Source organism: Manis pentadactyla, chromosome X, assembly GCF_030020395.1.
Source record: "Manis pentadactyla isolate mManPen7 chromosome X, mManPen7.hap1, whole genome shotgun sequence".
NCBI lineage: Eukaryota > Metazoa > Chordata > Mammalia > Pholidota > Manidae > Manis > Manis pentadactyla.
The window spans coordinates 1,580,589-1,724,767 of record NC_080038.1 but is presented as its reverse complement, the minus strand read 5'-3'; the positions used below and the strand labels follow the sequence as shown (position 1 = coordinate 1,724,767).

General features: G+C 46.6%; 1 protein-coding gene and 1 long non-coding RNA gene across 3 annotated transcripts in view; both read left to right on the top strand.

Moving 5' to 3' along the window:
• The first annotated feature begins 45,340 nt into the window (after window positions 1–45,340).
• Window positions 45,341–103,763, top strand: LOC118935949 (protein kinase cAMP-dependent X-linked catalytic subunit). Its single transcript, XM_036932620.2, has 9 exons — window positions 45,341–45,614; window positions 66,202–66,370; window positions 76,533–76,796; window positions 83,706–83,825; window positions 89,083–89,178; window positions 92,930–92,987; window positions 95,725–95,802; window positions 97,825–97,973; window positions 99,829–103,763. Exons 1-8 carry the CDS (start codon window positions 45,491–45,493, stop codon window positions 97,948–97,950), a joined length of 1,035 nt encoding a protein of 344 aa, XP_036788515.1. The 5' UTR covers window positions 45,341–45,490; the 3' UTR covers window positions 97,951–97,973; window positions 99,829–103,763.
• Window positions 103,764–124,423: 20,660 nt separating this feature from the next.
• LOC118935982 (uncharacterized) overlaps window positions 124,424–144,179 on the top strand; it is a 22,888-nt gene continuing 3,132 nt past the window's right edge. For both annotated transcript variants that reach the window (XR_008995196.1, XR_005034073.2), the window contains exons 1-3: window positions 124,424–124,717; window positions 131,022–131,150; window positions 140,755–140,913. This is a non-coding gene — a long non-coding RNA (uncharacterized LOC118935982). The remainder of the gene's footprint in view (window positions 124,718–131,021; window positions 131,151–140,754; window positions 140,914–144,179) is intronic.

Genomic DNA, 144,179 nt, shown 5'->3' with positions numbered 1-144,179 from the left:
GCTACTAAAAATGTGTTCTGCAGACCTTTAAAATGATTTGAGGCAATTCTTCATTTCCTCATTGGGACCAGGAAATCTCACTATGAAACTGCATCATTAAGAAGTCTAGTTGTTATAAAAATTATTGGTTATCTTCCATTTACCTATGATTTACTTCAGATAGTATTATCATGAAAGTTCATCTTTTAAGAGGTACAATATACTATTATATGAAAGAAAAGGGAAATTGGTTCTTTAAAGTAATTGATATTCCTCCAGATCTGTGACCACGGCAAAATGAACTGAAAATGCACAGTCTCTCACTAAATATCTTTGCATGAAAAAAATGACTCTCCGCATGACAAAGCAGTCAGTATCCAAAAAAAGTTGGATCAGGGAAACATTTAAGTCATTCTGTAGAGAGTAACAGTTATAACATGAAGCATGACATTTTGGTAATCTCTCCAGAACTTTTCAAATGTATAATGAAATCATCTGATAGCCAGATTCATCCTAGTGGAAACCATCGTCATGTTTCACGTGTTCCACAAAACATAAAGTGGTGACTTCAGAGCACTAGCTCAAGTGTGAGATTGCTTCCATGTTCATAAGCAAAAATGAATGAGCAAACAAACAGAAAGCAAGTATCCACATGAGAAGGGGGCTAACCACCTTTGCTGGGTATCTTTTGATCCCTGACGACCAGTGCACATTTCTCCACCTTGCACTGAGCTCTGGGAGGGTGGCTTTCAATGGAGGGCATCAGGAGACCCCCTTACCTCTGGCTTCCTGTCAGTCAGAAGGGTGACATACACCAGCCAAAAGTAGGAGCCAGAGAGAAGAGAGAAACAGGACTCATCCTTCACCACAAGCTGCTTCCCACACAGCTTCCAAGCCTTAGGATCCTGATGACTTACCTCTTTCCTGCTCCTTGGTGACCCAGATTCCTGCTCGCTTGCCTAGGTTTTCCCTATATCCCTCCCACACCTGTGAAATGAGATCCTGTTAAAAATCATCCTCAGATCACAAAAACCTGACCATGCCATGTGTGCCCAACTAGGGCTGTCCTTCTTCTGCACCACTTTGGGAAGAAAACCTGCTGGCTGATTTAGGTTTCCAGACAGACTAAGATGCGTGACTGTAACTCTGTAACGTGAAACAAGACTGTTGCCAACACATTCATTTCCTGCTGTATTAGTGGTAAGCCTGTAGATGGTGGTTTCTTTTCAATTATCTAAACAGCAATTAAAAGTTGTTAGGTTACTTGAGATGATGTCTAAAGAGTGTTATAACTTCAAACGACTTAGAGGAAGCTCTTTGCTAAAAGTGCTTATGGTTTGATTGATTAGGTCCGCTTGTGCATTATTTACATGCCGTGTGAAACCCGTCATTATGAATATAATTGATGGTGCGATGCTCACCATGGGAAATAAAGAACAATTTCAATAGCCTCGCTCTTATTTCCACTGTGGTTAAGACCAATGAACACTGAAATGATCCCACCTTTACTTCATCTGACATTTGCTGTCACTCTTAGCACCTAAGCATAGCGTTAGAAAGGCATCTCATTGCAGGTAGAGAATGTGAGCAAGAGGTGTTTAAAAAAAATGGTGCATTTCAGGACAAAATTCCTTCTATGAAACAAACTGTAATATAAGCAAAATGTAACACGTTGGTGTGATATGACCAATTTCGTGGTATATGGGGAATATATGATTGAGGATGGTCAGCCTCGCTTTTGCAAACGGCTAAGATTTAAACTTTACCTGAGATATGGATGAAACAACTGTCCTGTAGGTACACAATCAATGCTTGGATTTGGGCAGGAAAAGAATAGATGCGTATGAGAATACACTGATAATTCCAAAGAAGACTACACATTCAGAAAACATGTATGTGGGTAAAAGTGCAATATTTCCAGAATCTCTCGCCTGGCCTAAGTCCATCTCCATATCAATAGGTGATTACAGGGGGGAGCGAGGGAATATGTGAACTGGAGAGGTTGGGTGGGGTCCCTTTTTGCAGCCCAGAGACACAGGCGAGCAGAAGTGTGATGACTGCTTGTAAGCAAAAAACCGGTTTCTCCCACTTTATTTCTCCCTTTGACTGACTTCGGTTTCAAAGGTATTTTGCCCCGGGGTTTGGAACATATTTTCCCCCCTCGAGTTACAACGTATTTCCCCTAGTTAATCTCTGTTTGAAAGGAGCAAAAAGTACAGAATCTATTCATGCTTCTCCACAACAGGATAAGCAACAAGAAAAGAAAGAAAAGAAACACCACTGGTGCTCTGAGACTTCTGATTCAGTCAACAAAATAGTTTTCCACCTTAAGGCCCAAGGGAGTCCAGAGAAAACAGATCACAAAGTGTTTTATCAAGATCAGACACAGCAGCGACGATGTGAGGCATGTGGAAGGCATAGGAAAGAAGCTAATCCCGCACCTTCACCTCATTTCCCTTGTTTAAATTTCTCATCTTGGACACGGTTCCTGGGTAAAGGCTACTGGGGAGTCGCTAAACCTTAAACGCACTGGGAGGAGTACTATGAAAACTACCCGGTGCCCACGGACACTTTTTCTCTTGTGAACTGCGAGCTACTTCTCCTCCTTTTTTTGTAAAGATAACATTATAAATTACTGGAAGAAGAAGAGAGCCTCAGAAATGTTATTTGGCGTTGACGTTCAAAAAAAAAAAAGCCTTTAAGATTTGAGTTGCTTCTAAACGAGGTAAAAGGAGTCAGCCTCACTCATCTGAATTTATTTTTTCAGGTCGTGTGGCCAAACCATTTTGAGAAGTGCTGGACGGACAAGCCACATCCAGAGATGTTTCGCGGACATGTATTTTTCCATGAAAATGTAATCCATTGATGTATCAAAAAAAAAAAAAAAAGAAGGATTAAACTCAAAGTCTTTGAGGATTAACACATAAATGTTCATTTTAATTTTAAGTGAAATCTTCAGTCTCAGGAAAACACTAAACTTTAAGTGACGGGACCTAAAATAATCCAGAGGGAAAAAAAAATGTGGGTTTCTCTGCTTATTAAATTATCTCTCTGTGGTTTTTTTTCTTTCGTCCTTTTAAAACAATAATCATATATCCAAGGAAGGACAAATAGTATGAAGAAACTAACTGCTGGAACTTTTAATATAAAAAATGAAATGTTCCCAAGTGATGATTTTAAATCTCTCAAGCCACAGGCACAGGCCCTGTGCGTTTGTGCCACAGCTTTACCATTAACCTATTTAACTCTCCGTGAGGAAGGGTCTGGAGACTGAAGTGAGCTTTGGAGCTCTTTTTCGCTCGTGCATCACTGACCACAATTTTCCCGGAGGGGGGCCCTTGCGGGACAACACCCTGCTCATTATCAGCGACTGAAATCCGGCTCCAAGTGTTTGGCGTTGAGCAATTAAAGCAAATCCCATCAAAGGGAGGGCATGTCTGTGCTTGACTCTGCTCCAAAATGAAAATACACGTGGAATCTGACCCCAATGTACGGGTCCCACAGCAGCCACAGCTCAGAAATTTGCAGGGACCAACAGTCTCCAGCTCTTCCTGTCTATTTGCATCTTTTAAAAAGATTTCTATAATAAGGAGAATTTTGAAGAATGTCATTTTTTTAAAAAAGGATGACTTTTGGATTCTGGAGTGGGCTTATCTAGGATGGCAAGGTAAGAAAGCAGAAATGCATAGAGGGGCCACCCCCCCCTTCACCCCACTAAAGGCATCACCCCTGGATGACGGTGTCTGCCTTGTGCTGAAAACTGCACCACCGGCCTGGCCTGCCTTCTGCCTCCCCCAGCCGTCAGCGCCCTCAGGACCAGAGGTCACCCATGACGAACCCCCCTGGACCCCGTCTGTCAGAAAATGTGGGCAGCTGACTCTGCAACATCTCTCGGGCTGCCCTTCCATCTCTCTGCATTTTACAAGCTTGGATCTGAAGCACCAAGTTCTCCAATGTCAAAGAGGCCCCCATGACCAGTCCCCCCTGTCCGTGGGGCTCACCCCCTAGAAGGGTCTTCCTGACAGACCACCCTCAGCCCACAAGTTCCCCCCATGCACAGCCGAGGCCTGCAGACCACAGAGGGCAGAACACCAGCTCCTCTACAAGATCCAGGCCGAGGAGTCAGCCGGCCCTCAGTGCCGGGTCCCCTGTGAGAAGCGGTAAATAGCCTCCAGTTACTCACTTGGCCACGCAGCCCATAATTACTAGAGTTTGTGCCGAGCTCTGAGGAGTGCCCCGGGCACAAAGAAATACCACAGAAACAACCAGAAGACCAGAACGGGAGCACAGACGAAGAAGAGGCCAAGACCTTCCTTTGGCCTTTGTGGCGTTTAGCAGCACTTTATAAATGAGAAACTTCAGAGTGTTTTAATAGGGATTCAAATGAGCAAAAACACACAAACATATACACACATTCACATGGAGATATGTCTAAGGTGTGTGTGTGTGTATTAGAGACTTTCACACACATTCTTTTATCTTTTATGTATATATGTATCCTCTTATATGTATATGCATTTAAAATACATGCAGATAAAGCCCATTGTAGATTAAAATACATGTAGAGGGTGTGCATGCATATGCATATCCACACATATATATGGACATACACACACATATGAATTTACCATGGATGCACATATATGTTCGTAATTCACATTATACATATATAGTATATATAAACATAAAAAATCTATGCATATATGCATGCATATGCATGCATTCTATTATGTTTTTAAGTATTATATATACATAGAAAAGAATGTTAGTGGAAGAATATATATACATTATATATATATATGGAGAGATACAACTAATTGGATCTTGAACAGTCATGCTCAGATAGATATGAAGAGAGAGAAATCAGAAAGACAGATGATAGGTAGGTATATAGATAGGTAGAAATAGTTGACAGATACAGAATATAGATGATAGACAGATAGATAGATAGATAGATAGATAGATAGATAGATAGATAGATAGATAGATAGATAGATAGATAGATAGACAGACAGACAGACAGACAGATAGATAGATAGATAGATAGATAGATAGATAGATAGATAGATAGATAGATAGACAGACAGGCAGACAGATAGATAGATAGATGATGGATAGACAGAACCCCTCACGAAAAGGCAAGGTCTCTCCAGCGCACATTACTGACATCTGGGGTTGGATGACTCACAGCCGGGTGTCCCACGTACTGCGGGGTGCGGAGCAGCCTTCGTGGTCTCCACCCACCACATGCAGGAGCAGCGCCCCCAGCTGTGGCCCCTAACACCATCCCAGACATTGCCAAATGTCCCTTAGGAACAAGCCATGTAGGCTCTGCTCTGCAACGAAGGCATCCGGGACTGCCTGTGATGTTCCTGTTCCCCACGCTGTGCATCAGCCACCGGTGTTTTATAGGCAGAGCATGGATTGAGTCCCGATGGTCCATTTGGCATGGCCTCCCCACTGGGCTAGCTATTCCTGTGGGGCGACACCAGCACCCCGCTCTGCACAGAGGAGGAGCCAGGCAGCAGGCAGCTTCGGCATTCTCCAGAGGCCCTGAACTCGCCTGCAGCACCGTCTAACTTCATTTGGCTGCGGGACTCATGCTGTTTCTGCTTTGCTCTTTTCCTCTCCAGGCTGAGATGTCCCTTGGTCCGTGATTCGTTGCCCCCAATACAGGCTGTTTCTGCAAAGGGGAGCAAATCTCCACGGTGCGCACCTTGAAAGCAGTGATCCTTGGCTCTGCGACAGAAACCCTGGGGTCTGAGTTCACGCACAGCTCTCGTCTGCCCTTGAGTCGTCGGGCTTGCTTGGCAGAGGGAAGGGGCAGGTGCCTCCCTCCCTGATCCCTTGGGTCTGTTACGGTGCAGATGGTGAAGGGCAAGCCGGTGGGAGAGCAACGCGACCCGAAAGCCGGGTCACAGGGCAGGGCAGATGGCACTAGCGTGGGCTGGGGATACTGCAGAGGCTGGCTGGAGGGTGCAGTGCTGGTGCAACTGGAGCCAGACACACCACCTGCCCGTGGCCTGACCACAGAGCACACCAGCCACCAACCTCAGCCACGAGTGCCAGCAGCTCCCTGGCAACCCTGGACACAGGAAGACTGGAGATGGCGTGGACCCCACCTGGCAACCTGGACCCTTTGTGCCACTTCCCGGAGGGCCTGGAAACTCCCCTCAGAGCCCAGGTGTCAATCAGAGAGACGACACAGAAGAGGACGTCCTCAAGACAGGGCGCTTTTTCCTGAACACCGTGCATCAGCTCCTACACGGGGCTGAAATACCTGCAGTGACCAGTTCTAATTCCTCTGTGCATATAGCTTCACCCTCTCAGCACACCCAGGGGTACAGGCAGGTGCACCCATACACACCACACCCTACACACACACGCTTGTGCATGTGCACACACCACAGCAAACAGCGCTGCTCATGGGCACATGAGCACAGCACACATGTACGCGTGCACACATGCCGCATGAATACCTGTGTGCGCAGCACACACGTGCATGCACGCGATAAGCACACGTCACAATACAGACATGGACACACATGCCCACCAGGTGCACACAGTCAAGTCAGAGCACTTCATCCAGAATGACATGATTTCAGGTCCTCCACTTAATCATACCTGCAAAGATCCCATTTCCAAACAAGGTCTCATCCGTAGGTCTGGGATGTGGACATAACTTTCAACCCTCTACCAAGTCCTAAATATGAAAACAGGGCATGGACATAAAGACCCTAACAGGGATTGCACCTATTTTTTTTCACACAGTCTTATTTTAAAACCACACGTGTCTTCTACTTGTCATACAATAAAAAATAAAGGAAAATCGATGTTTCTAATGAATAGGGATGCCTCCCTCCATAGGAAGGAGAAGACTATAAATTAAAAAACTCATATTCTCCATCAAAAAAAACGTTTATCTACATTGGAGGTCAGCAAGCTTACAAATGGGACAATAAGTTTCAGAGGAAGCTCATGAAGTCAGAAAGAATTGGTGAGGAATCGTCTCCATCATGATGGGGTGATTTCTAAGCAGTTAGGTTTCTGCATCCCTACACACACGGGGACACAATGAGATGGAGGCTTTGCAAGCCCTTCACATGGTACCGACGAGAGTGAGTGCCCAGCAAGCTCGAGCTCTCCTTGAGGGTCCTGTCCTTCTTGACTGTTATTCTCAGGCACCTCTGTCCTTGTGGAGAACAGGAGCCTCAAGCTCTGAGGGAGAGGAAGTTGGAAGATACATGTCGTGTTGGACAAGAGGGTTGAGATATCCCAGGAACTCAAGAACAGAGAATAGCTGGGTTTGGTGGAATCCACAGCTGGGTCAGGCGAGGGATCAAGGTTGCTCCAGGAGACAGCTGCTCCCCCCTATTCTCTCTCAGAGGCCATGTCATACCCTCCTGTTGCAGGTGAGCTCCATCTTTCTCTTCCTTCAGCACCTTCGGGATGGACACCTTGCAGGGTTCAAAATACGCGTCCATCAGGGGCTCCAGGGCCAGCCTGTGCGAATGGTACCCTCTGGATGCAGGTTGGCCAGATGTTTCTGCCGCCTCCTATCTTGACGACCCCCTCTGTGACTTGTCACTGCGTCACCCTACCAGAGGGCACCTGTCATCTTTTCACACCTCCGCTAAGTGCCGACCTGCTTCCATCCTTATTCAAATCCCCAACAGGAAGTCTATGGGTGGCCTGGCTTGTCACATTTAGACGGTTGCAAGGTCACAGCTTGCTGTTCATTCAAGGGATGCGTGTGATCAGGTCGTCGACCCTGAACCTTCTAGCTGTTCCCGAAGGTCAGAGGCTGCGCACACGATCCTGTGGCGCGGTTAACATATTAAGGGAAGGTGGAGTTTTCCATGTCGGTGGTCTGACGATGGTGGAGCCTCTCAGCAGCTGTCAGCCGAGCCCCCCTTTTGGAATAACTCATGCATCTGATTTAAGCAGAACCACTGCATGATGTACGTCAGTCAAACATACTTCCCTGTCATCCCAACTCGCATCCCTGCGTTTCTACAAATACTCTATGGTAACGTGAATATGGATGCTTACCTTATTTTTGAACCTGCATTTCCACAGGGAAATGCTATCAATTTTTGTCATCTATACACTAAGTGCCAGATAGGGAAATGGGGATCATCTTGTAACTCATACCCGGTTCCTGGTTACAGAAATTGCCTTCTGGAGGTAACGCCCACAGAGACAGAAAGCAGACGGGTGGTCCACAGGGACTGGGACAGCCGGGCAGGGGGTGGCTGGCTTCTAGGTGCAGGGTTTCCTTATGAGGACATGGAAATGTTCCCCAACTACACAGAGGCGATGGTTACACCATGTGGGGAGCATACTGAACACCACTCAATTGCATACTTTAAAACAGTTAATTGCATATTATATGAATACCGATTTAAAAGATAGAAATGGCAGGAGAAATCCTGGTCTTGTCCTGAGCTATTCATACCTAAGAAGCAAGGATTCACGTAAGCAAACCGTCAACTTTTGGCTTCAGCTTATTTGTACCGACTGCCTTCCTGAGCCACACGTCATTTCAACATGCCCCACGTGAGCGCCAGGCCCAGTAACAGACCCCAAACTGGCGGGGCTTGTGAATAGCCCGGTTTCCCATCTGCCTTGTGGGCAAAAATGCCAACAACAGGAAGGAGCCCACAGTCTGGCTCAGGAAGAAGGCAGCGTCCCGTCCCAAGACATCGGAGCAATGAATGAAAACGGACTGCGGCAGATGCTGTATTTCAGATTCTCCCTCCCCATGGTTAGGCCACCGATTTACCATCAGGGAAGCAAATAATTCCATTCAACTTTTCAATAACACCACTCAGTGTCACGGGAGTTTTTGTATAGGTTAAAAATTTTAAAACAAGCAAAAGGCAAAACTCTATAGAGAAAAAGATCGGTGGTTGCCAGGGGTCTTGGGAAGGGAGGGAGGGATTTAAAAAGGGAGCATAGGGGATTTTTAGGGCATGGGCACTATTGGGTAGGATGCTGGGATGGTAAATAGAGGTCATCACCCATTTCTCAGAACCCATAGGATATGCAACACACAAAAACTGAACTGTCACATCAACGACAGACTTTAGTTAATAATAATGCAGCAACATTGGCTCACCGATTATATAAATGTGCTACACCCATGGGAGACCTGAAAACTAGGCATGGTACGAGGAAACCCACTATATAGAAACTCCATACTTTCTGCTCAGTGTTTCTGTAAACTTGAATCTCTTCCAAAAAATAAAATCTACTTAACAAAAATAGAAGTTAAAAAATAAAAATAACTTGAGTAAGCCTCCTGCTGTCTATCTTTAAGTTCAGAGTGGGCCCTACACGACTCCTTAGATGTTAAAATCAGCGTATTAGGCTATCAGAAGGAAAAAAAAAATGCATAGCTCTGTGCGGTGATGGATGCTAACTAGACTTTCTGTGGTGACCATCTCTCAGGATTTACAAATATCAAATCACTGGCTGGTACCCCGGACACTAATATAATGGCATATGTCAGTTATACTTCAATCAAGAGAAACAAACATATCGGAATGCTATATTTTCCTATATTTTTATAAAAAGACCAATTCACACAATCACTCTTTTCTATCTAAGAATGATAAATGTGGGTTTTTGTCACAGGAAGGGAACTCAGACACTGGGAAAACAGACTTAATTGCAAGTAACATGGAGAGTTGTATCACCCACCCAAAGTAAATTACTTACGTTAGGTGTTGAAATTTCTGCAAAACAGCAAGTTGTCAATCAGCTCACCGTCAACCTGAATCACAGGACGCTCGGCCAGCACTTGGATGGTCACATGAGGTATAACTTAAAGTTTTCATGATCCTTCATGATCATGTGCAAACATAGAGATACTTTTTAAACTGTGTTTTTCCCACACCTTATACAAATGATGCCAAAGTTTGCAACACTGAGCAAAACAGGACTGGCTTATGTGAGGTTGCATACAGAACTACTGAATATTATTAATCAACTTTATGTACCTACTATTAAAATACGTTTATAAATTTGAATTATTAAATTGCTATTGATTACTAAGCAAAACACAAAATGTACTATTATGATTGTTATGCAATACACCAAACATGGAATATGTTCTTATTCAGAATATCAAACAGAAGAAAACTATTATTATTTTTGTTACTGTTAAGCAGTCCTTATCTCCAGTTACTTGCAGAAAGCCTAATGTTGTGATAAGCTCTTTATGTAAAATTTCTTGTGCTGTTTTCTACACAATCATGAGTTTCTTACACCAGCATGGCACAATCTAACCTCACGTTGGTGGGATACAAAGGCCAGTTTTCCTAACCTTGACAGTCTGATGAAAACATTAGCATCCCCCTCACACAAAAAAATAAAATAGAAAACAAAGCAAAAGAAGTAATGCTGCTGTTTATAACCACATCTACCTTTGAAGAAGAGAGAATCTGCTTAGATATAAATCTGTGTCCTTCCGGATCCATGATGGGCTGATCTGTGGCTTTGAGAATGGATCTGGGGAATGACTGTGTTTTCAGAATCAGGGGAGAAGGATAGGAAGCCAAAGGGGACTAAAGATGAGATGCCTCACAGAACAGGAGAAATGCTGGCATTAGTGCATGCGAGCTCTCTCTGCCTTTCCTGGAAGGCAGAAAATTGGAGCATGAAACTCAGTGTTGGCCTCAAAATACACAAATACAGAGATATGGGAAGAGGGAGAGAGAGAGAGAATAAAATAGGGATAGATGGAGAGATGTATGGATGGATGGATGGATGGGGGGGTGGGGGGGTGGATGGATGGATGGATGATGGATGGATGGATGGATGGGTGGGTGGATGGGTGGGTGGGTGGATGGATGGATGGAGGGACAGGTGGATGGATGGATGGACAATCGATGGATGGGTGGAAAGTTATCATTGTGTGTATGTGTGTATAAGATAATGAAAAATTGTAGATATAGAATTTCTAGGAATCTAAAACCCCCTCTTGTTTCCTTATTTTCCCTCCATTTTTTTTTTTTTTTTGGCATGCGGCAGAGCTATTACGAAACCAAACATGGTTGTTTAATCTCATTTCATTGACACTTGCTTCTAGGGAACAAATAGAAAACAGATCCAACTGCAGAAAATTAGCTAGGAGAGGCCTTGAACATGAAGCAATCTCACCTGTATCATAAGCAACCAGCCCCTGGGAGCCCAGGGCAGACACAGCACGGGCTTGTTGCAGCCTTCCTGGGAGACCCTTCCCGCTGTGCTCGGTGCTCAGAAGGTCCCACGCCATCTGTCTCCTAAGGGCACAAGCCCAGACTGGCTGAGCTGCAAAACTGAAGCAGGCCTTGTTCATCTCCAAAACAGGAGCAGGTCATATCTTTAGAAGAAAAAAAAAAACAAAACAGAGGAAATCATGAGGGAGAATCCCCACGGGCTGAACGCAAACGCTCCAGGAGCTCGGTGGCTCCCAGGAAAGCATGGCTGCCTTCTCCTGGCGGGTCTGTGTGCTCAGTAGGCAGATGCTGGAGCGGTACCCACGAGGAGCTCTGGAAAGCACCCCCTGCCCTGGGCACCTTCACGGCAAGGCTGCACCTTGCTGCATGGCAACCTTTCCATCCAGTGTGGAGATTCAGTGAGGGCTGAACACTCACTGGACCATAATTCTTTGAACAAGAAAACAGCTGTTAGAACGCTGACCCAGAAGCCACCTCCAGGGAGGTCCATCCCTAAGCCTGGGTACGTCATCCCCCCACTGTGCCCTGCTCAATACGTGCAGCAGAGAATCACCACCCCACTCCTGAGGCTGTCCCCCGGTTGTGCTCATGAACTTAGCTCAAAGGCAGGAACTAACGTCACATGGCTCCTCTTTATCATCGTAGCATATTTGTCTTTGAGAGACATGAAGGGGAACACTAAAATTACTCAGCACAAAGACCATGCACACCACAAATCAGCGTGGAAATCGTGCTTGTCACACGTGAGCACTGCCAGCACCAGGGAGTCATGCTCGGCAACAGGACAAAGAGAAAATAAGTGAGTTGCATTTTATCTTTATAGAGCATGAAAATGTTCCCACATAGGATTCATTACCAGTATATTGGGAGTCCCATAATATTGTATCTTCTGTTTGTGAGATGTGGCTGTATTTTTAACTTCCTGTTTGGTAGGTGATGGGTTAGGTCTCATACCCAATTGCCGTTTCATCTGGCGTGTGTGTGTGTCCACAGCCCTTTCCTTCCTTGGCATCTGTAAACACCAAGATGCACGCAGCCCCACCTCTTTCCATAATGTGCTTTTCCTGCTGTTCCTAACTGCTTCTTTTGTGGTTCCTCGCTTTTTAAAATTCTTATCACAGACTTCCTATAATAGGGCCAATCCAGTCCCAACACGCTCAACCATGTCAGTGGATCCTTCAGTTTGGGGAACACAGCCTCCTGGGGCCTCCTGCTCCAATCTTGGTGTCCGGCTTCCTAAGATGCCCCCATAGCTACCGTCCTGTGACCTCCCATCCTCACGCCACCCGGGCTTGGGTCCTGCCTGCCCCTTTCCACAGACAACAGCCTCTCTGTGACTCAGTATCCCTAGCTGGAAAATGGGAATAGTAATAGCCACATGGGTTAAATGCAATAACAGAGTGTAACATGTTAGGGACAGACCCCTGCCCACTGAGCACAGGACATTGTTTTGTCATGATCCTGGGAATTCCCCGAGAAACCTAGCCCTCTCTCCCCCATAAGGTGCCCCAGTTCCTGAATGCTGAGTCTTCTTCTTGCTTCCTTGTTCTCTCATTTCCTTGGACTGCATCTTCCTGTGCCTTCCAAGCAACGGTGCCTGGGAGGGACCACTCGGAGGCATGCTGCATCCCTAAGATCGCCAGCCTTCATCTCACAGTGAGAGTCACTGGGCTGGGAGGAAATCTTTAGCACCTGCTCTGGAACAGCAAAGGCGTTCGCCTTCCACTTGGGAGCCCCAGGGCCTCTGTGCCAAAGCCCACACCGTTCTCTGTTTCTCGGCCCTTTGCATTTGCCTCTGTCTGTTCTTGTCCACAACTCCACGGTTTCTCCTCTTTAATCCTTCACGCCCTGGAATGCACAAGGGGGACCCTTTTCCGAACCCATCCCTGGGCCATCCAGAACCTTGGGTGTTCTCACACTTGTGAATGCTTGTAAGACAGCCTCATGCCACATCATTTAACTCCTTCTCTCACACGTGTATAGGCAACGTTGGCTTAATTTCTCTGACTTTCTACACAAGGTGAGGAGCAGTAGACACACGTGACCACTAGATCCTAATGGACTCTCACAATGATGGACAATTCCCATTCACCTCACGAATCCCTTCTGAGGCTGAAAATGGGAGGGACTGTGCTGCAAATCAGGGGTTAGAAGGTCAGTGACACCTTACGGGTGCTGTCATCTCAATCTTAGTCTAACGGGAAATTAATGGGAAAGACAGGTTTGTAAACAAAAAATGGGGACTTGAGCTTCCATAGGGCCGATTTAACACAGTCATGTATCTCTTCTTCCCCCACCTCTGTCTCTCTCTCCCAGTCTGCCTCCTTCTCTGTCTCTCTGTCTCCCAAAACCTACGTATGAACACATCTTTCTAACTTTGACAAGCCACTGGGAATGAGTTCTTTGGAATCAACGATGAACAGGCAACGATGAGAAGAGCTGAAGGCAAAGTTAAGATGTTCTTCCTATGTGGGAACCACAAAGTGTGGAAAACGTGGACTCAGACAAGCACAAGTACACATATGCTCACAGAGGCCTTGTTCACCAGAGGCGAAAGGTGGGGGGCACCCAAGTGTGCCAGGACAGATGAACAGATCAACACAATGTGGTCCATCCATACAGTGGAATATTATTCAGCCATGAAAAGGGGGAAGCACGTATAAATGCCACAATGTGGATGAACCCCAAACACGTGGATGTAATTGAAAGACACGACACACAAAACACAACAAGTGCATGATTCCATCTATACAAAACATCTGGATATTTTGGAATGATGAAATGTTCTGGAGCTAAGTAGAGATGGCGGTTGTCCAACACTGTGAGTATACTAACTGCTCTTGAATCATTCACTTTATAATGGTTAATCTTACGTTACAAATTTCAACTAACAAAAGAAAGAGGGGAAAAGAAGGTCCTTGTTCATGTGGAAATACCCCCTCCCCTTCTCCTACCAAGCATCCAGAGAAGTCTTCTGTTATGCATTCCTCCATGAGGAAGGGACTCACCCAGAGAAACATTCAGAGAGAGCGAACTATGGGAGTCCCCCAGAAATGGCCGGAGGGCGCACGCCATCACCGAGCACTGGTGTCCGCAGGCAGCCAGGTTGGCATGCACAGCTAAGAAAGAAACAGCCAAGTATCACGGGCATTTGAGGAATGGGTCCAACACACAAGACAGACGCAGAAACCAATAGACAGGGGCAAAGAGCCGCTCAAAGGCAGTCACCAAAAAATAAGGCTGGAACAGAAGCTGCTTCAAATAAAAGATGCAATTCTCAGAGAACCAAGAGAAACCACACACCACGAAATACAAACTGGAGAACAAGAATGCACGCTTGGCCTTTAAAAGGCCAGAAACAAGCATGCATGCCATGGCTGGGAGATAAAACGAAGCAACTTATCTAGACAAGGGGAAAGAAGTAAGACAAAGAGACCAAAACAGGTACAGAAAAAGGGAAAATGAGATTCGACTGGCGGTATTCAAAGGGAAATGAGAGGTCAGGGTCGTTGGTTAGAGTTCCTGCAATTTAGAAAATGCCTGGTGCATGTGCTCCTGCCAGGAACACCTTACAGACAAGTACCAGGGGAGAGTGGTGCCAGCAGCCCATGTCCTGTGTCTGACTCAATCCCAGTGGTATCCGTACGGCAAGTACTATTACAATGCCCTGTGTACACTGAGGGTTCCCCACAACGGGGGACAATTGTATACCCCCCTCCACCTCCTCAGCGGCGCTGGGTGACCTCTTTGAGGACCAAGCCCTTGTTTGTCTCCACCACAGGTTGATACTTTTTTCTGCAAAGAGCCAGATGGTGCACACGGGGATCCCTCAGCATGAGGGAACATGTATCTTGGCCCAGAAGCTCAAGAACATGTTTTCCCTGACCGAGCAAAAAAGCTTTTGGGAGTGTTTGCATGAGCCTAAGAAAAGCAGGTGGTGTTGCAGTCCAAAGAGGGGCCACGGAAGGAAGGCTGTGGCGAGCACGTGGGCACAAGCCCTGTGCAGTCCTGCCCAGAAGACGGACGGCTGAGATAAAGACAGGAAGGCTTCCATTTGCAGGATTTGATAACAGCAAAGTCAACAGGATGTGGGGACCGACTGAGCTCTGCAGGCGAGAAGCGAGTCACAGATAATTTCTGGATTAGGACCCGACAAGGGTGAACGGAAATGTGTTGTTGGTTTTTTTTTTTTCTTTGAAATACTGAGAAAGGGAACGAGATTGGGTGGACAGGGAGTAGAAATGAATTGACTTATTATTTACTTTAGAAAAACAATTTTTGACCCTGAGCATTTCCAAGGAAGTAATAATAAAGAAGGCAATCTTTCAAATATCGATTTAAGATCATCTCGTATTGGAAGTACAGTGACTCGCTTGAATAGTCAAGACTCTATGTTTTACCAAGAGCAGACAATATGCCTTACTTGGGTGAACTGTGGACTTTTAGGTTATTTCATTAACACATGGAAATAATGAAGACACACACTTAGAAAATGAACAGCACTTTTAAAAGGACAAAATATGTTGAGAAAAGCTTTGCGTGACATGAACTCGAGTGGACTTCCTAGCTTCAAGAAGATCAAAGACAACACCCTTGACAGATGTCTGATCATATATGGGATATATCGTTTAGTAAAAGGGGAGGAGAAAAACTGGTTTCAACCTAGTCTACCACAAACTACAATTTTGGAGGTTTTTTTCTCCGTGGATTTTTCTCTGTTCCATATCTGCTCCATTTCTGGAATTCTGATTGACTTGCACTGTTTACATGACATCGAGATGGCTGGTAAATTCTCACGCCGCTGTATAAATAAATCGATTGATAGAATTATTTTCTCCCCCTTTCATGCACCAATGGTATATAATATTTCCTAGAGTTAGAGAATGATAAATTAATACCCACATGCAGTGCAACAGAGAGCAAAATTGTCCTCCATATGTTATAACCTTCCTGGTGTTCCTCCAACTCTCTCAAGGCTGATCCATCCTAAATTCACATACTTCATGACTTTGTTTTATGCACAGTTTTGTTGTGTCTCAGCTCTAAAGTGTAAATTATGTGACTCGCATGCTTTTGTTTATTACAAACATGATCACATCATATGTTTTCTTTTGCAACACGATTATTTGTTTTGAGGCAAAGACATTCTTGTTTTCACAAAGTCAAATGCATCGGTCTTTTCCTTCATGGTTTTTACCTGTCTCTTGGTTAAGAAATCCCGTTCTAACACAACATCATAAATATATTTGCTTGTGTTTTCTTCTAGAGCATTTAAGGTTATGCCTTTCATATCTAACAGATTAATCAAGATAGCTTTGATTTGAAAGTATGGCTTGATCCCTATGGACAACCTGCTGCCCCAGTACCATCCTGAATGGGTCATCATCTTTGCACGGATGGGCCATGCCCCAGTGTGCCTTCCCCATGGACTGTCTTCAGTCCCATAACCCACACTACCCCGTGCTCACACTACGGCCTCTGTAAAGTACACTTGATATTGGTGGGGATAGACTCCACCTGATACTTCTTCCTTAAATTTATTTTAGTGGTATTGGCTATATGCATATACATTTTAAAGTCAGGTTGTCAAGCTTCTTAATTAAAAAAAACGATGCCTGTAACTATGATTAAAATGAGAGAGGAGAAAGAGAAAGAGAAATAGATAGACCACACCTTTATGCATGTTGATGATACTAACTTTTTCAAACTCTGAACATGACCCATTTCTTGAATAACATTCTTTGGCTATGCCTGTCAATAGGACATTGAAACTGTGTCATTTTCCTCATTTCATTCTTATGTTTCTCTTGGTAGGATAATCCCAGAGACCTCATTTTTTATTGTTATTATAAATGGCTTCTTTTGTATTATATTATTAAATATTTCTGTGCTGGTATATTGAGATGTAATTGACTTTCTTAATGAGTTTATAAGTGGCCATTTTCTAAACCCTTACTCTATGTTTTATCTAGAATTTGCTTTTTGGGGGAAAGGGGGTTGATTACATATATATATTGAATACCATCTGCAGATATGATTGTCATTCTTTCTAAGACTTGTACTTTCTTTTTTTCTTGTTCTGGTCTGTGGTACTGACTGGAACCTGACAGACAATGTCACAGTCAAATGACGACAGTGTTTATCCTTAACTTGTTCCTGATTTTAAGGAGATGACTTTCCAAATTTCACCAGTTAGTCTGAGGTGCAATAAACTCTGTTGCAGAAAGCCTTCATGAGTTGAGGAAGTTTCCATTTATTCCTGATTTGTGAAATCATGAACAGAAACTCAGTGTTAGCAAAGTGATTTTCTGTGTCAACCAATACAAGAAGCATTTGTTTGTATTCTGCTCTGTGCTCTGTTCCAATCTGTTAATATTTAAAGTACAATTGTAGGTTACACTTGAACTTTCCATTGCTGCTAGCAACCAAACACATTTAGTGCTTCGTTACGTAGTTTTGTTAAGACTTTCCTTTGAAATTTGCAAGTTTTACTCACAATGAGTGAGGCCAGCCTAGAATTTTCTTTCTCATGCTTTCTTTACTGGGTTTTGGTATAAAATTATTGCTGGCCTTCTAAAATACTTTGGGGCTATTGCTTCTTTTTCTGTTGTTTGGAGCAGTTTAGATAATACTGGAGGTTTTTGACTACCTCACGACAGCTCCTAGGCCTAGCACTTTCTTGATGGGAAGCATTTTGACTACTAATTCAATTCATTAAATTTTCATAGGACGATTCAGCTCCTATATATGTACTGGACTCAGTTTTTGTAAAACAAATGATTCTATGAATATATCCATTGTGTCCAAGTTTTTAAATATACCAGGACAGCTACTTATAATATGATCTTATTTTCTCCATAAACATGGCTGCGTCTGAAGTCATATCTCCTTTTTAGACTTACTTATCCATTGGCACATTCTATTTTCTTTTTATTTTCACGTTTACCAAAATGTTGGTTCTACTATTTTAATTTCATTTAGCATATTGTCAGTTCTATTCTGAGTTCAAATTTAACCTAAACTTAAGTCATTTATAAGGGTACATTTTTAAATAAAATTAATTTCACTAAAGCGCTATTTTGACTTAAAATCAATTGTATCAAAATTTTTAAAAATTTATTTTGCTTTTGGATATATTGGTCCTCTCTGGTTTTGTTTCCTAATGTGACAAACCCTGCTGTTTTTCATTTCTTACCTCTATTTTCTTTCTGTGGGTTCTGTTTTTCTAGCTCCTTCATTTTGATGCGTTGTACGCCTTTCCATGTAAGTTCCGTGTCTCATAGGCTGCATCCCCCAGCTCCTAAAGGGGTGCTGCATGTACCAAGGAGTCAAAAACGGAACGTGCAAATGTTTTCCTGGGAAACCAAGATTGTCTGTGTAAATACAAGGGTGCTTTGGACATGAAAGATGCACACTTGCCCTATCTGGAGGGACAACATCTGCAATGTTCCGCCTCCTCTGTGGTGCATTTGGGAAGAACAGGCATTTCGTTGATGCTTTTAGGAGAACAGCCGTGCCGCGCAGGCTAGGAGCAGGGACACTTCTGTCGCTTGGGGAGCAGAGAAGCAGGGAGATGGGCCTCCATGCCTTTAGTCTTGGGCTAAAAGCAGCTGCAAGCACATGGCTGAGGGACTCAACACAGCCCAGCAGGCGTGCATGGGACACCACTCCAGAGGGGATTCTCCTCATGCCTGTATTACTGAACGTAGACTGGATCATCCAGGGAGGATGCCCCAGGGCTCCCCACTTCTGGGGGTGGAAGAGAGGGGTTTGCCCTCTGTGCTGGCTTTGAAGGGGGAGGAGCAGGGGCACTGGGTATTAGGAAGGGGTCTGGACAGAGAGCACCATAAGGAGGCTGGACTCAAGACCCTCGAGTTCCCTGCATCTTTGGGGCCATTGCTGCAGGACGGAAGGCCCCTGAGCCTGAGACCACGTCCTGTTTGCCTTCCGAGCAGGGGGGAGGGTGAGGATTCACTGCACAGGGTGAGGATCATGTCTCTGTACTGGGCCAGTCTTTCTTTAAAATATTCCCTTGTTACTACTCATGCATTTTTTTTTTTATTTTGCATTTTTCTCCTCTTCTAAGCGACCCAGCTGGTGGGAGTTGGCTGGTACCGCCCTGGGACTCACCACTGAAGAAAGCCACAGGGTGTGAGTCTATCTCTATGCAATTCCCAGACCTGCCGAAGCCTGATAAGTGTTTGCAGTGCCTTAGAGGAGGGGGAATACAGAGTGACCCCTTGGTCGGGACAGGGTGTCGTTTTCGGGGTGATGGAATATTCTGGAACAAGCCACCAACCCCATCATTTCTCACCGATGCAAGTAGGTGAACTTACAACTGCTTCACTTTTCTCTGTCAACTCTTCCTCGCCACTAATTCAACCTTTCTTGTTCACGCATTAATCTGTTTCTGCAACATGGACTCTTGTTCTATTTACACAAAAAGCAAGTGTGATATGGAAATGCAGCAGGCATGCCACAGTGCCCCCGCTCTGCCCAGTGCTACGAAAACAGAACGTCCCCGTGGCAGGTTCCAGACGCCTCTCAGGAAGAGCGGCCTCACATGCTTCCTTGCTCATCTCCACCTCGAAGCCAGATGCCGTTTGGGACCCTGGACATACGGACCAGCCCTCCGCGGCTTTGGGCTGCACGCCACGGGCTTTCCCAGGGAACAGAAACCCCCATCCATCACGTCTGCACCGCCGTTTAACTGCATTTCTGCTCTCTGCAGAGGAACCCAGCCCATCAAGGTGGCCCCTATGTTTATCTCACTGGTGCTTCTCTCACTAATTACATTTTACCTGATGCTCAGGACCTGCCTTTGTAAGGATAAGATGCAAGGTAAATGGATGAGGTGGTAAAACACAGGTGACAGGCTAGACACCATCAAATCTTCCTCTGCGTTGCACATCAAGGCACAAATTGTCATCAGTAGTGATTAACCTTGCTGCTCCATTGCAAAATCCTCCTGAATGTCTGGGCTGTCTCCCCCATCCTGCACCCCAATACCTTCTTAGATTTCCATTGAATGGCTGTGGGTCTCAGCCTTGCACGCCCATGGCAGTCGCCTGCGGAGACTGAAATGTTTCCAATGCCTAGGGTCCACTCCACACACACGGGATTCACTGATCTGGGACATAAACAGCTGACCTTGAGAACCATTATCAAATAATCGTGTCATGCTTTGTCCCTTCCTCCCAATGAAGGCTGACCCACCCGAGAGCCTCTGTATGTGTGGAAACTCCTACCTTAGAAACTGCTCATGAACATTTGTTTAAAAGAGTTTGCAGATGTCCACATGAACACCTGGACACCCTGAACACGTAGCCACACGACGCACAATCGCCAAAAGGTGGAAATAATCCACGTGCCCACCAGCGGATGGATGGATACACACAACGTGGTCCACGCATACAAGGGAACGCTATTCAGCCGTAAAATCCCGCAACGTGTTGATTCACACTGCAGCACAGATACACCCTGAAAGCACTGTGGTCTGCAAAACACAGCAAATAAAGATTGTCCGTGGCATGACGGCGCTTACGGGAAAAAAGCCAAACCAGGCAATCCATAGAGACCAGGGGGTGGGGCAGGGGGCATGGGGAGCGTATAACAGGGACCGAGTCTCCTCTGGGGGAGTGAGAATGTTCTGGAACTAGAGAGAGGTGCTCCTTGCACAACTGTGATACTATGGAAACCCCTGAATTGTACCCTTTTGCTGAGTGAATTGTCAGCTCTGTGAACAGTCTCTCAAAAAGCTGTTAAAAACGAAAAGATAAGGAGACTTCTTTTTCCCTAAAGGACATCTACAAACAAGGAATAAAATTAAGACAACAAAAAATAAAATAAAAAGAATGGATTCTGATGGTCTTACATCTCTCTTCTGTTACGTCTTTATTCAATTGGTACCTTTCAGAAGACAGTGGAACCCAGTTAAGGACCCCATAAGGTCACTTCAGGCACCACCACGTGAGGCCAGAGGTTCTGTTTTCCCAACACGGAGCCCTTGTCCAGCCAGACGACACCACGAGCCATTTGCCTTGTCAGCTTTGACCTCCTGGTTTCTGTTGATTGCAGTAATCAATAACAAATAATCAATAACTAACTTTTGATCATTCATGGACAAAGCGCTTTCACATATACTGCTAAAGCCTCAAGACCTTTCTGTGAAAGATGCTTCATTTCTAATGTTTCCGACCAGAGGAAACAGTTGTAATGAGCTGAGCCACATCTCAGGGACAAACACACGCCAACAGAAATGCCACATCAAGTTCAAGTCAAGGCTTTCCTTGGAAATGTTAATGCTCGCTCACCTAAGAAACTTATTTAATAAAGCACACCCACTATAAAAGCAAAACAAACCAAAAAAAAAAAAAAACACCCCAAAACCCCTTTTCTCACAAAGCAGTGGACCACCACCACAATTACTTGGTTCATGCAGAGAAACAGCACAAAATCCTTTTCCTTGCAAAAAATGGGCTCCCTTTATTTCTGGAAAATTTCTGATTACATAGCTATGAAACTTGTAATGGCACAATTATTGTACATTGGATTAGATGCTTAGCATAATTATAGCAACCGTTTAAATCTGTATTAAAACCCTGTAATTGCTTGGCAGGGCTGGCTGACACAGAACAGAGCTGAATCTCAGGAAAACACGGATGCTAAAAGAACTGAATCCTCCCCAGTGCATTGTAAGTGCATTTCAAACACAGTCGTTCCGAACGAAAGGCACCTCATAAGCTGTGCAAAGCAGCTCAGAGGAGCCTGTAGAACTAGGAAAAACAAAACAACACAAAACAGATAGACAGAGGGAACAGATCTTTCTGTATTTGTAATGTATGGTTGCTTGGAAATAGTTGGATTTTCCAGGTTTCAGAGGAGTGATTTGATCCAAGGCTGTTTGAAGAAACATCCGTGTGTTTTATTCTTTCATGGGGAGGCATGGTACAGGTAAACGTCTGTGTTTCCTTGTTAGAAAACGCACTGAAAAGAGACGGTGTGACCTGCAGAATTCTAAGATGGCCCCTTTTGTGGGGTGAATGGTGGCCCCCAAAATGCACATCCACACAGGGCAGGTGAATGGGGCCTTATTTGGAAACATGCTCTTTGCAGATGGATATGAAATGAGGTCCTCTTGGATTGGGGTGTTCTGAAATCCCACGACATGTGTCCTCGTAAGAGACAGAAGGGGAAAGACACAAAAAGGCAGGGACAGGAGGGATGTGGCCACACGCCCACAGGGCCACCTGGAGCCCCCAGAGGCTGGCAGAGGCAGAAAGGAGCCTCCCCTACAGCCCATGGAGGGAGCTCAGCCCTGCCCCACCCCGGACCTCAGACATTGGGTCTGCAGACCCGGGACAGCGTGAATGTCTGTCTTTAAGCCCCCCAATTTGTGGCCATTTGTGAACACCCAAGCAGACTAAGACACTAGCATCCTGCCCTCCACCCACGAATGCCAGATCACCAAGGCTAATTAGGACGATCAAAAATGCCTGCAGACATTGCCAAGCGTCTCCTGGGAAGCAGACTCCCCTCCAGATAAGAGCCCTTGCACTCAACTTACAACACTCCAGGTCTGCATCCCGCAGTAATGAGCTCCAATTTTCTCCCAAAAGGCAGAACCCCACCCCCACCCTGCTCGGTCTCATTGGCCTTGACAGGAGCCCATGCCCTCCTGGTAACTGACCCCAGAGAAGGGGGTGAGAGCTTGCAGCATCCTGCCCATGTCCCCCCACCCCACAAGGCCGGGGTTTTGCCCATCATGTAGATTCAGCCTCAGGCTGCTGTCCCTGAGAGAGCACCGTGGTCCCAGGCACGCAGGCAGTAGTAAGCTGGGTGGTGGTGGTGGGTGGTCTGTGAAGAAGCCACCCTATCCCGTCTCCTTGCTGCTAGAGGCAGGCCCCCAGGCATAGCTGTGAGCATGCGTTACACATTCTGAAGGGCTGGGGATACTCAAGCCCCAAACTCACTCTCCCCTTCTAGACTTGAGCGTCTGCATGTCCATAATGTCCCTGCAATGTGGTGCTGCTGGGCGGGGCTGACTTTGGGAACCTCTTCCCACCCTCTGAATCCCACCGTCTTGGTGAAATGCATGCTCATCTTCATCACGTCTCCTGTCTAGGTAGTTTTTCTCTGTCCCACCCCCAAAATTCCTCCATATGCAGGATGCCGTACATGCAGACGCCCCCAGCTACCCTCTCTGCCTTCCGTACCTCGAAGCTTCCCAAGTGGTTTCCCCAGGAGGATCCCTGACTCCCAGTTCTAAAAACCACTAGAAGCACCAATCTTTGCACAAACAATGTCAGGCTGCAGGGCTTAAACACAGAAATGTATGGTCTCGGTTCTGGAGAGCAGAAGTCCGAAATCAACGTGCTTCCTCCTGGCGGTTCCAGGACAGAACCCATTCCGAGCCCTCCCCAGGCTTCTGGGGGTTTGCAAGCATCCTTGGCTTGTGGATGGACCACCGACCTCGTCTCTTAGCTTCACTTGGGTTCTCCATGTGTGCGTGACCCCATATCCAAATCCCTTCTGTTTATACTGCCACCAGTCCCATGGCATCAAAACTACCCTAATGACCTCATCTTACCTAGCAGGACCTGCAACCTACACAAATGGGGCTGCATTCCGAGGTCCCAGAGTATCAGGACTTCTACATATGGATTTTTTTTTTTCAGGGGAGCATACCAGTCCATAAACTACACCTGGATAAGACTTTGACACTCAAATAAAGGGCATTTCTGGGACCCATTGGCAAAGAAGTTCCAGAAGCTCTTTCTGTGGACACACCCCAAATCTAAACCCAAAACAGCAACTCGGGAGGTGGCCTCATGCGGCGGTCTGTATGCTTCTGTGTGTCTTAGAACCGCCTGGGGGGGGAGTGTGTTAACCCAGCAGTCTGGGCTCCCTCTGAATCTATGGCATTTGAATCTCCTGGGGCGCAGGTATTTTTAATAAGCGCCCAGGTGTGGGCCTGGAGCAGAACCCTTTAGAAGCACAGAGCAGCTCACAGCCCTTTGTGGGGTGTTTGAGGTTCCTAGCACCCCAACAGAGGGGGGCCCCGGCTTCCAGCAGGAACAACGTTCATAGGTTGAATGATCCAGAAGTGAAGACACCTGGGCCGCCTAACGGCATCTAAGAAAATGTTGCATCTTCCTTGTGCCCAGTGGGTTTAAGTAGCAGTTCTTGTGGAGACGAGAAACAGACATGGCATCAGGTTGCATGTAAAATATATGCAAAAGACTTCAGTGAAAATCAAACATCAAACCGGCTTTAAAAACTCCGTGTTTGCAGGATGCCGTGTTACAACCTGTTTTTGTTCATTGTTTCGAAGTTGGAAACACGGGTCTTAACATGACTCACGCCATTCGTGGGGTCTGAGATCTACGGGTTAGCTGGGTATCACTTGGCCTACCCGTCCATAAAGGACAGTCACAAAAGCATAAAATCCCTGTGAGGTGCTCAGGGCCTCACAAACTAGGATGCTGCACAGCACAGGGCTCTTTACCCAGTGCCTCCTGCGACCCTTCTCTGTCCACGCGAATCTCTTCGGTTACGAATTCTGAGAGACTGACCGATTTGGAATGACTGTCTGTAAAACTGGAGAGTGGAAATCCCAGGGCCTAATACCTAGCTGAAACCAAAATCAGTCAAAGGGAGAAATGAAGTTTAAAACCCGTTTATTGCATATAAACCGCCATCCGGCATCTCTCTCCTGCTGCGACAGAAGCGAGCAAAGAATCCCCCCAACTCCCAGGTCCAGGTAAGCCGTCACTCGCACAGTAATTACCCACTGATGTGGACGTGAACTACTTCTCTCCACCCCCTGGAAATGCTTGTTGATATGCAGAGGCACTAAAGCCAGGTGAGAGATTCTGGAGATATTGCAATTTTACACACACTGTCAAAAGGATGCTGAGCAGAATGGGATGAAGGGCAGATAATTCCCAATGCCTCAGCCTTTTCGTTCAGAAACGTCTTCCATTTCCCCAAAATCTCGAGGAAAGTCAAACACGACGTGTAGAGCTCCAGAATAGAAACAAGGGCCTATGCAGAGTCTGCCCAAGTGGAGAGCTTCTTGATCTCCGAGGTGCATTTTGGGTCAGCATCCACAGGCACGTTTGCCCAAAACCGCCCTGTCCACACCCAGAACCTCAGCATCTTCTGTCTGCGGTCCTGCCAAAACCAAACGGAGGCCAGACAGCAGGTAAGAACGCTTCGACCTGACATAGAGACCTGTTCTCTTCTTGGTGTGGGGTCCTGACCTCTCCCGGTGCCCTTTGTTTCATGAAAGAAAACAGGCATTTTTTTTTTGTAAATATGCCTGAGAACACCACCTGTCCCAGACTTGAGGAATTACTTCCATATCTAAGAAAGCCGTGGCTCCAAGCTGGCAATCCCCAGGTACCACCAACACAACACACATTTCATCGCCACCACTCCTGGACATATTCTCCTAATTCTGCCAGGAACAGGCCCTCACAGCAGGTCATGGAACACAAAAGATCCTATTCTGTCCTGTTGTAACTGCAGGGAAAGGAAATCCCAGGTCAAAATACCTCTCAAACCAAAACCAGTCAAAGGGAAAAATAAAATTTAAAGCCCGTTTATTGCTTACGAACTGCAGTCCGGGGCTGTCTCTTTCCTGCTCTGGCAAAAGTAAACCAGATCTCCCCCTAACCTCTCAGGTTGAGATAAGGGCCTCGGTTGCCCAGGGAGATGAATTTTTCTCCACCCCTGAGGAACGCCTGTTGATATGCAGATGCACTAAAGCCAAGTGAGATATACTGGAAATATTAGAGTTTTACCCAAACCTGTGTTCCAGTAATTCCACTCCTAGGTATAAACCCTGCAGAGATAACCATGTAGGTCCACACCAACTTGCACACCCATGTACACAGTGGCACTAGGCTCAACACCCAAAAGGTGGGATCAGACCCAGTGACGATGAACAGACCAATGGATAAACAAAATTGGTTTTCCCACACAATGGAATAGTATTCAGCCATAAAAAGGAATGAAACTCTGCTGTGACACACGTCCCAATGTGGATGAACCTTGTAAACAACTGCATGAGCGAAGCCTGGCCTCCATATGATCATAGGTATTTCCTATGACTTCCAATTAATAGGCAAGTCGACAATAGTAAAATCTACAAAGATAGAAGACAGAGCCCAGAGAATACTGTACGTAATTCTGTAACATTTTTCTATTTTGACAGATGGTCACTGCCCTAGTGGGGGTGACCATTTAATAAAGTAGATAACTATTGAATCAAAATGTTGTACGCCTGAGATCAATATAATATTGTATCTCAACTATACTTCAAAAAAAAAAAGTAAATAAACTAGTTTTAGTGTTTGCTTAGGGCTTACAGAGATTGGGAGCTCATAGCTAAAGGGTAGGAAGTTTCTTTGGGAGTCAATGAAAATTCAAGAGTTGACTGTGGTGTGCGATGTATCTGGGGACTTACTAAAAACCATGAGATTGCACACTTTAAATGGTGAACCGTACCATATGTGAATTAAAAATTAAACAGGAAAGCTGTTTTTTAAGAAAGCTTTAAAAAAAAACTATGAATAACTACAGAACAAGCACTGGACAGACTTCTCGGGGGGGCATAAATGTACCTTCCATGAGGGGTCCCGTGACTGTGTCCCACCATTCCTGCTTGTGTTTCCAGACTTTTACCTTCATTAGTTTTAATTTGCATTGACCAGGAGGCCCTGAGCCCTACTAATGAGAAGGGACCACGATTATCCTTCCCAATTCCTGACTCCCTTCCTCCGATAGAACCCCGTGTTTCTCCCTTTTGCTGAGGGACTTTGCAGAAGCTCCCTTAAAGTTTACTGTGATGTTGTGATTTATAATAAGGAATCTGTATTTGCTCTTTGACCCCCACCCACCCTATTTCTGGCAAGGGGCTCTCCTAAAAGTCCGCAATTCCCTCAGTGGTGAGAGCCATAAAGGTGTCTCTTGGTATGGGAATGAGGTGACCTTTGGAAAGCCCTAAGTGGGGGGAGCTGCTTGCCAGGGGAACCAGCTATGTCATAGAGGGTGGAACTTTCAGCTCAGCTCCCTCCCTCCAGGGACAGGAGAGGGGGTGAGTGCCACACCCCAAAGTCTGTGGGACCGAGGCACCTGAGATCCAGACCCAGCCCTCTACATCTGCCTGTTGGTTAGTATCCTTTAATATCCTTTGTGATACACGGCCGGACGATCTAGTAATCTCCTGAGTTCTGGGAGCCTCTGTAGCAAATTATCAAACCCAAAGAAAGCTAATCAATTCGGGAATATTGATTTACAGTCAGCTGGTGAGCTCACCGTGCAGGAGACAACCCATTTCTCTGGAGCCATTACCCACAGCCAGGGTTCATTCTGTCCCCAGGAACACTTGGCAATGTCTGGACACATTTTGGTCATCACAGCTCTTGGGGGGAAGGTGCTCATCTCTGGGATGTGGGTGAACAGCAGGACCTGCAGCTCAGCCCCCTTCAGTTCACAGGACGCCCCACTGCAGTCCCAGCCCCAAAAGCCAGCGGGGCCGGCTTAGAGCCCCGTGATTTCGCAGGCAGCAGGATGACTGCAATCTGTGGGGAAACAAGCTGTCTGCAGTTTCTTCGTGTTCAGTCCTCTTGGCAAAGCGCTGTGCTTGAGATCTTCTTGTCCAGAGATAAAATGTTTCTGCAATGGCCTCCATCACTTGCGAAAGAACTTGCACGTGAGTCATAAAATGCCTTTCAAAGACAGCCGACGAAAAAGCAATTTTAATTCTTCACCATGAAACACTCAGGTTTTTTTTTTGCATCTGTTGGAAATGTTTTATTCCACTCAGATACCCAAACTCTATTTTAGGAAGTGCATTTGGGTTTGCAAATATGTTTTTGTACCATGAGGAGAGCTCAGGAGTGTAACTTGTCTTTGTAAAAACAGATGACCATTATCTTTTGGTGGAATCCCAGAATATTTAAGAGGTGGTGTGTTGAACACAGAGGTCTCAGCCATCTCAGAATTGACAGGGTGAATGCCGACCTCAGAGTGAAACCACAGCAGGTTGGAAGGTCATCTCAGACTGAGAAAGGAGGATTCATTTCGGCTGCTAATTCTGCATTTCTGTCTCACCTCACTTACCCACATCTTCGTGAAAGTGGATCCACAGAGGTCCAAATTCTATTACACATTGTTTGACAACTAAGTACTTGATCACAGCTCTCCACATAGGGACCATCACCCATGGCTGCACTTAGAAGCCTTGTTTTTCTTCCTTTTAAAAACTATATTCAAACAAAATACGAAATGGATATAAAGAGCAACATCGCCTTGAAGCATTTGGGGATGATTTTTCCATTTGTTTTATGTCTCTGTGTTGGAAGGGCCGCCAGGCCCACAGGGCAGGTGAATGAGCTGTGTGGTTCTAAGTTCCCTGTCTGAATCACCTGGAGCAAAGCAACCCCATTCTTAAGCATGATGGCTGCTGACATAAAGCGACTTGGCACCCAGGCCGTCGGAACTGGACGCACTCGACCGATGAAGCCTCGTTATACACACAAGATCTGAATTCCACGGCATGAACAAGAGTTTTCCTCTCACCCAGGTCTTGGTTGTTCAATTTAAAAGCAACACATACACACCAGAAAAACAACAGTCATGCATCCGTGGGTGCAGCGAGGGTGATGCACACAACCACGTGTAACTGCCCAGCCTAACACTGCAGCACCACAGCCCACATATTTGAAGGCAGGATCATAATCCTGCTTCACCCTGATTTGAAGATGTCCATCCCCACAGAGTAATTTCAGGGGCAACATGGATTTGGATGGAGGAATGCGTGGAAAGGGGACTTTTCACGTTTGGGAGGTGCTGCACCCTGAAAAGATGCCTCCTCAGATAACTGAGCCATTCTCGGTTTCTGTGTCAGTCTGCAGACATTTGGAAGGACTTCCTGCAATCAGCCCTGGAGAGCTGTAGAGGTATCACGGGTTGAGGTGGGACAACTTCCCCAAGAACACCTTGGAGAGGCAAGAAATTCCCATACACGTGAAATTCCCATACGTGTGGTTTGGTTATCATGGTACTGAACCTCATCATACCAGCCCTCTGGCAGGTGCCCACACAAGTACATGAATGAAAACAGCTCATTACATTTGTGTTTCTGTCCCTGTCATTTCTACGTGGGATTTCTTGCTATACTATCTTTTTATACAAGCAGAGCCTCACCTCCTGGAATGGGGTCTCTGTGAGAGCGTCACAAAGCATGTGGGTTTGAGGTCTGTGCCACATCCTTGAATTTTATTGCTTAATTGGGTATTGTTGTCTAAGAACTCCTGCCTGGCCTCTTGCTAACTTTGTAAGATTACAATGCCTTTTAAGATTATATGGAGACAGATCAACATAACTGGTGTTTTCTTTAAATGGAAATTGTAGCCAGAAACAAAAAGACAGATTTGGGCATCTCATTCTATGTATGAACATATGTTTAATGTATATTTTCCATCTATCTATCTATCTATCTATCTATCTATCTATCTATCTATCTATCTATCATCTATCTATCTATCTATCTATCTATCATCTATCTAACCTATTTATGATCTATTTATATCTATCATCTATATATCTATGTAACTATCTATCATCTATGTATCCTATCACATATCTAATTTATTATCTATCTTTTCTGTCTATGTTCTATCTACCCATGTAGATGTAACTCTATCTACCCAAACACACACACACACATACACACACACACACACACACACACACACACACCTATATAAATTATGTCTGTGATCTATGTTGACTGTAAAGTATAGACTGTGCTAGGACCATGGTTCTCAAGCAGGGACAGTGCCCTTCCTGTCCAGGGGAACTTTGGCAACTTTGTGTCACACGTCACAACTGCAGGTGGAGAGATGGTCCTGGCCTCTGCTATATGGAGACCAGGGACACAGAAACCTTGCGTACACACGATGGCCCCTTTGCAGAAAGGAATTATCTACTCCTCCTTTCGATATGTCAAAACCATCAAGGGTAAGAAACCTTGGAGTAAAGATGAGGGAGGAAACATTCAGCAAAATGCATCAAATACACACAGCAAGGAAGTGCACAGGGTGTGTGGCTCAGGACACGACAAAGCCCAGCATGAGTATCCACCTTACAGGCACTGCTCTGGTCAGCCAGCCTCCAGGCCCTCCTGCAGGAAGGTCCCTCAGGGCATCCTCTGGGCCTCTGCATCCCGTGGAATGCCATATGCACAGACTCAACACAACTCTAGCTATGCCTTCCTGCCCATGAGAGATAAAATAGAAAGTTTCATCCATAAACGTTTTGCAAGGATTCTGCAATAAACAGTGCATTTTCCTTTAGAGGACTGTTTAATGCATTGAGTAAAATCGTCTGCTGAACCCCTATACCTCGAAGCACACATTGCTCACACACCAAGATTTCAAAAAACATTCAGATGGTTTGGGTCTGAAATCTGCAACAGGATGTGTAAGGGTGGGGCTGGGTGTCGGTGGTAAATATGCTGTGAGCGGTCAGTAGGGTGCACGCAGACAAATGCATCCGATCGAGATTCTCTTTGCTCCCTTTGTATGCGGCCAGTGATGGGACACGTTCCCGAGTCAGAGAACGCCAATCAAGTTCCATCTCCCCTGAGATGCAGGCATCTGAAACACAGTGTGGCTGGTTACATTGTCTGGAGATGACCTGTCCTCTCCTTCAGACACGTTGTTCCTCCCACACTTCCATGAAGAAGTGCAGTCAAAATTCCCTTGCATTGAGATGGAATGACTGTGTCCATGGAGTTACGTTGGAACTCAGAAGCCCAAACGCCCAGCATGTAACCACAGAACCACACAGCCTCCTAACAACGCAGACTCAGAAAACAAGAACACATCCCTCTTAAAGAAACCATGATTAACCAGCCCGGGGAGGCTCCCTTTGCCAGTGTGCCTGCACCCTGCACCTTGTTGCTGTCCCAGTTCAGGCAAGAACTCTCAGATCAAGAAGATGGGTAGCCATCCTCCGAGGGGAGGTCAGAGCTCTGAAGCCGACACCCCATGGCTAGTGCACACCTTATACCCAGGGTGGGCTGGATTCTGGGACATTTTCCTGCACCAGCCACCCTGCCTAGGACATCACACATCTTCCTGCCTCAGCCTCCCCATTTTGCAAAGAAGAAAGCACCCTGCCAAGTAGCTAAAGGTACACAGGTATTTTTAGAGGGTTTCCGAGTTACAAAAGATGTATTGCATGCTGTGCAAGTGACCCACGCAAGCATCTACAGAAGCAGACGGGCCGCAGTATGGCTCTAGCAACATGTCAGGATTATAATCTGAAAGGACGGATGGAGCTGCAAGCTGGTTGCCTCGTGCGGCAAAGGCGGTGGGGGTGGAATTTCTGAACTCACATGGCCCCAGGAATGCCATCTGTGTCCACCTTACACGCCAGCTGACGCAATGACAGCAGTTACACTCCCGGTGGTGAAAATGGTCTCATTCGCTGCAGAAATTTGTTTCTTCACCTGGTGATGAACATCTGGAGTCCCTTGTGACTATAATATATATAGTTCTATATTATAATTAATAACAGGTTATATGATCTTGGAGGCTGTCATGCAAATGTTCTCCATCATATGTGCTAGCAGAAGGAACAAACCAGCTTTTGCTCAGCAAGGTGTTGGGAAAAGGCATCTCTGGGCAAGGCCCTGGGGCACCGGGAAAAGGTGGGATTTCAGTTCGCACATAGCCAAAGTTCTGCACATGTTAACTCTTCCTGGAGCGAACACAGTGGTGTGGAGATGCCACATCATGGCAGAAGCATGTCATAGGCACCCCTGCTTTCTTTACTGAAGGAAAGAGGGAAGGAGATAGAACACGGCAGTCTCAATCCACGAAAGGACACACTTCAAGGAAATAAATTCTAGTATGAAAAATAGAGTGAGTGAGGTAACAGTCACCATTGTGATTAAGAGCTGGGTGCTAAAAGATGGCCAGGCTCAATCTGAGTCCTGACCCTAACTTTTGAGCTTTGTAACCTGGGGAAACTTGTGAAATTCTACCAACTATTAAACATAAAATACACGACGAGGATAATGGTAGACGCTATCCACATACTTGTTATCATGAGGATTGTACTGGGTTGAATTGTGTCCCTCAAAAAGTCCTGATCCCTGGGATGCTAGAACAGGACGTCATTTGGAAACAGCATCTTTGCAGATGGGATTAAGTGAGGGATCTGAGGCCACACTGAGTGAAGGTGGCCCTAAACCCAATGACAGGTGTCCTCATAAGAGACAGAAAAGGAGAGACACAGAGGAGAAGCCACGTAGAGATGGTGGCAGAGATGGGACAGACGTGGCCACCTATCCGGGGCTGCCTGAAGCCCCCAGATGCTGCAAGAGGCAGGAAGGAGCCTCCCCTGGAGCCTGTGCAGGGAGCTCAGCCCTGTCCCCCTGGAACCTCAGAGCCCCACCTCGACCTCAGATTCTGGTCTCCCAGGCTTAGGGAGCACAAATTTCTCTAGTCTTAAGCCACCCTTTCACGGTACTTTGTTATAGCAGCTCTTAGAAACTAATATGATAGGAAGAAAACATGAATTGGCACCTGCAGATAATTAAGCAACTTTCTGATTGAGTTTCTATTTATTGAACCGAGTATTGGCCATGGGGTTCATTGTTTTGCCCTAGAATATAGCCATCATCGGTGTCACGGCAAAATAACTTTACCATGTCTCTCCATGCAATTTTTTTTTTTTACTGTTCCGATGTGTTTTCACTGGGCAGTTTTCTTTAAACCTTGATTAAGGGATATGTACTTCTCAAATAATAGTTACAGATACGAGGCTTATTAAAAGAATCCATTAACTGATTTTTTTCTATTAAGTGACTTCTTATCACTCAAGTTTCATGCACCAGTCAAGAAATGTCACTGGATTCTTGAAATTTTCATGTCTTGTGAAGAAAGGAAGCATCGCCGGTGATTTCCAGGTTGGGGGAGGCCAACGGGTGGGAATGGTTAACACGGCAGATTCCCAGACTCAACCCAGCACAGGAGACACCCTTCCCCACTGAAATTGGCAGGCTCACTTTCGGGAGCGCCTCAGTGGACATGTCTGCTTTTTTTTTTTTTCCTGCATTTTATAATTTCAACATACAGATCATCTACATGTTTTGTTAAGTGTACACCTAATAATCACATTTCATTTTGAGTTACTGTAAACAACACTTTGTTTTAGATCTTGGTTCCCATACATCAAGCGTCGGTTTATAAAAATGTGATTTTTGTGGGTTGGACAATGCTGATCTCACACAGTTCCGTACGAGTTTTTGGGGAAAAGTATTTGGTTTATCACTGTCTTAATCTGCTTGGGCTCTGTAACCAAAATACCACAGACTGGTAGCTTTTAAACAACAGAATTTTATTTATCTCAGTTCTGAATCCTGGGAAGTCTGAAATTAAGGGACCAGCGTAATTGTGCTCTGGGAAAGGTTTTCTTCTTCTTTTTTTTAACAGGAAGACAGCCATGTTTCATGGAGGTCCCTGAGGGATGTAAACCCGGGCAACAAGCTGATGTCTTGGGGCAGCTGCTCACCAAAGCCTCCAACACTGGTAGGCTTCAGGGACAGAAACTCATTCTCCTACAGCTACAAATCAGAAGCTCTTTTAGCTTTTTGTGGAACAACTGCCTGGACAGATGCTTGTCCCGGCTGAAGCCAGACAGGACATGCATAGCGAACGGCTCTATCCTGCAGACTGAATTCATCTCCAAACATGTTTTTATTTTATCTCCGTGGGGTTTTGTACCACAGAATGTCTCCCCTCCCGTGAAGGTCTTTCTCTCTTGATACTGACTCCAGCTTATCTGCACAGCTTGCATCAGCTTTCTTCTCCTCTGGGATGACAGCCACACATTCAGCCAAATCCCAAATGAAGGACACCACATGCGTGTTTTGCGTTTATTGCCACCATTTATTATGCAAACCCATCACGGTGTTGCTGTTGGCGGTGGTCCCCGATGGGGCTGGGATCTACACGGCAAACACTCCCTGCCCATTGTCATGCCTACGTATATTTGATTTCAAGTCCAGGCAGGACACACTCACATCTGTCCAGATAGACAGAATCTCTCTGTCCTTTCGAGGTATCAGATGGGATGTGTTAGGCGCATTCCGTGTCTTTATGCAGGACTGTCCCGCATTGCACGGGAAGGGACTTCTCGTGCTTTGTGAGCAACCTGGCCACTGATAGCAATGGCCTCATTCCTGAGGACGGCTCTGCCCCACAGAACAAAACAAAGCACTTCTGTAGCTTTTTCCACTTTTGTATCTTCTTCCCAAGGATATTCTAAACCCTTCTGAGGAGAACAGTATCTCAGACACAAGGACAGCCTCAAAGATGCAACTGTGTCTCTGTCCTCCACGGGGTCTTGGTCCAGCCAGTTGTGGGAACAATGATCCTCCCAAGTGCTCTGTGGGTCAGGCCGTTGTCTCCCAGCCCCGTGTCCATGTGGCTGGAAGTCTGTCCACACTGGGCCCTGAGGTATTTACACTGTTCCGGGTGGTTGGACTAGGGGACCCGGGAACTTCATCCTTGAAGGGAGCGCTCCGCAAACTCCTGCTGAATTAGAGCTGCGTTCAAGGCAGGTCTTCCTCGGCACACAGCTTTACGCCTTGGCCATGCTGTCGCCATGCTCTGAAGACTAAACTCCTCACGGTGCTGTTTTCTCTTCCTCCCTCCCAGACCAGTTCCCTGTGGGAACTTCGCCCTCCCCAGATGGAGGATCCCAGCACAACATGAACACAGTCCTGGAGAAGCCGCTCAGCTTTGTTGTATCCTAACAAAACCCTGATGCATTGGAAAACTCCAGGGGAGCTTTACCTCCCAGCCCCCAAACCCCCGTGAAAGAAAGCATGACACACCTTGCACAATTCCCCAGAGCAGAGGAGGCTGTGATCTGCAAACCCAGCCGAGCACGTTCCTTAGAGAGACAGTAATGCACGGTTTATATTTCTGTAGCTTAGTGTTTTTTTTCTGCTTACGTATCGCAAGGCATCTTACACTGAGAACTGTTCTTACACACTCAAACATAAATAAACACTAATGAGTGGCATGAGGTATTTCACAGTCCATAATTTATACTCCCGCCTGGGGTGAGTCTCATGATACCCAAGAAGCGATAAAGACATGAGAGGGATGTTTTGCTCAATTGCATATGGAATGTATAGTTTTCTATAGCATGTTTTCCTTTAATTTTGATGCTGCTTTCTTTTAACTCCCTTGCTTCATAAATGGAGAGACCGCAGAAATCACGCAATCGGGTTTCTCTACTCCACAAGGTCTTGGAAGGGTTTTGCACTGGGATGTTCTGTTAGTTAGGTCAGGCATTGGTCAATCCTCATGTTATCTGTAGGTCAAACAATAAGAAAACCCCAAAACCTCAAGAAAACAAGGACTGCCCCAGGGGTCAGGAAAGAAGCCCTTTGAACTGCTTTTCCAATGACACTGCTATTTCTCCTGCTTGTCTCCTTGCTGGGCCCGCCTCTGTTTTATGTCTCTCAGCATATCTTGCATGTGGCCTCAGAGTTGCACATGATGTCCGCCATCCTGCCGTTAACCCAATTATCTCATAAGCCATCCATTACAGAAAAACATCTCCCATTAGGAAACTCAAACTGACCAGAAGAGAACAAGATGGAAAGTCACACGTCTGCCTGTCCATTTAGTCCCCGCCAACTCCCTTCTCCTAGCAAAGTTCTGTTTTTCAGGATCCTGTGAAAATCACCAGTGAATCACAGAATCACATACGCTGTTACAGGGCACAGATTGTTCCTGTGACATCAGTTGTTCCTTATCAGTAGCACTTTGAGATTTGTCCACAAATGTACACAGAAAGGGGATCCTTGTTTATTTATTTTTTTAATGGCTACATAGTGGCCTCTCATCAGGGCATGCATCTATTTTTAAAAAATAAATATATTTTATTCCTTAGAGCAGCTTTACATTTGCATAAAAATTAAACAGAAAGTACCCATGGTCCCCACATACCCCTCCTGACCCTACACCCGGTTTCTGGCGTTATTAACATCTGTGAAGGTTACAGCTGGTGAGACCCACCATCACCCAGAGTTTGGAGTTTATGTTAGGGTCACACTGGTCTTGTACTTTCACTGGGTTTTGCTAAAAGCATGATGTCACATATGCACCATTACAGCATCCTACACAACAGGTCCACATCCCTGCCACTGATTAATTTACTGCTCCACCATTATATCTCTCCTTGTAACTCCCACAACCTCCCCCACCCCCGGGGATCTCAGCCTACAGGCTGCTACAGAATTGCCTAAGGAAAAAAAAATCTAAGCCTGCGCCCCCTCCCCCAAACAAGAATCAGCTGATCTCTGGTGGACCTTAGACTGTGTGGGGTTTTCTAAAGTACCAGGTGGTTCTAACCACTGTTTTAGGTCCTCTAAAGCTTTTTCTCAACTGAGCAGGCAGAGGGATCCTTTTACAAAATTGATTCCATTTAAAAACAGATTCCATTTCTGCTCAGAATTTGACCAAAGTTCTAAATTTTGCTTGGAATTAAGGCTGCCACATATAATATGGGCTTGCCAGTTGAATCTGAATGTCACATGAACCATGAATGATTTCTTTAGTTTAAGTACGTCCTAAATATTACATGGGACATACTGAAATGAAAAAAATATATATTCACAGCTTACCTGACATTCAAATTCAACTGGGTAGCTAATAGAAGTATGTCCCAAGGATTGCAGGGGTCATACTTACAGTAAAATAATTACCCACTGCTCATTTGAAATTCAGATTCAGCTGGGCATTTAGTATAGGTATATCCCAAACAGCATATGGGACATACGTACACTGAAACATTATTGTTTCTCTGAAACTTAAACTCATCTGGGCATTGAGCATTAAGTACATCCCAAATATTTCATGGGGGCATGCTGGATCCTAAAACAATATATACGCAGTTTATCTGAAATTCAGATTTAACTGGACACCCTGTATTTTTTACTGGCTCCGTCTGCTGATCTTTCTCAGAGCAAGAGATGGAGGCCTGCAGGGCTATCCCCTTCTCCTGCTGGCTACACTCCGGCCACACGGTCCCCATCACCATCTCAGACACCTGCTCACCACCTCCTTCCCTCCTGTAGGTTCCTTATTCAAATCCCAGCCCCTCCTGAAAACTAATATATGCACACACTTCTATATGCCTGCAGAGGCGTGTGATCATATATATGCACACACACATACGACGTGAATAGATACAGACATGTAATTATATATATAGCGAATATACCTAATTATTCGATTTCAAACCCTCACCTTCCCATGTTGCTGTTTCTTGGTCCCATCCACTAACTGACTCAGTGCTGAGAGTCCATCGTCCTCCCTGGAATCGAGCCCTATGAGACTCTCAGTCTGGTTACCTCTGCTTTATCCAGACGCCCCTGTCGGGGTGCCTGGCACTCAGGAGGGGCTCACCAGCACCTATGAGTAGACACAGACATTTCTGCTGTAAACGCCACGATGGACTGTCTTCCCCCAACACCCGCACGCAGCTGGGCGCATATTCCCAAACTCCCAGCCAGCAGGTGAGTGGGTGGCCGCGGTGCTCCCTGAAGCCTGCACCTGCTGGGGCTCTGACTTGGAGGGCACACAGGGTTGCCTGCTGCCCCACAGGCTGGGCTGCGTGGATGTGGTCCACGGCGTCCATCCTGCCGGCGGCCAAGGCCCCCAGCTTTGAGCTAAGCTGCCCCCTTCCCCGTTCCTAGGGCTGTTGGCACAGACCCGCCTCGGGACTTGTTGCTGATGACCACCCTCCTGAGCGGCCTGGGAATCCCAGGTGCAAGCCTGCTGTCAGGATGGAGGCGAGGCAACGCCGCAGGTGACCCAGGCTCCCGCGGCAGACGTCAGCGCACGTGGCTCGTGGCGCTGGGGCACAAACATATTTATCACTTGAACGTTGGCCTTGCAGATTAGCTTACGCACTTTAAACTATGCACTTACCAAAGGATTATGCAGGCATGTACAAATACATACATAAACACAAAAATATCTATAAATATATATATATACATGTATGTGGGTTTATATATAAACTTATATACGCACATATATTTATAAATAATTACATTTATATATGCATATGTGTTTATCTACTATATATAGATGTATATGCATCTATACTCATACTCTAAAATTGTACTGTATTGTATTTTGTATATATATAAATATATACACACATTTATCTATATGAAAACTGTATAATTTTTCCTAGCAAGCACAAACATACCTTATTTTTATGTTTCACAGAAAACCCTCCCTGTCCCCAAATCATATATATTTTATAAACTATATCAATATAAATTATACACATTTTATATGTAAATTATATATAAATTATATGCACTTATAAATTATATAAATTACATATAATAATTACATATACATTATGTATAAGCTATGTATAATATAAATTATATAAATGTAGTTGTTACTGTTATATTTTTAAAGTTCATATCTTCGTTTACTTCTCTGTGGTTTTATTTTTTGACTTGCCTTTGGACACATGGAGAATTGACTTTGGCATAGAGAGTAAATAAGCAATCCTGCTTTTTTAAATAATTTAAACATGTGGTTGTCTGAAAAGCAGTGACAGGGTGCACCAGGTCCTCTCCACCTCGTGCGAGTGGCACATGGGCTCTGAAGTGCACAGTAATGCATTTCTCCACCTCTTTCCTTGCCAGCACCAGCCTGTTTTTAAAATCCTGGCTTTCTGAGAAAACAGAGTTCCCACCTCATTACAAGACTTCATGTTTCAGAATTTTGGAGTCCCGTCTCAGGATTTCCACTATTAGATTATCTACATTGCACATCTGTTCTCACAGACTAACTGCACCTTCTGGGGTTCCGACATGCATGGGAGCGGGACACTGACTTAACTGTGAAGGAGGAATTCCAGAAGCAAATGTTCTCTGCAAGGTCAGGACACCCACACGCCTCCATTTCGTCACGTCTCCTGGACGACCTTCGGCAGCATTCAAATTCCCTCCATTAGTCTGGTGCCGGCAAATTTTGATGACCAACTAGTACAATCTGGTCCACAGATAAGAATGCAATCCGTGTTTGCTCACTCCTGTCTTGGAAATTCAGATAAACTACACAATCACTCTCGTGGGTAAGGCCCAGAAATCGCAGACCCACCCTGATTTCCAAATCTCTCCATTTGAGTGTCCTATGAAGTCATTTACTAGCTGTCCTGAAGTCTGTGTGCATGTGACAGGGAAACTGGGAGCAGGCTAGAAGAAAATAATAAAGTGTTTTCTCATCCAGACACATTTTGGACATTTTCAAACCTTTTTAAGGTGTTCTTTTTGTATAATGAAGATCAGAAATTGTGTTACCAAAGTTGGATTCCTGCCTACCTCACGTAAAATTTAGTCCTCATGTTCCTATTTTCTTTATTTGTGAAGAATTTGGAGATTCCCTCACAACAATAAGCCAGCATTCAAGTATACACCCCCTACTTTTTAATGTTATTTATTTCTAATTAAAAATTGCCTTGAGTGTATTCATTTGCTAGGGCTACCCTAACACTACCACAGACAGGGCAGCTTAAACCACAGACATTATTGTCCCCCATCCTGGGAGCTGGACCCCGGGGTTCAGGTGTGGGCAGGGCTGAGCCTCCTGAGCCTCCCTCCTGGGCGTGTGGACGCCGCCGTCCTCTCTCTGCGTCCCCACGGGGTCGTCCCTCTGTGCATCTGTGTCCTGACCCCCTCTTCCTAAAGGACACTACTCCTATGGGATCAGGGCCCACCCTCATGACCTCATTTTACCTTAACCTCCTCTTTAAAGACCCCATCTCCAAATACAGCCTCACTCTGAGAGGGCTAGGGCTTCAATTGAGGAATTTGAAGGGGGCTGGAAAGCACAGGTACCCCATAACCACAGGGAGCTCTGATCACGAAGTGTTTGATGTACTCCAAAATTTAATTTTGAAAAATACATTCTTACATATAGAATTAGTGGACCAAAACACACGATCCTTTCTAACACCATAAAGCTTTCTACAAATGGACAGGACAACCAACAGTGTGTAAGAATCCTCTCCACGTGTGGAGCATCTCATCTTCCCCGTATTAGGTAGATTTTAAAAATCAGCTGCCCCATTGATTTAGTTGCATTTCTTTGTCAGTTTTGATAAACATTTTTCTCCTTATACCAATGACCCAATAGCCTTCTTTTGGGGCTAATCATACACCGATGCCCTTAACCATATAGCCTTTTGGCTCATGAACTTTTCTTAGGCTCTAGGCATGCTTGTTGTGAATGGGATCTAATTTTATTTACATCTGCACAACCGTTTTCCTACATTTTTAGATGGTCAGACCTATTTGTCTATTCACGTCTGTGGTTCTGTCTCTCTCAAGCTGGGAACAACCTTCCTTGATCATCCAGGGACTTCAGAATTAATTCCACTATTTCCTTCAAGTCTTATTAAGTGTGATCCTTCCCCGCTTTCAAGGTAAAGCTCCTGGAAATAATTTCAGTTTTCCTTACTTGTGATGTCTTTGCGGTATTGTATTCGGGACAAGGTGAGAATCTCAGGTACCTTTGAACTCAAAACAGAGAGCAGTTAATTCTAGTACATCACTGGTTATGTCTGGAGACAGAGACAACTTGATTTCACTTTCCTCTTGCTTAGAAAAAAAAAAGACATTTCTTAATGTCTTACTTTGAGTTACCAAGTGAAACGGTCGGTTTTGTAGGTTCTGAAATGCAGCTGACTTGGAACTTACAGACTTTTACGTGCTGAGACTGTAGGAATTTGCAGGAAATCCCATAGATACATTATGTACAGAACGATGAATGCTTTTCCCCAACTTCCTCTTAAAGCTTCTATCTCACTTTCTAACCATCACTATTATTCTCTGGGTAAAGTATGATCTTTGGAAGTTCAGGCTCCGAAGTCCAGTTGGCCACATCAACTTCCCTTTTGGAATGAAGGATGGTTCTTTCCAGAGCATTTTACATTTTGCAAAGTGCTGTCCACCTGTATGCCTTCAGGATCATGACTTAGATTTTCCATAAACCATTCCAGCATCTGAGAACTAAAAACTCTGGACATATTTTGGCTGAGGCATAAATTCAGCATCTTCTCATTACCTGCCAGTCTAGCCCAGACCATGTTACCACTTGTTTTCTCTGCAAGCGCTCCAGAATAAATAGGCATGTTTAGAAGCATTTCTTTTAGAAGTCAATGCTCCATACGTGTATAAGAGCATCTTGTAAGTTTTTAAACTGCCACATTTTCACACTTGGATTTATAGAGAGGGTTTTGTTTTATTTTAAGGACTGGCATTGCATTGATTTACCTAAATTGGCAGTTACTTGACCTACCCATTTGGAACCACCACCCCCTCGGCCCGGGAATGGTGCATGCTAGCTCCATGCTGAGAACGTCACGTCTGTCCTCAGAGAGGACATTTCTCCGTCATTTTCTTCACTTAGCTTGAAACATATGTGGAGCCAGGGCACTTTTTCAAAGGGAATCTGGTGCTGATGCAAAAAAGGCAGTCCCAGGTGCATGAAATATCTCCAAAGAGCCCGTGGCTGAAATACAGGACTTGGTGTACCTTTCTCTAGAGGCTGTTTGTGAACCGTGATGATTCACGCGGTTCACACCACAGAGCCTGTGACCACAGCGATTATACTTATAATTATAAAATAAATTTCATCATCTCCTGATTCATCATGATCAGCCTGGCCACACCCACTGGGACACAGGGGTCCGGGACGGTCACAGAAGACCCACGGGACACGGAGATGCGCGTCGCAGAGGGAGACCTCCTTCCTGGCAGGGAGTGGGTACAAATGCCTGACTCACTTGAGAGGAAAAGAGCAAGCTCCCATCGATGGCTTTACCGTGGCTCATGGAGAGAAATGGGAGTAAATGCACACAGCCTGGGAAATGGCCTATTATATTCCCACTGCCCAGTGGGAACCCGGTAAAAGCCTGCGTCTGAATTAGGGTAAAAGCTCACTGCTGAAAGCTGAAACCTATTCCTGTAACTAAGCACCTGTTGCTGCCTGCCTTCCAAGACCGAGTCCTAAGTGGGCAGGCCATCAGGCGATGAATGATACCAAATTTCCATCTCTGGCTGAATCCGGATGGGAAGTGACTCCTACATTGTCTAAGGACCTCTTTCCAGAAGTCCTGGGAAGACGTCTTCGGGCTTGGTCAATGAACAAAAACATCTAAACACACCATATAGACTTCCAAAGTATCTGTTTACAGGAGTGAGCAGCAATATACATAAACACATGTAACTCAGAATATATACATAGGTAGTTATATGCCAGTATGTGTTTATAAATATAAATTGTAGTGTCTGTGAAGGGGGTTGAACAGTACTTGCAGAATATACGTATTAGAATACATTTAGAATCTGTATTTTACAACATGTAATAAAACATATTACTATACATAATGGGCTATATTAGAATATAATATGTGATATACAGCATCTAATTATATAAATTGTAGCCTGTGAAGGCAGATGATGCTTCTCTTAGAATATATACAAATACATACAATACATACACATTAAAATATGTCATGAAATATATTAGAACATTATAAGATATATTAGAATACATTTTATATCCTAAATATGCTGAACACTACTTTTAGAATATACATATTAGAATACATTTAGAATCTATATATCAGAATATGTTATAAAATATATTATTATACATAATGGACTGCATTAGAATATAATATGTAATATAGAGTAATACATAGAAATCGTAGTCTGCGCAGGCAACTGAATGTTTCTTTTAGAATCTATACATACTAATGCACACTAATATATACACATTATTCAAATGCATATATCATGAGATATATTAGAATATATTATAAAATTTATTAGAATATGACACATTAGAATATAATCGTTATACATATATTATAAACTCTGTGAAGATAACTGTACGTTTTCTTTTTATTTTAGCCCAGTATGTAGACACACACACACACACACACACACACACACACACACATATATATAGTGTATATATACACACATCTATGGATACATATACACACATACATACATATGTACAAACACATGCACATATGTTCTAAAAGAAGCATTCAGCACCTCCACAGACTAGCTCCTATGTCTTTTGTATTCAAGGACTTGCATCGGCGTTTTTTCTGAGGTTTATAGCTCCTTCTCGGCAGAGGCAGGACCTCATTCCTTTGAGTTAGAGGTGTTTCCCCACCACATCATAACGCCGCATCATAAGGGCCGTAATGACCCTATAATGCCTAGCTTAGAGGGATTTTTCTTTCTTTCAAGTAATATGCTGTGGTTTCTGAGGAATTTTTATGATCCCTCCAGATGAAAGCTGTTTGGTAACAGCAAAGTATTGTGAAACCTGCCCAAGATATTTACAGGAAGAGGTAGGTATGTGGTCAGGCTCCAGCTTGGGAGAGAAAAGGGTCAGAGTCAGTCGGTGACCCAGAGTTTAATCCTGAAAGTCTGTTCCTTTTTCCTCCCTGGGTTTTACAATTAAGAGGGAAAGGTATGTCCTTAATTGGGTGTGAAACCCAGGCTTCCCCCACCAACCAGCTACAGGGCACTTCCAAGGTCGAATCCACTCGGAGAGGCCCCGAGCCGCTGGGCCGCGCAACACACGAGGGGCAGCGTCCCTGTTCCAACCCGGCGCGCATTTTTCTCATTCCAGCTCAAGATTTGGCAACGGGCGAGTGGAGAGCAGGCCTCACGCCCGGGGAAAAGGCGATGCACAAAGTACAGATGCGGGTTAGGGCGAGGCTGGCTGCGAGGGGCCAGAACACCACACCCAGAGAGGGTTCTGCTTTGCTGTCAACCCCTCCCAGCCGGCCCGGCGAGACGGGCGTTGCCTGGTCTCCGTAAAAGGCGTCGGTTCTTCTGACTTAGACGCGGCCTGGCCTCTCTCCCAGACCCCGGGCCTAAGGGGCAGGACACTCCCTGCAAGGGACGAATCCCTGACATCCCTCCCAACGAGGGGGAAGCACTTTGCCCTCTCCCTGCTCAAAGTGTGGTCCGCGGACCTAAAGCCTGCATGCACAGCCCTGGGGGGCTGGCCAGGACCGCAGCTCCCCGGCCTTGCGCACGAGTGCAAGGCCGATATGCATTTTAACCAGACACGGCGGGGCAGGAGGGGGCCACATAAAATACAGGACGTCCAGTGGCCTCATTCAGATACACAGTAGGCATTTTACAGTGAGAGACACACACTAGGGATAAAAAAACACACCCAGGTGTCCCCGGAGCGTTTGCAACACTGACGAACAAGCTGCATTTGGCTTTCTACGTGTGAAATCCGGCTCCCCTTATTTTATTTATTTTGTAATGGTGCAATGTTTTTAATTACTATGGACTGAGCCGCAGAGGAACGCCCTGGAGGTGGGGCGCAGCGCCTCCGGCTGCAACTCGGCATCCCCGCCGTCCCAGCGCGCAACCAGGAAGCGGGGCGGCGCCGTGGCGTTTTATTCGCCAGACTCGGGGCTTCGTGCGCACCGCGCCGACTCCGAAGCGCCCTATCCGCGTTCAGCTCCCGGTGCACGAGTATTTTTTAACTTTACTTTGGCTGGAGCCACGCCCTCCTCGGCCCGGCGCGCCCGCGCGTCCCCGGGCACCGCGCGCCGGGGACCCCGGGGCCGGGGCGCCCCCTCTGTGCGCGGAGCCGTCCCGGCGCCCCGGCCGCGCGCTTGCAGGCGGGGGCGCGGCGAGGGCTGCACCCCCACGGCCGGCGGGCCGCGTCCGGGCCGGGCGGGCGGGCAAAGCGCGGCCCCGCCCAGGCCGCTTCCGCCCGACTCCCCCGCCCCGGCGCGCACGCAGCGCCCGCGGCCGCGGCGGCAAACCCCGGGCGCCAGGAATGAGCAGCGAGCCGGGCGCCCGTGGCCGGGACCCCGCCTCTGCGCCCCCCGCCCGGGCCGCGCCTCCCGCGCAGGCCGCGCCCCCGCCCCCGCCGCCCGGGCCCCCGCGCGCGCCCCCCGAGGCCGCCGGCTACTCCCACCAGCTGCTCCTGCTGCTCCTGCAGTGAGCGCCGCGCCCCGCCATTGTCCCCAGCGCGCCGCCGGGCCGCGGGGGGCGCACATGGCCGGGCGCCTCTGATGCCGCCGCCGCCGCGCCGCCCGCCCAGGCTGCGTCCCGGGAAGTCCGGCGCCCCGCGCGCCCCGGACGTGAGCGCGTCCCCATGGAGGCGCCCGGGCCGGCCGCGGTGGGCCCCGAGCCCCCGGAGAGCCGCGCAGAGGCCCCCGACGGCGCGCCCCAGCCGCCCGCCTACCGCCTGCAGGACTTCGACACGCTGGCCACCGTGGGTGAGTGCGGCGCGCTGGGGCCGGCGGCACACAAAGGGCTGCGCCCTGCCCGGCACGCCTGCGCCCTCGGCCCCCCGGGCGCCCCGAGGCTCGCAGGGCAACCCCGGCCCTGCCTCAGCACCTGCGGGCGCCGTGCCCCGCGCCCCGGAAGGCTCCGTACTCACCCCTCCTTCAGTCCAGGCGTCGCTTCCCAAAGCGCCCTGGTGCCTGGGCCGCCCGACGTCGCTTCACAATGGGGGACCTCGCGTGCCCCCAGGCCCAGCTCCGCAGGGACACAGACTGGCACCCAGTGTGCACCTGCGGACCTCACCGCGGCCGGCCTCCCCCTCTGCCCTGCTGTTCGGCGTGCATCAGACTCCCTGGGGCCGCAGCAGGACAGGTGTCGGTGGTGGTCGTTATGGGGGGCGGGCGGGGACGGGCTTGCAGACCGATTAGACATCGCCGCGCACGGCGCCCCGTGCTGTTCGTGTTGTGTATCCCAAACTAGGCGTTCTTGTGTGAGACGGCTTCTTCCCTTTGTTCTCTACCTTTGAACTTGGACCCCACGGGGCAGCTGGAAATGTAGGTTTCCAGTTCCCTGGGCGCCTGGATTCCCCGAAGCCGCTGGTTTCTGGGGCTGCCCGGACTGGGTCAGAACAGCCCACCCCTGTCGGGACTGGAGTCAAACTGTGGGCACCCAGAGCCCCGTGGCCCGTTGGCAACTCTGTTGCTAAAGGAGTGCGGCTTGTCTGGAAGATAATCGGGGTGGAGGACAGGCCAAGGGTGACCGTGGGGCAGGGCTGTTCAGGGACTTTATTGGGTTCCCCCGTGCATCGTTTGGAAAGGAAGTTAGCCTGGGGGAGCCCGGGGGCAGTGGGCTCAAGGTCGTGGTCTGTGCTTCTTAACACCAGCAGGCCCAGCAGAGTGGCAGGGAGGCGGCCAGTGGACAGACACGTCTCACGGTCTGTAGTGGCCTCTCTGCCCCCCTTGTGTGGCTGGCTGCGAGGAGGAGGTCGCCAGGAAGCCTTATTTGTCTCTCTTCTCCCTCAGGAAGGCTCTACTGGGTTGACTTAAAAGCTGCCTGTGTTTGGCAGGACGGCAGGGTGGGACAGATACCCGGACCAGCACCCGTACACGGTGGGTGGAAATACCAGGGAACCCTGGAAAATTGGAGGGCCCGCTGTCCCTTGGCTCACAGCAGAAGCAAAAGGGGGTTTCTTCAAGGCACTGTGCACGGCTCTGATGTGCAAGGTGCCCGGGCTGGAGGCCAGGGCACCGCGTGGGTGGGCACAGACGTGACGCAGTCTGGCATCTTCCGCCAGGTGGGGGCCCCGTGGGTGCTGCCAACTGGGCGTAGATGTCCCAAGAGTCAGCCTGCCCTTAAAAATAGAATGTCACCGCCTCTGGGGACAGGGCGGGTGGGTGGGGAGAAGTGAGCTCTTTCCTCCAGGCGTCTTTGCCTCTCTTAATGAAGAGGAGGCTTGTTCTCGAGAAGCGACCTCCTGGGAGCCCCCGTGGGCTGTGCGGGAGGAGCCGGGTCACCTGCGTTTGAGATGTTGGACTAGCACTGGGCCGGGACCCAGACGTGTGTATGTGACCCAGGTGTGTGTGTGTGTGAGATCCAGGTGTGTGCATGTGTGATGCAGATGTGTGTGTATATGCAAGTGTCCAGCCTTGGTAATATTTTCTGCCTTCTTTTTCCAGAGCCTCTTGCCTAAATATCGATTGAAGGTTCACCTGGGTATGATAAGGCTAGGAGACTAGTAATAAGCTTTAAAAAACCAATCATCTCAGAGCCTCCAGGGCCGTCACTATCCTGTTTCTGTGCTGCCGTCTCTGGCAATTTAGGATCCTTTGACGAGGTGTGGAGGGTAAGGTGAGGGTCGGCGTAGCTCCCCACCTTCTGGGGAAACCCATCCGGGTGGGCATGCACCCTGTCCATCCCCAGCTTGCATCTCAGGAAGATCAGCTCCTTTTGAGGTGCCCCTTGCTAACTGCCGCCCACCAAACACAGGCACCCAGAGGGCTCCTGTACTGTCTTCGGGCGTCTGCTCGCAGTTTCCTAGCTAAGCATGCTCTTCTCCACGACGGGCAATCAACCCACATGCCAAACAGATACAACACAAAAACCCCAAACCTCCCCATCCCCGCTGCTTGGAACCTTCTAGAATGAGTCAGCGTAGAAAGACACCTCTGGGGTTGTCCTCTGCCCCGAAGGGCGTTTTAAATGCTTGCCTCACACTTGTATGTATTCATTTTATCTGACCTCCCCTGTGTGTATGTGTGTCTGTGTGTGTGTCTGTGTCTGTGTGTGTGTGTCTGTGTGTGTGTCTGTGTGTCATTCTTTTCCTCCCCAGCCCGCTCTTGGGGTTGTCATCCCTGACTCTGGCCCAGGGGGAGGTGCCATGGGACAGAATGGCTGAGGCAGCCGCACGGTTGTGATGATGACATTTCAGCCCCCGGCAGAAGGCAGCAGGTGGGTACTGTGCCCTCCTGCCCCATTTAGCAGAGCCCGCCATGGCTGCGGAGAGGGTGGGCCGTCAGGGAGGTCCCGTGAGCCCAGGACCCCGTGGGAAACAGCAGCCGAGGTGTCGGGACAGCCAGGATACACTGGTGACAGAAGAGGTCATGTCAGTCCCCGCGTTCTGTACTTTCTGGAAAACTGGCATGGGAACCTGCAGAGCTCTGCGTCCACCTGTGCCTCACAAACCCAGGTAGTCGGGGAGAAATCTCAGCTCGCGTTGCTGGGAAGTCACATGGTGCTGGCATTTTTTTTTTTTTTTGGAGCAGAGCAAGGTCATACATACATGGGGAAACCCAGGGTCCAAGTGGCCACACCAGCCATCAGAGAGGAAGTGCAACCATCACCTCTTGCCTAGGAGACCCTGACCCCCTGAGCCGTCGGTCCCCATCCTTCCCCCTTCCACCAGCGCCCACGCCACACATCTGCTTTCTGTCTGCATGGATATGTGGGTCCTGTTTTCCTCTTAATTGTACAAATGGTGCTCCTTTCACGACTTTTCATCTTCAAGGGGATGAGCGGCCAGTGGGAAGAAAGACAGTGAGGTCATTTGCAGCCTGTTGTTCCCCAGCTCAAGAGAGGGGAGAAGAATGTGGGATGGGAAAGGTCAGATGGGGACAGGGCAGGACGTAAATCTACCGAGTGACAGAGGAGCAAACATCAGACGCACAAAACCCGCTGCCCTGGGCTCAGTAGTGTCACCCCAAATTCATGCCTTCTCAGGACCTCAGGATGGAGCCTTGTTTGGAAACAGTCTCTTTGCAGATGGGATGAAGGGCAGGGTGTGAGATGAATGTCATGGATGAGGGTGGCCCTGCACCCAGGGACAGGTGTCCTCCTAAGAGACAGGAGAGGAGAGACCCAGTCAGAGGCAGTGACGGGAGGGACAAGCCCAGGGCTGCCTGCAGCCCCAGACGCTGTTAGAGGCCGGAAGGAACCTCCCCTGGACCCTGTGGAGGGAGCAGGCCCTGCCCACCTGGACCTCAGAGCTGCCCCCTGGACCTCAGATGTCCGCTGTCCGGCGCCGGGGGAGGGTGATTCCCTCTGCTTCAATCCCACCCTGTGGCAGCCCTAGGAAGCTAATGTACCCGCCAGAGAGGATGGCAGAGCTGGCTTCCAGGCAGCTGTAGGGCATCAAGTGTTAGGTCCGCGACAGGCTTCTCCAAACCCCTCGGCCCATGTCAGGACCCACACGGAGCTCTGGGCTGGCGCTCAGATTCCCGGGTGGAGCGAGCCATGGAGTAGAAGCCTGGCCTCCCGGCCATCCCTGCTGCCGTGTCCTCGCCCACGGAGCGGGGTGTAGCTTCACGGCGCGTGTAGACCTGACTCCAGATCCTTCCGGTTTCCCCACATCGTCCCCGAGGGGGTCTCAGTGAAGGGCTGAGCCCCTGCAGGTGCTGGAGGCAGTCCCTCACCAGGGCCACTGAAGCCCCAGAGCTTGCTGACCTGTGACTCCCAGGGGCGCGTTCCTCTGTATGGGGTGGCGCGTGTGTATGTGTGTGTGTGTGTGTGTGTAGGCGCTGTTCATTCTCTTTGAGCAGATGCTTCTGTTTGCCCCCGTGGACGACTCCGGGCCATGTCATCATTGTCGTCATTAATATTTCCCAAACATAGTTTGGGCGCATCGTTTTCAGACATCCGGTGGTGTCACTTGCCTGGATTTGGAGCTGACTCCGCTCAGCAGATCCATCCTGCGGCAGTGAGAGCATTGTTCCCTCCTCTGCACGGGCACCACCTTCTCTTGCCTGGTGCCCGGAGTCGGGGGGCAGGCGGGTCCCCCAGGAAGCCCTCTGCGTTGTCTCCTATTATGATCCACACCGTCTTTGTCCCTGAATGCACTTCCTGTGGCTGCCGCATAACAAATTACCCCAAACTTAGTGACTTAAATCAACATATATTCTGCAGGTGAGAAGTCTGGCAGTGGGTTTCCCTGGGTTACAGTCCAGGTGTGGGTAGGGCTGCTTCCTTCCTGAGGCCCTGGAGGAGTCTCTTTTTTTTTTTTTCTTGCCTTTTCTAGCTTCTAGCAGCTGCCCTCATCCTTTGATACCTGGATACCTTCATCCGTCCGTGCAGACAGCCCCGTTGGGTCACAATCTAATCATGCTGCCTGCCTGCAGGTTCTGTCTCCTGCCCGTGTCTCTTATGCTTCTAGGGACCTCGTGATCCCACGGGACTCACCCAGATAAGGAAGGGTCTTCTCCCTGTTTAAGGTCAGCTGGTGATCACTGGCAATTAGCATTTGAAACTCAATTCTCCTTTGCCAAAGTAACATCTCAGGTCCTGGGGGCTGAGGCAAGGACGGCTTTGAGGGGAGGACAGTGTTCTGTCTATGGTATCGTGCTTTCTTCCTGTTATGCATTGCCTTAAAGATGGCACCACACTGAGAGCATGGTGGGCAGGTAGGTGCACTCCGGGCTGGCCCCCATCCTCCTCCAGTTGCTATGACTTCCATACGCGAGAGGCCCCCATATTACTAAACACCTGTCCCACTGGTATCCAGGAGATGGGCTCGCTCTGATGAGCTACAGATGTGGTACAAACCTGCATGCATGCATGCATGCGTGTGTGTGCACGTGTGTGTGCATGCACTTGGTCTGGGGAGGGGAGGGGCTCCCTGAGCTAACTGAAGAGCTTGTGTCTGCTGCACTTTCTGCCTGGCTGGAGCTCTGTTTGAGGGACGCTTCGTCACCTCTGTGGGGCCACTCTGCAGTTGCTGGGCAAGCAGAGCCAGTTCTGATGTCACAAGGGCACCCCAAGGTGAGGTCACGTAGCCTTACCCTCTAGGAGCTTGCGTCTGGCCCCGGGATGGATGCACAGACATGCCGCCGGTGCCGGTGAGCCATGCAGGACCAGCTCTGCACGGGGCGGGGGTAGAGCCGCGTGGATCCCGGAAACAGAGCTTGTGTCCGTCCAGAGGAGCCAGGCGAAGGCAGCAGAGCCTGTCTGGGGTTTGTTCCAGAGGTGTTTCGAGCATGTTGATTAATATGATAACAGGTATTTTTTTTTTTTTTTTTTGGTAAGCTTTGCAGAATTTCATTCCCGAGCTTACCTCATGGGACAGTGATACGCAACGTGATGAATGCTTGTAAGCAACACATTCCCCTGCCTTTCACGAGTGGGGGCTCAAATTCCGTGCTGGGTTGAGTGGACAGGATGCTTCACGAGGGCCCTTAAGTGGAAGTCCTGTTGCCATGTGGGTTGCAAGTAGGAGAAATGTGATACATAGCCAGTCCATGCTTTCCTGTCGTCCAGGGACTTATGCATGAGAGCACCGTTGGTGGTGTGGAGGCTCCCCTCGTTGGGGGACACCCTGTATGCAAGTCCCTTCCTCCCCCAGCCCTTCAGGGTCCTGCTCTCCGTGGTTGGAAGAGACCCCGTGGAGGTTGTCCAGGTGGGAGGTGGCTACTAGTTCTATGAGTCAACCCTACCCCCAGGTAGGCATTGTAGGGCACCTCCGGATGGTCCTTCCAGCCTCTTACTTTGTGGCAGCCGCTCCAGCGGGCTCCCCAGGGCCAGCTTCGCTCCTTGTCTCGGGAGCCACAATCCTACAGCGAAGGGCTGTGCACGTGCAGGGCTGGATGTGGTGGGCGAGCCCTGGGCTCCACAGAGAGAAGTCCTTTGTACTGTGTGGGGTGCTGGAGGGTGCCTCACATCTGCCCGGGCTGGGCAGACAGCAGGGGTCCCTGTGCAAAGCGTGCATGTATGTGGGCGCCACCCCTCAGGTGGGGGCTTACAGCCAGCCAGGGAGGGGACACCAAGCCAGCTTATGTCTGGAGGCGACTCCAGAAGCAGTCTTTGCACAGAGATGCCAAACTCCGGTTTGGAGCTCTCTCCCCACCTCAGAAGAGGGGTGACAGGGCAAACGGTCTAGCATTCCGTCTTCATGAGCAGTATTTTCTATCTGTCATTACTCTTTGAAAAAAAAAAAATCAGTGATGGCTCATAGTACCTACTGCCTGGACACGAATGGAAATGGTGGTGATTTTATGTCTGAAGGCTTTTCTTGAGTTCATCCTTGAACACGTCCTTAGTTTGAAAACACATTCGGGTGTTCCTGTTGTATGGATCTTTCCAAGGAACCAGCTTCTGGGGTCCTTTTTGGTTCATTTCTGTTTTTTTTTATTGGTTCCCTGTTTTCAACGTCATTGAGTTCTGCTCTCATTTTCGTTGCATCTCTCTTCCTCTGCTTGCATAAGACCTATGTTCCTCTTTCTATATTTTACCGCGTGGTTTGCTTTGCTTTGCCAAAGAGTTGTATTTTAATCGAGATTCTGGGCCGCTGCTTGGAGTGACCCACAGAGCCATGGAAGAAATCGAATCATCAGTGTAAGGAAACCGCTAAGCACACACCGTCTCTTCATGTCCTCAGACCATCTTCCATGCAGCCGCCTCGTCTTAGGAGCTGAGTGTTTGCTAGCTTCTGGCTCGTTGGTCCTTTTACTGAGCTGGGCTTTTTCCTGGGTTTGAGTCACTCTCTCCCAGCTGGAGTTGGCTTAACCCCAGCTTCCTTCTCCGAGGGACCAACTCCCACAACTGCTCCCCCCCCACCCCCAGCGAACAAGCCACAGACATAAAGTGTGCAGAAGACAAGCCAGCATCCACCTGCTCTAGAGGCGTGTCCCTAAATGCGATGCCTTTCACGTCAGCTGCCGTCAGTAGTTCTGGACTCTCTTAAAGAAAAAGTAAAATAACAGCAGGATCAGATCATCTCATACTGAGCCCAGGGTAGACGTTAGCTTTACAGTGTACCCCATCAGAACTTGGGGTGCGACTGGCAAAGCCATCAGGGCAGGGTTTGGTGGGTGGGGCTGTGTTCTGGGCCCTTTACCTCCTGGACCGTGAGAGGGCGCTTACACCTGGGGTGAAAGCATAAACCTCCTTGATGGGGCGGGTATAAATACGTGTCTTGGGGTAAAGGTCATCTATGCTGTGCTGTGCTTTTCTTCTTATGTTCAGTAGCATGTAGTACATGCACACACAAGATTACCAGAACATACACAGGTCCGCACACTCCCCATGCGGGTTTTGGCTTGATGGGGCGACAGACCTCTTGGTAGCTGAAAACGTAGGAATCTTCGGTTTTTGGAAGGTCCTCCTGAGTTGGGCTGACACGTGGCATGGGAAAAACAGTCTCCCTTCTGAAGGTGGCTTCCCGGCGTCCCTGCTGAGCTATGACAACAGGTGCACCCACACTCTACCCCAAGAGGCGGTTCATAAATTGTTCCTTCGGGGTGTCTTTGCTCCAGATGTGCACTATGCTGTGTCTCTCGGGGTTTCCAGGATGTTTAATTTGTAGCATGACAGGAGCCTAATCGGTTGTGGAAAACGTCCTGTGATGATTGGAAAGTAGAAGGCAGGGTGCTGACACAAATAGTCATCCAGTTGGGCAAAGAGTGGTTTTGGATTTTCTTGCTTTGACTGAAGGCAGATTTAACAAGAGGGCCATCAAGGCAGAGCGAGTGGCTTTTGTCAAGACTCGAGGACCTTGGGGGTTTTTATTGGCTTCCCAGTGGGTGGCGCGTGGCTGCCGTTTGGCACCTGTCTTTCGCGTTTACCCTGACTGCAGGGCTGCGCCGTGATCGGGCGGGTATACAAACATGTCTTGGGTAAAGAACACATTCTCTTGCTGTGGGTGGACAGGTGTCAAGGACAGAGTTGGGAGATGGACCCATTTATTGTTCTTAGATAATAATTGGGATTCTGTGCACTTACCCAGGTCAAGGGCTGCCTGCATTGTGCAAAGATTAGTGTTGTGTTTTCCCCAATTCAGGGCCACAGGGGACAATTTTAAGGTCACTCCGTGGGACCCTCAGATCCCCTCCCTCTCAGATCCCAGCTCTTTAGAGAAGTGAGTGTGCAATGGGAATTGCATCTCCCCGAGAACATGGGGGGTGGTTTTGGGATATCAGGAAGATTTCTGGGAGAAAGCACATTTTAGTCAGTTTGTCCAGTGGCGTCTTTGACCCTGGAGAAAAGTCCTGGTTCTGAGCAGGTATTGATGGAAGGCTGGACATCTGGCTGCAATGTCAGAACGTGTCATTCATTGAAGACTTTCAGAATGCTTGTCTTGGGTGCGTATCACACTCCCAAATGACACCGACCTAAGTCAGCGTAAGTACTGAATGAGAATTCCAAGACCACGTGGTAGATCCTAACAAATAAAACGTGTCCTTTGCAGAACGTAAGACAGAAACATGCTGAAAGTAAGTCGTGTTTGGAGAAGGGTGCCCTTTGCACAATACTTAAGAGGTGGAAGAAATTCCTCTTGGAAGAGCTCATTGCTGGAGTGATGGGGTGCTCTCATCAGCCCATAGTTCAGATGAAATTGCTTCTCCAAATGGCCTCCTGAAACCCGTGGGGAGTCCATGAGGTCACCACCACTTCTGTAAAAATACAAAAACATCACGTGGCTTTTTCTCTGTCCTTCTCACGTGGCTGTTTGGTGGAATTTCCAGGGACTTCCTCAGGGGTGACCAGATTGTCTCGGACAACCCATGGCACCTGTCCGCGCTTCCTCTGGGCTTTGTCTATTTCTGTTTTCCTTGGTAATGTGGGTACTGTCTCCAGATACAGCCCACACCATCACACCGTTCCTGTGCTCCTAGATATGTTTCTGGAGGGCCGAATGATCTATGAGGACTATTGAACTATGACCGGGTCTAAGATGATCTTGATTTAGCGTCTGCCTTCACTTTGACTGAGGAACGGCGGGTCCCGGGTCCAGCGAGTCTTCTGCAAAATGAAACGCCACCTCGTGTCGAAGAACAAGTCTCGAATTTTTCATTGTCTTACCTCCAACTGAAGTGGTCACGTCCGACTAAAAATCGCATTTATTTTCTTCACAAATGTGAACGTCCCTGTTGCTACTTAGATGTGGAGTCACTTTGCAAAGGCATTTCTTGAGCTGTTTCAGAAAATGGGTTATTAACCCATATGTGTGCCAGGCACCTGCAGTTATTGGCAGGGGGGACGTGAAAAGATAGGACACAGTTGATGGTTTTGAGAGCTTGCTAACAGAAATAATCGCAAGAAAAAGTGGACTGTGGTAAAGATTGTAGTCAAGGTGCCCAGGAGGAAGTAGGGATTTAAGAGCAGATGTAGGATTCTGGAGGGAAGTCTTAAGTACCAGCTTTGGCTGAGCTGTGTGAGTGGGAGAGACAGGGATATAGCGATATGTTAGGTCCAAATCGCGGGTGTCTCTGATACGGGATGGACCTGGGTGTTCCTGGGGGCAGAGTTGGTACCCCACCATATGTGTTCAGCCAGACACTGCAAGAATGGGTGAGTTGTTGAGGATATGTGGCCCTGGTGAGAGCAGTAACTGTTAGCTCAGTGTGAAGAATTGATGAGGGACCTTTGCCTCTTACGATTGTCAAGACAAGACAGAGACGGACAAAGATAGGAGGCCAGAGGTTCTAAAATGGGGGCGATTCTCTTGGTTGGAGAACTCAGCAGTCGGCCATTGGACGATGTTTCCAAGTTTTGGGTAGCTTTCCTTAGATAGGTGAAGGGCATCCCCATGATAAAATTAATATTACCATGCAATTTTAATACTGTTCCCCCGTAGCAGGAGTAAGTTGAGAGTTGCATCCTTCCCCTGTGTCACATGAAATAGGAATAAATCTCAGTCGCTTTGGAACAACATAGGCTGTGTGAGCCCCAAGTGTTAGGCAGATAAGACGGCTTACGCTTTGGACCCCTTATGCTGGCGTGACTAATTCGGCGTGTTGGGGTGGCCAGTTCCGGGCTCACCCGTCTCTCCTGGGGACTCTCTTTGTAGCAAAGGTCCTCTGTTGGGTGATTCCTGGGCGCAGCGCTGCCCACAGGAACTTGGCCATGTTCTGTGGTGGATGGGACACCCCAGCTGACTTATTATTATTGGATCTGACTTCACCTCGCTTCACTTTAAATAGCCACATGTGGTTGGTGAGCTCTGCAGGGGCCAGCACAGCCTTAGACGTTGAAGAATCTTTACCATGCGAGTAAATACAACCAGAAATCAGAAACCCATTGTTCCAGGAGTCTGTCCCACCCGGGCAGCTTCCCAGGGATTTCTCAGATGCCGTCAGCGATCACACTGTAAACAGCTTTTCAGTGACATTCGCTGCTGTCCCCGGAGTCTTTCTGGGACCTGAGATGAATTCCACATCCACAAGGAAGGCCTCTTTTTCCTAATACAGTTAAATGTTCAGGGATGTACTTAAAATTTCCAAAAGTGATTAATAATCGGCTGCTGTTTTCTAAACATCAATCGTGCTGCATTCCACACTGACCCGTTTTACAGTATCTTTTTATTTTTTTAATGGACTAAATCCCAAAGGTTACTTGAGGTTTCACTGGAAAATGCTTTCAAGTGAGCAAAACAGACTCTTCTTGAGAAGATGTAGTCAATATAATGATGTAGTCATAATAATTCTACAATAATGTTTTATATTCTATAATGATATAACAATATATCATTACATATATTTATCTCCCACCTCTCAGCCTTGGAAATATTGGCAGACTTCTGATGGGTACACACGGATGTGCACCTGACACACACACACACACACACACACACACACACGGATGCGCACCTGGAAGACACACACACACACATGGATGCGCACCTGGTAGATACACACACACACACACACACACACACACACGGCCTATCCCAAGTTTTTCTCAAACTACCAATATAGTTGATTTCCAGAAACACAGGGATAAAATAGACACAGATACCCCACGAGAAGGCAATGAGGGGTCGTCCTCAGGCAGGAAACCACATCCCAGGCCTGCAGGATGAAAGGCAGGCGGCAGACCATGGAACTAAAGAGGGGGAAGTGACTGCAGGAGACAGCTGGGCAGCACAGACCCCGGACATGCTGCAAACCTGGGTGAGGTGAGGAGCGAAGCCAGAGCAGGGGTGTCCTTTCTGAGAACTCCATGCGCCCCTGAAAGGTGCCCAGTGTGCAGAAAACCGGCAGTTCTGTTGGAGCAGTTTCCTCAGTAGAGAAATGGAAGGAAATGGGAGGCAGACACCCCACGGCAGAGCTCTCCCCATTCCCCTGCTTCCAGGGACCCCCGTCCTCACCCGCACACGGACTCTTTCCAAGTCGCCCCCTCCCCTGTCTCCTTACAGAGGAAAAGAACGCAAACCTGGGGTGGCTCAGCTCGCCGTTGTGTGCGAGGCATCAATGTAATCAAACACGTGTGATTCTAGAAAAAAGCAGATCGTTCAGGGAAGCTTAAAGATGGAACATTAAAAGAGAAAGGGGAACCTCACTGAAATGAGAAGAGGAAGTCTCGCATTGAGTCCTGTTTTTAGAGAACTTTTTGAGCAGATTCTGTCTCCATCCACAAGAATAGGATGTTGCAGTGGAGGTAAAACAGAGCTTTACATTCAACAGTTGAATGTTTTAAATACTTAAAAAGAAAGATTTCAGTAATCAAAGGGGCAGTGTTATTTGTTCTTGTGGACCTGAGTTATGGGTGTTGGAGCTGGTGGCCCTCAGATGCACCCCTCGACTCTAGACCTTCTCTGGAGCCCTGGAGGGCATGGCTTCAAGGCTGTGCCTCCTGGGGGGAGGGGTCCAGCTCTCCGTGGACACCCTGTCGGCCCCTCAGACCACTCCTAGCCTTCAGTCTGCCCCACCCTCCAATTTCCATTTAAAACCTATTTTCTCCAAAGAAAACATCTTTCTTGACCCTTCCACCAAGGTAAATTTCAAGCTTAGGTTCGTCTACACGCCTGTCTTCTGAAGTCATGCAGCCAAAACTGAGTCATTCATCACACTGAGCTCATCAGTGCGACGATGGCTGTGATAATTCCACTCCCCCCCCCCACCCACCCCCACATGACAATGCAAGTGCACGCCAGGGCAGCCTTGTGGGGTCATTGCTCTTCGGAGTCACGGAGAACCGCTCACACACACAGGATCAATCACAACAGAAAGAATTGACTAAGTATTTTCTCAGACAGCTGGATTGTATTCAGAACAAAGTTGTCAGAGATGGAGATTTGTAAGTATTTTTCAATTGGCCATTGATATAATACAAGAATTGCATGTGATCTAGGGGGCAGGCCCTCTAAAGCCGTCCATTGTGGTAGCCGTGAGCCACGGTCATGCAGTGAAGTGCAGTCATGTAGTGGGTCAGTTTCAGTGGCCACATTTCAGGTCCTCAGTGGCCACCTGTGACCCTGTCCCTACAATATCGGATGGTCACCACAGAAAGTCCTACGGCACAGAGCTTGCCCTGTCATGCCTGTCAGTCAATCAGTCTGTCATCTGTCTGTCCATCCATCCATCCATCCATCCGTCCATCCATCATCTCTCTCTGGCAGTGGTTTACAGCCAAGAGCAGTTCTGCCTTCCCAGCCTCAGGGACCCTTGGCGATGTCTAGAGACATTTCTGGTCATCACCACTGGGTGGGGGACGCTACTGGGATCTGGTGGGTGCAGAAGGGATGCTTCTCAACACCCCACAGTGCACAGGACACACCATCCCAGAGAATTTATCTAACCCGGAATGTCAGGAGTGCCGAGCTTGAGAAACCCCGATGGGAAGGGTGGCACGTTCTTGGTAATTTGGGGGTGTACCTTGACATCACCCCATCCCATCCCGGATACAGTTCCGGGGCTGCGTCCTCACCCCCAGCCAGCTGGTACTGTGAGCGTTTGAAGGCACCACCTCTGTTCTTCTTGCTGAAGACTCACCCAAATGCCGTTCAGAGCGGCAGACACCGCGCTTATCTGAACAGCAGAGCTGAGGCAGGAATTCCAAGCATTTCCTTTATGCACCGCGTGTTAGGTCTGTGGGCTGGGGTGGGTGGGAACTTTCTGTGTTCCTTGTTTTCCTTTGTGCTTATGCATTCCGTATCGATATATCAGGAGAGAGCATCATTTAGTAAATAACTGCAAAATAAGACGACTGTAGTTCTAAAAACCTGTGTTCGATTTTTCATGCGACAGCTTCACCAGGTATGTGACTTGACTCAGGAAAATTTGGAGGCGTTCCATGTTTTAAGAAAAACAAAAAGCTGTCTAGACGACTGAACTGGCCCAGCAAAGCCCTCCTGCCCTGCACTGAGCCGAATTGGAGCCAGTTTATCAGCTCCACGTTGAAGTAAACAGTCCAAGTCTTAAACCAAAGCAAAACTTGGTAAGCTTATCTAAAAGCACGTGTTCTTTAAAAAAAACATTCTGCATATTGGAACATAATTCACGCCCCAAATGATTCATTCACCACTTTAAGTTTAATGAGAGTGAACGCTCATTCTTTTAAAAATACTTCTGAAATGCTGTTTTCCATAAAACAGACATCTGACCATATGTGGTCATGTGCAGCCGTAATGCTGAAAATTGGCTTGGAAGGAAAACTGCGTGCGGTAGACCAATATGATTTCATAGACTGCAGTTTCTAATCTTGTCTGTAGGTCCCTTGAGTGCTGATAGGTGAGGGAAAAGAACAGACTTACACAATGAAAACGTCATACATGAGGATCAGGTCGTTAATTGTGCAATCACTACATAGCAGTCATTTTCACGGATGAATTTGCATGAATCTAATGATGGTACAGATAAAACTTTCTGATAGTGCAAAAGTAAAAAAATAATAGTAATAAGACAATGACACAGCGAGATGTAGCCGTGTTTCTGTCCCCCACCTGCCCTCTCGCGTGACGCTGGTACCTGTAGTAGCACCTTCCATCCTTCTGCATGTGTCCATTCATGACATAGAAGCAGATGTCGTGACGGAGAGGGCACTGACATTTTAATGGCGGGCAGGTCCTTCCTTTCAATCTGCTTAGGAATGGCCTCTTCTTTGTATCGTTGTTTTAGACATTTGCAGACAATGTCACCAGTGCAAATGGTGTAGGAGGTAAATCCATTGCCTTCATTGCATGGAAGAGAGAAGTGATTGCCAGGGGTTCCAGGTAAAGGGGAGTGTTTGCTGGCACCTGGCCCATGTGGCATGTCTGATACTGAGTGTGTTGGAGGGGAGCCCCCAGATTGTCCCCAGGGCGCCCAGCTGACTCTGAGAGCCGTCTGCCAGGTACTGCCTCTTGTTATGTGCCTGTCGACCTTCCCTGCACGCCACCTGGAGCAAAGGGTGTGTCGTCCTCTCTGGAGTCGCGGTGGTGCAGAATTTCTGCCTTGGGGACGAGGACAGGTGGATGTGGTGTTCAGGCAGCCTTGGGTTGCAAGCATAGCCCAGACCCGTCTGCAGCTCCTTGGTGGGGAGTCCCTGAATCCCGTGTGGAAGCATGACAAACAGGTGTGTTCCCTCAAAGCGCCCACTGCAGAGCCCAGTGGCCAGCCAAGGCACTACCAGGACGGTGGGGGTGGGCTCTGCTCACTTCTGTGGGTACCTTGTTGGCGCTGCCCTTTCACGTTGCTGCCTCTCAGAGCGCACAGAGGCCTGGGGGCGGCCGGTCCTTCCCCAGAGAAGCCCTGCTCCTGGGAAGTGTCCCGTCCCCCTCAGGCTGCTGGGTGTTTTCCCCTGCATTTCAGAGAAGACCAGGTCTCCGCCTTGAACGTGCCCACCAGTGTGGGGGCATCCAGAATTCCCGTGTGCAGGGCGCACACAGCATCCTGCGATCAAGACGTGCTGCAGATCAGAGGGCAGCTGGTGGCCAGCGACACGTGGCTCTACCACCTGCAGCACGATGTGTTGGCCCTTTTAACCACTGAGATCCACTCTCACTTCCCTTCCTGTGACGATGAACGGAGTTCTTAGCTCTTAGAACGTGGCGCCTGTTGTTAGGGAAGCAGACAAAGAAAGTAACGTAAGTTCCTCAAAAAGAAATCTGATCACCAGGGCCGTGTGGTCTGTGATCTCTGGAAGCTGCCTTTTATTTTCCATGCAAGCTCGAGAGAGGAGGTGGAGGCGCTTGGGGTTACTGGCCGGGCGTTAGAAGCCTTCAGCAGGCTCGGGGGCAGCGTTGCAGGGAAAACACTCGAGACGCATTGCCCATCGCTCGGAGCACCGCTCCTGCCAGGGACGAGGGCAGACAGGTGTTCGCGGGGGCCCTGGACACTGCTTGTGCCCCGGGCGGCTGTGTATTTGAACGGCATAAAGAATGGACTAGAAGCATGAAGCTCATGTTTTCATTGGTGGGTCAGACACACATCCATGAAAAATGCATCTATGCATTTTTGGAGACTCCCTACAATATCCCCACAGCCTCGAACCATCCTGTTCAGAACTGCTTCCCTCCCAGGGTGGGCCCAGGACCCAAACTGCACAGGGTCAGCATTTAAGAATTGTTTGTGTGATCGGTGAACTATTCCTCCCTGGGCTCTGTGGACAAGGTGATATTATTTATAGCAAACCCCTAAAAGCATCCACTCAAGTCATTTTTTTAGGGAATCCTAGCTATTTCTAAAGAAGGAAGACAATGTTGATTTCTCTTCTGTCATGGCTAAATTTCCCAGTCTTCAGCACCACACAGGAAACATTGTCATTTAGGTATAGGCATACAAATGCTTTCACACCTTTAACACATCTTCACTAATTTTAGTCCTGATGGTGATGTGGTCCAGTGGTTGTGATAATTATCCTACTTCGGTTTTTTTCCCCCATTATTTGTAAAACAGCATGTCTTCTGAAGCATTCCCTCAAATCTTCTGTGTCTGTGCTTTCTGTTGTCAAAAGAGTGGCTATGCCCTTTGTTGTGGAGTAGTTATTTCCTTAATGCCCAAGAAGAAAGTATGTAGAATAATGTCCTGACAGTCTCCAGTGTAAATTAACAAGAGGGGTGTGTTCCTAAAACATTGAGCTGTGGCCAGACTGTCTTGGGAAAGGTACAGAGATACTACGTATTTCATTCGATTGCTGAGTTTCAGCAATAAAGCAAAGGTCATTGGGAACCAAGACAGTCATATCATAACATCCAAGTGCATTACCTATATACATTTTTAGTTGAGGGCACTACGTTTGTACATGTTGACGAACTGCTGAGAAATACATTCACTTGTAGTCATTCAACAATGACACGCAGACACTATTGACAAAAAGGCGTGTGTCATGTGGCTGCCTTTTTTGGTGAAACCTCCTTGGGCGTCTCAAGGAAGCTTAACGCCAGGGCTGTTCCCGGTGAGGACAGGCCACGTGGACTTGTGCCACCTGAGCAGAAGACCAGTGATGGCCCGTTTGTGCAGAAAACGTTCCCATTATCACGTGTCATTTCCCGCTCTCTCTGGTCCTGTTGGATGAAGGGCCTCCTTGGTCTTCCAGGACCTCATCTTCCTGTATATCTAACATCTTTAAAGACCTCATTTCCAAATACAGACATATTCACAGGCACCAGGCATTAGCAATTGAACATACCTTTGGAAGGGAACACAATTCAATCCTGAACAATGGGGGGAGAATTAGAATGACCCCCTTTAGGTAACACGGAGAGAAGCCAGGCCGGCTGTGGGGTGACTCCCTTCCAGCCCACAGGGTGAGCCAGCCTGGGGGGACCGAGCTAGGTCCTTGGCATTGCCTCTTAAGCACAACTCAGGCAGGAGGGAGGGGCCCCAGCGGGGTTCAGGGCCGTGCCTGCTGGACGGAATAAGAGGACGTGGCCTGTCCCGTTTCTGATGACCCACCTGCATCCCAGAATAAAATCCAGAGTTGTTCATTTTGCCCCTTTTGCAACTGCTCGGCATTCTATGCTACGTTCCTTGTTGCATTCTCTATCGATTTTTCTGAAGTCTTTTAAGTTCCAGCAAACTTGGGGGGGAAAAAAAAAAAAACCTCACACAAACTTGAATTTGAGTTTTTTCCCAATTCATGGACTGTTTTGCATGGTGGACTTTCAAAGACTAAATAAGGGTGTGTTGTGGTGGATGGTGTGCTCCTTTCCCGAACCCGTGGAAACTCCCTCCCCTGAAAACAGGCTGTGAGTTGTTCTTGGGTGGCGAGGATGGTCCATCTCTTTTGAGGAGGAACAATGCGTTTTCTGTTCTTTCTCACACCTTACTCTGTTTCGTTTTGTTTTTAACCCAGCCGTGACTTCTGAGTAGAAAGGGGGCTTTCCAGTGCACGCTATGCTGTGTTCGTGGTGATTCTGTTAATGTTTTCATTCTGCGGGGTTGTCTAGACACACGGACAGAGGTGCTGCATGTTGCTGACTGTGGAGTGTGTGTACACAAGGAGGCGTGTGTGCATGGAGAAGCACCTTGGCACACGCCGACGGCGTTTTTCTGGCGGCTTGGGATTACATAAGCGTGGAAATCTTTTCTGTCCTCTCCATCCCCCTAGACAGAAAGCGTGCATGAGTCTGTGTGGAGTCTGGCATGAGTGCTTGGGGTGGGTGGGGGTGCACACAGCAAGGAAGAGAATGGCAAAGGCTTTGAAAGGCCAGGACTCCCCCGCTGGGGAAGAGAGGGAGCCCAGGTCTGCCTCACTCCCATGTTTATAAACACTGAATCACACACACAGGACGGCCATAACTTGGAACCATCTCCCTCATCTGGAAAGTGAGCTGGAGAAACAGAGATATCTTGCTAAAAGAAAAACCCGTGTTAGACCAGCTATGGCAAGGGTGCACCCCCGCCTTCTCAAGAGATTGCTAAACGTCACTCTGCCGCCTACGGGAAATCCACGGCCCGCCGTGCGTCGGAATTTGAAATTACTCACAATTTGGGACGGTCATCGGGTGTGCATGTTGATTGGCACATGACTCTTTCTGTAGTGAAATGAGTAAATATTCACACAGAGGGCGATCAAGACCGAATCGTTTCATATTAAGTCAGGCGCAGTGTTTTGGGGCCAGGTGAGCTTGGGAAGACGCGTGTAGACTTTGGGATTGTGGGGAGGGAACTGAAGAGCCCATATACTTGATTTTCAGCTTAAATCTTTGACTGGGAATACCTTCCATGTAAGAGCCGCCTCCCAAGTGAGTCCTTTTTCTCTGTCTCACATAATGTCCCAGCTTGGGGTAGAAAAGACAGGGGTCTCCAAGGTTGGGCAGAGGGAATTTTTTTTCCTTGAAGACTCCTTTTATCAGGGAGGAGATGTCTGGCTTTGAAAAAAAAAAAAGAAAAGACTTCTTTAAAAACAAAAATTTCTTGACATAACATTATACCAGTGTCAGGTGTACAAAGATGATTCGATACATGTATTGCAGAAGGATCTCCACACAAAGATGTGTTCTCTGTTTCTCTGAGTCTTGTCTTTATAGATTTCACGTATCAGTGAGATCGCACAGTATTTGTCTGTGTCTCGCTTATCTCACTTAGCAGACCATCCCCAGGGTCCATCTGTATCATTGCAAATGGCAAGACTCCCTTTTCATAGCTGCATAATATTCCGTGTGCATCTAACCAGGCAGAGGCAGGTCATATGACCAATCCTTAGCTGCAGCAAGGCTAAAAAACAGACTTGCCTACTTTCTGAAGGGAGATAACTGAGAGCTGGAGGTGCATTTTGGAAAGTGTCCTGACACCAAGCAGGTTAAAGCTCTGCCCTTTTTTTCCGCCAATAATGATCAACTTCCAACACCATTTATGTCATGTCTGCTTTTAGTTCCTTGTAAGCCGATCAACTTAAAAATGATAGCACGCCACATTTTCCCACCTCGAACGAGGTTGTTTACCTGTGCAGCTGTGCTCACACTGTGGCATTGAGGGACTCCCTGTGTCTCCCAGGCTAATGCAGGCGTTTGCTTGAGCACACAAGAAACCTGTTTTCATTTCTGTGTGTTTGCAGCTCACGCGGCGCAGAGAAAGCTGAAATGACATCACGGACGGGCATATAAGAAAGTCTATTGAGTCCCAGCTGTGTTGTTTTTCTCATAGTCATCGAGAACTGTCAGTGGAGGGTCAAAGACAAATGCTAAAAAGACAAAGTTTTACTTGTAAATACACTTAGGTAATGAATGGGTTCCCTCTGGGCAGTAGAGACAGATAATACAGAAGAAAGACATCAGAATGTCAAGGCCGACAGCCTCCTATTCATTTTAAACTGTGAGATGTTTACTTGTTTCATAATTACATACTCTTGTTTTTGAGGATATCCTTTAAAAACATACTGTCACGCACCATTTGCTTTTTTTCTTAGTTTTTGTAGACCCCTTTCTACATGTGCTCCAGGAAAACATTCGATGGGAGACTTCATTTAAAAGTCAGAATTCCTTATCGTGCCCTCCCACAGCCCTCCCCCCACAAGGCGAGGGGAATTTTATAGCTCGGGGATTTTGATGAATAGAAAATCGCAATGATAAGTGTTTTGCTCGAGTGTAACTTTATTATTTTTCACGTTAGTGTGTGCAATTCCAAACTCTAAAGGAGAAAGAAAATCAGTTGCAATCTGGTGGTGCCGGAGGTGTGTTTTTCTATCAAGCCATCCTTGAATTCTGTTTTTTCCTTCTAGCACATCAGATTGATGGACAGAGAGCCTTTATTATTATTTTTTTCCAGAAAGCACTATTAGTTAGCCATTCTCCATTCCTAGGGAGACCGCGCCCACTGTATGATTGTTCGGATGGTGACTGGGGAGCCACCATACATAAGACACCTCAGTGCAAGGCACCCCAGGACTCAAGACATACGGATTTCCATTTTTCTGCCCTCTACTTTACCTCTTCTCTGGCCACAAATTAAACTCGTTTGGATCTTTGACCTCCTGTTGGCATTGAGTGATTGCCAGCCTGCATGAAGGGCAGGAAGGTGTGCACCATACCGTTTCCCCCTACCCCACATGGAGCCTTCTAGAAATAGGAAGGGGCTACAGAGAGAGGCAGAGGGGAGGGCATTTTGGTTGAAAATGTCCTACCTGGGTACCAAACAGGGTTGGTTTCCTTTCCTGTGTGTCACGGTTGCAGTTTTTAAATGTCCTTTCTTCTCCATCATAACAGATCCCTCTATATCCTACCTGTGTAGGTGTGTACACCTGTAACACTGTCCACACCCATGGCAAATTTTTTAAACCAAGAGGAACTGCTTTCTGCACATTACGCACGTGTCTTTGGGAGGAAGTTTGTGGACCTTATACCCCGTCTTTACCTGGAAAGCTGTCAAGAAAAAAGACATGCTGAGGGAACGCACCCCCCCATACATTCCCTTGCTGCATTTCCTGATGGAGTCCTTCCTGTTCTCGCCCCTGCAGGCACAGGGACGTTTGGGCGGGTGCAGCTGGTCAAGGAGAAGACGGCCAAGCATTTCTTCGCCCTCAAGGTGATGAGCATCCCGGACGTCATCCGCCTGAAGCAGGAACAGCACGTGCACAACGAGAAGTCGGTGCTGAAGGAAGTCAACCATCCGTTCCTGGTCAAGCTGTGAGTCCTCCTCTGGGGGCTCCTCCCCACTCCCTCCCCTTGGTCCCCACTGTGGGTTTCCTGTGGACTGTTTGACATCTCCACGCAGATGCACGGCAGGCCCTTCCGACTGCAGGTGCTGGGCACCACTGGGCTCTTCCTCATGCTGCTTCCTAGTAGGGGGTGGGACCATCTCCTACCTGCATGGAGATCTCCTACCTTCCACCGGAGGGTAGGACTGTCATCCACCCACCAGGTGCTGGAGGTGGAGAGCCCAGAGACGGCTCTCTTTCCCCACCGTGAGCACCTTCCACCCCATCCCCGTGTCTTCCCCGCACCATCTTCCTCGCACTCCTCAAGCTCATTCCTGCAGCCCCTGCCTCACCTGGTGCCCCGTGTCTGCCCGGATTCTCTGCACTGCCGTCCCAGCTGTCTTCCTTCCCAGCCTTGCTTCTTGCATCCTGCTCATTAAAGCCGTGGGGCCCATCTCCATATCTCTCTCCAGAGATTTGCATCCTCACCTACAAATCCATAGTGGATTCCAAGCTGCCCAGAATAAAGCCCCAGTGACTTAGCGTCCTGTACAGGGCTCGCCGAGGCCTCTGTCTTTCCCTCCCATTCTGTCTCTTTTCCTACGCCCTCCTGTCTGTCATTCAGTCATGGGAAGCCGCCTGAAGTAGAAGGCGCAGGGTGCATTTGCATTGTCCCAGCCCACCCCTCCTGTGCAGTGCATCCTTCCTTTGCGACTTGGGATCCTGCACCCCTCCTACCTGACCAACACCTGCTCTCTTCTCCGATGCACCTGCCCGCACATGGAGACGGGTCTTCAAGCATGTTGCGTGCACCCCAGCTCAGGAAGGTACACCTCTTTATTCCAGCCGCCACAGCAGTATCCTTCAAGCCCAAATCAGCATCTTACCCAGAGTAGGGCCAGATTGCACAGTTAACAGGACAAGAAGGGAAGTGGCCGACTTTTTCTCCTAAAAAATGTCTTTTCTGGAGCTAAACGGTGATCTCGTGCCATTATGGAACATCAGTAGAATGCCATGCTCTTGAGTCATACAAACAACAATAGTTGTGCATTGGGGGGCATGAGCACCTCTCAGTCATCAGGTCCGGCAGGGGAACAGTGGTTAGAAAAACCAGTGTGTGTACATGATCCTCTGGAATTAAGCTCCTAGTCATGTGTTTTCTATAAGAGCATCTACTTATGTCTCTTCTGTGTGGCTCTGGGAAAGAACCTTAGCTTGCAAGGCTTTTACATAAATATTTTCTAAAGGAGAGTTCTATTCCTGTGCAATACAGCCAAATGGTTCTCCTGTGATTCAGGCCAGCTGTCTTGGGCATTTACCAAATACAGGAAGTCTTGAGCCAGAAACACAGGGTGTATTCCAGAAGGTGCTCTATGGGTAAATTTTCCAAGAAAGGCAGGGGGGATCTTATTATGCAGAGTTTTGTTTTTCTGTGCATCAGCCCTTGGGGGACCAGGTGTGTTTGAAAACCAGGTTTCAATGGAGCTAGGATAAGCAGGCTCTTGAGTTTGCTTTCACAGAGCATGGGAGGGCATGCTGCATCTGGCGAGAGCCAGAGGGTGTCCTCAGCCACATGCGCAGGGACATGTCTCAGCGGGAAAAGACCATGAATGAAGAATGTCTTTAGTCCCAGCCGTGCAATTTCCCTTGCACATGAGAGTTGCTTCATCCGACATGCCGCTTTCCATGCTCTGCAGAAACACCGAGCAGTTTTGCTTGCATTTTTTGGAAACCACATGGCATGTTCATGATGCCAAGCGTCAAGCTGACGGGCAACAGGAAACAGAAGTTCCCCCTGCAGTGTTCTGGCAGGACCACCAGGGGCATTTTCCAAGTTCAGGATTTGAAGTGCTTCTGGTTGTATTTTTGAAAATCTGCCAGTGTTCGTTTAAATGCACATCAGAGAACACATTCTGTTTGGGGTTAGAGCTGTTCTGAAGGCCAGCTCAGCCACTGGAGAGATCGTCTTAGAGGAGCTGAGTAACTCACTGTCCAGCTAACGGAAATTGGGACAAAGTCAAGGTTTCCCCGGGAGAAAGGTGTGTGTGTGGTCTGCCATAAGACCAGGATCCCTCCCTTGTCTACTTCTTGCTCGTTACGCTTCCAGAAGTTCCTAGTGTCTGAGGCTCGTTTGGATCCAGAGCCTGTGTTCTCAGTTCTTGGCACTGCCGACATCTGGGGCCATGTAATCCTCTGTGTTGGGGGCTGTTCTGGGTGCGTAATAGCGTCCCTGGTCTCCCCACCTGATGCTGCTACCACAACTCCCCTCCCCAGAGGTGACAGCAAAACATGTCTCTAGACATTGGCAAAAAGCCTACGAGGGGGTTAAGTAGTCCTCAGTTGTGGACCGCTGCCAGAGACAGATGGAGTGGGTGGACGGATGATGGGTGGATGGATGGGTGGATGGATGGATGGATGGGCGAATGAGTGGATGGATGGATGGATGGACGGATGGACAGATGCATGGATGCATAGATGGATGCATGGATGGATGGATGGACGGATAGATGGGTGAGTGGAGGGATGGGTGGATGGATGGATGGGTGAAGGATTGGTAGATAGGAAAAGATCTGATGAATGAATAGATAAAGTTGGTGATAGATAATAGACAGATATGTAGATAGATAGATGATAGATAAGAGGTAGGTAGGTACGTATGTAGATAGATATGTATAGATAGGTAGAAGGATGGATAAATAGGTAGACATAATGGATTGATGGATGGATGGATAAAGAGGTAGGTAGGTGCATAGGTAGATAGACAGATGATAGGTAGATGATGTGTCTCTTGGCTGGAAACCCTTCTGTAACCCTGGATGACCAATAGAAGCTAATCTGGGGACTGCAGGGTAGTCGTCTCCGGCCACCTTCCAGCTTGTGCACATCTGGCCACTATATTTCCCCATGCTCCCCATGTCCACAATCCTGAGCCCGCCACCCTGCTCCTCCTGTCCTGTTCTCTGGTCCGTCGCAGTGCTTCCTTCTAGTCTTCTCCAGCCCAGACCCCAGACCTTCCTTCCAGCACAGCCGTTTGCTCTACAAAGAAGTGTCCGGCCACACCTGGGCTAGGATGAGCACCCCCTCCACCACATGCCTCTTGTATCCCTACTGTGTACCGCGTGCCTCAAAATTCTCACATACCTGTAGTCGGAATAGAATTGCATTGATGTGACATCATTAATTCAAGGAAATCAAGGTAAGCCAGGGAATTGCTGTGTTTTTATTTTTTTGTATATATTAACTTGATAAAAATTAATGCTCACGTAAGAAATGCAAGAGCAGATAGCACACTGCCTAGTAATAATGAGAGAGGTTTTACAGAGCTGACTCATGACTGGAGGGGCCAGAGGTCTAAACTCTCTGTGCCAGGCCAGGTGACTGGACATTTGGGTAAGACTCGATGTTGCAGTCACGCCTCTGAAATCTGCAGGGCACTCAGCAACCTGGAAACTCAGAGACCATTTGTGCACAGAAGACAAATCCACAGCAGAATCCCTTTTCCATTTGGCTCTTGACACCTCCAACTGATTGGACAGGGCCCACCCATGGACGCTATGCACACCGCCTCTCCCAGTTGGGACGACCTGAATGCCTCTAGGCATTGCCAGTTGTCTCCTGGGGGGGACAGACCTGCTCTGGTTGAGAACATGTGCAGCAGAGACAGATGAAGTGGGCAGTGAGTCCTGACCCAGCCCCGAGCCCAGGTTCCATTCCGTCGTGATGATTAGTCTGTAGACCCAGACCGACCCCTGTGTCACGGTACTGCCTGCCCACAGCAGAAGCCAGCTCATGGGATTTTGGGGCCAGCCGCGTTCGATCATCTTTCTTCTGTGCATCTTGAAAAAAAGATCTGGGAGGTGTCCCCCGCAGGGCGTAGCCTTCTTGTATCTCCGCCTTGAGGAAATCATGCTTCAGTCTAAAGTGGACCCTGTCCACGGTTGGGTCTGCTCTCCACAGTTATGCAGCCAGTGTGTGGACAAAACCGTACCTATGTCCTGGTACAGGGGGAAAAACACCTTGTTCCAATTGCTTTAGTTTCTCTTCCTTTGCATTTTCAAAGCAAAAACCCCAAAATAGCTCTTTCCTGTTCATCGTGGCTGCAAGGGGCAGATGTCACGCAGGAAGGTGGCCCCGCCCAAGTCCCCATTCCCAGTTCTCTCTGAAATTGATGCAATGTATGTTTGGGGTTTGAGGGGACCAGGGGGACCTATCAGTTGTCTCCATAGAGTGGAGATGTAAGGTCCCCATATGAGGTTGTTCTCGATGTGGGCCTCATGGATGATGAGGCATCAGCCACCAAATGGGCAAAGACATCGGGGACCCAGACGAGGTGGACGCGTCAGCAGACTTTTGTAGGAGGAGCCGGGATTTGTGGGGTGATAGTTTGGGAGAATCCTTCCAGATCAGGAAGGGTGCAGCAGGGCAGCTCTGGATCAGCTCGATGGCAAGTGGCTGGGCACAGGAACATGGCGAACCCCATACATTAGGTTCTGGGTTCTCTCTGCATTTGGGTGGTGACAGGGATGAGGAGGTCACACCCTCTCTGGGTGACACAGCGTAGCAGGTTGCACCCACACAGAGAGTACATTGCAGGTGGGATAGTTTAAGTGCAAAGGACCAGGAGGCAGAGATTGGGTGAGCAGTCATTCCTGGGGAACCATCAGGTGGAGATCCCGAGGGAGCCTTGCGGACAGGAACAGACAGGAGGAGACCACGGGTGGGAGATGGAACAAGCCCCCCAAGGTCACCATGGGGAAGGACTGGTCCCTTCGGCCAGGTCGTTACAGAGGAGAAGCTGTCTCAGATTGCACGGGAGATGGGCTTACAGGATCGGGTGGCCCCAGGTGGGTTTCATTTGCTCTCACTGGCACACACCCAGCTTGATGGCTGCATGGGGAGAAATTGTGACAGGGGAAGGTAGGCGTCATCAAGTTAATAAGGCTGGCTTTAGAGTCTATTCAACTGTTTTTGGTAAGAGCCCTTCCCACACACTTTGCAAACAGAAGGCATGATCAGGTTTAGGATAGAAAGTGCCTTGGGCTCCGGCAGCTCGGAGCTGGAGCCCCCTGGACAGGCAGGAACCAGCCTCCTGCACGTGCCCACCCGCTCATCATGAACAACAGTGTTTCTTTGGCTCTTCATAGGCTCGTGGATGCATACGTACGCTTGAATACATTTTTAAGTTTAAAATTTTTCATGGTGATGAAAAGGTACCTAACGTAAAATTTACCATTCTAACCATTTTTAAGACGCAGTTTGGGGGCATTGAGCACATTCACAAGGTCCTGCAGCCGTCCCCACCATCCATCCATCTCCAGGATGTTCCGACTTGCCATTTCCCAAATGGAAGTTCTGTCCCCATTAACAAACCCCCCAAAGCCCAGCCCCCAGCCCCACCATCCACTTGCTGTCTGTACGGATGTGACGCCGCTAGGGACCTCATAGGACTGGAATCACACAGGATGTATCTGTCTGTACCCGGCTTATGTCACTGAACATCTTGTCCTGAGGTCCACCCACATTGTAGCAGGTGTCAGACGGCCCTTCTTTTTTCCTGGCTGCATAGTATTCCCTCGTATGGATGGACCACGTTTGCTTATCCATCTGTTACCCTGAAGGTGAGACCAAGGGACCTGCCTTTTCCTGGGGGAGGAGCTTGGCCAGGCAAAGCGTAGTCAAGGAGGGCGGCGAGTGGGGGTTGGTGTAAGGGCAGGCCTGTGTGCATGTGCCCCAGTGATTGTGCTCACCCACGTGCCCCACGGGTTCTGGACTCAGAGAGCCATGCTTCTCACTCACACCTGCCACCCTGCGAGCCAGACTTGTGTCCACTTAGCTCCTGCTCCGTCCTGATTAGACAGTTCTTGGTTCAGGGTCTCATGTCAAAAGTGGACCCCTGACATTCCTCCAGGGCTCCAAGTGTGGATTGCTTCTTCGTCTCCAAACTTCTTACATGCATGTCTCTCCCCAGCTGCCCGAGACCGACGAACCGTCCAGCCTCCGTCCTTGTGCTTTGCGTCATCTCTGCAGCCTGCCCGCACGACTCACAGCAGTCAAAACGGGGCTTCCTTTCCATTTCTCTGTATCCTGTATCCCGGCTGCCAGGGTGCTGTGTGGCAGAATACGTCCCCTGGTCAAAATTTGTCAGTAAGGAAAACAGCAATTAACAAGAAGGACTTAACCAAGATTGGCAGGGCACCATTCATGCTGGTTTGCATCTTATAAACTCAGTTTTTAATTGATTGATGGCCACGTGGACTCCAGGACAGAAGCCGCAAGTGGTGATTTCATGTTTGTGAACGTGTTTGGAATAGGAAGGCAGTAACTCTGAATGTTTTAGTTCTTAATAATACTGAGCTCTTCACAGATTCTCTCCAAATATGAAAAGTCTTACGGATGGAGACTTGAAAGGTATACGTCAGAGGAATTTTTCTTTTCCAAACGATATTTGACATCTATGATTTGGAGAAGGAGACGGAGTCAGGGCACCAGGAATTTTGCTTTTCCATACGCATTATTTGCGACTCCCATATGGAGTACCTTTATTTGGAAAGTCACTTCTCCAGGTGCTCATGATTCATCCAGTGTGACTGGTGTGTGCGTCTGTAGAAGTGACTGGACCACTGAATGTAGAACCTACGTAGGCATTACGGTTTGTGGATGCCTTCTTCATTATTATGGAGGTCTTGGTGCCCTAAATCTTAACGCCACCCAACCTTAACCACTGGTATGGTTCTTGCTTCTCAGTCACGGGTCTGTGCCATTTGTCAAGGTGATACTGTGATTTATAAGAGGAAAGTGTATATGTGGTTTTGATCCAGTTCCTGGCTCAGAGCTCCTAAAACCCTTGAAATTTCCTGGGAGGGGAGCCAGAAAGGTGTGTTTTGTTACGGGAAGGAGGTGGCCTCTGGGAAGCCGCGGAGGGTGGGGGCTGGTTGCCAGGGGAACCGTCCTGTAATAGAAGGTGGAACTTGTACCCCACCCCTACCTCTAGCTGGGGAGAGAGGCTGCAGGTCCAGCCCATCCCCAGTGACCAAGGATTTAATCTGTCAATGCCTGCAGAATGATGCCTCCACAAAACCCCCCTGGGAGGGGCTTTCGAGAGCTTCTGGGTTGGTGAAGGCGTGGAGACCAGAAAGGTGGCTTCTTGGAGAGGGCACAGAAGCCCCGCACCCCCTCCCCCAGCCGGGCCATGGGCATCTCTTCCATCTGGCTGCCCCGATGGACATCTTTTTGTCATAAGCTGTTGGTCTCGTCAGTAAACTGTTTCTCTGAGTTCTCTGAGTGAGCCACTGTAGCAAATTAATCAAACCCAGGGAGGGGGTCATGGGAACCGTGATTTGTCGCTAGTGGGTAAGAAACACAGGTGACACCCTGGACCTGGAATCGGCACCTGACGGGGGGGGGCAGTCTTGTGGGGCCGAGTCCTTCCCTTGTGGGGTCTGACGCCATCCCCAGGTAGACAGTGTCAGAGCTGGCTGGACGGTAGGACACCCCGTCAGAGTGCACACCGGTGGTGTGAGGAACCCAGAATAATAGACGGGGAGCCCTAACTCATTCTCTGCACGTGGGCCACCTACCCATGGATGAAACTGGGATCGCTGCTCTGCTAGAACCCAGCTGACCCACTCAGGTCGCTGACCTCGGTCTCCTGGTCTCCACTCACAGCATTGCTAGGCTGATGCGCTCCACCTGGTTGCCTAATCCTGAAGGCTCCTGCGTGCCTTCCCGCCAACCTCCTTTGGCCTCACATCTGCTCCCATTGTTCATTATGTCTGCTGCCCCAAGGGGAAAACCAGGTTGCCTGGGAAACTTAGCGTGCATTGTGCTCAAGAGTTGCTAAACAAACCGGGCAGATTAGGATCCTGGTCTTCGATCAACAGAAGTGGCTCTAGGATCTTTCCAGAGAGGGGGTGCCTGCTAAGGGATGAGGTGCGTGTGTGTGCTTCAGCACGTGAGCTGTGGAAGATCACACGGTCGCCAATGAAGGTCTTTTCAAGGGCTCAATGCCCCCCCCCCCAAATTCCACAACTCCAGGCCTTTTCCTGATGAGTTGTAGCTAAATTTGCCACCCACCCTTCCCCAAAGAAATCCAGACAGTCACCAGCTTGCATAGAGGTTCATTGCACAATTGTACAAATTCACCCATCAGGTGTTAATTTGAACCCTAGACTGTGTTTCTTCTCCAAAAGAGTGAAATCTTCCTTGGGTTCCAGGCTGGCTCACGAAAGCCGATTGGTGACTGTCCCGCTTGGAAATCGTGTGCCTTTCTGTTGAAGCATCTAGGGGGACACTTAACCAGATGCGTCGTTAGGCAGAACGTGAATGTAGGGCACGGGGCAGAAATAGAAGGACTCATCTTTGCTTTAAATGATCTCAGGAATGTGGGGGTATCTGGTCAGTCGCGGTAACTATGGACGATTTCTCCTCCAGAAAGCAAAGGCATCAAAAACCCCAAACGCTCTTTCCGTTTCCTGCATCCCTTTTGCCTCCATACCACAAATCCTGAGCCTTTGGGCTGTAAGACTTGAGAAGGGGAAGCAAGAGATGGATGCCAGCTTCCGCTAACCGAACAAAGGAAATGCCTGCCAGCCACTGCCCCTGACTGAGCTCCTCAGGGTTGCCCGGCTGCCGAGCGGCCGAAATAACGGCATGGGGACCGGAGGGCATTTAGGCCGCCCCTGTTTGAGGGTGGGTGTCGTCCCTGAACTGCCTCCCCATTGCCAAGGGCATGCACATTCCATGAGCATCTCCCCACTTGCTTTGAGTTTTATTTTACTTTGTGTTACAGGAGTGGCCGGGCCCAGCAGCCAGGACCCTGTGCTAGAGGGGGCCCTGAGCTCCACCCTCCAAGGGTGGCCGGTTCCTAGGCATGATTTTGTTTTTGGTGAAGTTGAGATGGACTCGGCCAGTTAGGATCAGGTTGGCTGTAAGCCACGGCTCACACGGTCCTGATCAAGAGGACGCAAGGGACTGGTCACAGCACCGGCAGGCACAGCCCGACCTCGGCCGGCAGCGTCCTGGGGGACGGCTTCTCCAGGGGGCCCCCGCCGTGCTTCTTGCATCGGCGGCTCATGTTCTCACCTCCGCTCGCAAACAAGTCCTTATCTCCACCGCTTGTTTCTCTTATCCCCACGCCTCCTTCACGCAGAAGCATTTTCCCCTCCATCAGTTTATCTCCCGAGAGCAGTATATTTATCTCTTCTCCCTTTACTGAGACTTCTGGAATTCAGATAAGACCCCACGCCTGCTCCCCTTCCCTCCACCATGTCTGCCTGCCGCCTCCTTGGTGGGGTTAATCAGCTCCTTTGTGGAGAGCGTCTCCTTGATGCAGGCAGTCTCCTACGTGCAATTGCTTAGAAGTGCCTTTCTCTGGACTTTACTGATGACCCCCTTGTCCTGCCAGTCCGTTAATGTACTGCGAATTTCCAGTCTTCATGGAATGTCATGGGATCGCTGAATGCCCACTGGGTCTGACTGCTTGGTGCTACAAAACCTGATAGGGCAGCTTAGAACACAGACATTGAATCTTCCCTGTCTGGAGGCTGGGCCCCGAGGTCCAGGTGCAGGCAGGACTGGCCCTCCATGTGCACGCCGTCCTCTCCCTGTGTCCTCACGGGGTCATCCCTCTGTGCGTGTCTGTGTCCTCATCTCTTCCTATAAGGACACCCGTCCTGTGGCTCAGGGCTCACCCTATAACCTCATTTTCCCTTAGTCTCCTCTCGAGACCTTATCTCCTAATGGAATCGTGTTCTGAAGTCCTGGGGGTTTTGGATGATGGTGTGTGAATGTTAGGCGGGCACAGCACAGCCCATAAAGAGCTGTTAGCCAGTTTATGGTCTCCACATTGTGATGATTCTGGCCCATTCTGAGACCATTGTGCATTTCTCGGGTACACCCTTATCCACACGCGTCTGCACCCTGACAGTATCCCTTCCTCGTACCCGAGTCTCACCACCTACCCATGTATGTACATATACCTTACTGCATATCTTTGCACGTGACGTTACATCCGTGTGCACCATGCCTTGGCACTGACGGACTCTGAGCCTGGGCCCCTGTTTGGATCGAGTCCTGAATCGGCCCGAGCCTGTGCCCTGACACCCGTCTCCGCCCGTGCCCTGACACCTGTGTTTGCACGGTGGCCTCTCCAGGTTCTGGACGTGGCACGACGAACACTTCCTGTACATGCTGATGGAGTTCGTGCCGGGCGGCGAGCTGTTCAGTTACCTGCGTAACCGGGGCCGCTTCTCCGGCAGCACCGGACTCTTCTACTCGGCAGAGATCGTGTGCGCCATCGAGTACCTGCACTCCAGGGAGATCGTGTACCGGGACCTGAAGCCTGAAAACATATTGCTGGACAGGGACGGTCACATCAAGCTCACCGACTTTGGGTTCGCCAAGAAACTGGTAGACAAGTAAGTGACCGTCTTCTTCCCTTCCCTGCACCCACAGTCCCCCCTCCCCATCCAGCTGATCTCACTTAGCATGACGCCCCCACCAAGGTCCATCCATGTTTTTACAGACAGCACGATTCCCCTTTTCACAGCCAAGTAATATTCCCTTGCATATACAGACCACATCTTTATCCAGTCATCCGTCAATGGACATCATGGGGGTTTCCACGTCTCAGCTGCATATTTGGTTACAGGGCAAATGATTTTGTTCGCAAACTGGTCAGAATAAAGCTCACAAAAATTCAAAAATAGAAACCTGAAGGGATTTAAAAAAGAGAGACAGACACATAGCCACTCAGAGATGGAGACTAGACTGTATTACTTTAGATACATCCCAGCTGTTGATAATAACATGCAGTCATCAAATATTCCATTAAGAGGGACAGAGATGAACATTTTCTTACCCTGGACCTTTTTAGTAATTAATGTTCCTGAAATTAATCTTGATCTAGAACAGGGGTATCCAATTCAAATGCAATACCAACCTCATGTGTTACTTAAAATGTTCAAGTAGCCATGTTTTAAAAAGCAGAAAAGGTGCATATCATTTCATGATATAGCCTATTTAATTCAGGATAGTTGACACTTGAACAATGAACATAGGGGCAGTGACCCCCATTGACCCCCACACAGTCGAAAATCAATGTATATCACTTTTGATTCCCCCGAAACTTAACTGCTCAGAGCCTACTTTTGACCAGAAACCTTACTGATAACATAAAGTGTATGAACACACATTTTGTATGTTATCTGTATTGTATACTATATTCTTACCATAAAGGAAGCTAGAGAAAAAGAAAATGTTAAGAAAATCATAAGGAAGAGAGGATGCCTGACAGCCTTTTCATGTAATACAGTATTTTCATGTAATAATATTTTCATTGAAACAAATCTAAGCATAAAGGAATTTTATGAACCACAATTGAAACCTGTGTTGGTCAAGGGTCCGCTGTACAACCCAAATATGATCATTTCAACATTTAATCAAGTTTTTCAGTAGTTGTGAGTATTGGTTTTTAGATTTAAATTTACAGACCATTAAAATTTCAGTTTCTCAGTACATTTCAAGTGTTCAGTTGATGCATGTGTGGTAGTGGCTCCCATAGCAGACGGACAGACCTGGAAAATATACCCGTGTTGTCCCGTTCCTTAGTGGCATGGGGTGAAGGTGTTCAGTGTCTTCCTCACCTATGGGGACACCTGCATTTCTGGGAAACGAGGTACCCGGACGGTCGTGCACTAAGTGGCTCATCTGGTGATTTTTAGAAAAACCTAAAAACTCTGGTGGTTTTTAGAAAGGGGCCATCCTGGGAACTGTATGATGCACTTAGATTCAGATTTCCCCCAATAGAATTCCATCTAGTCCATTGCAAAGACTAAAACACATAGAAACGAGACGCTTTTACAGAGAGTGGAGACCTTATTAAAAAAAGTGGTTTCTAATATTAGAGCTCCCCCTAAGGCAGCATGCTGGTATGTGGCATACCCTTTATTGTACTTTATACCATGTTCAGTTCTTTGGAAGTCCGATTGCAAGCAACCAGAAATAGAAGTTCTCACATATTCACTTGATTATAGATTTGGCCAAACCGCGTTCTTCTCCACTGAACCCTTGATGCCCATTTAAGATTCAATGGTTTACTTCCTAACACCCAGCATTACATTTACTTCATAGCGTGGATCTCGGAAAACAAGGCTCATTACCACTGATGTATTATTTTTACCAAAAACTTCATCTTTCTTTAGTCTGTGGCTAGCGCACGGTGCAAACTGCAAACCCTTAAAAAAAATTTTTTTTTGGTCTTTTTTTTTCCTCCTTTTTATTTGTTTTTCTGGATTGTATTTGTTCTTCTTGACCAGCTCTGCTGAGGTGTATGACCTGTATACTGGTTCAGGATTCAGACCACACACAGGATTTTTGAATAAAAAGGGGAAAACATTCACCAGAGTCTCTGGGGGTCACCACAGAATAGATACCACAAAACAGATTCATGTTGACTAATCGTTTGGAACCTCTAATTATAGGGAAAGGTGTTTCTCATATTTTTCTATAGCATGGGTATGGTGTGTTTAAGCCTGTTTTAATTACATACACTCCCCACTATATAAATACATAAATATGATCCTCAGGTACTAATGGTGTCATAATCTCATACTTTTTGTAGGTTGTCCGTGAGGGATGGATGTTTTTCTCTTATGATTTTACCAAACTTTTGTTTTCTCGCAGTGATATTTCCTATTGTATGAAACCACTTTACATACAAACCTTATATTATGCACATAGCCCACCTCACAGAGTTAGAAAGGAACTAGAATTATTACCATTTTTTTTCTAAAATGATAAAATAGTGATACATTTAATTTAGTTATTCTCTTTTAGTTTCTTAAATTTGGATGTTAAATGGCATGCTGCCCTTTGCATTTTCACGTCTGCCACCTGGTTACGGATACAGTGGAATCCAATCTTTTACAATTGTTATTTGACATTTTCAAACAAACACGAAAGTCGAGAGAATAGTGTCTATTAAATCCTCTGTACCAATCACCCAGATTCACTAGGATACCAGAGCTTTGACATCTTAGTTAATCTTCTGCTCCTCTCACATCTTTATTGCTTGAATTATTTTAAAACAAGTACCCACCGTGCCATCAGATAACAAGCTCTTCAGAGGTGACGTCCATGCCATCATCACTGCTCACAAAATTAAAGGAAAAAGTCCTTATTATCGTCTAACAACCAGTCAACATTCAGAGACTTCCCCCAGAGGTCTCAAAAATGTCTTTTTGTTCCCCGTAAATAGGGATCGAAGCAAGATTTCCACATTGCATTTGCCTGATTTGTGTCTTAGCTTCATTTAATCCACACGTTCCCCTTCAAACTTTTTCCCCCTTAGACCATTTATTTGTCAGATAAACTGGGTCATTTGCCCCTTGGGAAGCCCCACAGTCTAGATTGGGTTTTCATGATGTCATGGTGCTTATTCCTTTGTTCCCTGTGCTGCATCTGTGAGCAGCTGGCTTACATTCAAGGTCATCCCCACCGTCACCTCCATTATCACTTCTGTGGGTGGAATTGTGTCCCTCCAAAATTCATGCATTAAAGCTCTAACCTCCCATGGGACTGTATTTGGAGATAGTGCTTTTAGGATGTAGTTAAGCTTAAATGACATCGTGAGAGTGGCATCCTCCTCTGATAGGACTGATGATCTTATAAACATTTCTTTCCCATAGTTGTGGAGGCGGGAAGTCCGGGATCCGGGTGCCACGTTAGTCTGTCTGTGGGGACGACGCCCTTCCTGGCTTTTCCATGGCTGCTTCTCACCGTGTCTCACATGGCTGAGATCTCTCTTTGTCTCTCTGTCTTCCTCTTGTTCTAAGGACACCAGTTATTAAATTAGTCCCATCATAATCCCGGATGACCTCATCTTCACTCAATTACATCCGTAAGACCCTATTTCCAAAAAAGATCACATTCACAGGCCCTGGGGTTTAGGACTTTTAGAGGGGACACAGTTCACCCAGTACAGACCCCTCAGAAGACAGGGAGGGGGGCGGTGATAAGACCTGGGGCACGGATAATTCACAGCCCAGGTCTGCATTCTCCAAACTTCCCCCAGGCCCGTTTGTCTTGTGCATATTTGGGACAGTCAGAAGCTCTCTGGGGCAATGCTTGCCTTTAGGTACATCTAAGAGGCATTGGGGTTTTAGCACTGAGCTTTTCCTGTTTGAGGAGGTCACGTCCCTGAGGCTCCTTAGAGCCTGCAAATGCATTCTGCCCTCGATCTGTGCCCCTTATTTTTTGTCCGGTTACCTGACTGCCTCTTCCAGCCACAGCAGAGTCTCTCTTCTGGGTTCCTGCATGGAGCTAGCTGCTGGCAGGGTCCCCATCGCACTGCTGGACCTGGGGAGGCCGGGACAAGACAGGCTGCTTAGAAAACCAGGTCAGCACACGCTTGAGCATGTGCAAAGGGCTTGTGAGAGAGCCCGACCCGCACATCCACGTGCAGCCCTCCGGAGCTGGCTTGTATTTTCATTGAACCTGCAGAACAGTTTCTTTTGATGCCTGGATGGTTGCACTGGAAGAGTCCTTTGCAAAGTGTCTTATCTACATGGGTTTCCCCTCCTAAGGTGTCTCTTCTTTCTGCCTGTCTCCAGACGGGCTCCAAACAGAAGCACAGCAATTGGCAGGCCAGGCAGACGTGGTCTGGAGCGGTGCGTTCAGGGTCTGAATTGCTCATTGGAGAGTCACAGTGACATCCTGCCTGGAGGTGGAACGGCAGCTGGATGCACCTCAGAGGCTGCCCTCTCTAGGTGTACGGATTCCCAGGTCCTTTGCAGACCCTCCTTTTCTGCAGCCCCCGTCGAGGTCCTGGTTACCTGACCTTGACTTTGTTCATCGGACACTTCCTCCTCCATGGGACACCCTGGCCTCTTCGGTCTCTGCACGTTTACAAAAAATAATCACTGTGGCAAAACAGACATGACCTAAAATGTACCACCTTCACTATTATTAAGTGGAAAATGCAGTGCTGTTGAGTCCATTCACGTTGTCCCTGCAGCCGCCCCCACCATCTGTCTCCAGAACTTTCCATCTTGCAAAACTGAAGCTGTGTCCTCATGAGACACTCACTCCCTATCCCCGCCCAGCCCCCGACCCCACCGTGTGTTTTTCTCTCTCTATGCAGGTGGTGACTCTAGGGACCTCCTGTGGGAAGAATCCGACAGTGTTTGTCCTTCTGTCACTGGCTTATATCACACTCCCCATTATGTCCTGCAGATGCATCCATTTGTAGCAGGTGTAAGGATTTCCTTCCTTTTTTTTAAATTTTTTTTAAATTTTGGTATCATCATTAATATACAATTTCATGAGCAACATTGTGGTTACTAGACTCCCCCTATTATCAAGTCCCCCCCCACATACCCCATTACAGTCATTGACCATCAGCGTAGTAAGATGCTATAGAATCACTACTTGTCTTCTCTGTATATATTGCCTTTCCCATGTCCCCTCCCCACCAGATTATGTGTGCTAATCCTAATGCCCCTTTTCCCCCCTTGTCCCTCCCCAGTCCCTTTCCCTTTGGTAACTGTTAGTCCATTCTTGGGTTCTGTGATTCTGCTGCTGTTTTGTTCCTTCAGTTTTTGCTTTGTTCTTATATTCCACAGATGAGTGAAATCATTTGGTACTTGTCTTTCTCCGCCTGGCTTATTTCACTGAGCATAATACCCTCTAGCTCCATCCATGTTGTTGCAAATGGTAGGATTTGTTTTCTTCTTATGACTGAATAATATTCAGTGTAGGAGGGTTGCCCTTTCTCCACATCCTCGCCAGCATTTGTTGTTCCAGATTTCCTTCCTTTTTAAGACTGACTAATTTTCCACAGTCAGGATGGAGCGCATTTCCTTTATCCATCCATCCATCTGTGGACACTTATATTTATTCTGCCTTTTGGTTAGTGTGAATCATGCTGCTGTGACCATGGGTGTGCAAACATTTCTTTGAAACCCTGCCTTCAGTTCTTTTGGACGTATCCCCCCGAGACACAGAATTCCTGGATCGTATGGCATTTCTCTTTTTAGTTTTTTTGAGGAAGCTCTCTCTGGTTTTCCACAGTGGCTGCACCAGTTTGCAGGGGTGGGCAGAGCATTGAAAGAGACAAGCCTGGGGGTCGGGACAATGTTCTTGACCTCCAGAATTGCACTTTGGAACATTTCTCTGCCCTGCCCGTGTAGGTATGTCATGGGCATTATATTTCTGTACACTTTTATACTGCACGTATACATACGTGCAAATGAAATTTACATTGTCAGGTAATCCCCACATTCCAGTCAGTGGCCCCACCTATCACCTCACACACTTGACCTTTTATTTTGTTTTGATGGTGAGAACACTGAAGATCTGCACCCTTTGCCAACACCAGGGATACCATGCAGCATTAGGGAATCCCACACTGTACGTTACATCCCCAGGACTGACTGACCTCATAACTGCACATTTGTACATTCTTTACCTTCAAACAGGTGCATTTTCTCAGCAACATCCTCCATGCTGAGAGATACAGACTAGGAGAAAAGGAAGAAAATGGGTCTCGTGTTTTCCATAGAGCGTAAATGTTAAGAATGTCATCCAGAATGTTGCAAACCTGTACGTTTGTAATGAACGTGGTGGTTCTGTTTAAAGCAAATTCTCTTTTGAGCAAAAGAAGGAAGTAGCAGTGTCCGCAGCCTGTTGGGAAAAAGAGAATTAGGTCGCCCGGGGTAGGATGGTGGGGATAAAAATCAGCAAACGAGACGTGTGGAAACATCCCTGCGTGCCGTGGCTCAGAACCTCCCGCCTCCCGCCAGCTGCCCTCTAGGTGGGGCTAGAAGCTAGATTTCTCCCCAGTCTCAACAGCCTTGCAGAGAAAATTCTTTCCAAAGTTCCCCAGCCCGGTGAAAACCCAGACTAATCCCAGGGTCCCTGCACTTAAGGATTCCTGAAAACCGCCAATGAAATCGCAATTACCGTGAACCCACAAAAGCATCTGAAACAAACACTTCAAAACTCAGAGGACAGATAGAACTAGTGACGGATGGACGTGTGTGGGTTCATCTGGGTGGTTAATGGGTGCAGTGTTGGGGGATTGTGTGGCTTTTTTGCTTCAGGGGGAAAATGGGACGCTGTAACAAAAGATAGCAATGGTAGCGGTTTCTCTGGGGGTTAAAGAGTGTTTGATACACCTCCCATCTGTGTGTCCAGGACAGTGTGTCCACGGGCTGGGGCGTAGAGCATCCTTTTGGTCAACTAAATTCCCGTAAGTTGTGATTCTTGCAAGAGGAATGTGTTCGCCAAGCACACCTGAGTTTTGGGGACGTGTTCTCTGTCCGCAGGACGTGGACCCTGTGCGGAACGCCCGAGTACCTGGCTCCCGAAGTCATCCAGAGCAAGGGCCACGGGAGAGCCGTGGACTGGTGGGCGCTCGGCATCCTCATATTTGAGATGCTGTCAGGGTGAGTAGGGCTTCCGTGGAGAATCAGCATGCATTCCCTGAAGGCATGTACTGTGCATGGCCCCTGCTTCATTAGCCCCTGGCACCTGGCAGGTGGTGGGGGCTGTCCATGATGCTTGGGGTGTGGTCCCACTGTGGACACTGGTGACGCAGACCGACCATGGGGCCTGCTTTTGTAAGGGTATCAACAACACAGCCTTATAGTCTGCAGGGCACATCCGTTGAGGTCTCTGTCCAGTGTCTACTGCCTGGTCTTGGATGAATACAGTATTAATCTCCTGTGTCTTTGGAGTCATGAGCAGAGCTGAGTAATGTGAGTGTTGCATAAAGATAAATAAGCCAAATATGATGTAGGACTTGAAGAACACACAGTGTGTGGGGAAGGAAAAGTACGCCTTGTCTTGGTGAGATTTGGGAGACCCCATCTTCCCCTCATCCAGACACGAGAGAGGACGGTCTTTTGTGATGTCTGTAGCCACAGACAGGTACCAGTTTATTGTCTGTCTAGACAGCTGGTTGTCATCTGCCTGTCTTATCTATCTATGTATCTGGGTATCTACTATCTATGTATATCTGTATCTATCCGTGTATATGTGTATATTTATATCTGTGTATATGTATTTATCTGTGTGTATATGTATCTGTATCTACCCATGTGTCTGTGTGTATATATCTGTTTATATATGTATCTGTGTACCTATCTCTGTGTGCGTGTATCTATCTGTGTATATGTATGTATCCCTCTATCTATCTATCTCATCTATCATCCCTGTATCATCTGTCACCTATCTATGTATCTATCATCAATATCTATCATCTTAGTATTTCTTAATATACACCCCAAACCCCGGAAGTTCCAAGCAACCCGAAAGGTTAAAATAAATCACGCCCAGGGTCAGTCCATCAGAAAGGTGCAAGGGTTGTACATCCTCAGGCGGCCACGGTGACGGGCGTCCACTCTACAGCTGGGGTGCATTTTCCTTCTGTAATGTCACGGACCATGAGAGGGCAGCATTGCCTGACCATAAAAAACCCTGGCGTCCAACAATCCTCAGTAGGGGAAGTTCACAGTCCTGTGTGTTCTGTCTGCTGTTAAGATAGAATATAATATTAATGCATATAATAATACGGAATATTACTAGGAAATCCAATATTGGAGTATAAGTTCCTATTAGAACATAATATTGAAAGAATATAACAAAATTATTGGAGTAAAATTAGAGTAGGATAAGATCGAATATATTAGAGTTACGTAAAATAATAGAATTATTAGGGCATCATCTATTGGGATACTCAAATGTATCAGAACATGGCAAAATTGGATATTTGTAGTATCTAATAGGATACTAGCAATAGAATATTTCCAGTGATTCTAATAGAATATTGGGAGTGGACTAGAATATGACATAAGCAGGATCTAATACAGAATGAAGCTATATTATTACAGTGATGGTGAGTGATTAAACTCCTCTCCTAACCAAAATCTGGCAAACTGACCGTCGCATCTTGTGTGAGGTGGGGGCCACATGCTCACAGTCAGCGCACAGATGTGTTCCATGTTGACACTCAGAGCGAGTCAGGATTTTTTGGGTACTTATCCTGCACAGGCCTGGCTGACCCCTGTTGGGCATCTCTTGGCTCTGCCTGCAGTGCCGTCAGCCTCAGCCCTTGCCTGGCCCACTCCTGAGGCTCATCATCGTCCCCTCCAACTGCCCCTGATCCTGCCCGAGGCCCCTTCCCCGGGCAGAAGTGGACGGGGCCCGTCCACATACCAGCCACATACCTTGACACTCCTGCCTGGTGGCCCTCTGGGGACAGGACCAGTGTTCCTTATGGTGGGAGGCTCTGAGCCAGTCTGTGCAGCGGGCGCCCACCGCCCACGGTTGTCTGGCCCCTCTCCTGGGGTCTGGGGTCCCTGGCGGTCCAGCTGCACCTCACACATGCCATGTGGGGCTCCCGTCCCACCTGTGCCACCCAGCCTCCTGCAGGCCCCTTGCCTCCTGTCACTCTGTGGCCAGCACAACTGGAACCCCACCTCATTAAAATACGTATACTTCACATATACATAAAATATATATACAAACATATAGAGCAATCAACTAACGATGAACACCAATAGACTTATTAATGAAGAAATAACCATACTTCCTAGAATTAAAAATATTGAGTGGAAATACTGACCTCGTTTTCCATTTTCCCTAATCATCTTTTTAAAGCCTAGTTTCATCTCTGAGCGCTTAATGTTCCTGTCTTCTCCCGGACCCTGCCTGGTGTAATGTGTTGTTTTTGTTAAGATACAGAAGAAAATCCATCCACCTGCAGATGTATAGTGAGAAGCAGGACCTCCCAAAGCTCCCGGACAGGGCTGCTGGGACCCCACATGAGAACCACGGCCGCCGTGCCTCCAAAGGGTGCCCCTTACCCTCCCCTTCTGCCCCAGGGCACACCCAGCCCGACTCTTTATTCTTCCCACTTCTCCTGAGGGACGCAGATGTTATGTTTTATCCACGTAAGGATCTTTGAGAAACGAGTCAAAACTCAGTGATGCGATAGCGTTTTCCCTTCTGTTTTCTTTCCAAAAACTCTCTGGTGTTCTTGAACCTGTTTCCAAAGGACCTGCCTTCCAAGGGCTGCCCCCGTTCATGACTTGGGCTGATCACACAGTGTCTAATTGTCTAGGACCCAGTTTTGGTAATGGGGTGTCTGAGTCTGATAAGGAACCTGAAATGAGCAGAACTAGCTATAGACCTAAGTTATCCCACGTTTCCCCTGGGGGGTCCATTGTACAGGGAGGTGTAGAAAGCTTGGATGGTCATAGAAAAATGGGCATGGACAAAATGGTAAGTGAGGCATGACATTTGAAGGTGAAATTCTTGAGCGCACCTTCATGCAGGCAGGCAGATTGTCCCTTTGATGACAAGCCTCCCTGTGGATAACTTGACATCGCTTATGTCACCCACTTCCAGTGGGACAGGCACTCACTTCCTGTTTGTTAAGAATAGGAAGGATTCTGTTAGATTAGCAGCACAGACTGGGTGCTTTCTTAGGGCACGTCCCACATGCCTGGGGACTGTCAGTTCTCATGTGCTGTGAAGACGAGGGCTGCGGCTGTTCATTTATTGCTATTTTTTTCTGCTCATCAAACCATTGCCGTTGTACCTGGGATCCTGTCCTAGGCTGCCCGCTTCCTGGGAGCCCTGTAATATTTCTCATCAGTGTTTTGAGGTGCGTATGACGCATTTTCTCCCGGTGTTCGGTGTTCCATTTCTGAACGTGTACGTTTCCCCGATGAAGTCATGCAGCCAAGTGTCCTCAGAAAGGGCCCCACCCAAGAAGGGAATACGAGTCCCCCGTCCATTGTTAGAGTGTCTGGCACACAGGGCAGGGCAGCCGTTGGAGGCGTTCACGGTGCGTGAGAACTGGCTGACCGCCCGCACGTGCACCTTCCCTGCAGCCTGGCCTGGGAGGTCTGTGCGTCGCTACCGAAGCAACAGTGGTCAAAGTACCTGTATTGCCCTCTCAACACGGTGCCTCTCTTTATGCCAGAGTGTGAAACGGAAATGTCATTTAAGAAAAAAAGGGCTATTTTCTGCCACATCGCACACAGCTGCACTTTTACGTTTCCTGAACAACTTGTTTTCCTCATTACTGCCTCTCCTCCCTCGACTTAACCATTTTTTATTTCAACTTCATCTTCCTGTTCTTTACTTTTTAAATGTTTTATACTCCTCTCTGTAATTGACTTGGAAATTAATGTGCACACCCTGTGTATTAGTTTCCTATAACTGCCCAAAGAAATGGCCACAAATTGGGGGAATGACCACCACAGGAATTTATCTGTCCATGTTCTGGAGACCAGACGTCTGACGTCCAGGCGGGGCAGGGCCGCCTCCCTCCCCAGGCTCCAGGGGAGGCTCCTTCCGGCCTCTGCCAGCATCTGGGGGCTGCAGGCGGCCCTGGGCTTGTCCCTCCCGTCACTACCTCCATGGACATGTGGCTTCTCCTGTGTCTGTGTATCTCCTCTTCCGTCTCTTATGAGGACACCTGTCCCTGGGTGCAGGGCCACCTTCCTCCACGACAACCTCATTTCAGGTCCTTCCCATAATTACATCTGCAATGACTTTCCAACTAAGAGTGTTGGGGTAATAATACCATGGACACATCTTTTTGGAGGCCACCATTCCACCCCTCTATACTCCTATTTTCCTTTAAAAATGCAAGGAATTGATTTAGAATCCACAGGAGAATTATTTTTGCTCTTTGAAATGTGCCATCATCCATAAAGATGTCATTTGGAAATTCCATTTTATGAGATTCTCTATTGCTTGCTTCACTGAAGGAGAAGGTCTAATCATAGCAAAGCTATTTAGAGATTACTTTTTTTGAGCTGAGAGTATTTGCATTGGGCAATATGAGGAAATATCAAACGTGTAGCTTCAGCCTAGGAGCACCTGGGTGCATTTGTGGTACATATTGGTAAACTTCTAGAAGGTCTTGGATTTTTCTTGGTCTTTGCAGTTTTAAGTATATTTCTTACTGCATTTATTTCAGATTTTTTTCCCCTATTTCCTTGTATTAGAAAAGATACATCTGTTCATTTCTATACCTGGACTATAGTCTTTATTTCTGGTAACTATGCCGTAGGCAATACATAAGTGGATGGGTGTGGCCATGTGCCAGTAAACCTTTATTTACAAATACAAGGTGCAGGGCATAATTGGCCAATCCCTGGGCTAGCACTTACTTGCTTCAGGGTTACCATGAGCAGCAAACATGGCCCGCATGCATCTCCCAAAGCATCACCTGAGTGAATTCAATGCATTTATGCTGGAGATTCAGTTCTCAGCTTCTATAAAATATAGACGACCCAGGACAAGAAAAAAAAAAAAACCAGAAGAGAGTGTAACCCATCCTTTTCCACCGGGCATGTACACACTTACTGAATAGCCGTGGTGCACCTCCTATGGCCGGACATATAAGAAAGACCAGGAATTCAAGCACGGTCCTGAATCGGGTGGTCTGCCTGTCGTCGCCTCCTCCCTGCTAACCCTTTCCCTGCTGGTGGGCAGCGCTTCACCCTTGACCTCTTAGCACCATCCCTTCCTGCTTCGTCTCTAGGGTCTGACACTCCAACGTGTGGCGGCAGGAGCGCCCGCAAATTAAATTTCCCTCTGTGCCCAGCAGAAAGTCATCATTCCAAAGCAGGGCTGTTTCCCCTCACGCTCTCCACTGAAAAGAGATATTTCTCTCTCTCCCAGGTTTCCTCCATTTTTTGATGACAACCCCTTTGGCATTTATCAGAAAATTCTTGCAGGCAAAATAGATTTCCCCAGACATTTGGACTTCAACGTCAAGTGAGTAAACCGTTTCCCTCGTCAGCGGGGGTGTTTGTTTACAAAGCGTCTAAGAAAGCACAGGGCAGGCGTGTGTTGAGTGGGATAGTATATTTGCACCATTAGTTGTGCTGTGATTCAGTTATCTTGGACCTTCACCATATCAAAAAAAGGCAAAAAGGTTTTCATTTCTCTCCTTCAACAATACTTAACCTTTTAATTGCTCTTTGAATCCCTCAGGAATAAATACTCACAAGTCAGCCAAATAAAGGCATTTGGTATTGTATTTTCTGCAAGAGTCGTTGGACATGTGACAAGAGGAGTCGCCTTCTCCCAGCTAGTTTGGGGGTGGCTGACGGGTTTGTGGGCTCAGCAGAGTTGATCTTTTCTCTCCTGCTTAAATTATTCTCATGCTTAAAGGGCTTCTTCATGCTAAGATTTTGAGTGGTCAGCATGCATTTCTTCAATGAACTTTGCATAAGCATTTCCTTACATTTGTGGCAACGGGAGGCAAAATGCTGTTTTAAAAAATGTAAGAATGTGTTTGATTTTGCTTGCACGTTGACCATTCTGGCCACCTTTTAGCCCTCTTGCACCCAAATGAGCCCTCATTTCTAGCCCCTGTATTTCCCAGGTGTGTTTTTGGGTACCCCACCCCTGCTGAGCACAGAATGGAGTAAATAAATCATGGCCAGTTGAGAACTTACCTTTTCTCCTTTTTTTTTTTTTTTTCCTTTGGCTAACTGTTTCGAGTCACCTGTAGAAATTGAGTTCGGGGAAAATTATTTTGTGATAATGGATCAGTGACAGGGACCTCTGGCTGCATCCACCTGTGTCTGTTAGTGGTGAGCGTCCATCCCTCCTGCTAGGAAATCCTCACTCCAAACAGAAGGCACTATTGCTCTTCACTTCTGTGGGCTGGAACTTGGGTTGTGTGGACACACCGTGCAGGTATGAAAAGATCTGAGCAAGAAAAGGACGCTCCATTTAAAAATAATCACCTAGAAAGGATGCTCTGTGCAGTGAAGGATAAGACCACGAGGTGTGAGGGAATTGGAGCAGTTGAGTGTCAATAGGATTTCTCTCCCAGGGTCCAAAGCCTTTTCAGCTCAGTGACATTATCTTGAATGGATAAGAAAAGCCTTTTAAAATTGAGGTATCTACTTATCCACAATTTAGCAATGATGTGCCTGGATTAAGATCGACTCGCAGCCATGGGTCAGTCCGCCAGTGGGGGGGCCTTCTTACACCCCTTGGCATTGTCTGGGTGAACCTGTGGGGTGTGTCCATCTCCCAGGGCACTGAGGCACATGGTACCCATTCTGTGGTACAGTGAGACCTCGATGTCACCATTGGTACATGTCTGTCACGTAAAGTAACATGGACTGTCTCTTGCATTCCCAAAATCCAGTCTCCTTTCATAGCCTCCTAAAAATTTTCACTATTCAGAAACTCACTGGGCTTTATCATTCCTCTTGCGAGAAATGACTTTAAACTCTTCCAAGAGATGGTTCCCCAGAGAAGGGACCATCCGCAGAATCTTACGTCACTTATTTAGTCAACGTGAAGGGCTCAGGTCATGTACAGCAATGTACAGAGTGGGTTCCAACATTTTGTGGAAAAAAAGATATTCTAGAAAGAAAAGAAACAGGAGCATTATCGAGGTCCAGTCACCTCTCCACCTTTTTTCTCTGAGTTGATCTTTATTTTAAAGTGAGAACCAGCGGCAGGTGCCTCATAACCCTTGATCTAAAGTCCTCATTTAGGGTCTTCTTTTGCCCCAGTTTGGGGGCTTGGCAAGAGCAGTGACTGGGACCCTCGATGCAGTTGATGACTGCAGGTGGCAATAGAGTAAACAGAGTACATTACGGGCTAGACCTGAACGAGATGGCTCAGCAGCACGACACGACCGAGTCATTTCTCATCCACATTATGGCCCTTGGTTGTCCGTGACCGTACGATCCCGACTGCCAGTTCTGTAAGGATATAGTTGGTCTGCATGCCCTCAGGACACTCCCTGGACAGTTGTTGCCTAGGCCCATGTCCCTCAGGATTGGAGACTGAGAATCGTGTTAGGAATGCATCTAATTGGAAAGGAAAGGAAAACTTTGGGGCTTGTTGCCAGCTTAGTAGAACTAATATCTGTGAGTGTTTCCTCATGCTTGAAAGCTTCTGATCAGAGAGAAGCCAGCCGGCACCAGGATAGTAAGTGAGATTAAGAATTTCAGCCTCGGTGAATCCAGGCATTGCCAGGGAAACACACCTCCGCCTCCAAAGGCGGCATCCGGAGTTCCTCTGGTGTTGCCATATCAAGTGGCCCCTTTTCGTCTGCATCCTTTGCTTTTGTTTTTTGCAAAGGTTTGAGCTGTTTGGCAAGGGGGTTGATTTTGTATTATAAATAAATCTTCATTTCTATGTAGTCCTACTACACGTTTAAGTGTATCCCCTGCAGTGCTGTAAATAATAGGGAAAAGGAAGTAAAAACATATATTTGGGGTTGGTTTAGGAGTGTGGTTTCCGGTGACCTTCTTGTTTGGTTTTTGTTGTGCTGACATAATGAAAGACAAACTCAGTATGTCCTGAAAGGTCTAATTTTTCAGTGCCCACCTTTCCTCTACGTAAGGGGATTTCCTCCTTATTAAATGGATACAAAAATCCTCGCTTTAGGTAATGAGCCCATTTCTCTGATTTTTCACTCAGAGATGCCAGCAAGCCCGAGAGGCCCCCCGTTGTGCTTCAGAACTCGTAGCGTTGGGAAGCCCACTGGTTTATATTAATTCCTTGCCAGCGTTTGATACCAGTGGGAGACTGGGACATGCACAGTGTAGACATGAGGGGCCCTGGGACCCTGAACCCCTGCATTTATCTCAGTGAGCGCTAGAATCTCAGCTGACTCCTGTGAACTTTCCCAGGGGGTCACAGGGCCCTGGGCATGGCCTAGATCTAGCTCTGTGCTCCTCACCCGAGAGCATAGTTTTTATCAGCAAAATGTAACCGCAAAGTCATGGATATTTTGAAGTTCAGTCAATGAGTTTTTTTATTGTTCTGGGGGATTTCAGTATATGTTTAAAATGCCTGGATCTTATTATACGTAATAAACTCTACATATTATGCACACATACACAATACTTTTTACCTCCTTAACTGTCACTCTTAGAACTGTCTGTCTTCTGGAAGTCTTGAAGCCCGTCTGACACTTCCATGCCAAGTGGGCCGGCTTACTGTGTTCTGACGACCTGTTCTTTACGAGGAACATCTGAGGGAACCAGCACACTTTAAAGGACATGAAGTAATTAGGGCACTTGAGGGAAAATATTGTAAACCAAGGATCCCATAAATCAAGTAGACCCGCAGAGCAGAGTGTGACCATTTATTTGGCTAAAAACAGATAAATATTCCCTCTGCCAGGGGCAGCTCCACAGGTATATTTTAATGGAAGTGTCACAGTCCCCAGGGCAGGCATGCATTTTCTCAGGCTGATGTTCAAAAGCTCATCTTCTGTGCAATGATGTAATCAACTTTTCTCCCTTGGTGTGAGCTTCTAGAGAGCCTTCTACAGCTCAGTCCCAATGTGCATGCAGCCTGGCATTGTGTAAATTATTGAAGAAGTGGTGACGGTAAGAAATAAGTGCTAGAAAATGTTTAACCAGAAGGAAAGCTCACCTGCTTTCCACGTGCCTACATGGTGCGTCGATTTTTATGGCTTTGACGTGCTGTGTTTGCTAGGGTCCGTGTCAAGATACATGCACTTTCTGTCTCCTTCCCCAAACAGAGACCTCATCAAGAAGCTGCTTGTTGTTGACAGAACCCGTCGCCTTGGAAACATGAAGGTCGGTGCTTGTGTCCATGACGATGAAATGGTATCCATGATAAGTTCCAGTCACTGGACATTGTATTTTCATATTTATAGATCTAAACAAAGGCAGGATATTCCTGTTTGATCACTGCCCAGATTTCAAGTCTGGGTTTCTGGGCATGAATGTTTGAGGTAAAATTCACATACCACACAAGTCACCCATTTAAACTGTGTACAATTTGATGGGTTTTAATGTATTTGCAGACATGTCAATTTTAAAGAACATTTTTTTCATATCAAAACGAAGCCCCATACCATAAAGCAGTCACCTTCCACCACCACCATTCTTCTATGAATCAGCCACTAAGCTGTGTTCTCTCTTTATACATTTCTCTATTCTGGGATTTCATAGACATGAATTGTACCATACGGGACCATTTATGTCTGATTTCTCTGTGACGTTTTCAGCGTTCATCCATATGAAAGCGTGTGTCAGGGCCGCCCTCATTTTCGTGGCTTAGTGATATTCCACATCTTGTTCCCCCATTCATCCGCTGATGACCGTTTGGGTAGTTGCCACCTTTTGGCCGTTAGGGTAGTGTTGGCTATAACCACGAGGGTGTATACATCTGTGTGTGCATTAATCATTATTTTGGAAGTTGTACACCATATTATTTTCACGTGGAGGTAAATACATTTAAGGAATTGGCTGTTGTATAAATGCTGAGGTATCTTATGTGCATGTTTTGGCACCACTGAACCTGAGAGCCTCCATGGGCATCTTCGTCAGGAGCCCTAGTTCTGCACAGTCATGAAGCAATAAAACCACGGGTCGGGGCATTGACCCTCTCGGTTGCAATATTGACAGACTGCGTAGACTGTGTGTGCGGCTTGATCCTCACAGATCTTCTCTCAGGGCTTCTGTTCTGTGGCATATCCATTTCCTGTGGCTTCTGTAACAAAGGCTACAAACTGGGGCTTAAATCACAGGAACCATCCTCCCCTAGCTCTGGAGACCAGACCTCTGAGGTCCAGGCAGGGCAGGGCCTCCTCAGGGGAGGCTCCCTCCTGCCTCTTCCAGCTTCTGGGACCTCCAGGCAGCCCTGGGCACATGGCTGCGTCCCTCCCATCTCTGTCTCCACCACCATGTGGCTTCTCCCCTGTGCCTGTGTCTCTCCTCTTCTGTCTCTTATGAGGACACCTATCCTTGGGTTTAGGACCGTCCCAATCCAGGAGGATCTCGCCTTGTTTACATTTCCAAACTAACATTTGCAGGTACTGGGGGTTAGGACTTCAACATACCTTCTCACAACATACCTTTAATCCATAACAGTGGTCAAATTTGTCCTTCCCAGCATGTGAGGACATCAGCCCATGATATGCGCAGGTCTCTAAGGAGCGTCTTAAAAGCTAACTTGGACATTACTGGTGAAGGAAACAAGTCAACAAAACAGAGTATTCATCCAATAATAATGTTTCACAGCAAATAGCATGAAAATGGTTAGATACACGGTTTAAATGTCACCAACATGCAGCAAGGAGTCATTGCTCCATGGCTTCAGGAACAACACAGGTGACCCGCATGTAGCATCTGCTAGGGGAGGCTCAGTGACTGTGGCAGGCATCCTGGGAAAAACACAGACATCTGAACAAGGACTTGAAGAGTGGGTAGCATTGCCTGACATGGAGATTGGCTGGCAGAGGCTGAAGAAACTGCCTAATGAAAATGCAAACATGTTCCTGAGTAGTAAGCCGTCTCGTGCAGGTAGCAAAGATGGACATTGGTTCTCTCACCAAGGCTGACCATCTATCTCCTCTGTACTATGCTTCTGCTGGTCAGGTTGCTACAGCTCCCTGTTTGCAAGCACCCCCACCGCCATCAATTTGCTCCCTTGTGTAGGAAAAGGGGTCTGTTGTTCACAGCGTAGAGCCTGACGGCCTTAGCTTAGCATTCTGCAGCCTCCTGATATGTGTCCACCACCTATTTGCGCTCTTATGAGTCACTGGTCTTCGTGAGAAGCCCTCACGCCAGCCATGCTGCGCTCCCCAGCCTCCTTCACCATCAGACCTTAATGTTTTTGTCTTCTTGGTGTCCTGTTATTTGGAGTGTTTCCCCTTTTCTTCTAAAGCATACCCATTGTGTTTAACTCATTCATCCCGTTGGACATTGCTGCCCTTCATATGTGGAAAATTTCTACTGCTTTCTGCTTCTTGTACTTCTTTCATATTAGTTGAATCTATCTATCTGTCTGTTATCTATCTGTTTAATCAATCATCTATATATCTGCCTGCCTGCTTATCTGTCTGTCCATCCGTCTACCTATTTACCTACCTACCTATCTGTGTGTGTATGTATGTATGCATCTGTGTATCATCTGCATCATCTATATTTATCTATCGTCTATATATCATTTGTCTCTCATATGTATACCTGTCTCTGTTCCACTTGTCAAGATGAGAACAGGTGACATATTCAGAAATTACCATGAGTCCAATATTTTACATTGAGATGCTTAACTGTCTTTACATTCTACATTAGTCTGTCATCCAGAGCAGTGCACACATGAGCATAACAACTGGATGTGTGTCTACTCTGAAGAAAAGCAAATGAAACACAAAGTTATTTAGCTCAGACTACAGAGATAAGTGCTCAAAACATAACCAACCTCCGTTTGTCTCTCCACTAAATAATGTCGAGATTTGTTGGGATGTTTTCTTTCCCAGCCTGTTGAAATTGTGCGCACTGATAACAATGCACGTTTCTTTTGAAGAACGGAGCAGATGACGTGAAACGACATCGGTGGTTCCGAAGTGTGGACTGGGAAGCGGTTCCACAACGGAAATTGAAGGTACAACATACGTAAATGGGCAACTCTTGACATCCTTCAGCTCTCCCTAACAAGATTGTTAAGGAGTCCGACTCTGTGGCTCACGAATTTATGGTGGAGACATAATTAGTTTGTACAGTACAACCAATCCCTTCAAATGATTGGTAAGCCAAGTTCCCTAACCAGTGGTTATCTGAGCCCTAAAGAGGCATCTAGGTAGGGGTTAAGACCCCAGCTTTTGTGACCAGACTTTTTGAGACCTGGGTCCAAATGAGGCTCATTCTCCCACTTCCTAATGGGGAGCAGTCAGTGGAATAACACAGGTAAGGCGTGTGTCTAGCACTTAGGGATATTGTACAGTGATGGGGACAGATTAGATGGACAGTATTCTGTGGCTCATACTTCTTTGACCTGAATATGTTTTTGATGAGAGGCCTCGATGGCATCCTTCTCCACTTTGCACTTTAGTGTCAACAGAAAGGCTTTAAGTTTAAAGATGGTGGTACCCGGGCTCCAGCCCAGACTCAAGGGCTCAGCCCATTCCACGGATATCAATGAGCTGCTTTTAAGTTTTAAATATTTTATTGTATTAATTTGATGTTTTGTAAATAGAATAGGTAATTGCTTCTTCAAAAACCGAATCAATTTTAAATGGTGTATGTTTCCACGTCTCACGCACTTGCCCTGTTCCTTCCCAGCTACTTTCTTTGGATTTTTCTGTGTATCCTTGTAGGCTAGGAAAAACCCCTAAGGCTTTGCATATTCTTATTTTCTTCCCATTGTGACACAAAGCCTAGAGCTATACGTGCAATATCCTAGCCTTGCTTTTTGCTTAGTATAGCATGAAGCTGTTCCACATACCTGGATAGCTTTCTCGTGGAGCCCTTCACGTGTCTCTCCTATGGTTTACTTACTCAGACCCCAGCCGATGGACACTGGTATTGTTTTTGGTTTTCTGCTGCAAAGAATAATCTCACACATTTAATCTAAATGAAGATAAACTTTTAGAAATGAGATCATCAGGTCAAAGGGCAGATGCGTTTCAAGTATGGGAAATACTCCCTTTGGCATCCACTTGCCTTCCTGTTCTCTGTCAGGATTCTGTAGATGAATCTGCTTTGCTGTGATCTGTTAGAAGCACAGGGCTTTGGGACAGGGACTAATCTAGGTCCTTCTCCTGGCCTTGAGGATTCTTGGCATCACTAATCTCAGATTTCTTGTAAATCATCAGGGTTATGAGCAATCTTGTAGGGTGTTGGTCACCCTGTGCATCCAGGGTTTGCCACAAAGTCTTATAGTTTCATAGGATTAGAGAAAAACAGTTGGTATCTGTGTGCATTACAGAGTCTTTGAGTTGGACGTGGCTAGAGCCACTATCTATCCAGGAATCAGCAAAGTACAACCTGTGGGCCAAACCTGGCCCCTCACTTGTCTTTATAAATAAAGTTTTATTGGCACATGGCCACGCCCATTCATTTACACATTGTGTGTATATGCCTGTCTGTTACAATGACAGTGTTGAATAGGTGCAACAAATGGTGTGACCTACAAATCTGAAAATATTTACTCACTGGCTCTTTATGGGAAACAATTGTCTGACCTTGTGTCAGTCCTAGAGGCCTCATTATATTGATGCAGGAGGGAGGCTTGGCATTGGCGATACCTAAATGTGAGACAGCTGCTCTTCCCATCTTTCTGGAATTTTCAGTCTGGCCAGTGGACCAGCTTCATCAGAATCCCCAAGACCTTTGCATGCCCGGGAATTTGCATTGAACAAGCAATCCAGGAGGTTCTCAGTTCTATCCATCCTTCCTCCCTTAATTCCTCAACTGGCACAAGCCCTCGTCAGCCCAGTGGTTGATACCTTATTTGCAATATCTCAAGGCGAAGCTTTCTTTATTCGTAAACAAAGGAATGACGACTTTGGTTTTCTTGTGTTTTTCTTCTTTTTTTTCCAAATCAATTCCATTTGGATGTACAGAACATTCTGGTGCTCGTTTTCCTTGCTAACTGTGCCCTTTGTGTGTTGGCGGGACCCCACAGCCCCCCATCGTGCCCAAAGTATGCAGCGAGGGAGATACGTCCAACTTCGAAACTTATCCCGAGAATGACTGGAACACAGCCCCTCCGGTGTCACCGAAAGATTTGGAAATCTTCAAGAATTTCTGAGGATGGGAATCTTTATCCAGAAGGTATATCTTTATTTTTAGCCATTAAAAATTAGTGATGTTTGAAATGATCCTGTGTCAGGGAGAAACTGCATTCTCCAAGGGGGGGGGGCTTCTTCATGATGTCGCAGAACAAGACGGGGTCCTTTCAGGTGTGAGTCCAACAAACACCCCAGTATTTGCCCAGAAATATCAAGATCACCTCCATCACTTAACTCCCCACACAGATCTACTAGGGCAGAAATACTTCCGTCCGAGAAAGACCCTCCGGGAGGTTTGCATGCACCTCAGCGTTTGAGAGGCACCAGTTATTCTGATGAGAAACCCTGAGTTTCAGACCCGCTCCCTCCCAATACTTAAATATTTTCAAAAGCATCTTTGGGTCCATTTTTGTTAATTGTCTCATGGAATTTGCTAAGTTTTAATTCGAGATTCAAAAACTAATTTTAAGGGGAAAAATATTAAAATGTTTGCACTCTTGACCTGGGGGAGGGTTCCGTGGGTGCGTACACACATTAAATGCATCGAAATGTACACTAAGATGTGTGCATTTTATTGCATGCACCTCAATAAAAATAAAGTATCGATAGAAAAAAAATTAGTTAAAGAATCTTATAACCATCCCTAGAACCTTCCCAAAATGATGGTTGGGTAGTAGATCTATTCCCTGTGGCCTAAACCTGCTGTTGAGCACAAGACTTTAGTCAGAGTGTAGATATTCCTCCATCGTTCAGTTTTAATAACCCAAAGTACAGAAATAGTAAAAAAAAAGAAAAGAAAATGGACTTTGAGTTAGTTATTTGAACCCTTGAAAGTCTATGACGATGACTTTGAACGTCTAGTATTTTAAGTACTGGTACTAAACACCTTTTAAGTTCTCCCAATTCCAAGTAGCTTGGTTATACCGCAGGGGTTGTTCCTTCCTGTAACATCCAGGCAAGACAAACCTCGCCTTGAAGGAGGAGAAGCAACATAGTGCCAACAATGTGTCTGTACGTTCGCATCTCTCATTTCTCTCCTTCTTGTTTTCACAATGGCCATTCCGAGCAGGGGGAAGACAGTCTGCTCAGCACCATTTGCCCACCATGCCATTGCTGAGGGCGGGGACAGGGGAGGCATGCAGGCAGAAACCTCCACTCTCTGCTGGCGTGTCTGTGGAAATGCGGACACAAAACCGGATGCTTAAAATGAGGGAGGAAACGTAATAGGGACATTGGGGGCCAAGTCCATGGAAAAGTAACCTGTCTGCTTCTATTTTCTTGTTTCTTCACATAGTAATGACTTTCTTTTAATGATGGGGACTTGTTCTCTCAAAACGAAGTGTCTTCAGCTTTTCCAGCCTCTTCAAAGCCAGTGAATTCTGCTTTTAAGGATTTTTTAAAATCGTGAAATGTTCCTGCAGCTCTTTGCTTTTTTTCTTTCTGGGTCACTGAATTGCTTTGATTTTGTTTACTTTGCCCGTAACATTTTATGGGTTATTGTTATCCAGTCATCTTTCAAATGATGAAAGTCTTCTAGAGGGAAGAGCATCTTATTGATGATACCAAAAGAACAGAGACTTTTTCTAATAACATAGATTCTGTTAAATGTACTTAAAGAAACAGAACGCTGCCATCCAGAGGGTTTTGTCTGACCCTCGGAAAGCGGCTTTCTGCACTGTGCGCTGAGCTGTAAGGTAAGGTCACGCCGATAGAAAAAACCTTTCTCAATGGGGCGTGGGGACAGGATAATTCCATGAATGAGGAAATCCTAGAACATTGGAAGCCCACCTTAAAAATGCTGCTTTTGTGTGATTATAAAGTTCTGATTACCATTATCATGATTATTACAAAATTCACCCAGTTCTTTAGAAACTAACATCACTTCTGTCTAATTTCAGAACCAGAATGATTCACACTTGCCCTGGACAAAGAGCTGACGACACACAAACCCAAAGAAACATCTTGATGTAACGGGGACATTTCCACATTCATATACATCTGGATGTACATAAACCACATGAGAAACCGAGGAAATCCGTGGACCTGGCGTTATTTTCAGCAACTGGAAACCTGCAGCACAGTAGGAAGTTCTGAAAACTTGTTTGGTTCTAGAGTTTTATCTTTTAGCATTGTGTTCCCACTGTGATAACTTGGTTTTTCTCATAGACATAACTTTATAAGTTTGAACTGAATGCTTTCAGTTACAACCACAAATTTGTGTGTGTGTGTGTGGGTGGGTGGGTGTGTGTATAAAAGAAAATATGACTGTTGCACAGAAATTGTGCAATGATGTACATGTCCATAGTTTGCAGAGCCTATGATTTTTACTTTTCACGTTTTTTTCCCCTAAGAATCTGTTCTCTTAGGACAAAACCTGAAAAAGATAATGTGTGCATTTTTTATCATATGTGCATTTTATACTTACCGGTGAAGAAACTACTGTGGGGGGTCTACACCCGCTATCTTTTTTAGAGCGTCTTATCTGCTAGCTTTACATCTTGAAACTGGAAGGAAAGAGAGGGAGGTCGTTGGTTTGAATCTTAGTATAATAGCCAGTGACCATTCAAGGTGTCCAAGAAGTGTAACACAGCCAGGAAATTTTCTGTGTCACGTTCAGAAGTGTCGCCCTCCCCTCCCTAGGGTGACGGCGACCTTCGTGAAAATGCCCATTTGCATCTCTTGAACACAATGCACCTTCCACAGCTGATGGAATCCTGCCTCTTGGTTCCGTTACACAGATGATCTCTATGCAAAGGTTTTCCTATAACTCTGCTGGGAAAAGTAAGAAACAGATGCCTTGTAGGATGCAAGCATCCAACCCCGTAAAAACTGACCTCGTGCATTTCTGCTTAGTGTCTGTCCTCCTTGTAAATGTTGTATTTGAGTCTCCCCCCCCACCCCCCAACGCGCTCTCATCTCATGGATGCGGCAAGCTCGAGCACAATTCCCATTGCATGAGAGCCTTTCTTCCTCTTTGGACCTGATTGTGATACTGTGAAAAGCATCGTGACGATCCTGCCTCCTTAGGGGTGAGGTTGACTTAATGAAAGCCAGATGTCACGTGGACCACGAGGAGCGTGTTCCCGTGTAGGCGTCTCCCCAGAAACGGGGCATGGTGTCCTTGGAGTGCTGTGCTGGTCATCACTCATGTCCCTGTCTCCTGTGCTTGTAAACTCTGCCATAAAAACCTAAAGGGGGTCTCTGCCTATTCTCTGTTGGGGTGAGTCAGCTGGAACAACAGAGTTGCTCAAATCTCTTGTGCATCTGGTCGTGGGGGGCCCAGCGATGACCTTCCCCATGGAGGTCTGTGCTTTTAAGAAGCATCGTCCACGGCCTTCCGTGACCGCCAAGGGACACGGGCATGGACCTACTGGACCCCCTCTGCACACTCACGTTTCCTTCCACGCAGCCTCCCTGGGCAGGTGGGATGGAGGGCAGAGTGTATGCTGGGGAGCATGCTGGTGGAGGTGGGTGGACGCAGAGGCAGGGCTGGGCACCCTCCCAGGTGGCATGAGTTCTCTGTCAACGCTGCTCTCCTGTGGTGTCTGGGAAGGCCTGGCATCCCTGGGTCCCTGCTTCCTCTCCTGTAGGTGCATCTGGGGATGTAAACTGGCTGTTGGGAAAGTCATACATTTTTTTCAAGTAAGAAATGTCAGAGGCAGTACAGTCACCTATCCCATTTGGCCAGAGGGCACGTACAAATCAGAAGGCAAACAAAGGTTGTTTCTTTTTTGGAAGGTGAAATGAAGAGAGCGTGCGTGTATGAACTGTTTTCTCACTGAATGGTAGAAGGTTCGGTAGGCAGAGTGACTGTGTGCACTGGAATAGACCCCCAAGGAAAAGCTCACACATCCATGCCCTCTGTAAAAACAAGTAACGATGATTGGTTATGACTCCGGAGACCTCTGCTTAAAAACATAAAAATCCGTGAAGCACCACGCTCAAATACGGTGAAAAATCATACACAGACATAGTGACCCGTATGCATATTTTCAGGCTAAGCTCTTACTGCTCAGGATTTAATATGGGAGATGAAAATAGCATCAGAAAAAAAGTCTGAAATGCATTGCCTAGATTTCAAACAAAGGTGCAGGAGAAACAAAGATTTGAAGGCATGGATGACACCATTCTTTGAAACATCGTCATTGGCCATCTGCTGTGCAAAACCAATGACACATTAAAAGCAATTCCCAGAGTAGCAGGTGGCGTTAAACGCAGTCATGCCCATCGTCATACCCAAAGTGGAACCGGGTGCGTGTCAGCGCCTGTGTTTGGCTTGTGAGTTAAACGGTATGACATCATAATGCAAAGACCGGTTTCATCCAAGGGAGTCCTGCACCCAGGGGACACTCACCATACCACTGAAAAATACTTTACTCAGCAGAGGCGTTGGGAAATTTTCTTGTATCTGATATGATATAATCAGTGTGCAAAGTTTTGAGGAAAAGTCATTGAAAACACGCAATGTGGACCACCACCCCCAAATTACAGATTTATCTTGGTTTACACAATTTTATGTGTTGGCAGTATTTTCTTACACAAAGATACTATTTTTGAAAACTCTTTGGGGTACTCATACATGGCAAGAAAGGACTTGGGGCGTGTCTTTTCCAAAGCACGGTGTAACCGTCCTGCTTTGACATGTACCTGTAAAGGTAACAAGGAGGTAAAGTCACACCTGGGGATACTCTGTGCCACACATTTGCACAGATGACTTCCAGTTCTTTTAGAAGTTTGGAATCCTGCTCAGCGTAAAGACAATAGAATCAATCATGCTTTCTACGGTCAGCTGACAGAATATGCAAAACCATGTCCTTAGCAAAAATATGGGTGCCTGCTTCCTGCCATCCTGATGCTTTAACACACCACTGTTCATCCACACCCCGTCCCCTGCTTGTAAGTGTCTATGTACATTTGCATCTGGATTTTTTTTCCAATCATTGGATTTTGGGTGACAAAAATCCCACCGTCACAGAAGCCCGCAATGCCTCCCGACGTAGGGTTTACATTGTGATGTTTGAGTTGTACACACCTTGGGTCCATCCTGCGTCCTGTGCCCCCTGTTGCTGTTTCTGATGGTGATGAGGACTTGCAATGTGTTCACCTTGAGTGGTCGATGTTTACTTACCAAAATTGAACAGAAAAGCACATGAGTAGGTGTGTTCATAGATTTGGATAGTTTGATATGTGTGTGTGTGTGTGTGTGTGTGTGTGTGTGTGTGTGTCTAGGTTGATGGAGGGTGACTTTGGGGGTGTTCTCACCGAGCCTAATGTTTTCCCGTCGTGTCTGCTTTACATCCCTGTGGGCTTGCCTCCGGAGGAACAGTCCATGATGAAAGCGAAATGCTCTGTGGTGGTTTCCTGTGAGTTACTGTGTTGTGAGATGTTGTGTCATGCTTTTTCCTCACTCATCCACAGTGGAGGCCTCTGTTATTTAAGCAAAAGTCATTACAGGTGTGTTTTAGCAGGTGGGATTGCAAGCCTCTCGACACATAGGCATTTTGGCTCTACAGAAAGGGCATTGCTTTGTTCTTTCTCGCACTGGGTCCCAGGCAGCCCGGCTGGTGACCCTCTGACCGCTTGTGGGACATGCAGACCCAGTGTCCTTGCGGGCGTGGGGCACCCTGGCCAGCCAGCACTGGGATCCCAGCCGGCATCCCAGCTTCTCATGTGGGGGGGATAAAAAGCCTGTTTCTAATCCTCTCAGCCCCTTGCACAATGAAAATCACTGTGATTCATGTATATACCTTAGGAAAATTTTACTGCTGTCTAATTTATGTAATAATACTATTGATTCCGGGTTTGTTTAATAAAACTTTGTATCTTTTAAGAAGTCTGATTCTGCTCTGCTTCTTATGTCATGGGACAAGCTCTCGTTTTTCTGATTTCCTGTAGTCCAGAGATCAACAATCTTTTCCCTTTTTTTCAATTAAATTGTTTACTTTTTATAGAGGTATAATTGACACACAACATACTTGCAGACAAGATGACAATTTGATATTTGCATATGTTGGGAAATGTTCACTAGGACAAATCTAGTTAACATTGTTGCCATACGTAGTTTGTTGTTTTTCTTGTACCGAGAATTTTTAAATTAGCAATTTTCAAATATACATTAGTGTTACTGTATCTTTTTCTGCAAAGGGCCAGGTGGTAAATATTTTCAGAGTTGCAGGACACAGAACATAAAAACAACCTAGACAGTGTATCAATGAGCAGGCGCAACTATGTTCCAATAAAGTTTTATTTACAAAAACGTGTCAGGGGGCCGGATTTGGCCTTCGTACTGTGCTTTGCCAATTTGTAGTGTCTGAGGGTGACTTGGCAACTTGTTAGAAATGGGCTGTTATCATCATCAACAAATAAAGTATTCAACTGCTCTTTCTCACATAGCCTGATACCCAACTGATACCAAGTCACCTTTGGCAGCTTGCTGAAATCATCTTATCTTCATCACTGAAGTCAGGCCCTGTGTAGTTTGTGGTGCTCGTTTAGCATTTTCTACATCCAGGTACCAGAATATCAGCCCACACGGAAGGTCTTGTTGCTCATCCAGGTTGTCCACCTGCTTTCATCATGGAAATTCTTCGGGGAAGGGACCCTCTCCACAGACAGACTTAGGGTCTGATTGCAAACCTGTGTGTGTGTCCTTGTTGCTTAGGGTAAAATCACATTCTGGTTTGGAAGGGGTGTGTGTGTGTGTGTCCTTGTTTGGGAGGAAAATGAGGAAGCAGTTGTTGAGAGATTGATACAGGTTATCCAGTGGGGGATGTGGTACAAAGGAGCTAAATCTTCCCTCCCTCTCCTCAAACCTTTTGGATACCCGCATTGATTTCTAAAGCTACATTCTGTTAGTGGAGGACTCTTCCTTCCCTGGAAGCTGAGGTCATTTTTGTGCTCTAATTCAAAGGATCTAATATCCTTGCCCAAAGAAATTTAAGAAAGAATACAGGTGTGCCCGTGGCTCTATCCTGAGGCTGTGTCAGGTGAAAGGAGTCAGTCTTTGGAGCATCCCTGACATGCGGGACAACGAGGTACAGTCTTTCACAGGTTACCGTAGTACCGTATTTTATTGTAATGTAATGAACACACAACACTGTAAGTGTAAGGTGTACAACATGTCAATTATGGGCATTTTATATATTGCAGTATAATTGCCAACATAGCATGAACAAGCGCCTCTGTTGTGTCCCATAATTGTCATTTCTTTTTTGGATTGGAATCATTAAGATCTAGTGTCTTAGCAGGTTTGAGGGCCATAATACAATGTTGTTTGTATTGATTATGCTGTGTAGTAAGATGTCCATTTTATTTATCTCACGGCTGCAAGCTTGTGCCTTTAAACATCCCCAGCCCCTGCAAGCAGCTAGTTCACTCTGTTTTTATGAGTTCAGGTTATTTTACATTCCGCGCATGAGTGAGATCATACAGTATTTGTCCTTCTCTGTCTGACTTCTTATAAGGCCCTCAAGATCCATCTATATTGGCACAAATGGTAGGATGTCCTTTGTCACGGCTGAGTAATATTCCATTGTATTTACAGACCACATCCTCTTCATCCATCCGTTGATGTTCACTTAGGTGGTTTCCATATCTTGACTGTTGGGAATAACGCTGACCATGGAGTACAGATAACTCTTTGAAATATAAATCAAAACCACAGTGAGTTCTCACCTCAGCACCCATCAGAATGGCCACCATCCAAAAGACAAGAAATAACAAGTGCGGGCGAAGATGTGGAGAAAAGGGAACCCTCGTACCCTGTTGGTGGGAATGTAAATGGGTGCAGACACTGTGGAAAGCAGTATGGAGCCTCCTCAAAAACTTAAAAAAAAAAAAAAACTGCCCCAGGATCCAGTGATCCTGCTTCTGGTACACATTATCAATGCATACGTAAAAATTCTGTGGATATCTAAGAGAAGTTGGTGGCTAATACTGTACGGTATCTGCCCACTTTGAAGGCAGCAAAATTGAAGCCAGGAAGACTTAGGTTTTTTACACAAGGTTTCATAATAACTCACAGAGCTGAGATTTGAACTTCACGTGGTTTCTGCTCATCCCAGGGCCCCACATGATCATAAATAATAATAAAAAGATGTTCACCGAAGAAACGAGAATCAAATTCTCTAAGTGCCTTCCGATGAAAGCATTGGATGTTCACCAAAACTGTCCGACGGCGAAGACCTCCAATGAGTGTATGGATAGAATTTGGGGTTGAAGGTTTTGCATTGTTTTAGAAAACTGTGATCTACTTAAATGCTGGTCAGTCCACCCTTTTCAAAAGCCTATTGTAAAAGGCAAGTCCCTGCAGGAGACCATTTTGTAAACCTGGGAAGCTACAGGAGAGATCAACTTTTATATTTCCTTGTGGTAAGAAACACGGAATGTGAAATCTACACTTAACTTTTCTAGCGCACAGAAGGGGCTTGTGAAATACAGGCACAACGGTGTCAGCCCGGGTTTAGAGTGTGTTCATCTTATAAAACTGAAACTTGATACACATTGGACAAGAGATTTTCCGTTTCCCTCTCTCCCCTGTCCCAAAACACAGAAGGCGAGGATCTTCCCTCCCAAGGACATCACAGAGAATGGACTCAGGTGTTCGTACCTAGTTATAAACACCTGGCTTCAAGCCTGTTGCAAATTTAGCTTCTGCAGTCCCCCAAGGACCAGCAAAAAACCACTAGCTGAAAAACAATTCTTTGTGAAGGATCAGGACTTGTGTGCAGGCTGTTGAAAGCCAGTACCTCTGGAAAAGGGGTGGTGGGGGGCATTCACACAAGGCACAGTTGGAAAAGCAATGTCACTATGGTAAGTGGGTTGTGAACAGTAAGTGGCCCCTAGAGGTCGGAGGTCTTGCACCCCATCTCCACTCTGCTTATTTCTGTTGAACTGATGAATCAGGACACAAATACCTGGCAGGCTACGGGCGTGACTGGCATTGCAAAAGGTACATTCAGATGCCCTGGACCTATCCATTGCATCCTGGACAGATGTTTAGATGCCTTTCTTTCTCTAGGGCCCCGTCTCTTCCAAGCCATCCCTGTGTCACCCCTTTTCCAAAGGGGAGTAGCCCCTGCCTGCTGATCTCATATGGGAAATCCATGCCTTTTTCAGAATATAATATTAAAAGTAATTGGGGCTTATCAACACATACTCTAAGGCATTTTTCTGAAACCCTTGACTGTGGCCACAGTGAGAAATAATATTTGGCAAAACCAGCCAGAACTCATACATCAAACACACATCTGAAATGAAATGTGAACAAGACAGTCCTAACCTTATGATATTAATAGTTGTGTGGAAACACTGCTCAAATATGACTTGATTAATGTTTAAATAGAGCACTGATTTATTTCAGATGACTGTTTTTTTTAATACTAGTAGGGACCTACGATATTGAATGCATGACCCCATCTCGGATCTTGCCTAGTATTTGAAAAACATTTCCTTAGAACTTGCTTGCTGTGAATCTACTTTTCCATATTAAATGGTCGCTCAGTACTGGTGATTTAAGGAGGGGCTAAACACCAGTGAGGGTCTAGAAGAAACCGGTTTCTCTCTTTCCCATAAAAATCTGTGAATTAAAAACTTGAATCCATTTATTTTTCCTTCCCATTGTTCAACATGGCACACTCCAGCTTTCTGGTTTTACATGCATTTTTACGGTTATTAAAGGTCTGTCATTATGTGGGTAATATTTTCCCCACCGCTGTTCATCTTCTCTGTAGATTTGTATGTTGAGAAAGTTAGTCCAGCTTTTACTGTTTTTCTGTTTTTGTTTTTTTACAGCCATTGGGTCAGAATGTCCACTGACATGGCATGTTACCTTTATTTTTACGGCCTGGGTGGAGTTGCCAGTTGGATGGATTTCCTTTCCTTAATGGTAGAATATCGTAGTCAACTCTAGGCAGCTGGTGCCTGGGCAACCTGCCCTGACACGAGATGTGTCCAAATCTCGTTGAAAATCCGGAGAGATGTTTGAAGTGGTTGATGCATCTCTGTGTTCTCTTCTCAAAGGACCAAGAGCCACTGGTGGAATTCCATGTGCCTAACTCCTCTGCAATTTCCAACCAGGAAATTAGCTTTGATGACCTTAAGATTTCAGCTTTTCCTCGTCAGGTATGCGAGACCCTGCAACCTGGGCCATCTACCTATGCCTCAATCCCATACCGTTATTTTCTTTCCTTGATCTTATTTGTCTGTTTCTTGACATTTTCTTTATTCATTGAAATCTGATTGTGCACTTTTTTAAAATGTTCCTTAAGTCATGACGATGAATAATCCTCTTCCTAGGCTCCCCAAAGGATAGCAGATTGGACTCTTTCTACCCAGGCAAAGGACATGCTGATAACCCACTTAAAAAAAAAACAAAACACACACACTTCTTTTTGAAAGCTGTGGTTAACCAAATTTGTAACATTGAATGTTTAAATTATTTAAAACAGCTTTAAGTACTGTAATATTTAACAGTAGAATATTTAATTTGCAAAGATTATGTTTAAGTTTCAAACATAGCACAGAAATAAAACCTGCTTAATCGTGCATAAATTCTTGCTGCTGTCAGTATTGTTATGTAGGCTGTGTGGTGGTTCCAGGCTATATAAAAGTACAGATGCAGTTTTTCTGTTGTTTGCACTTGGCCACTCCCACTTTATCGACTATTATGGGCTAATGACAAATGCTATGGTATTCTGATAAAGAAGTCCCAGGGGTTCCTCATCTTACCCTTTCCCTTGAGCCCTACCAATAGCTTACCTTTTCAAGGTCGGCCCCTAGCTCCATGGCTGGTTTCTGGGATTCTCTGTGGGTCTTTGTTACACAGACAGGAAAAAATACATACATTGCACAACCGAGGTAGGTAATAAAAAGCAAATGCTTCAAAGGAAACAATGCATTGATTCCTATGCATATAATGCCATAGTAACCTTAATATTCAAATTCTACCCTTAAAACAGATTTTCTCAACCTTTGCACTATTGACTTTTGGAGCCAGATAATTCTCTGGAGTGGGTATCCTGTGCCATCTTGAGCAACTTCCCTGGTCTCACCCCACCCAGGTGCCAGGAGCACCCCTCCCCCTAGTCATGACATCCAAAAATTGATAAATATCCCTGGGGGGCAAATTATACTCAGTAGCAAAGTACTGTCATAAGTAGATAGGTAGGTAGATAGACAGACAGACAGACAGATGATAAATAGAGATATATGGTGGGTGGGTGGACGGGTGGAGGGAAGGAGGGATGGGTGGGCGGGTGGATGGATAGGTGGATGGATGGATGGATGGATGGGTGGATGGATGGATGGGTGGATGGGTGGGTGGGTGGGTAGATGGATGGATGGATGGATGGATGGATGGGTGGGTGGTTGGGTGGATGGGTCTATGGGTGGGTGAAGAAAGAGATGTAGATACATAGAATGTTTCACACTAAGGGTTTCTCATTCTTGACACTACTGGCATTTGGGGATGGTGGCATCCTCTGAACTGTGGGGTATGAAGCAGCCCCCTCAGTCCCCACCCACCAGCTGCCTGTAGCCTATCTCTTCCCACAATACTGACAAACAAAAATGTCCCCAGATAGTCAAATGCCCCTTGGGGGCTCAGTCATGCCTGGTTGGAAACCATCATCTTAAAGAACACGTTGAAGATCATTTTACAGTTAACAACAAAAAGCAAAATGAGAGAATCAAGACCTCAGCCAACAGCTTCATTTAACGTTTACAAGGTTGATGTTCCTGCCCAAGCAAGGTCCTGAATCAACAGACGACTCATCACAATTTGCAAACTAGGAACATCCCACCGATGCAACAAACCAAGAGCATGCACATTTCTGCTTCTCTGGAATTAGAGACACCACAGAGAGAAATTGCAAACCAATTCATCCAGCCAGAGGGCTGCCAACATGGCCAAAAGGTGCCTCTCAGCAAAGAATTAAAAGAGGGAGAAAAGAGATATTTAAGGTCTCCAAATGCAGTCTTCATGTTGCAGTGGACATGCAAAGGACGTTTTTTGATGGATGCTGTGTCCTTTCTCTGATTCCATCTTGGAATTTCTTCTACCACCAAGGTTTGATCTTCGGCACAGCTGAAAATATTTAAGTGAGCAGTGTGGGGGATCGTAAGCAGAAGGGGGATGGTTGAAAGACCCTGGATTATCAGTCTTTGCTTAAGTATCTTCTCAGCGAGGGCTCCCTCCTGCACTGTATTTAAAATTTCTTGTTTGGAATTAATTCCTGCTTATACTCCACCACTTCCCCTAATACATGCATGGTATTTTATATAAAGCATTGTATAAAATGCAAAAACCTTAATTTGCTTATTTTAGGCAATTGGATAAATAGTTACACGGCAACTTACTGATGAATTAGGATCAAGGCCATCAGTGTAGCTGAAGACACAGTAAGTCTCTGCATAGTGACAGGGACTAAAAGCACTCTCTAATGAGTTACACACTTCCAGTATTTATTTTTATTTCTCTCTCTCCCCTGGCAAGTCCATGCAGGCAGAAGATTTGGTCTGATCTTGTTCAGTATTCCATCCCTAAAGCGATCCTTAGTACACGAAAGCTGTGTTCTTCATAAAATGTTATTAATGACCCCCTGTCACTATGCAGAGACTTACTGTGTCGTCAGCTACGCTGATGGCCTTGATCCTAATTCATCAGTAAGGTGCCATGTAACTATTTATCCAATTGCCTAAAATAAGCAAATTAAGGTTTTTGCATTTTATACAATGCTTATATAAAATACCATGCATGTGTTGCAAATTTGTGCGTGTATCTGATGTGTGTGTGTAAGATCAGTTTCTAGAAAAGGAATTGCTACATCTGAAAGATTTGTAATTATTTCTGAATCAGGAGCTGCTATTTTGGCAATAGGATTAATTTAAGGAAGTGACATCCCAATATTGTCGATCTGCATTGCTTTACTTGTGAGGTTTAGTGTGTTTCATGCATTGTGTACATTTGCATTTCTTTTGTTGAATCGCCTGTCTGTTGCTCATTGTTTAGGACCAGGACTCAATGTACACTCTTCCAAGTTATGCCCTTCTGTGTTTTTCCAGTTGTTGGGACAACATGATGTAAATAAATAATTCCAGCATCGCCAGTTGTTTATAATCCTATAACTGTTTATAATGTCTGTTTAATGTTGATTTTCCCAATGCTTTTAAGATCCATAAAGGCAGGACTCTTATTTGTCCCACTGGCGATCGTATACTCAGTAAGTCACGTGGGACACACACACGCACCCACCCCCATATTCTGTAACCATAGAAACCACAGAAACCTCGTTTCTCCCATGTGATTCAAGAATCTGCTGTTCCTCACAGCTTACAGTTCGAGAAAGTCTGCGCTTCTTATGCCAAATACAATTCCCACCATGATTGGTGAGAACCTACGGGGAGGATCCATTGCATTTCGTTGATCTTCCACAGAAATAAACTGCCAGGGACTTAATTTCTGTTTGGACCCAAGAAGAACCCTCAGACGAACGGATGTGAACTCCATTTTCTCCTGCGTTGTGTCACGCTGGCCTCAGGCCACTTTTATTCCTCAAATACTTCCTCTGCCAGGAGTGGGTGGTGGGTGACTACTCACAGGGGGCAGGCAGAATTTTCTAAATTCTTCATTCTTACATAATCCCCCAGGATGGGTCGGGGACTGGTACTGGGCATGTTTTCCACATAAGTGCTGGCATGTAGCTCAGGTCTTTGCAGCTCACTAGCATCTAGAATTTCCCAAGTCCAGAACAGCAAGGATGTCACAGACTCAGGTTTGCAATTCTGGTCTTTTTTGAGTCTCACATCAGCTTACGTTTCCATGAGAGAAGACAGCGGTGCTCTGAACCTGCTCTTGTCCGGAATCCCTTAGGTGAGCTTGCAAAGAAGTAACAGGTAGATAGAAAGCTGTGGATGTCTTGAGAAGGGAGGGATCGGAAGTGTGGGATGAGCCCTCAGGACAAATGGGACAGCCGTTTGTGGCTCAACAGATTTAAATTTTTAGTTCTGCCCAAGGTTGATGTTCCTGCCCAAGCAAGATCCTGAATCAACAGACGACTCATCGCAATTTGCAAACTAGGAACATCCCACCGATGCAACAAACCAAGAGCATGCACGTTTCTGCTTCTCTGGAATTAGAGACACCACGGAGAGAAATTGCAAACCAATTCGTCCAGCCAGAGGGCTGCCAGCATGGCCAAAAGGTGCCTCTCAGCAAAGAATTAAAGGAGGGAGAAAAGAGATATGTGACTCCATCCCAGAGACCTGGATGGCTGAAGGTCTCATTCCACAGTGAGATAACCGTATGTGTACTTACAAGTGACCAGCATGGACTGTCGGTGAGGCAGACAGCACAGGTCAAAAATACAGGAGGCCCGGTTACACTTGCATTTGGGGTAAATAATGAATAATATTTACATTTTAAGTATATCCTGCGTCATATTTGGGGCATAATTGTACTCAGGGGTATGCTGTATTTTCAGCTTGCCAAGCCAGCGGCCGTCCATACTGGGCACTGTTATACATTGTTTGTGATGGATGAATAATCATCCAGCTGTCTTCCATGTGCTTTTAATCAAGATGAAGTCTAAATAGGATAGACGTAAAGAAAACAACTCCTAACAAATAAGAGAACACACCTCCCATTCAGTAAAGAGAACGGGTTGGCGGAGAAAGAAATTGTATTTTAAAATAACCCAATGAAGGATACCATGAGCAAAACCCTCTCGGGATGCCCTAAAGTTCTTTGCTAACCATGTAATGCCCTTGTCAGGGTTGGCATTGATCCCAGAGCCGGTAAAGCTCTCCCCATGTTGGAGAGAAAAAGCATGTTGCACTTGTATTTGTGTCTGGCCATTCACTGAGCTCATTCTCTGCGAGTATACGGCCCTCCTCGTGGGAAATCCTGAATGACTTCACCGTAATGTCGAGTAACCACCAGAAATCCGTCTGTGTGGCTTTAGCAAAAGTTTTTTTATATTCTCACCCATTAGATTCTCACGCTCACCCTGCCTGTGCCATGCATGGAAATCGTATTTTGTGTAGAAAAACAAACAAGAGGATTCACTTCCTACTGTCTTTAGGGTTTTGTAATGATAAGTAAACAGCAGTTTCCTGGCTGTCCAATATTTACACAGGTGGACTTTATTTCTCTGGGCAAAGGAAAACACTTTAAATTAATAAATTCAATGGCTTTAAATTCTCTGCAGCATTTTTTTTTTTTTTTTGGGTAAGACAGTGACCTACGAGGAACACCTGTACAACCCAGGAAAGGCATACCAGCTTTAAATAAAGTTGCTTTTCTTTGAAACAAGCAGCCAGCCCCACTGTTGCAAACGCAGTAGGCATTCAGTAGCCCTGGCCTCTGTTACCTAGAATGTGTGCGCTTGGCAGATGAGTCGGGGGCCGCCAATGAAAATGGATGCATCCACAGGGCTTTGAGGACAACAATATTTACTGAGGTTCTCGCAAAAGGACAAGCCACCGTATGAGTCTCCCCATTATCTGGTGCTCACCTTTCTGATCTTAAGAGAAATAGATAGGAGATGAGTATTTATGAGACGTAGCCTGGGTCCTGTGGAGGAGCTGATGGAACCGGGAATGTCCAGAACTCACAGGATGTCCAGAAGGAAGCATCATGTGAATGGGCTAGTGGGAAGACTGGAAGTGCTGAGAGGACGCCCCTCTGTGGATTCAGTACATCAACCCCTTGCCACCAGGGGTGCTCAGATCAAACTCCTTCCAGCTGCTGACGACTTGAGTCAGCTTCTTGCAGAAATGCACTCACTGGAGGGCCACGTGCAATGGGTGGGAACTCCAGTCGATGGCATGGCTCCTTTTCCTTGTTGTGCATGGACACATCTGGATTTCATCCCTCTGATGCTCAACCGTGGTTTGAATGAACTAAAAGGACGTGTGAACCGGTCCTCATGGTATAAATCTGCCTCTCGGTTACCTTACGTTGACGCTGCTTGTGGAGCAGAGGACCCTGGGCTTCAGAGTATTCGTGTTTTGATAACTTTATTTGCAGGTGGCACTGTGAGCCGTAGGATGCCTCGAGGAGGGAGGAAGGAAGGAAGAGCATGAGACAGGCCTTAGGAGATGAGGTCCAGATGGTTCAGGGTTCTCCTGACAGGGAGAGCCACGCGCTGGCAACGGGTGTGTGCACGACAGATGGCAGGCGGAAACAGAGAGTCACATGGAGAAAACGAGGGCTGTGCATGCAGGAGGGTGGACCCCGACCTGATTGGGTGGATTCCACCTCTTCTCCTTCATCTTTTTCTGCTCTTCCACAATGGTCACTGTGGCCAAAAACCTGTCCAGACTGTCTGCTACCCGCAAACCTCTCTTGGCAGGAGAAAGTTAATACGAATATTGCATCTCTCCCCTGTTTTGAAATACTTGAAGTATAGATATACTGTCGCATAGTTGGACTATTCAGCAACATGATTAGGTCTTACAAACATTTTGTTGACCGAAAGACGTTCAGAAACAGCATGAGATTTATGGCACACTATTTATGTAATCAGAAAACACATCTTCCCAAGGCCACAGGACATAGTTTACAAGCCACAGGCATCGTTAAGGACATGTGTCCAACAGATTGCAGCAGGGGACGTGAGCTGTGGGGACTGTGTCAGGATCCGGATGAAGAGGGGAGGACACACATTAGCAAGGGCGGGTGTTGCAGTGAGAGATGGCGATTATAAGAAAGGCAGTTACCTCGCCTCACGGTGCAGTGGTCCACAGGAGAACGTGAACCACAAAACTACATGAGGGACTGGAATTTAGTCAGGTAACCGAACATGAAGAAGGGAGAGAGGAAGACCTGGGCAGAGGCTGGAACTTAAGCAACATATTGGATTTAGCTTAGGGCTTCTCCCTGTTGGCACAAGTGCAGAACAGGATCATTGCTTATTGTGGAGTGGCTGTCTTGTGCATGGCAGGGTGTTGAACAGCATCCGTGGTTGTACATCCTACTAGCTGCCAGTTGTGACAGACCCCAGTTGTGACAACCAAAACTGACTCTTCACACTGCCACCCATTGGAAGATGGGCCCAATGGCTCCCCTTGAGGATGGCAGATGCAAGGGAAAGCAAAATAGTGTATAACATGGAGGTATCCAAAGAGGTTGCGTGTCTTGCAAAATACTCGGGATTGTAGTTGAGGCACGACAGCCCAAGCAGGGACTTCATCCTATAGGTATGGGGTAGAAATGACTTGAATGCTTTGAGGTCTTCAAATATGCAAGGTCACCTTTTCTTGGGAAAGACATGAAGGAACATAAGTGATCCATTGTCACAGGGATGCCTTGTGCTCTTCCCCATATGCCTGAGGTTATCCAGAGCTGGAAGTTGGTGGTTGTGGTGTGTGTGCATGCTCTAAAATTTGCCTTCTAGAAATTTCTGCTTTGCTTCCACCACTCCATCCTTCCTGCCTTCTTCTTTTACCTGAGGATGGAGCCCCAGGCTTCACCATTCATTTTGTGTCTCATCATCCCTTCCCTGTCAAAGCTGTGTGTGCTGAAGACATCATGTGTCTGTTAGCGACACAGGCGGACAGACATACACCGGACATGAGACTCCTATAAAAAACCCTCACACCTGGGCCCTGGGCGTACGAAATCCACATGGTAGGCATCCAGATGGGAGAAGCCAAGGAGGGAAAGAAAAGATACTACATACAGAAATTACAGGAAGAAAGCAAGGCCAGAGGCGGGATTGGGAAGGGGGCTGGCATGTACCAAATTTGGGGAAAGGGGCTGGTTGGTTGGAGAGGTTACAACCAGGAGTGCAGGGTGCCAAAGGACTTTGCAGACTATATATGTGGTCTCCACAGTGTTTAATGTTTTATTCAAGAAAGCACTTTGAATTATAGAAGTTAAAATTATGCATTTGGATAATACTTTATACTATATTATTATTATATTATAAACTACACTGTCCAAAATTTTTTAAATGTGTGGTTCAGCCAGCCAGCATTCCAGCACATGAACTCTTGTGTTAGAACCTATTTGGTGTGACTCCAGGTCTTAACATTCACACCTGTTTTAGATACCAACCTCCCTGCTGGGCCCAGTGGGCATTTGACTATGTAGATGCTCAACTATCACTATTTGCCATCCACATTTTATTGATAACAATCTTGTCTATTCGGCTTAGCTTACTATTTTATCATTTCAAGTATGTTGTGTTTGGTGTCTTCCCATTGTGGTTATTTCTGCCATATGAATTAAGGTTCAGAATGAATAGATTATTTGTAATCTCTTTAAATTCAGGGAGCTTCTGTCATCTGTTAGCTCTTCTACCGACTCAGAAAAGCTTTCTTGGACTATGTCTTCTGTGATTTCTTTTTCTTGATTAGGCTTGCCTCCTTGGATGAATCCTCATCTTGGGGGTCGCTGCATTTCTTCTTTCTATGAAAGCAAAATGCCTACAAAAAACTCTTAACCATTTTCCTTGTGTTAAACTTTCCCTTGGAATCTTGCACCGTCTGTGTTTGTCTTCTGCTTCTAGGACTTCTTTGCATGATCTGAGGTTGGCCGTGTCCTGAGAACATTCTCCTTCATCAATCTAGGTTTTCATGCCTATGCATTCCATCTCGTTTTCAGAATGTTTCTCATGCTTTTTGCAAGAGATCTGCTTGAGGAATAGCCATTTCTTTGTCCACCTTTAGAGTCCCTCCTTTGCAGAGGCAGGATTGCATCCTCTGTTTACAGAATTGGTTGGAAAGAAAACTTAGCCGGTATTGACTTCCCTCAAAAAGTATATACCTCATGTCTAGCCTTCGGTTCTAAGAATACCTACTCCGTGGTTACCCTGATCTTGTAACTTCCCCATTACCCTTTCATTTTAGTTTTATCTGCCAAATTCTGGATGGGACAACCTCTTTGGTATTTTGATTAGCTTGTTGCATTCTGCCCAGTGCAATCCTTTGAGAATCGGTAGACTTAATATACCCAATCTCATGTTTCCATTTTATCTAAATGTTGGTTGGTATTTCTTTATGAATGTCTCCAAATAGGTCTTACCAACTATGTGAATTTCTGTCCTTATGTTTATTCTGCACTGTGACCCCCCAAAAATATGGTAAGACTCAATAATTACTTGTCTCTTCATTGCAACTGGGAAAAAGCGATTTTCTTGAAAAATAAGTAACAGGCAAGCTAGAAAATATCCCACTCTGTACTTGTCCTCAAGAGAAAATGTGACATTTTTTTATGAGATCTTTCTGGGTAATGAGTTAGTATCGCTAACAAAAACCAGGGGGAGTCACTTCAACAAACTTTACCAAAAAAAAGAATAAAGCCAAAAATAACTCTTTTGAAAGGGTCTTCTTTTTTTCTCCAGATGGACCCAATAGAAATGTGATTTTTATATGTCCCATTTGATGGCCTCTGTGGGATGGGACATTAAAATAAAGACTGGCCCCTAACCTTGAGCAAATCTGCAGGAATGCACCTCCACCAAAATGACTACACACGTGTAAATGTGGTTGGTGCCTTTAAGTGCAAGCAGCTATCCCTTGCAAACTGCTGGGCGATGGTCATCAATTTGCAGATCTTAGGTGTGGTTTATCCAGAAAAAAGCATCATGTGGACTTGATTATAAACCAGCCTTGGGAAAGGACCAAAGCCATTTGGTAATTGAAAGAGTCAGGATCTGACACTGACTTCACATATTTCCCTGACTTGGCTCTGCCTTGCTGGCAGTGATTTTAGTTTCCTAAGGATTGCTTGAGTCACACCATCTGTCTCTCCACCAGCTCCATGTTGCAGGGTGTAAAGTCAAGGCTTTTTCATCCGAAGCTGCAAGAGACCTCCGATCACACAGAAAACTCGGACGTATCCATGGCTCTGGAAACATGGATTCTCAGGTGTGGAGAGAAACATGCATTGCTAGATCCTGTCCATGTGAAAAGTAAAATTCACCAGACTGTTCCCAGAGGCAGTATGTCCTGGGGTTTGGCGTACCTATTATCAGCAAGGCTGGTTTCAGAGATGAAAGACAGTAATGAGTTTACAGTCCAAGTATATTTCTCACTTCTTTCACGAAGGTAGCATTTGGGGAAGACTTCATAATATTGAATATTTCAGGTATCAACAATGTATTTAAGAAGCCCATATGAATTGGGCTTTTGCTTATCTCATCTATAGAGTGCCTTTGGGGTGAGAGCAATGTGGTCAACCTACACAAATAGGTATGGGGTGGGATTTCAAAGGGGGCAATTGATTAGAACGGGATTTTGTAGGTCTAACAAGATTGGCTTGGTTCACCATTGTTTTCCTTCAGCACCTCCTGCCATTTTTATCACCCAGTTCAGATGTATGATGTGTGAAACCCTTCAGCTCCGATGCTTGAGACATTGACATATGAGAGTCATTACAGCTCACAGGGAACATATCGGCTATTTCTTCACAATTTAAAACATGCAACTTCTGACCCAGAGGAATAGCCCAAAATTTTAGCCATGGGTGTGTTGACTCATAGCCCCCACAGAATGGAAGGCAGTGCTGCAAACAGATGGCCAAGTCCCTTGCAAGACTGAAAAGCGACTCCCCATAAAGTTCATGACCTTGAGCTCTGACACCTCATTTAGAAGTTTGTATTTGCCCTACAGTGATAGACTCAAATATATTTGCATAGCTTAATAGAATCATAGGACTTCAAAGAATCTCTGGACAAACTCTTCCTTGATTCTATCCAGAATTATATACAAACATCCTAAAATGCTTGGAACACCAGTGTCCTAATGATGAAATCTACCTAAAACTTTCCTGTGTGGACTTTGTTGTGCTCTCAACAACATCCCTCCTTCTACTGATGTGCCAGGAATGAAAGACGGTCCCAATAGAAGTCAAAACACAGAACAAACACAGAAAAAAACCCAACCACAAAGTCTTAACATCAATTGCAGAACTAATATTTTTAAATGCATTAGGTGCGAGAAGCACTAGAGATCAATGTCTGGGGGTTGACACGGTCGTGTGAAAGATTTGATCAACATACCTCAGTGGCTTCCAGCTTTCAACAGAATCAAGTACCTCCCTCTCAGTTTTAGTGACAAAATGGATGCGTTTCTACATGTATTGCATTTATCACCTTTATTATTATTATTCAATAAGAAGGTTACGTATTATTCTAATAACCTGCCCTCCAGGACCCTGGAATGAAATGTTTTCCTTTTCTGTGCATCTGCCTTGCTTGGTTCCCAGCATGAACTGACTCATACTTTTGACTCTCTGTGTCTTTGTATACAAGTAAAACCCATTTTTCAGCACCAGCTGTACATGGGTGTTCCTCCCTAGAGATTTCTTGAGTTTTCCTTCCAGGAAACTCTCTTCAGTTCCCATAGCGTGTGTGCCAGGTCTCACCTGCCAGCTTCTGAGCCCCATTCTCCCTTATTCCCAGCTAGACTGTGAAGCCCACATGTGCACAAGTAACACAACAGCCCCGAGAATACCAGCTGAAGCCATGTGTGAAACAAGCCATATCAAAGAATATTTTCCAGACACGTGGTGTCCAGATGGAGCAGCCCCTTTTATTTCTATTTTAAAAATTTGCTTCCACTGCAGAAATGAATGTTCAGATGGTCGATGCATACGGGGAGGGGGGTGCTGTTTATAGCCAACAAACACGGGTTCAGCTGTGTTGAGGGAATGACCTAACCCATTAAATATACATGTGTCCTCTGAACACATGAAAGCAGACTGGGAATGTCTATCATGTGGAGCAACCACTACATTCCTCCCTGATGAGTTCCCCTCTGCCACATGGAGCCTTCGACTTCCTGCAGAGAAATCCCCTTTATGTGGACAAAAATACAACATAGTCCTCCTCTTTTCTCTTACGAGAGCCCTGTGGGTTTTGCATTTGACTTCTTTATGGTATATCCTCCCTTCTGGTAGCATAATGAATCTCAGGGTCAAGAAAAAGATTTACTCAAGTGGAGACCAAAATCTAGACTAGAAAGTGTTAAGTGTGGGTGTGTCTCTTTTAAGTCGTGAGCAAAATCTGATTCTTCATGGGAAACCCTACCACCTTCGTATTCATCAACAGTTGTGACTTTAACAGAGTTGCTGTGAAGAGTGATGTCCAGATTTTAATGGAAAAAAACACAAGATTCGGTCAACTACCGTGGATCTTCTTTCCCTCGTTTTCACAGAACACTTGGTCTGCAACGGAGCTTAAACGAGTTTTTATTCAATAAGTGCGGTAATGACAACTCACGCTTTGAGCTCATGAACCCCAAATTTCTCGAGAAGGCTAAGATAGCTCTTCTCTCCCTGGGTCCCACCTACTCTCCAGCTACGTCTTCGAGCAGATGCTTCTACAAATGTGTCAGAAGTGTGACTTATCCTGCAAAGCCTCCACCTGCAGGGCTGCAAGCCTCTCTTGAGTATCTTTAGGAATTGCCTTTTTCTGATAAAACCTTTCCCCATGATGCTGCATTGCTCTCCTGTTGCGGCATTATATCCGTTGGAGTGCTGATAAATCAATGTCTGAGGGGACTTGGGAGCTGCGATTGATCTAGTATGATTTCCCTCATGTAAGCCCTCCCTGCACCATGGCCAATTCCCAGATACCCAGCATGAGGTGATGTGATGGTCACCCCCCGAAAACATGTCTAAGTCATAACCCTCAGATCCTGTGAATATAGTTGGTTAAAGGTCCAAGGGGGATGAAGTGGCAGATGGGATTAAGGTTGCTAATCAGCTGACCCTTAACATAGGGAGGTGATCTTGGCTTATCCAGGTGGGTGCAGTGTAATCCCAAGGAATCTTAAAGGTGGAAGACGGAGGTAGAAGAGGAGATCAGAATGACCCTATGTGCAAAGGATTCAACCCACTATTGCTGGCTTTGAAGACAGAGGGAAAGTCCATAAGCCAATGAATGCAAGATAGACTCTAGGAGTTGGAAAAGGCAATGGAATCGATGCCACTCCCCAGCCCCCAAGAATCTCCATTAGGAGCACAGCCCTGCCCACACCTTGATGTCAGCACAGTGAGATGGGTCTCAGAATCCAGAATTGCAAGAGAACCGCTGTTTTACAGTCACTCACTTCATGATAATTTCTCAGGGCAGCCTTAAAAAACTAGGCAGCTTCCTGTACTGGGGGCAGGGGGCCGGTTGTTTGAACTCACCAAGCACCAGTTTGCTCATTTAAGGTGGGAATCTGTCTCCTAGAAGGGTTGTCAAAGTCAGCTAAGGTGGTTGAATGTCATATTCATCCCATGGGACGCACTGAAAATGAGTAGGATGAACCCTAGGGCCCTGATGGAAGCAGGGAGAAAAGAACCTCCACGAACAGATTCTCAGGTGTGTCAGTCATCTTTGGCTGTGTAACAAATCGTCCTGAAATGAAATAGGTTAAAACAATGTAAACGGTCTACACTCATGGCCCTGGGGGAGCAACACTTCAGAACAGAAGCCAAGAATCCTGCTAAAATCCCCCAGGGCATGTGACAGCTCCTTCCTTCCTGTCCCATGACAGAATTTTCTGGTCCCAAATTGCAATGGTACCCAGTTTGAAAAAGACCCACCTTCTCCAAAGCAAAGATGATTAGGCACATCTTTATCTCCCAAGTTATATCAGGCTATAGTTTTTCTCTTTTTTTCCCAACATATCACAGGTGATCTTTTTTTTTTTCCTAGCTTCCCTGCCATTTCATTACTATTTTCCCAACAGCTATTCACCACCCAGCTTCAAAGCCAAACGGTATGGTTTAAGCTCTTGTTATAGCAATGACGTCCTGCTTCGGGGAGCAGTTTGTGAATCAGTCACCTATTGCTGCATGAAAGATCAGCCCTTCCATTCCTGCTTTAGTATCACCAATACTGTATTTGCACACAATTCTGTGAATCAGCCACATGGGCTGGGCTCTGCCGGGAAGCCGTTCCTTCAATGTTGCCCAAGATGGCAGCCAACACAGCTGCCATCAACCAGATGGTCTGGATGGGACTGAAAAGTCTCTAGATTCACACCCATGCCTGCTGGGTGGTCCTGCCCATGAGCCTAGAGCCCTGAGAGCACCATGAGAAGAAGGTAAGGTTGCTTCTTTGAGATGAGCAATCATGCGGTATCACCCAAATCAAGCGGTGGTTGACTTTAGCTGCTAAGTATTGGGGTTATTTGTTATGCAGCAATAACTGGTGTGGCTCCTTCACTAACAGACCGCTTATTTGATGGAGATCCAGAAGCTCTCACACCTCTGCTTATACTTAATCCTAACCTGGAGGAGAAGTTCGCCATGGGACCTGGGTCAAGATCACCTGTGGTTTCTGGAAGGGAAATCCCTTAGAACAGGGGACGCTATATATAGTGCAATCAATTTATCTGTTTTAGAGAGCAATTTGTTTATCCCTTGACTCGGTTATCATAAAATGGCTTTGCTGCCTCAACCATAGGATGACTCAACCATCAGCCCTTCATTGGATTTTTCCCAGAAAGGGCTGAAATGTGCATGTCCAGGAATCCTCATTATGTAAACAAAGAACATGACATTATTTGTTTGCACATAACATTTTGACTATTGTTGGGAGTAGTGAGTCTGAGTCATAATGGAGATTTTTTAAATGTTTCCATTTGGGTGAATTGATATTTTTTTGATTGATCTCATTTTTATTCATCTTAATGCTTAAATGCTGGTGTAATCTAAGGTAGAATCAGTCTATCTGTTTCTGCTTTATTTCATGTGAACTCCGAATATTTTGTGTATGTATAAGAAGTCTTCTGAGAGTATTTAAGATACTATTTTGATCTTTCTTCGCTAAAAGCATGAAGCCATATTTTTTTTTTCTGAGAGTAGTAGAAATCTGGAAGAGATTTAAATCATAATCAAAACAGAAAACTCATTAAATGTCAATGGTTTCTAAACTTGGAAAAAAATAATCTCTTGAGCCTCTTTCCTTTTGGGAGAGATATCAGATTTTGGCTCCCTATCACTGCACAAAATTCCCTTTTTGGTTTATTCGGTGTACGTAAGATTCAATTTTACGCAGTGCATTGATTTTCCCACCCACCACATTATCGCATTTCATCTCCTTACAACATCCAAAAATATGTGGATAATCCAAACGATAGCTTAAAAAATCATTTCCTGGCATAGGGAGTTACTTAAAAGGTAATATGATTTATACCTGGTCATGATTTCTCAGGAAAAGGTGGTCACGTTGCTTTCAGTAAGAAAATGGGAATTATACAGCGAAGAATACAGACAAGGCGATAAAAAGTAAGTTTACGTGCAATTCTTTGTACATACGTCAGTGGGGGAGACCTGCAGGATGGAAGATACAAAATTGTTGTGCCTACCAGCAGCAAATATCAGAGAATTCCCCTAGCCCCCTAGCATATACATCTCTGTGTGCCACGAAACATTATAATGAAACACATTTAATTTCTTTTGAAACAGAACCATAGCCCTTGGAAGCATGGTGGGGAGAGCCTGCCTGAAAAATCTCCCTAGGACTTACCTTTTATTGCATGTTATGTGACCAGGAGCTTTAGGAACGGGCTGGAAAAGGCAAGGTGGAACAAAGTGTAAAATATTCTCCGTCTCCTTTCTGCCATTTCCTGAAGCAGGAAATAACTTCCCTATGCAGTGGTTATGGTATCTGAGGAGTAAAAACTCAGCGCCCTGAATTACAATTCCCTCAGTGGCCGCTGGGCAAGGAGCTCAGTATGGAGGTGATTTACCTGGATGGTTGCCAGCTTCGGGTCCCAGGTGGGGAGAACCAGGTTCCAGAAGACGCCTGGGGCGCTCGTGTGTGTGTGTGTGTGTGTGTGTGTGTGTGGAGGGAGGACAGATGGTGACTGATGGAGTCCCAGGGGCTGGGTGGGGGGCAGGGAAGACGCTGTGGTGCTGGGCATGGAGAGGCAGCAGAGGGGGCCAGAGAGGCTCCCCAGACACGGCCCCTAGCCGTGCCCAGGTGTGAGGGTGGGTCAGAAGGGCATCAGGTGCCCATCACTAATTCCTGGAAGTGATTTCTGTCTGCATTTATCTAATTGCCCACTTTAGCCCCCCAAAAGTGTTTCATGTTAAACATTTGTGAATATGACAAATGATCTATCATCTATCCATCGGTATATATATATATATATATATATATATATACATACACACATATATATATATAATAGATAAGAATAAATAAATAGAATGGTAGATCATAATACCTAATATAATAAGACAGACTAGACTAGATAAATAGATACTAGGTAGATACACAGACAGGTTATAGATAATATCTAGATAGGTAGGTGATAGATGATAAATAGATATGCAATAGACAGATAGCTGATAGATATACAGGCAGAGATAGATGATAGACAGGTAGGTAGATAGGCGGATAGATGGACAGACATTGATAGATGATAGGTAGACATGTAGATAGATAGATAGATAGATAGATAGATAGATAGATAGATAGATAGATAGATAGATAGATAGATAGATAGATGATAGAGAGAGAGAGAGAGAGAGAGAGAGAGAGAGATACATAGACTTAAACAGCTTTCACAGATCGTAGCAAATACTTGGCTGACTCTTTTGGAAGCTCATTAAGTCCTTGGTGGGTCACATTACACCAGGCGGTTATGCATGTTTTGGACACTCCATGATTGCTTTGACCTGTTTTCCGAATCGCCTCCTAGGGCGCATGTGGTCTCTCTGTGCCCGAGCTCTCAGCTGGTACAGAGAAGCAAGCTGGAGCAGACGGAAGGACTCGCGCCGAGGGACAGATATGCCAGGGGAGCTGGTAGTGCCCTCCCGGGCCCCACGAACATGCTTCGGTAAGTCAGTAGGACAGACCGTTTCCAGGAGTCGATCCTCCAGTGTATCGCCTTTTGGAGAACTGACCCAAGGCCACTTAGGAGGGGGTGGGGACTGGGGGCAGGAAGGTGGCAGAGCCACGCTCAGGTGGGGGACAGCTTGAGCTGGGACAACCCCATGGGCTGGAGTCAACAGCAGACCAGGGCTGTGGCCTGGAGACACACATGGGTGACCAGTTCCAGCCATCTGGAATGGGATGGGGACTGGACTGGCTCTGAGGGGCCTTGTCACCATCCAACATGTCTTGTTATAACTTGCTCAGTGTTGCTTGAGAAGGGACATGCTCTCTGCCGTGTGCCCTGCCTCAACTCCCCTGAAATTCCAGGTGGACAACAAAGCTCCCGCCCCCAAATAGGGGCCAGCCCCTGCTTCGTAACTGAATCATAATTGACAGAATGCATTACTGTGCAAGTTTAAGCTGGAGAGTATGTTGATTTGATACATTCATATATTGGCATGTCATTGTCATTGCGGCCATAGCTAACAACTATTACATCACATAAATTATGTCTTTTTTCCCCGGTGGGGATAATTCAGATCTATTGTCAAGCAAGTTTAATGTAGACAATGTAATATTGTTTATATTCACTGTCATATGTATTACATTTCTGGGGCTTATTTATTACGACTTGCTAATTTGTACCCTTAAACTATATCTGCCCAACCTCCTCCATATCCCATGGAGCTATCATTTTTTTCTCTTTTTATAAGTTTGGCTTCTGGTCTATTTCACATATAAGTGAGACCATACAGTATTTGTCTGTCTGGTTTATCTCACTTAGCATAATGCCCTCAAGATCCACCGTGTTGTCACAAATAGCCTAAACTCCTTTGTCATGGCTGAGTAATATTTCCACGTGTATCTCTAGACCACGTTTTCTTTACCCAGTCATGTCTGTGGACAGACACTCAGGTGGTTTCCACAACTCAGCTATTGGGAAGAACACTGCATTGAACATGGGGGTGCAGGTATCTTTTTTGAGATCCTGTTTTTATCGCCTTTGGGATTTCCGCTCCTGCTTTTAATTCTGCAGAATCCAGATGCATTTGTGGGAAAATCTGAGCTGCCCTTCTGAGCATGAACACCCACTTTAGAAAGTAAATCAAGTTTTAGAGCCAGGAATTCCATTAACATCCTGTCACATCATGATCCAACTATTTCTACATATTCTTTCATTCAGGGCTTCTCTAAGTGCTGGTGACATTTGGGCTTGGATAAACTCTTGGCTGTGAGGCTGTGCTGTGCATTGTAGGGTGTTGAGTACCATCCCTGGGTGCCACCCCCCCCCAAATGCCAGGGGCATCCCATACCCTCATTCTGAGGATCAAAAATGCCCCCCCCAACATTGCTGAGTGTCCCCTGGGGAGCAAAACCAGCCCTCTTTGGGTGTCACCGCTTTAGTCCCTTCTTTTGGGACTACACATTGGTAATAAAATATTGCTTTCTCTCCCTGCATACGTCTATGAAGAATGCAGCGATGTGTCTGATACAGATTACAGCTGGCTGAGTGCTTTTGTACACCTGTCACGTGGGCTTTTCTTTAAAGTTTTCACAGATGTAAAAAAAAAAAACCGAGGTAGATGTGAGATAAAGAATGGCGTGTCTGGTGACCCTTTTCCATGGCCAAACCTCTTGACTTGTGGAAAATTAGGAAGGTGAGAAAGTTTTAACGATCTGATGTGCAATAGGGTGCCTGGACTGGAGCCTCCTGTGCTGTGCACATAAAATCTATTAAGAGGGAAGATCTCATGTTACGTGCTCTGACCACAATAAAAAATTCTTTTTAGAAAAAGAAATTCTGTTAAGCTGAAGAAGGAAAAGCCACCTCTGCTTGTCCTGTGCAGTGAAGGGAGGTGTATTATCAAGAAATGCGAAGTGCCCTTTTCTGGGTAGGAATGTGATGGGGTTATCATCAGGTTTTATAGAGAGAAAAATATAAACGAGCCCGTCACCGCTGCCATCCGTCCAGCACCCTCCGAGGTTAGCGCTGCAGCCACCCACTTATCTGCTGTGAGACAAATAACCCAACAGCCATAAAGCACAAAGCAACTGGGATTTAATCGTGCCCGTCACCATCCAGAAATCGGCTTACGCTGCTTTCTGTCTGGGAGTTGTCTTCAAAACGGGCTCCCTCACCCTAATCCCTAAAACCATGGCAATTCCAGGGAATTCAATGACTGGTTACCCTTGCAGCTTGGAGCTTGTCTTCAATGCAACTGTGAAGTCACTCTGATGTTCGGCCCCTGTTTGGGGACATCGGTGTGTCCTTGCATGTGGGCTAATGTTCTTGGAAGCAAGAACAACGTGTCAAAGTGGAGAGAAAGATGAGAGACATTTATTTCTGCCTGGCTCTGACCGCTTTTGTGCGCACGCAAAGGAGCGGCGCCAGGTCACCGGGAATCACCCTCGTGCCATCTGTCTTGAAGTCCTAACAGGAACCCCTCATGGTTTTGAGCTTCCCTCTGTTATGTTCTCATCAACCATTTGGCCCTCAGATAATCACCGGGGAAAGACCGTGCATGTGTTATTTGCACTTCCCCTAACTTCCTAAGTGTGCAAGCGGGTCTCAGGATGACCCTTTGGCACGCCTGGCCTGCCACATTCCTCTTCCCGGCGTGATGGAAGGCAGAGTCGGGTTCCGGAGGCGCTGCGCTCAGATATGCTTCCCTCCCTGTCGTAAGCTTTCAAGAATCATAAAATTTACTGCGTGGCAGCTCGGAGGAAAGTATGCAGAGTGGTTGGGGGTGCCTAGCTGAAACCTCCTGGCGTGTGTGAGAACAGACGTACCTACAGATGGGTTTGGGGGAGGAAAGAAGAATGTTCTGTTATCAGCAACGTCATCTTGTCAGAACCTCCTCATTTCTCATAACTGTACTCAGTGGGTGAATAAATTAAGAATGCATGAATGGATGGAACAGAAAAACCCAAACTGATGTATTTTTTTCTACCTGGATGTTACATCAAGCCGTGTGGGCGTCATGGGTGAGCACATGGCTCCTTCGGCCCCCTCCCGTTCCCTTGAAGGCTCATGGGCTTTCCTGCTAAAACACAACCAGGGTCTCTTTCTCAATAAAGTCTTTTAAAAAAGTGAAAAAGGAGAGAAGCCTTTGAACCCGCCGTGCTCGGGAAGAGATGCAGACACGCAGGGACACGCGGGGTGGGATCCGTACATGGGCAGTGTCCGGAGCAGGTGCATGCATGTTGCACGGGGACAGGGTGGACACGTCCTGGAACTGGACACTGGTGGTGATTACACAGCTTATAAATGTCCTAAATGCCCCCAAAGTCATCTCAATTTAAAAAAACACAGACACAGAATCACGCCTGCCAGCTCATTTCTTCTTCAATCTAGATTTTGCAAGCAAATGAAAGAGAAGGCCCTTCTGAGCTGGCAGGCTTCCCAGGGAGCAGATAACAGTTGAGAAATAATTAAATATTTCAGAGCACACTCCAACTCCAAGTCAGGGTTACTCGGCGTGCAGACAGGGTCCCCAGAAACGTCCGCTCGATGCCTCAATGTTGCTGAGGAGTCAGCCCTGGAAGGACTTGGACTCAAAGGCCAGTGGGACACTGTAGAAAATGGGACTTGGAGGGACAAGATGACTGTGGGGTGAAGGCTGGATTCCGGGATGAGACAAAGCCTCTCCTTGGTGACTCACACCAACAGGTTGTGTGTTCTAAAATATCTAATTATTTCTAAACTGTAAGTAAGTGTTAGCCAGGATTTTCCAGGGAAACAGAAGTAGGATGTGTGTGTGTTTATGTATGTGTACACATACACACACACATATATATGGTTAGGCAGATAGATACCTATATATGCACATCATTTAGCATCTATGTCTATATCCATATCTATAATGTCACCTATATTGTATGTATGTGCATCTCTCATCTATCTATCATCTTCATCTTATCTATCTATCATCTGTCTACCTGATGTGTCATCTACCTACCTGTCACCTGTCTACGTCTCTTTATCATGTGCCTTTATGTATGTATGTACCTGCGTTGTGTGTCTGTCTACCAAGATTTATCTTAAGGAATTAGCACACATGGTAGTGAAGGCTTGGAGAAGCTAAACTTTGACAAGCAGGCCAGCGGGCTGGAGATTCAGAAAGACCTGGGGGTTCAAGGCCAAGGTCACCCACTGCAGAATTCCCTCTTCCTCAGGGTGGGTCAGTCTTTGCACCATGCAGGCCTTCGGCTGATTGGACGAGGCCCACCCACATTATGGAAAGCAATCTCTCTGCTTTACTCAACGTCCAAAGATGTGAATGTTGATCTCCTCTGAAATCCACCCTCCCAGAAACATCTAGAATAATGTCTTAACACCTGGCAAACATCTGGGGGGTGCCATCGCCTAACCAAGCTGACACATAAGATTATCCCTCCCATAGTAATACACGCTGATTCACAACAGCCCAGGAAACGAGGGTATAGGTCTGTCTGTAGGGGGAGATTCTGCCCCCTGGGGGACACTTGTCCATGTCTGGAGTTGTTACCCCTGGGAAGAGGAAATGCAGCTGGGATCTAGTGGGTGGGGGCAAGGAATGCTGTTCACTATGTCATAGGGCACAGGACGGTCCCCTGGAGGGAATGGTCTGGCCCCAAAAGGCAGTCATGCTAAGATTGAGAAACCCTGAGCAAGCGACCTAAGTTGGAAGAGACAGATAAACATCTCAGAATACTGTTGATTTTACGGGACCAGTTCCACGGCACTGCAGTTTGTTTTTGAAAATTAAATGTCTTTATTAGACATTTGCTAATGCATTTTGATATTTTTCCATGTTACAAAAAGACATCTCTCTGTCTCTCTCACATTCTATCATCCACCCATCTGTATCATCTATCTATCATCTATTATCTTCCTTGGTTTATGTCTATCTGTTCATTCATTATTTTTAAACCTGACCTGCTATTTCAAACCCTTGTAGAAAAAATTGTGATGCAACTTTTCTGCAGAAGAACAAATCCGTGAGAGCCAAAATATTAACATTCTTCTCATAAAAACACATTCATAGGAGGGACAAAGAACGTAACAAGCATTTTCCGAGCCCATCCCAATTATAGATAAATCTGGAGTTTCTGAAGAAGTGACCTGTATGGTCCTGGAAAGGCAGAGAACTTTCACATCCCATGTCACATTCTGTGAAAGCCCAGTTGGTTTAAAAATACATTTTCATAGGAATATAGAGCTAATTCTTTAACTCAATATTGTCTTTTAATTTGAAACAAGACAAGATTCCAAATAAAAATTCCATGCTTTGATGAGCTTACCTAAATTTAAAAGCCCAAGTTAAAATTGATATCACAATGGGAAGAGCAGGGAGCCCCCCCGTGCACCGTTGGTGGGAATGTAAATTGGTGCGGCCACTGTGGAAAAGCAGTACGGCGGCTCCTCAAAACATTAAAAAAGAGTGCTCCCATACGGTCCAGCAACCCCACTTCTTGGAGTATATCCAAAGGAAATGAAAAACACTAACTTGAAAAGTTATCTGCACCCCCATGATCATAACAGCTTTATGTACAGCAGCTGAGATGGGAACAACCTAAGTGTCTATCAATGGATGAATGCTTAAAGATGTGTGTCTATACAATGGAATATTATTCAGCCATAAAGAATGAGGGACTCCTACCATTTGGGACAACATGAATGGACCTTCAGGACAGCCTGCTAAGTGGGATACGTCAAATAGAGGTAGACAGACCGTGTATGATATCACTGAGGGGTGCAATCTTTAAAAGAAGAGAAAGTCATAGAAAAAGAGATGAACCTTAGGCTGAGCAGAGGCAGAAAGTGGAGGGAGGGGTCTTGGAGGATGGTGGCCAAGTATACACATGTCCACGTGCAACAAATACATCCTAGGGATGTGATGCACCACACGGGGACTGTAGCTAACACTGCTCTGTGACAGACAGGACAGTTGAGAGAGTAAATGCTCACAATTGTCATGGCAAGGACAAAGTTTATTTCCTTTCTTTTTCTCCTGTTATCTCTATGAGAAGGTGGACGTTAGTTGAAGCCATTGGGACAATCATTTGCTAGTACACCTCAATCAAACCAGCACACTGTACACCTTAAACATATATAGCCATGTTTATCAGTTCTCTCTCAATGCAACTGGAAAAAATTAAGATAGCACAAAAATAACTGCTTGTAGATAATACAGAGATCGTTTCACCAAAAATAACAATGGGGCTCCTTTTGTTTTTAATGTGAAGTTGTACTTTAATAACATGAATTTATCCCCGGGCTTCAGATCTGCTCTAGTGAGAAGAGAAAATACATTCACGCTGAGAAGACAGCATTGAATTCTTCCCAGCTTGCAGTCCTCATGGTCGGTGAAGAACAGGGCATTTGACTGGTTGATTTTCAAAGCCCTGCCAAGGTATGTGTTTTAATATTCTCATTTCGAGAAGCAAAAGGGATATCTTACAGGAAGAATCGGTAAACGAGAGGGTCCGTGTCACTATGGAATTGCCAACATTTGGACAGACCCTTGAAACAAGTGTCTATGTGAGACTCGGCTGCTCAGTGTGCTGGGTCACATATGTAACTGAATGCATGGGTTTGCCTCTCAGGGTTGTCTCTGGGGTGACCTGCTGCCTGCATGGGGTGGCAGGGAGGGGTGCTGTAGGAATGTGCATGTCCCCCCAGAGTTTGTTTGTGGGAACCTGACCCCTGGGTTGATGGATGGATGGATGGTGGGTGGGTAGATGGATAGACGGGAAGGTAGGTGGGTGAATGAATAGATGGGTGGGTAAACGAATAGGTAGGTAGAGTCTCTCATTGCAAGACCGGGTTATTCACCTCAGGGATGACATCTGGAGCGGGATGGCTCCCTGGGGTGGGCATCCTGTGCACTGTGGGGTGTTGAGGTGCATCCCTGGTCTCCACCCCACCCCGAGATGCTCTCCAAATTGCAAGACCCAAAGTTGTCTCCAGATACTGCCAGGTGTCCTCTGGGGATACAGTCATCCAGGTCAAGGAGCGTGGGGCCAGATGGACACAGGACCACTTAGAACGTGGTGCATTTTGTCTCTGCGTTGCCAGCACTGGGACCAGACGAGGCCATGTGCAGAAGCGTTTTTCCCCGTTTCTCTGCTTCTTGCAGGGGCTCGTTTCCAATGCTTTGGAAAGCCCCTGGCTCTCCGAGGAGGCTCACATCTTCCTGGCTTCGTGGATCCAGCAATTAAGTGTTGCCACATTCCTTTTCAGTTCTGACAATGACTTGTGGAATCAGGAATAAAAAAAAATAAAATAAATCAAGCAGAATAAGGCAAGGGAAGTCTTGACTCTCATCTGTTGCCTTTAGGGGCCTTTGCTCTCCCTGAGATATTTTCAATGATCGTAAAATCGCGTAGAAACATCAGGCATTTTTCTGTAGTTGCTGCAGGATCGTATCACATCGTGGTCCCAGCGGATTTTGCAAACCTCTTTAAAGCTACGTAGGCCAAAGGAATTTGGACGCGATGAGTCTGAACATTTAAAAAAGAAACTTTATTGTTGCCTAATCTTTGCAAGAAAGAAGAAACCATACTTTGTAGTCCTTTGAACTGCAAACGTATCGGTCACTTGTACACAGAGTATTTGCTGGTATGGCGGATTGCCGTTTTGTGGACGATCAAACAACGATATAAATTAACTAGAAACATATGCAGGTTGACTTTCCTGCCCTCTTTTTACTGGAAACAATCCATGTACATATAATCACCCCCAAAATATATATTTTTTGTACTAGGTCCACAGGATCCTTTCGGTTCAGAGTCCCCAGGAGAGGGCAGTGCAAACCACAACCATGCTCTTCCCTCTGGGATTTGGGAGCTGTTTTTATTTTTCTAGTAGATTTCCCTCCCTCTGCTTTAAAAGGAAGTTTCTCTGGAAAATTATTTATAAATTTTTTCTTATATTTATTATTAGTTATTTTATAGAATAGGCACAATGCACCCATGCTTTTGCAATAGCTGATCGTTTCACTTCACCCACAAATCCAAGGGACTTGAGTTTCCTTGTCCATCAAGTTCCATATTCTGCTCAGATAGAAACGCGAGATAACTTTTTTTAAAAAAATGAAGCAGTGTGTGAGTTACTGCAAGGGAGGATTCCTGTGAAAGGGGTGCAAGCATCAAAACCCGTGTGCCTTTGGCATCTGTGGACGGTGTTTTTGAGCAAAAGTTGGATCCTCAGAAAAGGTTGCCGTTCCTTGCCCGCAGGAAAAGTAGTGTCATGGGAAAATCAGAAACGCTTGCTCCGTCCAAGTGCTAGGTTTTATAAAGAAACCATAGTAAAATAGGCATCATCAAAAACAAAACAGAAAGGTGAAACTTTGCTTAGACAAGTCCCTTAAAACAAGTCTCGATTAAAAAAGAAAACTTAAATTGTGAGTCTCTTGAGGGCAAATGAAAGACCTTCTACGGCTCTTGCATGTTATCAAGTATTTAATGATTGCTGCACGGAATATCTTGATGTCTGCATTGTTTCATTAATCAGACTGTAGTAACTGGGTGTGCCTAGCATTCAAGAGAAAGCGTGCCAGGTGAGCATTGTGCAGCGTAATCACGTCGATACATATTTCCCCTTTATTCTTTCTTTCCTACTCTGTTATTTCTTTTTTACCTTTTTCTCCTGTGAATGGGCATGTTACAGATGTAAAAGAGCCCTGTGTAGATGAAACATTTCCCGATGATTTTGGTACACAGCCTCAGACCTTAGCCTCTAACTGCACGTCATTCTTTTGGGATCTTTCTCAAGATTCTCCCTATCTGCCACCACTTCAGCCTTCATGGCTTGGTCACCCATCCAGTTGGGGAACTCTCAGCCACCCGTGCTGGCTGGTCCATGGCTCCTTAGATTATTTCATACATATCCCAGGAGCAGGTCATCCAAGAAGTTTGGTGGACTCCTAAGGGATCTTCAGGATTCTTCTGGACTCTCTAAAAATACATGAATTAAGCTCAGAGCATTAACACAACTACTTCCAGACTAGTCGTTGTCCTGTGTCATAAAGCAAAACCTCACATTTCCAAGCAGTCCCACGTTTTAAGTTGTGAAATAAACAGACTTGGGTAATATTTAGGTCTGAGCAAAGTGCATATGTCGGTAAGGTGCTAGGAGTTTCTCGTATTTTCTGAATTTTAAAAATAATCTCAGTCACGTGGATTTTCTGAGCTAGTAGGATCCTCAGAAACAAGGTACTGCCGTGCACAGCAGGAGTCATGCACGGTTCCCATTCATTGTTTGCAATGGTAAAATCTTAGAAACAAATCAATGTCCATTCAGCATCCTGGGCTAGGACACACAGTGACAATAAATGAAGTGCAACTTAACGTATCCTTAAGAAAAATCTCAGAAAATTTGTTTTGGCAAGAAACAAAGTTGCAGAGGGTTATAGAAACATTTATAGGATGTCTCACGTGTGTACAGGGAAGGTTGATACTGTTTAAAAATAAGTATGGATGGGGTGAAATATGCAAACAAGGATGTGAATGGTAAACCCGTCCCTTCAGCATTCTGGTTGACGCTTGCAGAGGTGACAGGAAACAGTGTGTGGCTGGTCCTATCAGCCACTGCCTGCATGTCTACATATCCCGTGTTTTTCTCTGAAGTTCCTTGGGCATTTGTTAGATTATCCTTAAACTCTTGTTTACACTAACTCAAGAGCCCCCTAGGGAACCTGGAAATTTAATGGCATTTAACCAATGCTTCCCAACATCTAAATGCAATATTTGTATAAAACACCCAGTTCAGATATAGAGAACATCTGAAGAGATAGGAAATTAAAGTCTTCTTTATTGAAATAAACAACCACTTTCTGAGGTTTGCTCAGGACAGACTTCCAGAATAAAACCAAACAGGAAACAAGTAACTAGACAAAAAGTCTATGTCTCTCTCTCTTTTTTTTTTCAGTCCCTTATTTTCCTCTTGGACAGACTCCCTTGTCAAAAATTACATTTTGGATGGTCTTGCATTTGGTCTGAAAATGGCAGTGTTATTATTTATTAAAGATGGCATGAGTTACTCTCTTTCTTTCTCCCTCTGACTTTACACTTCCGCAGTGCTCCCAAATTTCACCCAGACAGAGAATTGTCATGGCCGAGCACATCTTCTTAGAGTTTCAGGAGCTAAAACCCTCCCAGAGGGCTGAGTGGCTTAGAAGGAGTAAAGCGCATCTCAGCAAACCCCACCTTCGTCACCTTCCAAAAGAACACGGTCCACACTGAGATCCAAACTCACTAAGTGGATTCTGTACCCTGATCCAGGCATTCACCCCATGAGGGCGGGAAGGTGGTAGGTGTTCAGCATTTCACACTTGACTAGCCTTTGGAAAAATATCAGGCACTCCTGTTCTAATCCCCAGACATGTGTTACTTTGACAGATGTCCAGGAATGAGTATAAGATGATTGTGTCCCATTCGGGCACATCAACGGGACCCATTGGCCAGTCGTAACCATTCAGTGTGTGACTGAACCTCATCGGCGAACACTGATGGGCCTCCTCATAAAGTTCAGTTTGGTTTGGATTCGTATACTCTTCTTCAAGCCGTGACGTCGGGCCACAGATGAATCAGCTCTGAAATAAAAATACTTCATGTGCCATTATGCTCAGGGCTATTTCCGTGGCCCACGGAAGTCAGCACCAGTATCTACGGGAACTTACCACTGAGGCAGCAAGTGGCCGAACCTCTTACAATCCTCAGGGCCATTGGATGTGGCCGCTGCAAACGTGCACCTCCTTGTTTTCCCCCGAAGAACCCTGTTCCATGCAAAACCTTCAACAAGGACTCCCTCCCCTGTGACTTAGGAAATTAAGGACGGCAACGATTCTCCAACACGAAATAACATGTCTCAAAAGTATAAAAGTCTTAAGTATAAACCTGAGAGCTTTCTGGAACGATTAGAGTTGGAAACCCAAATGTAATACAAATGGGCATCTACCAATTGAACAAAAGTCTGGCTCGCAACGTGATGATCCTTCAAAACATTGTCTCGGCCAGTGTGTGCATGGTGGTGCCAACTGCTTCAACAAACACACGTGCCCCTTTTATATTAGGGTTACTGCGTTTGACTAGGAAGGATTTTTGACTGTGCCCCCTCCCCCTTTTTAGCATAAATTATACCAGGCTTATTTCACAAAAACTCATGAGTGTCTACCATCTATCTATCTAACATCTGTCTGCTATCTATCTAGTGATCAATTTGTCTACCTCTATCCTATCCTATCATCAATCTACAGATACCTATATCTGTTTCTGTATCTATTATCTATCTATACATTTTGTGTTCTCTACATAAAAATGATCATGTTTAAATGGTGACAGCAAGGGTTGTAGTCGTTTATCTCGGCTCTAGCTGGGGTCAGCTCGCCACTCCCACTGTATTATTTTTTAAATAATTTGTTGAGATAAAACTGACATAACACAGGATTAACCATTTCAGAGCAAACAGTTCAGGGGGCATTTAGTACATAAATAGTGCTTTGCAACCAACTCCTCTATCTAGTTCTGGAACATTCCATCCCCCAAAGGAGACCCCATTCCCACAAGCAGGCCACCCCAGCCCTCCCAGGCCCTGACAGCCACGAATCCACATCTGTCTGTGCATCTGCCTGTTCTGGGCGTTTCCTGTGAACGGATCCCACCCCGTGTGTCCCTGTGTGTCTGCGTCTCTCCCTGAGCACCGTGGGCTCAGCTCCGTCCACCACGCTGTGCACGTGTCAGGGCTTCCCCCCTTTCCACGGCTGCAATGACAGAGCACGACTGCAGCAAGATATCATATGCTTCCTTCACACAAACTCCCTAGACACACATCTTAACCAAAGACCTGGGAGCCTGCTTCCCGAGGCTGCGAAGGGCTCACATTCCACGGGCTGGACCTGCAGCCGTCTCTGAGTTCGACTCCAGGTGTGATGAATGCTAAAGTCACTTCGGAGCTGGGAATACATGTGGCAAAGCTGAAATCATCCCCTGCAGGGACTATCTTGCAATCTCACTCACACAGCACCCCCCTCAAAAAAAATTGGGAAAACCACGCAGTGGCCGAGTCCTCATCCTGATCCTCCTTGTCACTAAATGGCTGCGTCATCTTCAGAATCATATATTTCATGACAATCAGCCTCCAACCATGACACCACAGCTTTACCTCCCTCTCTGGGCTCCAGTTTCCTTCTGCATCCATTTCCATCCCAGACCAGCATTCAACCCCCACCCCCACCACCAACATCCTCACTTCCGTCAATGCTACATCACCAGCCCACAGCCTGCAAGGGGGTATCAGTCCCCAAAACTCCTTTTCTGGGGGCTGTACCTGGGCTCAGATTCCTGTGGAGACTGTTGCCTATTATGGATCAACAGTGTCCCACCTACCAGGTCTGTAGCCTGCCTGGGCATCTCTCTCCACGTCCATGCACAGCGTTTGTCTTCACGGTCCTCATGGGTCCTGCAAATCTTTGCAAACACATATCTCACCCTTTTCTTTCTCCAGAGACAGACTTACATCGATGTCATGGTGCAGATTTGCAGCCACCAGGACCCCGTGCTACTATTCCCGGACACACATGTCCCCAAACCCTTCATTTCCATCCCCATCTCCCTTGAGATATGATGCCATCTGTTAATGGCCTCTGGTCCAATGCCATGGGGTCACTTGGGCAGTTGTACAATTGTAAATGTCAGTGTATCATTCTCTTGAATCAAATCCTTTCCAGCCACCCTCCATCACTTACAGCAGAAATTGGTACATTTTTTTTTTTTAAACCTGGCCAGGTAGTAAATCATCTTTAGCTTTGCATGTTACCCGGTTTCCACAGCAGCTCAGCTCTGCCCTGAATCACAAAAGCTGCCACAGAAACTATGTCAGTGAATGGACGTGACTGTGTGCCAATAAAACTTTATTGACAAAAAAACAGCGGGTGGGCCAGATTGGGCCCGTGGGCTATAGTTTGCCGGCCTCTGACTTAGAGGACAGTGTACCAGTGTTGAAGCCATCATGAAGGAAGTTCTTCATGGCCTGAGCTTACCCATGAAATGATCCTTTCTCTGCCATGTTCTCCAGTGAGAGCTAATTCTGTAGGTATCCCCTTTGCCATAGGGACAGGCTGAGTAGAAGCTAGTGATGTACACAGACTGTTTTAGCACAAAACGTAGCCCTAAGCCCTAATATGTTGGAGCCCTCCCTGCCCAGTATCCCAGGATGGGACCTCATTGGGAGGTCTTGAAAGAGGGCATAAAGGTGCAACGAGGTCACCAGGGTGAGCCCCGATCCCATAGGACTAGTGTCCTTATAAAAGGAGGAGATAAGAACTTGGACGCACACAGAGGGATGACCTTGTGAGGTCCAGGGAGAAGACGGCATCCACACCCCCAGGGGGAACCAGCCCTGCTCACACCTGGATATCAGATTCCAGCCTCCAGGACTGGGAGACAATAATGTGCTTGTTTAAGTCCCCTTGTCTTTTGTTACGGCGGAAACTCATACAGGCACCTTCTTGGTATCCCACAAATCACACTGCTTCGCGTCTTCTTAACTCAGCCTCAATCTGGTGCTGTTGAGTTGTAAGGGGACAATATGGCAGAGATTCAAGGCAGAGTCACTCCATTCCACCTCAAATGAGAATCAGAGGTGGACTCTCCTTGGAAATTTCAGACACTGCCCTCCCCATTTCCTTTGCATTTGGGAAGGTGACTTAGGAGAATGACGTGGTTCTGATTTTTCCATTCTGCCTTTAGTTCACCAGATGCTACAATAGATGAATTTTTCTTGGTGCAATAATCTTCACTATTTTTTTATATCCAATGCTGTTTCTAGTCTGGCTGAAGGAAGTGGAAAATTTTAGGCCACAGTCCCAGGATTTCAGATCATTTCCCAGTTCTGGCTATTGAAATAAAAATATTATATGTTTTCCTCTGTGATTGTGTCCAAGTGGACTTTCTGTCTTCATCACGTTCTCCTGGTAGTTGACGACCATTTTTTATTTCTCTCTGTTGCCTTTGCTACGTTGAAAACACACTCTCAATGTTCTTATTTTAAATGACACTTTACGAGCCTTTCACAGAATTGGCGTGTCTGCCTTTGTAACGAGCCAGTGTACACAGTCTGGGGAGTGTAAAAGCATTTGGCCACACCTGGGTCTTCTCACACCTGAGACGTGCTTGTGTTGGCTGAGACACGTCGACCTTACCGGGACTTGACACCTAAGTTTTGCCAGTAAAATAAGTAAGTGGGTGCGTCTTTAAAATTCACATGCACATAGATTAAACTTGAGTAGCTCAAGATGCCTCGTCCCATCTTGTTAAATATGAGAAAGAAAGCGCCAACCATCCATGTGTGCGTTAGAATATTGCAATTACTGCAAAAAGCACAGTAGTGAAAAACAGAATATGCTGAGATGGGAAGACGATGCTTTTTGTTAGCAACCATCTTTCTAGTGTTTTCTTTCTGAGAACTCTGTAGCATCAATTGCAACAATCTGGCTCTTGGATATGATTGCTGTTACCGATGGCTCACGCTCGTAGGAGATAACCACTGTGCAGTCGAGATTCTGCTTGTGATTTCAGTGTGCTGGCGAATGCATGTAGTAAGAGGATACACAGAAATAACTTTTTGTTACCATTTGGCGGATTGTAAACTGGGAGCCAGTGTGTTACATGCCCTTTGTCCTGTGACAAAGGCCCAGTTTTTATACTGTCTCCACTTTCTACCTATGGAAACTTGGCCGAGGGCCCCAGTCATTCGGGGCTTCTGTTCCCTTTATGCATAAGATGAAGATGGTCACAGTGGCCATCCCAGGAGATGACTTGGTTATGGGATGTCCTGAGTGTGAATGGCTTAGTGAAATGCCTTAAAAATATCGAGGAGATTCAATGTTTTCTCTCTTTCTTCTCTTCTATTTCAATGCAATTTTCCTGTTCCTGGAAGAAAGTGAGATTTGGTCAGAAACCAGTAGAGAAAAGTCTAGGTGTCACTTGCTGATATCCAATATCAGAGTTCCCTGGGGCTTGGTCTTGAGTTCACAAACGTTTCTGCCTTTAGGAAATGCCATTGGTGAGAATTCATGGGAACCCAACACTTAATAACCTTGGTTAAGATGCACCTGCGTCTTGCTCTATCCAACCCCCTGAGACCACTGGGGCTGCTGTGATGCCGCTTCATAGGCTGGGGGCTTGTAAACAACACACATTTATTTCTCACGGTTCTGTAGAAGTCTGAGGTCAAGGTGCAGGCAGATTCGGTGTCTGGTGAGAGCCCGCTTCGTGGTCCATGGATGGTATCTTTGTGCTGTGCCCTGACACGGCGGAAGGGGCTGGGGGCTCTCTGGAGAGTTATCTTGCAAAACTGAATTTGTGAAACTGTATTGACCTCATAATGTATATTATGAGTGAGACAACTTTCTGTGTTTATTATCTTGAATTTTATCCACATGCTAAGAGTTAGCCTTACATGTTCCATATGAACACGCTTTCCCAACTTCTTCTATTCCACAGGATACATTTCCTCAGAAATGAATCTTACCTACTAGATGTTCTCTTTAAAGTGAAATGCAGCTCATTTGTCCTGTAGGTATTCTTCTGAAGGGCTAAGAGGCAGTGTGTAAGGAGAAAGGAGCAGAGGACAGAAGGCCCAAAGTGCTGAGTGAGCAACTCACTTGTCTGGGAGCAAGGGGAAAGGAATGTTCCAGCTCTTCCAGAAGCAAGCGTTGGTTCACACATCTCTGTTGCCTCCATGTCTCACCTGCCCTAACTTGGATTATTTCATGACATCCTGAACAGAAACTTCTGGTTGATACCAAAGTCTCTTCTCAATGGAACTCAAGTTTTCTATGGGTTGATATGACACCCCACCGGCACCTCTTAATAAGCAAACTATAGCTCCTGAATTATGTTCATGCAGCTACGTGTGACCACATCACTAAGTTCAGTAGGTTGCCAAAAAAGAATGAACTCTATTGAAAGGTAGGCCCTTTGGTTCCTCACTGGCTCCCTTATTCCTGCTTCCAGGGATGTAGATGTGATGGCTGGAGCTTCGGCATCCATATTGAGCCACGAGGCAACCACAAGGATGGAAGAGCAGAGAGAGAAAAGGAGTCTAGATTCCTGAGCATCTTGGAGCCACCACACTGACCCTGATCCTTATGACACATTGTCTATTGTTTTCAGGTTTGTTGTTTTTACTTTTGTCCTCTCTGAGCCTGACACTTCTCTGCTATTAATTCTCTTAAGGAAAACTACCTGGTGCATGTTTCAGAAACATGTGGCTGTCACCAGAGGATTGCCAACTTCATCAACATCTTATTTAACTGTGATTTCGATTTCATACTCAGTCTATATCTCCAGTTTATTTGCTCTCAGTGTCAATCTACTAGGGTCCAACTGTAATTATTTTAAGAAACCAAAATATTTTTATAGTTTAACCCAGAATGGAATTATGTAATTGTTTGTTTATTGTTCCCTTTGGTCAAATTGGGAGCAGATGACAGTCAACTATGTCAAGGTCAAAACTCTGTGTGTGTGCGCATTTGGGGTGAGCTGGGGAGGGGAGTGAAAGAGAGGCCCCCTACAAGGATGCAGCCCCCAAGAGTGTGAAGAAATTAGCATTTCCCCAACACAATCAAGACTATAAATTTGCCGTCCTCTCTGGTTCTCCTTGCTTGTTTAGCACAGTTTCTACAACGGGAAGAGCATAAAGTGCCTGGTCTGTTCCTACGACAGATGATTTCTCTCATGACATCTGCTTTATGATATTAATTATTTGATTGCCGACCTTCACCTTTGATGGAGGGTCAGAAAATGAGCTGTGAAAAACTCACAAGCCCATTAGGGAAACCTCTTAGGATTACAGTGAAGACGAGCAGTCCAGCTTAGAGTGTGATTTTTTTGGCAGGAAACACCCTTACAGGTGTCTACATCCATTCACATGCTGCCTCCCCACTGGCTTGGAATTACAGGAAAACGATCTTTCCTATTTGAGTGGCTGTGATGAGTGCCTTCTGCCCTGTAACTTCAGCCCGGTTACAGAGGTGCAGGCAACAAGGACCATTTGGCAAGTTTTCTATTAGGTTTTTTTTTCCCCTCTCGATCTCTCGTTGAAGAACACCGACACCCCTGACCCTCCTGACCTTCCTGTGGGATGATAGGGTATGAAGCCGGGACTCCGATGGCCAAACTGAACACTGAATAGAATTGTAAGCCACATCTAGGCAAAGCAGGAGGTCTCTCTGCTAGGTCTTTCTCTCCTGGAAGTGGGTCCCAGCTGTTCCAGTCGGGCAGCCACCTCTAGAGTTGCATGACCTTCTGATGAAGTCCTTATCCATCCTGGATAAGCTAAGGGCTCCTTGTACCTTAACTCCTCACAGCAGGCAGAGAACACTGGACTTTTCAGCAGCCTCAAAAGCCTTAGCAGGAGAATGCCTTCAGGGTGGGATTTTTTAAGCCCCTAGGGCTGTAGAGACACTATTTTACCTCCAGGGAGTTGGCTGTGAGGCACCTTCTATCAAATCTTTGAACATGGATGCATTCTGCTTCTGAAGGCAGTTTTATCTTGGGGCATGTTTTATTTATTTGTTTTTCAGGTTCTACACACTTACTGAAATCATACAGTATTTGTCTTTCTCCACCTGGCAAAACACTTACCATAAAACCCTCTATGTCCATCTGACAAATGCCAAGATTCCCTTTTTTTTAATGGCTGAGTAATAGTCCGTTGTGTCTATGTACCACATCTGATGGACACGTAGGTTGCTTCCATATTTTGTCTGTTGTATATAATGTGGCCGTAAACATAGGGGCGCATATGTGTTTTCAGTTAGTGGTTTTGTTTTTCCTTGGGTACATTCCCAAAAGTGGAATTACTGGGTCATATATTTCTACTTTTAGTCACATCTTCTCCAACGCTTGCTATTTCTTGTTTGGTTTTTAGTGGTCTGGGACTTGATCGCATCTCTTTGGAGAGTCTCATTTCTTTTAGTTCACAAAAAAAAAAGTTGTAAATGCTTTAAGGGTGCACATCGCACGGAGAACACATGTAGCCCTCAGACATGACGCGTAGTGTGAATATCATATAAGCCTTGAACAGAGAATCCGCACAGCTTGGAACTTGCTCCTGGTGATAAGAAACAAGGCAGGTCAAACAAGTAGAACTCAGGAATGTCACCCCGGCTTCCCTGGGGATGGAAACAACCACCCCAATCTTCTCAGGGTCTGAGGGATTCAGCGCCAAAATACATCCCAGGATGTGGACCTTCTGTCCTAAAATTTGGAAAGACACCATCAAAAAAAAAAATAAACAAAAAGCAAAAACCCAGAATCAGTTACCGTCCTCTGCTTCTAGTTAAGATGGGGTGACAGCAACTGGAGAATAAATCAATAAATCCTCACGTATAGGAGAGAACGGTTTTCAAGACTGGACATCAGGCAGTAGAGAAAAATATAAGCAAAGTGGATTCCCTGTGTGCATGGCCCCCTAGCCCTCAAGAGAATGACAAACCCAGTGGAAAGCCAGCCCATTCCTCCCACAGGGCATGGCTACAGCTTAGTCACAGGTGCCACTATCTCCAAGGGGGCCAGGGAGGGCCCCCCTATAGGACAGTCATGTGCCCTACCAACATGCAGGTGTTCTAGGACAAAAGGGACATGGCGGGGAATGGAGGGGGTGCTGCTATCAGTATCTATCACAGTCCTCAGCACCAGGATGATGTGACCAGGAAAACCTCAGGGTGGGCCAGTCAGGAGAAAGAGGCAGATGGCAAAGGGATGTGAGGTTGGCTGGGACTTGGGCACGAGTCCGATAGGGACCCGGTGGAAGGTGTAGGACCTGGAACATGTTGCTGTGCCTCCTCGTCTGGATGAGCAGCTGGAAGGCCCGTGGGGACCCGATGTGTCAAAGGAGTACATTTAGGAGTGAGGGAGGGGATGAACATACACGTGTGTTTGCAGATATGGTGAGTTTTAGGGACTCAGGGTCCTCCGAGTGGACAGACTTGTCAGACTGCTGGGATTCGAGTGTCCCCACGGCACGGCCAGAGACGGGGGACTCGTTTGCATTTGGAAATACGTGAGGGCACGTAAGTCGGTGAGGTCACTTACATAAACAGAAACTGGCTGAGTCTAACGCTTACAGATAAGGGGATGTGGGGGAGAAGATGTGATAAATGATCGCTGACGGAGGAAGAGAGACCAGGGGAGGGTGATGAAGGCCGGGAGGGAGAACAGAGCTCCGGGAAGGGATGGGTGACCAGCTCAAAGGAGATAAGCTCTTGGAAGCAGGTCTTTGGGAGGCACATGAGATCACGGCATGTACCCCGGGGCAGCCTCAGCACAAGGGGGTGGACTGAGCAGTCCCTGGGGGCTGAGAAAGGGGAGAAAATGCGAGAGGCCTCACCGTGAGCACAGAGTGGGCGGACGAGACTGTCAGCGGGTCAGGAGAT

What these genes read in the sequence shown, in the direction of transcription:
- LOC118935949 (XM_036932620.2), top strand. Translation starts at nt 45,491, where the DNA reads ATGGAGGCGCCCGGGCCGGCCGCGGTGGGCCCCGAGCCCCCGGAGAGC. An exon ending in CATCCGTTCCTGGTCAAGCT is followed by an intron (nt 66,371 to 76,532) that starts GTGAGTCCTCCT and finishes TGGCCTCTCCAG; the next exon opens with GTTCTGGACGTGGCACGACG. An exon ending in CATTTGGACTTCAACGTCAA is followed by an intron (nt 89,179 to 92,929) that starts GTGAGTAAACCG and finishes TTCCCCAAACAG; the next exon opens with AGACCTCATCAAGAAGCTGC.